The sequence below is a fragment of the Mya arenaria genome, chromosome 12 (genome assembly GCF_026914265.1).
Source record: "Mya arenaria isolate MELC-2E11 chromosome 12, ASM2691426v1".
Classification (NCBI taxonomy): Eukaryota; Metazoa; Mollusca; class Bivalvia; order Myida; family Myidae; genus Mya; species Mya arenaria.
In genome coordinates this window covers 49,876,820-50,020,998 of record NC_069133.1, presented here as the reverse complement: position 1 = coordinate 50,020,998, position 144,179 = coordinate 49,876,820, and the positions used below count along the sequence as shown (strand labels likewise).

General features: G+C 35.1%; 9 protein-coding genes across 13 annotated transcripts in view; 5 read left to right on the top strand and 4 right to left on the bottom strand.

The window, feature by feature from the left end:
- The first annotated feature begins 516 nt into the window (after positions 1-516).
- Positions 517-6,304, top strand: LOC128212022 (uncharacterized). Its single transcript, XM_052917239.1, has 3 exons — positions 517-717; positions 1,231-1,374; positions 4,744-6,304. The coding sequence occupies exons 1-3, from the start codon at positions 654-656 to the stop codon at positions 4,947-4,949; spliced, it is 414 nt and encodes a 137-aa protein (XP_052773199.1). The 5' UTR covers positions 517-653; the 3' UTR covers positions 4,950-6,304.
- Positions 6,305-7,400: 1,096 nt separating this feature from the next.
- On the bottom strand, positions 7,401-12,408 carry LOC128210326 (serine protease inhibitor Cvsi-2-like). Its single transcript, XM_052914600.1, has 3 exons — positions 12,323-12,408; positions 10,806-10,916; positions 7,401-7,586 (listed from the first exon to the last, which is right to left on the bottom strand). Exons 1-3 carry the CDS (start codon positions 12,354-12,356, stop codon positions 7,462-7,464), a joined length of 270 nt encoding a protein of 89 aa, XP_052770560.1. The 5' UTR covers positions 12,357-12,408; the 3' UTR covers positions 7,401-7,461.
- An 8,304-nt stretch (positions 12,409-20,712) lies between these two features.
- LOC128211477 (E3 ubiquitin-protein ligase KCMF1-like) lies at positions 20,713-34,243 on the bottom strand. Of its 2 annotated transcripts, none has more exons than XM_052916303.1 (7): positions 34,062-34,243; positions 33,356-33,523; positions 31,269-31,408; positions 30,705-30,805; positions 29,844-30,119; positions 27,168-27,317; positions 20,713-26,341 (listed from the first exon to the last, which is right to left on the bottom strand). In XM_052916303.1, the coding sequence occupies exons 1-7, from the start codon at positions 34,075-34,077 to the stop codon at positions 25,582-25,584; spliced, it is 1,611 nt and encodes a 536-aa protein (XP_052772263.1). In that variant the 5' UTR covers positions 34,078-34,243; the 3' UTR covers positions 20,713-25,581. The 2 variants fall into 2 exon arrangements, with proteins under 2 accessions (XP_052772263.1, XP_052772264.1); XM_052916304.1 differs by having other exon boundaries at positions 29,853-30,119.
- Positions 34,244-34,445: 202 nt separating this feature from the next.
- Positions 34,446-43,132, top strand: LOC128211981 (dihydropteridine reductase-like). The gene is made up of 6 exons (XM_052917187.1): positions 34,446-34,575; positions 35,774-35,963; positions 36,236-36,376; positions 37,327-37,435; positions 38,133-38,216; positions 38,888-43,132. Exons 1-6 carry the CDS (start codon positions 34,489-34,491, stop codon positions 38,985-38,987), a joined length of 711 nt encoding a protein of 236 aa, XP_052773147.1. The 5' UTR covers positions 34,446-34,488; the 3' UTR covers positions 38,988-43,132.
- A 7,448-nt stretch (positions 43,133-50,580) lies between these two features.
- LOC128211972 (uncharacterized) lies at positions 50,581-53,903 on the top strand. The gene is made up of 2 exons (XM_052917162.1): positions 50,581-51,806; positions 52,138-53,903. Exons 1-2 carry the CDS (start codon positions 50,669-50,671, stop codon positions 52,458-52,460), a joined length of 1,461 nt encoding a protein of 486 aa, XP_052773122.1. The 5' UTR covers positions 50,581-50,668; the 3' UTR covers positions 52,461-53,903.
- A 1,408-nt stretch (positions 53,904-55,311) lies between these two features.
- On the top strand, positions 55,312-57,472 carry LOC128212220 (uncharacterized). The gene is made up of 2 exons (XM_052917556.1): positions 55,312-56,546; positions 56,877-57,472. Exons 1-2 carry the CDS (start codon positions 55,409-55,411, stop codon positions 57,197-57,199), a joined length of 1,461 nt encoding a protein of 486 aa, XP_052773516.1. The 5' UTR covers positions 55,312-55,408; the 3' UTR covers positions 57,200-57,472.
- A 7,459-nt stretch (positions 57,473-64,931) lies between these two features.
- Positions 64,932-111,640, top strand: LOC128212296 (trichohyalin-like). 4 transcript variants are annotated; one of them, XM_052917677.1, is made up of 31 exons: positions 64,932-65,073; positions 69,116-69,280; positions 72,785-72,940; positions 73,588-73,810; positions 74,308-74,417; positions 75,857-75,925; positions 79,255-79,389; positions 79,878-79,969; positions 81,292-81,461; positions 81,799-81,950; positions 82,402-82,482; positions 83,212-83,322; positions 83,842-84,066; positions 84,897-84,976; positions 97,520-97,752; positions 98,118-98,303; positions 98,439-98,548; positions 99,068-99,165; positions 99,712-99,804; positions 100,268-100,376; positions 100,859-101,008; positions 101,358-101,459; positions 102,536-102,661; positions 103,704-103,757; positions 104,257-104,420; positions 104,634-104,721; positions 105,114-105,289; positions 105,838-105,921; positions 107,180-107,221; positions 108,140-108,153; positions 109,345-109,535. In XM_052917677.1, the coding sequence occupies exons 2-31, from the start codon at positions 69,128-69,130 to the stop codon at positions 109,398-109,400; spliced, it is 3,642 nt and encodes a 1,213-aa protein (XP_052773637.1). In that variant the 5' UTR covers positions 64,932-65,073; positions 69,116-69,127; the 3' UTR covers positions 109,401-109,535. The 4 variants fall into 4 exon arrangements, with proteins under 4 accessions (XP_052773637.1, XP_052773635.1, XP_052773638.1 ...); XM_052917675.1 differs by lacking the exon at positions 108,140-108,153 and having other exon boundaries at positions 109,345-111,640; XM_052917678.1 differs by lacking the exon at positions 107,180-107,221.
- Positions 111,641-115,779: 4,139 nt separating this feature from the next.
- On the bottom strand, positions 115,780-123,476 carry LOC128212346 (mannosyl-oligosaccharide glucosidase-like). Its single transcript, XM_052917751.1, has 4 exons — positions 123,218-123,476; positions 121,426-121,657; positions 120,179-120,346; positions 115,780-119,071 (listed from the first exon to the last, which is right to left on the bottom strand). The coding sequence occupies exons 1-4, from the start codon at positions 123,379-123,381 to the stop codon at positions 117,167-117,169; spliced, it is 2,469 nt and encodes an 822-aa protein (XP_052773711.1). The 5' UTR covers positions 123,382-123,476; the 3' UTR covers positions 115,780-117,166.
- A 10,562-nt stretch (positions 123,477-134,038) lies between these two features.
- LOC128212435 (nucleotide exchange factor SIL1-like) overlaps positions 134,039-144,179 on the bottom strand; it is a 17,205-nt gene continuing 7,064 nt past the window's right edge. Inside the window, exons 6-10 of the mRNA XM_052917895.1 lie at positions 143,990-144,178; positions 143,222-143,346; positions 136,964-137,225; positions 136,310-136,377; positions 134,039-135,602 (exon numbers count right to left, since the gene is read on the bottom strand). Of these exons, the coding sequence (XP_052773855.1) occupies positions 135,293-135,602; positions 136,310-136,377; positions 136,964-137,225; positions 143,222-143,346; positions 143,990-144,178 (954 nt within the window). The 3' untranslated portion in view covers positions 134,039-135,292. The remainder of the gene's footprint in view (positions 135,603-136,309; positions 136,378-136,963; positions 137,226-143,221; positions 143,347-143,989; position 144,179) is intronic.

The window sequence follows — 144,179 nt, the reverse complement described above, 5'->3', positions numbered from 1 at the left end:
TTGCACATTGTATGCTGTTGTTGAGAACTTGCAAGAAAATTTTATCAATTTTAAAACGTAGAATCAGAAAATTCCTTCGACGTGGTGGGTTGTGCTAAAAATAAAGTGCTAACTTAAATGCTACGAGTTATGTAACCAACGCGATGATAGATGTAGAATGCCATTTAGGGTTGGTTTAGATGGGACCTGCATTTAGAAAAGGGGTGAATAACAGAATCAATGGATTGCGTTAAATAATTGGTCTGCGTGAATATCTTACACCTCAAAAATCAACATTTTTTAAGGAAATGTTTGCGATTATTTTAGGGCTAGGTTTATGCTCGGATGAGTTATTGTTAATGTTAATTAGGGGTTACAGTAAGCAAAAGGTAAGATAAAGGCATTAAAATAGTTGCGATAAAATCGCCCCGTTTTATGAGTTTGTAAGCCATTATCTCAAATATTAGTCATTAACGTACTTCAATCGCATTACATACTGAACGCCCCTCGCATTTTTCTCGGCAATATGAGGTAACATTCTGGTTTATGAGTGCGCTTCATTGAGCGGAGAGCATTTTGCACTTGCATCATTAAAAATACTTTTTTGTTTTAACGTTTTGTTCAAAGTTGGACGTTTCGCACAAGGTCGGACAGATAAATAAATTGACAAAAAAATGAAATCGTTGATCTTCGCGTGTGTGTCTTTTGCATTTTTGATTTCAGTTATTTTTGCTGGAGGTAAGTAATACAAATGTACATTGTTTTACAATTTTCTCTACGTATACAGGTTACTGTACGATTCAGCTATGGCTCAAAGCCACTGCAGTCATGATGTTTAATGAATCATGTAAAACCTGATTAGTTGAGAAGTTATAGTTGAGTTTATACATCGTTGCCGACATTTCTCTTTAAACTTTTACCTGTAGAATATATACATGTTGGATGATGTGTATATATGTTTAATGAATGTATATATGTATATACATGTTAATACGTGTCATTGTTGCTCATGTGTATAAGGCGTTTATGCATTTGAAATAAAACCTTTTAATTAAACTACCAGTTCTTGTACTTATGGTGGTTATATAAAGATAAAATCTTAAACATGGATAATGTAACCTGTAGCCAAAATAAGTTGATGAACATAAACATACATTATGTTTTGTGATAAAATCGTTGTAATGTTGACAAATCGACTTATATATGCATAACGAATCAAAAGTAAATTGCAACAATGAAGTTGTTTTACAGGAACCCAGAACAATGTGAGGTGCTATGAATGTTCTGGGTACTATATGCAGGACTGTGCAGATCCTTTTGACAACAGAACGATGATGCTGACGGCGAAGTGTGCTCAGTGCTCCAAGGGATCCGTTCAAGTGGACGGGAAAATGTGTAAGTATAACCTGAAGGGTGTAATGTAATAGATACAGTACGAGTTTATCTTCAAAAGTGTCTTCTTATGGACGTAAGAAGCCGTTTCGCTTGGACGAACACCAATATGAAGAAAAAACGAGTCACTGTATCTGACTTATACAACGATGAGTTTATTGCATATATTAGTGAGCAAATAAATAAATACAGATTTATAAATGGATAAAAAGAAAGAAATATTTTTCTGAAAGATAAACATTAAATTATTATCATGGCCTTTCTAAATACAATGTATCAGCTAGTGGGATTACTAGAAAGTCTCGTGCACGGTCCATTTACAACCGTAAGACACTTTTTCATTAGATCTGCTGGGGGTATAGTCGTATAACCTACTTTATTTTTGTACCGTACAAGATCCTTTGTTTCCTACCGTATCCTGCTTTAAAGTTTACAGACATGCAACTTTACGGAGTCATATTGAACTGATAAATGATTCCTATATATGAATAGCGTCCTCAGTATAACTGTCCAGTATATAAACGGTATATGGCCCGCACATGCCACATGTATTATGTTCTTCCGATTTCTTATAAAAAGGCTTACACACATAAAACGCAATACTAGTATTACAACGTTACTAATCGGATGACACTAGCGAAGATTTAGTAAGTTTCACGTTTTATTACCCATGTGTTCACGTAATATTTACACCTCAACTTCCGTTCCTTAAATGAACTGCCTTTCGGCAATTGCGTTCATCAATCGATGAACGCAACATCTTCGGATATGTTCGGATCGTAATTCATTGCATAACAATATACATGAAAGCTATTGATCTTGTTATTGGTTGTATTGTGTCTGCAGGTCCCGTAAAATATAGATCAACATTTTTAAAAGTGTAAGTTTATTATATTTTAAATATATTGGTACCAGAATTGTGGTAAATTTACGTTTTAAAGTGATTTCAAGTGGTTGATCTTTTCCCGGGTTATTGTGACGTCATTTGAAAAAAATGTTTCCGGTTATAGTCGGGTCGTTCTATTTACAGAATGGGTAAGAACGGATTACTGAAAGGTTTTCTTAAATGAAATGAAGTATTTTTTAACAATTCTTGAATGAAATAATGAACTATTGGTCGGACTTCGGACTCCACACACATTGACCAACCCAATTGCGTTCATACCCCGATAATGACATCAACCCCGCAATTCATTCCTTAAGTGAACGTCGTTGTTAGGGCGGGCAGGCGGGAGGATGGTAAAGCGGGAGGCGTCAAACCGAATAACTTTAGTACGGGCTGACATGTTGTGACCAAACGTAGTATATATGAAGAGTTAATGGAAGCTGTTCAATGGATTGTGTTAGGGGCCGCTAAGATCAAGGTCAAATTCATTGTTACTAAAAATAGTAAACGATTGAAACTGATTATCTTTAGTAAGGGTTGACATCATTATTGTTACCAAAATTGGTATATAGGAAGCGTTTATGCACCCTTTCAAACGATTGCGATTGGGCAGCTAGCGTCAATATCACTGTTAATAAAATATATACACGGTTAAAACTGAATATCTGAAGTTAGGACTGATATAGTGTGACCAAACTTGGTATATATGAAGAGTTTATGACTTTCAAGTTATTGCGTATGGGTCCCTTTGGGACTAGGTCAGGGTCACTGTTACCAAAAAAATAGAAAGGTCGACATACTGTGACCAGACTTGCTAAATAGGAAGAGTTCATGACTTTCACGGTATTGCGTATGAGTCCCTTTGGGTCAATGTTAAGGTCACTGTCACCATAAAATAGTAAAGTTGACATATTGTGACCAAACTTGGTAAATATAGAGAGTTTATGGAGACATTTCATGTAATAGCGTTTGGGTCCGACAGGGTCACGGTCAAGGTCACTGTTACTCAAAATATAAAACACGGTTTAAACTGAATAAGGGTTTATATAGTGTGACCAAACTTGGTATGTAAGAAGGGTTTATGGAGACCGTTCATGGGATTGCGTTTGGGGCCCCACGGTCAATTTCAAGGATACTGTACGTACAAAAAACCGTACGAAAAACGGTTGTAACTGAATATCTTCAGCTTAGAATGACTTAATGTGACCGAAATGTTTTATTTGGAGTTTAGGGAGACCATTCATGGGACTGCGTTTGGTCCTCTCCTTGGGTTAAGGTCAAGGTCATTGTTACTAAAAATAGAATAACGGTTGAAACTGAATATCTTCAATTATAGTTCATTTATTATAACAAAACCTTGTAACTTTTCGTTGAATAAAAACATGTTTTACTGAATCATATGTTACTGAAATATATATTCCAACCAATCTAGTGCTATATTAATGTAATTTTGACATAAAGGTGGGTTCATCAGGCACACAAGTAAAACTTGTAATTCTTTTGTATGTATTTTCCTTATTTTCTAGGTTCCCTTGCAGTGAAGATGACTAAAGATACACTATACATGTATATTGATTAAATCTTCAATAAGTGTATGCTTCAATACATTTAAGTAGCCAGCAGAACAGTTAACCGGCTGTAGTGATTCTGTCAATCATTGAAAAAACTGTTTTCGTCACATTGCGGCGTTTCTTCTTGATGTTTAAAATCGTGTTTGTAAATGTGCCACGATAATTCATTATCTGCTTCATCCAGACCTGAATGACAATGTAAAACTTTATTGAGTTAAGAATAAATAATATAAAAAAGTAGGCTACATTGACGGACACTAAGGAGTAACAGACTCTACATGAAAAAACAACAACAATTAGGATGTTTCTAAACCATGAAAGGAATATTTCAAAATTTCAGCAAGATGAATATCTCTGAATATATTTGAACATTTAGTAAGGAAAAACCTCTGTATCAAGCCCGGTGGGACCGCCGACATGGAAAAATAATTTGCCCGAATATTTAACTACGTTCGTGATTATTTGAACGGCTTGGGCGCATGTGAGTTTGGTATGTGGTCACCAAGCCGGGCAAGTCGGTATTCTCCGGGATCTCCGGTTTTCCCAACAACACAAGACCACACTCTCGCGTAAAATCGTGCCAACGAGAGTGATTAACATAATGTTGTAACCACTTGTTTCACAATCGTTGTAAAATAAATATGTTTAAACTAAATTACCTGAAAATGTTCGACCCTAGTGATTTTGAAAATTCCCTGCCGTGAGAGGGATTGAGAAAACAGAAATAACTAAGTTGTAAATATATAAAATCCTAGAGTGGTTTTCCAGACTCTGTATTTCAATGATATATCTAACTCTAACCGAAAAGCCGATCGTGCGATACGCTCATTGATAAGATGATCTCTATCTGTGTACAAACTGCCATTATGTATTTATGTTTTGCAGTGTTATCACTGATTCCTACTTTGGTTTCAGATATAGAGCGAAGATGTCTGCAGTTAAAGTCAGACGACGGTTGCCAACGTAACGCTACAAACTGGGAGTGCTTGTGTTCCGATGTAGACGGATGTAACGGTCGGAACACTTTGGTCCCTGGGGGGACTGCGTTTTCTATGGAAGCTAGTGTGTCTGTGGTAGTGCTATCGGCGTTTTTGTCGATTCAACAGTTTGTTTTGCAATAACTACTTGTTACTGGATAGTCATGTTTTTATACACAAAGTAAACCACTATCTATTTCGGAGTGGTCTCCTGGATTTCAGCTACAATCGAGCCCCTTTGGCTCGAACTTCCAGAGACCGGCGAAATACCTCGAGCCTCGGTAAATTCGAGCCAAGCGGGAATGCTTAATTTCAGTAAATAGAAATCGGTCCTTTACATCTAGTTTGAGCCAACGAGGAAAGCGAGTTCGAGCCAGCGGGGTCCGACTGTAAAAATGTTTGTAAAAAAAAAACACTTTTTACACGTTTATACAATATGTTAGTAGTTTCAACATTAAAAAATATTTATTTATTTTCAAATGAAAGACAATTTTGACTTTATGAATGACGTCACGAAATTTCGATCTTCATCACTTTATATGTGGTGGCAGTAATTACGGTATGGTAAAGGGAATTAACCGCTTTGTAGAATTTTAAAATTAACGTAAACTCATAAATTGCCAAACGTATGACGTAACGTTAAAATGTCAGACCAACTCGAGAATCCTAACACGTAGTTGATGTATTTGTATTGCCATTTCTGTAGTTTTAACCTGTATCTTAAAGGGACTAGATACCACATGATAACGTTGCAAGAACAAACGATAATTTCCAAAAGCTTACATAAAACTGATATCGTTTTGTACAAAGCATTGAATCTTGTGGGTTTGTCTACCACGTAAATCCCAGTAAATTTAAAAATAGCGTCGGTATATGTATTCTGTACTAATCGCGTGACTTTCACGTGCTAAATATACACAATATAAACCATTATGCGCTATCTTTAAACGGGTAAAATCAGCTTAGACAGCGACAAAATATTCTCTTAATCATGCAAATTTACGTATTATCAGCCTTATACTAGCTCTTATTGATAATTCTAGGCTCGTTTTGAGGAAATATTGTATTTGCCGATTTGGAGATCATCTGGTGTCCAGTCCCTTTAAAATTGTCCACTTGCGTCAAAGTTTGGTATTTCAACCACAAGATGTAAGTTTTATAGCTGTTCTAGAGCAGTCTGTTTCTCGAGGCAAAGAACATTGTTATTCATTTTAGGGAGAAAAAAGCTATTTAATGCTTCAAAAACCATACAAACTAACACAAGGAGTCACATTCCCGCTCAAAATGTGTTTTTCTTCAAAACTGCAGTAAATATTTACTCAAAATAACAACCAAATTTAAACCGATGATTGAAATAAATGAGGCCATGAACAATTTTGATAAAGAGTCAATTTGATATAAGGGAGTTTACCAAAATGTAAGTAAACACGGTCTATGTATATGACTGTTATATTTGTCTTCATTTAAATCATTAAATATCTAGAGAATAAAGAAGTATATAAAACATATATGGTATATGCATTGTTTCGTTTAGATAGTCCATGTAAGAGTTAGATGAGATGAAGTAATATCTTAATGATTAAGAATGGGTGAAGTGAGCACGGCCAAATTTTTGGATCTACTTATCTGAGATGGGAGGAATGGATTTCCAGCATTGGCAATTTTTTTATCTACTTATCTGAGGTGGTGTAAAAGGATTTTTATCATGGCCAAATATTTGGATCTACTTATCGGGGTAGGGCGCGAAATACATTCTCGAGTCCGAGGTAGTGAACAGTATCGTGTCCTTGTGTGGCAATTAAACAGTACCACCTGGTAAGGTTCGAAACCATAACGTCTTTTATCAGAGGCGGACACCTTCATTTATAGCTTTTTGATAAATGAATGTCAGTGAAACCATCTCCTCAATATTGAATATTGAGGAACCACTGTGGAACTCCTAGTTGGCACATGACATAGATTATAAGTATCTGCCATGGCCGAGAGTGTAAGACCCGACCCGAGCGTGGGGTGTTTTGCGGAAACGAGGTTTACCGAGCGGCTATGGTAGATGCTTTTTTTCCCACCCCAGTTAAACAAAATTAAGTAAAAATGTATTTTTTATGGGACTCTTTTGTGCTTAGTGAAAATAATTGCGTATGTATATATGTGATAATTTGTGGTTGTCATGGATATGCGCGCATTGATTCAGGTTATGTTAACAGTCAAGTCGCTCTTTAAATAGTTCTAAGAAGAGTGAAGCATTCTTTATTGAAATGTGCGTGAAAACTCTATTATGGTGACATTTGAAGCGAGAAATAATAAATAAGCGTTCTAAATATTGCCACAAGCCAGGTTTCAATGATGCAACAGACGACAGTCTTCAACAAGGGAGGTAATTACAATGTGCTGACCATTAAAAAGGTGTTCCATAGGGGCATTTTATCTTCGCCCGTGGGCAAGATAAGAATTTCTAGCATGGTTAAATTATTGGATCTACTTATCGGGGTTGGGAGAAACACAATTATGTTCATTCGTAATGAATTCGGATGTATACAGAATTTTACATGCCAAGAGAATACACAACGAATTAAATATGCAAATCTAAATACGCAATCAACTTCTGAATATTTATTAGCTCAAAAGACCGCAAAACTATTTTATTCCATGTCTCCTGTTAGCCGACAGTTGATGTGCGAAAACAGCGACACCGGTTGTCTATACACACCCAGTTGCGGTTGCCATCGCACGTGCGGTCGGCGGTATCGGTGCATTCGCTGCTGAGCACGCAACCAGTGTTCGCTAAACAAAAGAGCAAATTATAATACATAAATGAAGTTTACTAAACATTCGACATTCGATATATAAATACAAAAATACATGTAGGTTTAAATGCCTTCAGCGTCATTTTAATTTTGGAAGCCAAAACGTATTAGCAACATTCACGACCTTCATGACAATCGCGACATAAACATTGGCTACATTAACATTGGCTACATTAACATTGGCTACATTAACATTGGCTACAATAACATTCGCGGCATTAACTTTCGCGACATTAACATTGGCAACATTAACATTGGCGACATTAACATTCGCTACATTAACATTCGCTACATTAACATTCGCTACATTAACATTCGCGACATTAACATTGGCTACATTAACATTGGCTACATTAACATTCGCGGCATTAACTTTCGCGACATTAACATTGGCTACATTAACATTCGCTACATAAACATTCGCGACATTAACATTCGCGACATTAACATTCGCGACATTAACATTCGCTACAATAACATTCGCTGCATTAACATTCGCGACATTAACATTCGCTACATTAACATTCGCTACATTAACATTCGCGACATTAACATTCGCAACATTAAAATTCGCTACATTAACATTCGCTACATTAACATTCGCGACATTAACATTCGCTATATTAACATTCGCGACATTAACATTCGCTACATTAAAATTCGCGACATTCAAAGGATTAACGACATTAATAGCATTCGCGATATTAAAGGCATTCGCGACATTCAAGGCATTCGCGACATGTACAGCATTTGCGACATTCAAGGGATGCACGGCATTTGCAAACACGAAAGTCAAGGCATTCGCGACATTTAAAGCATTGGCTACATTCACAACCGTAATATTCACAATTTAAGCAATGTCCTCGGAATAGATACTAAGTTGCAACACAAACAATATTTGCGACATTCATTTTCATTCGGATGTATAGGGACGGTTTACAATGTCAGAAAAAGGTACGTTTAATTCCGCTGCAAGTAGATCGCGTAGAAATTTAATTTAGCAGTTAAACTTTATGACTTTATTCTTGAAAACCTTAATTATGTCTCAATGATACACTTCACTAGCAATCAATTTAAACTTAGATCTACAAATACAAGCTAATACACAACGTTTAATTAATGATATAATTAAAGAAAAAACGAACTACTTCTACATATGTACCGGCATACATCCGAGGTTGTTTTCGATAAAAAATGGCCGAAAAGTTCCGAATGTCACATTTTTTGCGACAATCACAACATCACGGCCTGTAAACACCAGCTCCACCACTTTACGGTGGTGCAAAGAAAAAGAGCTGTCGACACTTCCGTGGTGGAGCTGTGCCCTATGTTTACATGAACAAACGTGAGTATGATTTATATTTTATTTGATAATTTCATTTTACTGACATATTTCGAAAATCGGAGAATGTGGTACCGTGTAAGAACACTTCTACTGTAGGCTGGTTACTATTTCAGTTCAATATTGTGCAAACTGTGGTGTCAGGAGCTTTTCTCCCGAATCGAACTGGTGCATATTTTGAGATCTGATTGAATAGCAAGTACATTTCGGTGTACACACCCCGTAAGAACATTCTCACGCATGCAAACATAACTGTTATGTATGGTACTTATGCCGGAACACAACAAAACTGATAAGCACTTCTTAAAAAGGTAAAATGCACATATTTATAAAAGTGGTGGCGCTGTTGCCCTAGTGGTGGCGCTATCGAGTATGTTTCGCGCTCGAAGTAATATAAAAAGTTAACTCTTTTGGAATGAATACAACAGTTGCTATGTTTATCATTCATTGAACATTATGCTAGTTATGCATACTACTTGCGGAAACAAAACTCTACGCGAACTACCTTAACCTTACTGAAAACTATTTCGAAAACAAACGGCTACGTGCTGTTGATTTTACCATATAAATATAAGTATCTATCATGTGTGTCCGGTACGGATAGAAAATCCGACCCGAGTGCACGCGCGTAAGCCGGTAAAAAGGTTTGCCGAGTTACCGGCCACGTAGCGTGACCGATTTTTCTTTCCGTACCGGAAAAACATGATTGATATTTTTTCTTGCATATCTAAAATTATCAATTTGTGGAAGAATTGAGGTAAAAAACGCACTTTTGTACATTTTACCAAAAAGCGCGTGAAACGTTGTTTACTGATGTCATAAAGCGCAGTAATTTTAAATCACTATTGATGTCAAATAGTAACTATTTAAATCGCGTTATTACGATTATTCATTATCCATTTAAATTAATTGCATACTTATAATTGATTGCGCTTTATTGAAATGAAATAATGTACTTTTCATAAACCATACAATAAAAGAAATAAGAAGTAGCGCGTTGTGGCCCATAACTCATCTTACATGGTGGTGTATGATGCGTTTTTCCAGCACTGGTCAAATGACCGGGAACACACGTGCGGTATGCAAGAATACCTCTCTCATAACCGGACCCATATGATAGATACTTATAGTTATAAGGTAAAATTAACAGCACCTAGCCATTTATTTTCGAAATAGTTTTCAGTAAGGTTAATGTAGTTCGCGTAGAGTAGTTCGCGTAGAGTTTTGTTTCCGCAAGTAGTATGCATAACCAGCATAATGTTCAATGAATAATAAACATAGCAACTTTTGTATTCATTCCAAAAGCGTATATATTTTATATTACTTCAAGCGCAAAACATACTCGATAGCGCCACCACTAGGGCAACAGCGTCACCACTTTTATAAATATGTGCATTTTTCCTTTTTAAGAAGTGCTTATCAGTTTTGTTGTGTTCCGGTATAAGTACCATACATAACAGTTATGTTTGCATGCGTGAGAATGTTCTTACGGGGTGTGTAAGCATCTAAATGTACTTGCTATGCAAACAGATCACAAAATATGCACCAGTTCGATTCGGGAGAAAAGCTCCTGACACCACAGTTTGCACAATATTGAAACGAAATAGTAACCAGCCTATAGTAGAAGTGTTCTAACACGGTACCACATTCTCCGATTTTCGAAATATGTCCGCTAAATGAAATTATCAATTGAAATATAAATCATACTCACGTTTGTTTATGTAAACATAGTCCACAGCTCCACCACGGAAGTGTCGACAGCTCTTTTTCTTTGCACCACCGTAAAGTGGTGGAGCTGGCGTTTAGAGGCCGTGAACATTCGCGAGAACGATCAGTTAGAACACTCAATCTTACTTGAACACGTGCAGATTGTATTAACACACTCCAGGTGAAAGCCAGTTCCGCACTGTATTCCTTGGCATTCACTAATATTGTTTGGGCAGTCGGACGCCAGGACCATGGACACTGGAAGTTATATACATGTAAAACAAAATTAATTGACCATTATCGTTGTTGTAAATGTAAGTGTCTGTTAAAATTATGAAATAGGTTATCAAGGCACTTGAAATATAATCACCAGGCTGTTATAACTGATACAGATTTGATATATTAACTCGTTGCTAGCTATGGAAAAGGTGTTAAAATTTTGCTGTTCGTGAAAGCAGTACATAAAAGAAGAAAATGGAGAAATTATTAGTTAGCTAAGTTGGTAGTGCGCATAGCTAATAACCGACGTTAAACAATTTGTCTGTTAAAATGGAATTTAGAAAAAGGATAAATGTGATCATGGCTAACCCCCTCATGAAAACTGCTTTTATAAGTATATTTATATTACCCAACCAGTAGAAGACTTAATTTCCAGTGTCTCTGCTTGGGACCAATTCTGGTTACAGTTTATAAAAATACAAGTTTTGTAAAGTATTACAGTTAACCTGTTTGGACACAATTAAGGTGGTTGATTGATTGATCGTTTTTAAGCATTTTAAAACACATTGAAAGGACCTCGTGATAATGTCAATTAATCAATCAATCAATCAATCAATCAATCAATCAAAGAGTAAACTTATTATAATAGTGTTTCAGATGCATTACCGGGAGAACTATCTTTGGTGCCAAAACTTGATCGAGTCCCTTTAAGCCGTATCTTGTAATGCTTTATGATTAGGTTTAAGATCATGGTCAGAAGCAGCATGATTAACCGATATGTTTGCGAATTTTACAGCGTATTTCTACGCAGTAATTTACTTTAAAGGGGCTGGAAAAAAAGAAAATTGTCGAAAACTGACATAAACTTGGCATCGATGTGTACAATGCACTGATACTTACTATCTGAAGTACCACATAGTTTACAATTTATTCAAGTTTAGCAGTTATTCGTACTTTTCCATTAAAAAGATTACTGGGTATGTCTACCAGGTAGAATTCATTCCTTATGCGTGACTGGCTAGTCGGTGTCATCACGTGATATTACTGAGGTAGGTGTATAGCTTAATAATGTCGCCCACATAGAGTAAGCCGTCGTAGCTCGACGCTTGACTACAAATTTGGCGACACGGGTTCGAACCCGGTATCCGACACATTTTTTTTTTACATTTTGGTACTTTTTTTACAATTATGATATCAAAGCGTAAACAGATTCTATTAGATAATTGTCCTGAGAATCGTTACAGAAAAAAAACTTTTGGTGCCAATCTGGTGTACAGTCCCTTTAACCCGAATTTTAAGAGAATTTGAATGTAATTTAATTGTTAGAATTTTGTGAAGAAATAGAAGAATGAAAAAAACTACTTGCCAGCAATTAAAAATGGAAATGACTAGTTGATTTCCAATTCATTAAAGTCATTATGAATTACAAACATGTTAACACGTACCTGACAGTGCAACGAGAACTGCGACGATTTTCATTTTGTTTTCGTGTGTGTGTGTGTTTTTCTTCTTGAGAGAATGGTGATCCAAACCAAGACTTGTTATGGAAAAGGTGAGCGAACCTTATCTTATATATACATTTAGCCGGTGCACTGTTGATAACAGAACGGGTTTGACAATAAATGTTACAATGCAAGGATTGAGAAATGTACCAACGCGTTCGTTGTAAAATACCTTAAATCATACGGTCTGTTGGCGTTGTCTCTTTTTGAAACATGTCGTTCATATGCAGGTATATTTTCAGCGCATGCCCATATTTTCACAACGGATTTAGCACAAGTCCGTTTTAAAAGAAGAAATAAGCATATACCTGTTTTACGTACACCGCCACACCAGCACCGCAACCCCAACTACGACCACCGCATCGCCACCAGTACCGCAACACTAGCACCGCCTCGCCAGCTACGACCACAGCATCGCCAACAGCACCGCAACACTAGCACCGGCACGCCAACTACGACCACATCATCGCCACAAGCACCGCAACACTAGCACCGCCACGCCAACTACGACCACATCATCGCCACCAGCACCGCAACACTAGCCAGCACCGTCAGTTATTCAGTTTATTTAAGTGAACGTCTTTTGTAGCATTTAGACACAATTTAAGGAAGGTGTCTTCATAACTCATTTTGTGATTTTCAAACAAATTTTTAACGAATACTCGGTTATTAGAATGTGTATGCCGGTGTGCAGCAGCACCAGACAGATGATCTCCATTATGATATTACGTTGTATGCATGCAGCAAGCTCACGTGGGGATGTTACTATAGGTTGAATTTGATATGTAAGTGGATAAGGTCAGGGTTGCTGCTACTATAAATAAAAAATTGGTTGCCGCTATTGATTGTATTTGGGATTGGTTGGGTCAAGGTAAAGGTCGCAGCTTTTAAAAATAGAATTTTCTGCTTAATAGCCTTAGTTAAGGAAAAGTTTATAGTGATGAAACTAGGTATATTGCAAGTTCATGTAAAACGTACCCTGTGATTGCATCTTGGGTCGATGGGGTCAAGGTCGTTGTAAATAAAATTAGGAAACGGTTTCCACTCAATAACCGGACCTTGCAATAATTCATTGTAATGATACTAAAGTGTTGTAATGAAACTAAAGCATGTTCGTGGGGAAACTAACCATATGATTGGTTTGAGTACGTTAATGTCAAGGTCACGGTCGCTTTAACTATGAATAAAACAAAAGGTTTCAACTAAATATCTTAGCTTAAGAATAATGTGCAGTGATACAACTTGTTGTATAGCAAGGTTATATAAAGGACATACCCTTCATTGCAGTTTGGATTGGTGAGGTCAAGGTCGCTGTTATTAAATTAGGACCAGTTTCAGCTCTATAAATTCAGTACGGCATGGTGGTTAAACTAAGTATATTGAAAACTCGTATGAAGACACACCTTGAAATTGTATTGAGGGTTGGTTTGGTCATTGCCAAGGTCGCGCTAGCTAATACAATGTATTAATAAAACTGTTTTCGCTAACCAAATTGAGTAAGGATTAAGTAGCAAGTCTTTGCGGAAAACATCTTGGGTTGCATTTTTGGCTGCGAATAAGGCGAAGGTCAAGGTCACTGTGTGTATTAAGGTACTTCAAAATCATTTTTCCGTGTTTTTGAATGCCCAGTCTGAAGGCCTTGATTCGTCGCATTGAGGTATTGCGAAGTTTCTGGTCAGTAGTTATGCATATTACCTCAGTTGGTAGAACCACTAGATAAGGATACAAACTGAATGCCCCATCTCTGGGCATTGCAGTTTTAGAGAAAACTATTGTTTAAAAAACGTTTTCCTAATACATGTATAATTTATGTATAACAAATGACCCCCTTGGCGTGACCAATTATGACCACAGAGGAACAATTTGAACATACGTTGAGAAGAGTATCCTATAAAAGTCAATGTAAAACAAGTAACGCCGCGCGGGGACCAATTTTGACCTTCGGTGCATGATTTGAACATACGTTGTAGAGGACCACTGAACAATGCTACATGTCAAATTACTTAGCTCATGGCAGTGCTGTTTTGGAGACGAGTTTCTCTATATAAGTCAATGTAAAACAAGTAAACCCGGGGCGATACCAATTTCGACCCTAGGTGATTTAAACAATCCCTGTAGAGGACCTCTAGACACGGTCACGCTCCAAATAACGTTCCTTTAGGCTTTGTTGTTTTGAGGAATGTTTTCAAAGATTTTTCGTATATAAAATTATAAATCAATGTAAAACAAGTGACCTTCGACCTTTGTCTCCATGGTCATCATTTGAACAATGTTGATAGAGGACCAGTAGACAATGCAACATGCCAAATATCTACGCTCTAGGTGTGATCTTGGAGAAGACTGTTAGAGTGTTTCTTTTCGGCAACCCGAGTCAGAGTTTAGTATCACCCAATGTTCTATTTGTTAACCTTAAGCACGTTATTTTCACCAAGTTCTTGCTTACCTTTCAAGGACATTCACATTTTCATTATTTTAATTTCTACTTGCGTTTCAGCATTAATTTCGAACACCAAATTCAGTATGATTTCTTTTCCACGAATTTATGGAGATGAAAATTAGCCTTTGTGGTTTTACCCCTTCGACGAAGGCGTGAAAGAGGACTCGGATATTATTAAGAAATGACGAACGGACAGAATGACCATCATACTACTACGTTTAATATATATGTTGCTGTTGTTTTTGCCGTTGTTACATATATTGTTAACGACAAATCAGGAACGTCTGTGTCCTTAGAGACACGACTTGGCTTTGCACGAAAACCGTGAAATACGTTGTTCCAAATTAAGCCAAATATGACCAGAAATGGTTTGTTATAACATGCTTTCAACTGATAATGTTGCGAAAGGACTTAGTTTAGAACGACCTGTAAACGATGTAGATATGAAACATGCAGGTCATGTCTTTATGTATAATAAACGTTTATTGACACGTTTACTTTTACTATGCTGTTGGGCGGAGTAGAAATAAAACCATGGAGGCCATCTTTTTATTTATATATTATTGTATTGTTGTATGGTACAAGTTCAATTTTTCTATGCTATTAAATGCAATAAAAAAAACAAGAGCACTGCCACATGAACGCGAATGCCCGTCTTTATATGTATTTGTTCAGTCGAGCAAGGGGCATAACTCGATAATGATCAAAGCCAGAGTATGTGGTATTGCTATACATGTGTACATTGTGCTTAGCAACAAGTGTAGTAAGTTTCATTTGAATATCTTGGACGTTTTTAGTAATGGCGATGGTTACAGTTTTTAGCACAAAAATGACGAAAACTACACCAAGACTATGAATATACCTCGACTTTTTTCGACGTGCTAAAATGGTGTATTTTGTTATTTGCTTTTGTTAAGAGTTACATTGACTACCTTCAACAAACACATTCATGCGGAGTTCGTATGGGGAAGAAACAGATGGACTGAGATAACGTGAAATCAGGCTTGTTTCTCGTTACGTACCTTAAACTAGAGTCATTATACTATCAGTATGTGTGTTTTAGTCACCATTTAAGCTAGTCTGTTTATCACGAATTGTCGAAGAATTGACAAAGACTTCGTGTCGCCATCGGCGTCGTGCAAAGATATTTGCCATAACGAAAACAACTGCTATTAATAGTATAGCATGGCACTGTACACGCGTTCAAAATGACAATATTGATATGTGTACGAAGTTCCATAATTATTGTGGCATATAGCTACCGTAAGATAACCAAAGCGTTAGCGAATCGTTTCGTGTTAACCTATTAATTTTTGCGATAATTAACTACCCATTCAGTTAATATTCGCGATACTTTTTTTTACTAAAAACAGGCTTGAGAGTACCCAGAAATGCCACCTGTTGTCTTTTGTATTTATACAACACTAACATGTTCACCAGTTGCGAACCGTCTCCGTGGCCTTGTGGTTAAGCGTCCGCCTACGGAGCGGGAGGTCGTGGGTTCGATCCCGGGCCGCGTCATACCGAAAGACGTTAAAAGCTGGTACAAGTAGCTCCCTTGCCTGGCGCTTGGCACTTGGGAAAGTGGTGTACTCAGTACCGGTTCTACCCAGGAAAGTTGTATCCCTTGTAAAGCCTTTACATTCCCGTACAATTTGCTAGTTTTAGTTTGAGTATATTCACAGCGATCTGTTTAAAAACTAGAAGTGTGTCCAATGGACACATATGACCCCACTTTCTAAATTTGAAGCTAAAGCTGGGGCCAATATTTCGCCCTTAGTCAATGAATGTAAATCGAAATTACAAGAAGAGTGGATGCATCAAGGGGAGTATCAAGCATACCATAGTTTATGAATATAGTTAATTTCGAACAAAAAAGATGCAGAGAAAGAAACTTTTTTTCTACTTTTAGTAACAGTGCGCGTGACCTTGACCTAAATGTGCACATCACGTTTTTAAAGGGTTGTGACTCTTTTAAGACAAGTATACCACTAAATGTTATATTCTATGTGCCTTATTTCATTTATCTCAAGGACCATAACTCTGCTGACCACGACTGCAAACACAAGACGCTAAACCCAAGGTGCACAAACTCACATACTACTTAACATTCATGTAAAATTCCAGGACTCTGGATCGATGAACGTGTCACAAGATTGCATGCTCTATATGCCATATTTGCACGTAGTCCAGGTCCATTACTCTACATTTACTAGGTGCATCCACACACAAAACCCGAAGTGCCAAACTACTGCTTAACAATTCTGAAATGTGTCCACACACTTGTACTCATATTGTTGGAGGTAAACGCGAAACAAGAATGCATGCTCTATATGCTATTTTAAACTAAGTCAAGTGCCGTACCCGGCACTTATATGGCAAAGCAACGTGCAACCCATGTTCACAACTTCATGTGCTAGTGAACACTCCTGATACATTTTGTGACTTTGATTGATACTCATGACACAATATAACATGCTCTAAAGGCTATTTCTAAACTAAACTAAGGGCCATAACTCTGGATACTAACTGTGAGCAGCTACAAACAAACCCCAAATGCACAAATTCACATGCTGCTTAATATTCCTGTTAAGAATCGTGACTTTTTTGTAGAGAGGATCCAAATATTGTTTACGGTCGGACGGTCACAAGGGCGAATCTGTATGCATTTACCATCCCTCCACCTCTTTAAGTTTATGAATATGGTTTATTCGCGTGACTTTGATCTAAATGTGCACATCACTTTTTTAAAGGGTTGTGACTCTTTTTAGACAAGTATACCACTAATTGTTATATTCTATGTGCCTTATTTCATTTATCTCAAGGGGCATAACTCTGCTGTCCACGGCTGCAAACACAAGACGCTAAACCCAAGGTGCACAAACTCACATACTACTTAACATTCATGTAAAATTCCAGGACTCTGGATCGATGAACGTGTCACAAGATTGCATGCTCTATATGCCATATTTGCACGTAGTCCAGGGCCATAACTTTACATTTACTAGGTGCATCCACACACAAAACCCGAAGTGCCAAACTACTGCTTAACAATTCTGAAATGTGTCCACACACTTGTACTCATATTGTTGGAGGTAAACGCGAAACAAGAATGCATGCTCTATATGCTATTTTAAACTAAGTCAAGTGCCGTACCCGGCACTTATATGGCAAAGCAACGTGCAACCCATGTTCACAACTTCATGTGCTAGTGAACACTCCTGATACATTTTGTGACTTTGATTGATACTCATGACACAATATAACATGCTCTAAAGGCTATTTCTAAACTAAACTAAGGGCCATAACTCTGGATACTAACTGTGAGCAGCTACAAACAAACCCCAAATGCACAAATTCACATGCTGCTTAATATTCCTGTTAAGAATCGTGACTTTTTTGTAGAGAGGATCCAAATATTGTTTACGGTCGGACGGTCACAAGGGCGAATCTGTATGCATTTACCATCCCTCCACCTCTTTAAGTTTATGAATATGGTTTATTCGCGTGACTTTGATCTAAATGTGCACATCACTTTTTTAAAGGGTTGTGACTCTTTTTAGACAAGTATACCACTAAATGTTATATTCTATGTGCCTTATTTCATTTATCTCAAGGGGCATAACTCTGCTGTCCACGGCTGCAAACACAAGACGCTAAACCCGAGGTGCACAAACTCACATACTACTAAACATTCATGTAAAATTCCAGGACTCTGGATCGATGAACGTGTCACAAGATTGCATGCTCTATATGCCATATTTGCACGTAGTCCAGGTCCATTACTCTACATTTACTAGGTGCGTCCATACACAAAACCCGAAGTGCCAAACTACTGCTTAACAATTCTGTAATGTGTCCACACACTTGCACTCATATTGTTGGAGGTAAATGCGAAACAAGAATGCATGCTCGATATGCTATTTTAAACTAAGTCAAGTGCCGTACCCGGCACTTATATGGCAAAGCAACGTGCAACCCATGTGCACAACTTCATGTGCTAGTGAACACTCCTGGTACATTTTGTGACTCTGATTGATACTCATGACACAATATAACATGCTCTAAAGGCTATTTCTAAACTAAACTAAGGGACATAACTCTGGATACTTACTGTGAGCAGCTACAAACAAACCCCAAATGCACAAATTCACATGCTGCTTAACTTTCCTGTTAAGTACCGTGACTTTTTTGAGAAAGGAACCAAATATTGTTTACGGTCGGACGGTCACAAGGGCGAATCTGTATGCATTTCCCATCCCTCCACCTCTTTGAGTGGAAATATAAATTTTACGCATTAACCAAGTATATTCTTTCGTCACTATGTATTTATTTGTGGGACATACATGTCGGCATGTTAACTTTCTTATTCCCGACATTCAAAGTTCAGTGTTGGGTAATGTTGTACAAAGAAGTGTAAGTCACATTAGGCCTAAACAAGAGGTCCATGAAGTCCTATGCTCTACTGGCATGGCTCTTGTGGTCAACGATGTATTTTCACCGTGCGAGGACAGAAAAGCAGATTAGTTGGATGAACTTTTCACAAGCAGTTGATTACGGACGACGAAAACCGGGCCATCGCATGAGCTCTTCTGGCCTTTGGTCAAGAGAGATAATAAAAAGGAGGTCAAAGTGGGTGGGTCAAGGTCATCCTAGCACAAAATTGATAGTTGTTTTCAAAACTGTACACATGCACATTTCAATGCAGTAGCTTAAAAAAAAGTAGATCAAAAGGTCATAATCAAAGTCATCCAAAGACAAAAATTACATTGTTTTCAAAACTGTGCCCATGGTCCAAATGGCAATGCTGTAGCTTCAAAAGGAAGAAAGGGTGTCAAGTGGGTCCAGCTTGACCCCAGGGGCATAATTTGAACAAACTTGCTAGAGGGCCATCATATAATGCTACATGACAAATTTCAAAGGTCTGTGCCTTGTGGTTCGAGTCAAAGGGATTTTGAAAGTTCTATGACCTCTGCGACTGGGCCAGTTTAGGCCCTAGGGGCATAATTTAACAAATCTTGGTAGATGAGTACTGTTTATGGCTACATACAAAATGTCAAGGGTCTGAGTCTAGCGGTTTAGATTTCCTTTTCACTATACAAGTCTATAATTATTGTGCGCCCGGGGCGTGGCCAGTTTTGACCCTAGGGACGTAATGTTCACAAACGCACGGGCGACGGACAATGCGTCTGGCCAGCAGAGCTAGAGTCAACAAACCCTCTAAAACCTTCTTAACAAATGCAAGGGAGAGTAAAACTAAAAAACAACAACTGAAAACCAGTTATCCCTCGGTCTTAAATTTTGACTTGGCTACAATAGCAACTTAAATATTTTCAATAAACAGATGCATGTAAAGCGAAAAATAACGGAGGGCATGGTCTTAAAATGCTAGGTAGTGTAGGGACAAGAATTGTTTTTTGTTGTTTTTTTAAGTTCAGCAAAAACAGAAAACCAAGTCGTGAATGCTTACCATGAATTTTTTGTATATTGTTTAATTGGAATCAACACAAATAGATTTCAACAACTTAATAATGTAGGATATCTAGGGTAAAAAAACCCACTACGGTCGAGGCATTTTGCCAGGTAAGGTCAGATGGTCATAAACACAGGTATTTAAGGCCTAATACAAAGCCAGATGATGGGATATGTTGTTTAAGTTACCCTTCTCTCAATATACAGATCCTGGTTTTGAGTATCAATATAGGTGGCCACTGAAGTTGTCATCAGTGCTGGTTTCTGTCCACGAAATTAACTGGATCGTGTATGTTAGTTCAAAATGGAAAGGACATCAGGCGGTCAGAGAGCAGTTAGGCCCCTATCGCGTGGCTGTTCTGGTGCAGTTATGGGACTTATTTAAATCTACATTATTGGATTTGAAAGCAAAAAAGAGCAGTAATAAATCATAAGTATTTATTTAATAGCATTAAACATTGCAAGTAACACACACATTTACCTCAATAATATGAATGTCGACACATATCGTGGACAGAAAAAAAATCAACAAATGGTATAATCACTGTCAGGTGTATACAATACTGAAATCTTGTATAGGTTTCTGTAAGGATTAGTTCAAGCGTTTTAACTGTGGTAACCAGAATTTAGGCTTAAAACATTCAGCTTCAACCACAGTTTCCACAGTGAACACTTGAACCCGGCCATAACAATTTTGATCCAGTATTTGAAGATATTTACAACTTTCAACAATTCATACAATTTAAACACTGATTATCATGCCATACATTTTGAATTCTGCTGTATTTTTAACTGAATGACAAGTTGTAAACTGAAAACAAGAATTATTTAACCTATGGCTTAAGCAGTGTGTTGTCCACTTGTAAACATGAACTAGAGTATCTTTTTTTTTGCATATCTATATGGTTTTTAGAACAAGCTGCATTAATGCCATGTTAATTTTTGTTATAAATTACAATTAAAGTAGTTGGAAATTTACAAGCAAGAATAAAAAGCAACTTAGTAACGAAAAAAAATCCCTCGTTTATGATACTAATGATAGCAAAGTTCTTGATACTTTCTTAAATTTCCATGTTCAAAAATGAACACAACATTCAAAACTTAAAAATTAGTGTGTTTTTTATACTAGTATTTAATGATAGTTCATATCTTAAATCAACTATAGAGACACAATACAATCATGAAGTATGATTTGTAAGGTTGAAAATGACACCTGTTTACCAAGAGATGATCATTGTTGTATGAAGACAGCTGATGTAGGATAGTCAGGTCCAGGTATCTTGGCATATTAGACAGGTTTGTATAAAAGGTCACACAAACTAAAAGCAGTACAAAAGCCACTTACAAATCGGTCAAATTAAAGAAACAGTTAGTACCGATTATTGTCAGAACAAAACGTACAACAGTATGTTAACTATAATAGGGGCAGAAACTCGAATTACAGTGTATGCGATCTGTTATAACCAGATGCTTACTGTATGTTGAAAGGGATTGTATACACTCAATATGTTTTTACAGCAGTAACTGTTTAAATACCTAATCTGTCAACATATACAATTACGATGAAATTTCTTGCATTTTGCATTTATGTGGTGTAAACATTTACTATGTGTAACAATCTTAGAAACAGTTAAACCACTGTTTTGAAGAAAAATGAGAATGGTTGCAACTTTGTATTTCAATGTCAAGGCAACCAAGATTGACAGGCTAGTATCCGATAACTGCTTAAATTAACATTTCCAAAAGATTTAAATTATGTTTGCCATGTATCAACCAGATAATGATTTTGCCTTTATCTGTCATTAATGTAAAGGAAGTACCAGCCAGTACAGATTCTGTACAAGCCAGTAACGAAAGTACAAGCCAGTACAGATTCTGTACAAGCCAGTAACGAAAGTACCAGCCAGTACAGAATGTATAAGCCAGTACAGAATGTACAAGCCTGTACAGAATGCACAAGCCTGTACAGAATGCACAAGCCAGTTCAGAATGTAAAAGTCAGTACAGAATGCACAAGCCAGTACAGAATGTATAAGCCAGTACAGAATGTACAAGCCAGTACAGAATGCACAAGCCAGTTCAGAATGTAAAAGTCAGTACAGAATGCACAAGCCAGTACAGAATGTATAAGCCAGTACAGAATGTACAAGCCTGTACAGAATGTATAAGCCAGTTCAGAATGTAAAAGTCAGTACAGAATGTACAAGCCAGTACAGAATGTACAAGCCAGTACAGAATGCACAAGCCAGTTCAGAATGTAAAAGTCAGTACAGAATGCACAAGCCAGTACAGAATGTATAAGCCAGTACAGAATGTACAAGCCTGTACAGAATGCACAAGCCAGTTCAGAATGTAAAAGTCAGTACAGAATGTACAAGCCAGTACAGAATGCACAAGCCAGTACAGAATGCACAAGCCAGTACAGAATGCACAAGCCAGTTCAGAATGTAAAAGTCAGTACATAATGTACAAGCCAGTTAGCAAATACAGAACATAAAAGCCAGTACAGAACATACTAGCCAGTACAGAATCTACAAGCCAGTACAGAATGTACAAGCCAGTACAGAACATACTAGCCAGTACAGAATCTACAAGCCAGTACAGAATCTTCAAGCCAGTACAGAATGTACAAGCCAGTACAGAACATACAGGCCAGTACATAATGTACAAGCCAGTACAGAAAGTTCTTGCCAGTACAGAACATACAAGCCAGTAAAACATGTAAAAGCAAATTCAGAATGTACAAGGAAGAAAAGAAGGTACAAGCCAATGCAGAATGTATAACCAAGTAAAGAATGTACAAGCCAGTATAGAATGTACAAGCCAATACTGAATGTATTTGCTAAAGAATGTACAAGCCAGTCAAGAATGTACAAGCCAGTTTAGAATGTACAACTAACCTTGACATTAAGGACAAGAAGCATAAACTAACTACACAAGGTTTCCAATGATGTTAAACAACATCAACTCTGTTACATGTGTAATCCCGAAACAGCTATGAAAATAACAAAAACAAAAAAGTAAGAAATCAGAAATAAACAATACATTTACTATTATCACAGCGAGATATGCACTTACAGGTGTCATTATGTAGAAATATGAGCTGTATACATAACATTTACTATATATGTCATACATTTGTTTGGCATTTTCTTTTCAAACTAACAAGCACAGCAATGTCTGATTATCCAGCCATAGACAAATAATGGTATTTTAAATGTTTTGGATATCTGACCTCAAAACTACCATGATATATTTGCATCCATATTTCATCCACCCTATTTGATCCAAAAGTTTTTAACCTAACAATGGTTAAATAGCTGATAGATAAGTTAGATTAACACTATTGTAAAGAACTACTTAGGTTCTTAAGTACCACCTCTTTACGAAACAAGTGTGAAAAAGAGGTCTGTGAAAAACAGGTCGGTTTCCTAGAATTAAACCCATCTATAAATTTAACTATTGTATTGTATCATTATATAATTCTGAAAAATCAACTATTTTGATACAAAATGTCCGGCAATAAAGGGTGAAATTCCACATTTTGAACATTTTGATTAATATGTTCAATTTAAATTACTTAGATAAATGCAACATTTACTGATTCATAGAAAATGGACTTGTATTTTCTTTACAGCTGTTTTTGTTCAAATGGTCTCTGTATATGTATGGTATACATGATTCCAGCGCATTTACATAAATAACTGCAAAAATTGTATATAAATTGATTATTACAACACTCACTATTCACAGACAAAAACAGTTAATGAGACATGAATCTTACAAAGAGGTAATAAAAAATTCCATTGCAAAGTGAGGTTGTTTTATTAGTTCACAAACAAGAATGTGAAAAATATGATTTTGACATAAACAATTCCTTATAACTTTGGATAAACATACACCATCTTGTTTTTCAAGTATCAGAGCTGGTATGCAAAAACATCAAATGCCAGGGCTCAAGTTTAAAAACAGACGTGAACTAACTGAAAAATTAACTCGCAATTTTTTTAAGTTAACTCACAATTTTTTGTGATTTCATAATTATTCGTTTATTACATTTTAATTTCTGTGTCGTAAAAGATTACATTATAAAGGTATAACATTAGCATACAATTGATGAAGTCTGGTTTGGCAATTATTTGAGGCAGTCTGCACAAAATGTCTTGTAGACATTTCCATTTTTATCTTCATGGTTTGTTCATTTTACGTTGAGTTACTTCTCCCATATAGTTACAATATAGTTTTTCTAGATTGATTGGTCAGATTAACCATCACTATCAGCTGTTGTAGAAACCACTTTCAAATCATGCTCGAAAAAAAAACCCATGCTATTTCCAGCTTGCCATGATGATCAATCAATACTAGTCAACTACTGCCATCTAAGATTTGAACATGAAATACCAGTCTACCAGGAGAAAGCGCTAAAATAGTGAAAACATAATACCTTGTGAAAAAGTTATAATTTTATGCATGTTGGTGGGAAAATGAAAGTAGGCAAACAAAAGCTAACAAACAGAAACTGAAAGTTGCTTTTTTCCACAGCATTTTAGACTTCAAAAGTTTTTTGTATGAACCTTCAAAATTTACTTGTATTTTCCATTTATCACCAGCATTCACAAGTTTGTGAGTGCTTAATTTGAGCCCTGAATGAAAACATTTTAAATTGATCACTTTTTAAAAAAAAGTTCAATAATATAACAATTGTCAAACAAGCAAATAAGTTAACTATCTTTGAATTTGATACCGTTCTGATATGGCTAACATGATGTATTCAACAAGAACTGTGATAATGATACAATTATGCAACTGACAGCCTAGTTAACACATTCATGACCAAGCTACTCAGATTCCCTGTTGCATATCTTAACCTATATGTTAATTCCAAAACTTTTTTGTTAGTCTGCTTAATCTTAAGTTTCCTTTTTAATCAGCTTGGTTTATATTTTTTTAAAAAGACAACTAACACAAACCCCAAACAAAGATTTCTTTAGCAAACTATGAGAGCCACCCATACTGCATTTTGCATTTTAGTTTCTAGGCAGGATATGCAAGAGTTAATCTTTTACTTTACTTAAACTTGATGGTTCTCTTACTCTTTTATCTAAATAGCACATACAATACATATCTTAACAGGTTCATATACATTCTATTGTCAATAAAACAACTTGACTTATAGTCAAGCCGTTAATAAATAACCATGTTAAAGTAATAAAAATCCACCAGTACAAGGAAAATCAATTATATAAACATTTGAGGATACTATATAACCTATGACCGTCCCCTATTTCTTCATTCAGTGGGGAGGGGGTTCCCGATCAGACGCTTTTGTGGCTGGAAAATGCTTCACCATATTTCGTTTTGCAGTAGCAGGATTAATGGGGCCTTCCCTTTCCCGGCCCCCAGAACCAGGTCGCCCCGGCAACGGTTGTGGATTCTCCGTATCATATGCAGCACCCCCGCTGCGCCCGCCAACATTTAATGATAAATTATTCGACAGTTCCATATTCTGCATAAGACTGCTCTGTCGAACATTATGCAGTGACTGACTGTGGCGCTCACCTTGACTTTGGTACTGAACGGTACTTTGCCGAACTCGGCCACCAGAAATGCCGCTTGCACCTTTCCCATTTACAGCGGACACCACAGAAGAACCTAAGGCTTTCTGTTTTGTTCCAGTCAATGCTCTTTCCACTGGTTTTTGTCCTACGCTTTTATTCACAGCACTAGCTCCTGTTACCACAAAATGCGCCTCAGAACTAGAACTTTTACTACTAGCAAGCGGCACATTCTCCTTTTCCATGGCAGTAGCCCCCTCTATGTGGGCATTATCACTTTTGTCTGTCTCTTCATCCGGCTTTTCTGACTTTTCTGACGTCGCCTCTTGCAACTGGTCAGAGAGTAAGAGTTTATCAAGGTTTTCTAGCGTGGAATCAGGAAGGTTGGTTTGCTCGGTGAGCATAGAAAGGAGTAATTCCTGGATGAACAGGCTTCGACTGGAGCGTTCTCGTCTGCCAGCCTCCACATCCATTTCATCTATCACAGGCTCACTGCATCTGCAATGAAAGATTGTAACATCGTTAAAAAATTAAAGATTCAACATGCTGAAATATTGTGACAGTGTTAACAATTTTGTTAATGTTTACCAGATATATATGCAATATCTACAGATAGTCAATCAAATGCCAAATTTTGTTTGCGAGTGGTTCTTTAGGTATTCACAGTTGCGACCAACTAGTTAAAAATTTGCTAGCTGATGCTGCAGCCAAGTTTATGACAAAACCTTGACTAACTGACAAAGCTCCTGATAATCAGACACATATTCAATAAACTCTTAGTGACAAGTTGTTATTCAAAATAAATACATTAACATGTTTAACAAATACAAATTTTTAGTGATAAACCTTTACCTACTTCCTAAATAATGCATCGATAGAAAATACTGATTGTAACCATGTTATAAATAGCTGAAAATGCACAAATATTAAATGAGTGGTGAGTGCTAAAAGATTTACAGTGATTAACTATCGTCTCATTTTTAATAGGTAGAATTACCATGTTTTTTGCACCTTTCTTTCAAATTAAACACTCTATCCTTCACAAGCACCATTGTTTTCTATAATTATTCATCTTTTCCGGAAAATTAAAATTGTATTAGTTGTAGTATTATTTGGGAGTAAGAGTGCCTCTTTAAAAGTTCACTGATGCCAGTGAGCTCTTGATTTCTCAAAAGGTAGTGTAATAATTTGAACAGAAAACCTTTGACTTTCAACATTTATGCATACTGTCTTTTAAAACAAAGTTTAAGGTAAACATCCAGAACAGGTAAAAGTTATTTTCGCAGAACAACCTTGCCCTCAATAACCAAGAGTAAGGACTTGCCTGGCTAGAAGGTAGAGAGAGTTGGTTACAGCATTGTTGTTGTTGCCAGCAGTGTTGCTCCCTCCTGCCTCCCCCGATGCCACCACCCCTGCGGCTGTCGTCTTAGCCGCCTCAACCATCTGTCGACGCGGAGTCCTCTCCAACTGTTGTCTGTGGATGGAAATGCACATGGTTTGTAAAATAAAAGTAAAGGTTACCTACAGAAAGGCACCCACTCAGCAAGAACAGTGCAAGGGAAGGAAGATACTGATTGTACTATGTCTTGAACCAGGGGTTCTAACAGATGATAATTGTCAATCCTGGAAATCTGCCAGTTTTTTTTCAGCCCCATTCCCCTCCTCAATATGTATATATTAATCCCATTCCCAGGTAAAAAATCCCCTTTAAAAAAAAATAAAATGTTTTTTAAAGGAGCATTAACCTCTTAACATTCAGCAAATGTAGCAATATAGTGCCATTATGAATATGTCTATAGGTTAGTTGAGTAAAAGGTTTGGAAACAAGTTGTGCGCTATATGAATCATTTAAGTATTTTTCCCCACCAGTCCACCAATTCCTTAAAAGTGAAAAAAAACAATGCCTGGGCAAAGCAGTCAGGGGGTTAAGATGCTGTTTGAAATTCTTTTATATTAATTTCAAGGTACTTCCAGAATCCTTCTTTTTTAAGCAAAAAAGCAATCTTCACAGCTGTACAATGGTCGGAAGTAAAGAGGTCTCTATCCTGATTTCAGAATTATCCTCAACTTAGAACCCCTGTTACAACACTTAACATTTCAAAATAGGAAATCAACTAAGATTACTTCCTCATTATTGTAGGTAACTTTTTCAATATTGTGGAGTCAAGCCAGCAACAAATATATATTTAGAGTTTAAGACAGCTGGATAGAGGGCAGCTCTCTTCCATAGCTCTTTAGATAGAACTCTGATATATATATTAATAAATATATCAGTGTTTGTGCTTCCTTGCAATGGGCTTGATTTCTTTACAAAATAACTCAAATTACTTTTAACGTTATGAGTAACAATTGATATGAACAAAAAATGCTAAACTTTCACTACAAAAATTGAGAAAGCCTACAGATACTATTAAATTACATTGAATGTGAATATTACAACATGACGAAGACATTTGTGAAAACTATTATATATAAATAAAATAAAAACATAAAACCAGTGTTCTCAACAAGAAAAGACAGACGGCCAAAACAACTCTTCATATAGATTTTGACCGATTCAAATTTGTGAACAAGCTCAAAATATCACTGAGTGAAGTGATTTTTTTTCTTAAAGCTTATTTCCGTATGACTATTAGGTTTCAGCCATTTTTTTAGAAAAAGCCCAGTACTGTATGTTCACAGTAATTAAATCGAACAAACAACAAAATCAAGATTACCGTATTATATCATGCATAGGACGCACTTTTTTACCCTCAATTCTCGTCTTAAAAATTGCCTGCGTCCTTTCTATGCTATTAGAATTTCATCTGTTTTTTTCCAAGTCCATTTCAGGTCGAAAATATCGGACCGGGGAAGAACGCGGTAATAGTAAGTATCTGTACTGCGTCACCGAAGAGAACAACTGACATAGGTAAAATCACGCAAGTTAACACACGCAGAAATATATTGAATGTTTACTTTAAAATGATTTATTGAGAAATAAATTGAAAACAAACATGAGTGTTTGCTTTTTTATAAAAGGGACGCTACTCACAAAAACTCGATGTGAGTCAGCACTTTAACTGGATTGAGTTATAACGGCAACGGAAAATTGGGAGACGAGGTAAATATCAATTAATTGTGTTCATGATTTTAATGTTTCGATATTTTACAAAACATTTTGGTTGTATGCTACTGTTTTAAAAAATTAATAAAGGAATGTGCATAATGCAAAGTAGCATTATTGTCACTATCAAATCTTTTCAAATGTGCGAATGTGTGAAAAACACCCGCTGTCTGTCATTAGAAAAACATCAATAGAACAAACTATTGCGATGGTAATTCCGTATGGTTGTTTGTTCGCACTTAACCCGATGTGCCTTCCGCTGGCAAGGCTAATTACCGACATGCATTAATTATGCCAACATGCTTTAATCCGTGCAGCGACAAGCCTTATCAAAACAATCAATAGTTTTGACAATACACAGTTTTGTTGCGATTGCAACAGTTGCAACGGTTGACTGTCATTAAGAAGGCATGTCGGGACTATTGCAACGGTTGCAACGGTTGACTGTCAGTCGGGACTATTACGGGACTATTACGGCATTTGTATAAGTCTTATAATATGCGTGAATGTTCTCAAAATATCAAGACATATATCATTGTTGTGTATGCTAAATTACGACGATAATTATCGAAATACACAAGACAGTTATCGAAATATGCCTTATATACAATTTTTTGGTTGTCTTTTACTTCAATATATGTTATAAATTCTTTACCAACCTCAATTTTTCGGCTCCGATTTTGACATTTTTTCGCTGCGTCCTATCTTTAATATTAAGGGTTTTTACCCGTTTTCTCAACTATTTTTTTGCCTGCGTCCTATCTATGCTAGCGTCCTATACATGATATAATACGGTATGTAAAAGCCCGTGCTAGATTTTGGCGTGTGCTTATCTCTATCTCAGATGTTTTGGCCTGTTCAAGCAACTCTTATTGAGAACACTGTATGACTGACTTTGCAGACCTAGTTGACTGTAACTGCATCTCTAGTTGCTGCAACTGGGAGGTTACGCTCTGGGCTGCAGCCGCCCTACTCCGAACACTTGACAACTGAGAGAGAAGCTCAGCTATGGGGTCCATAGCCTCCCTGCCGCTGGGGGAGAGGCCGGTTAGAGAGGCTCCGCTGGTTCCAGAAAAGTGCATGTTGGTGGCTCGACGTGTTCTGGCTCCACCCACCCCTCGGCCAGGGTGTGGTATTCTACGTACGTGACGAATCCCTGTTGGTTCATCGTATACACAGTTAAGGAGTCAAACATGAAGTGTCAAAGGTAACTTATTTAACTTTTAGGGACCAGGACAGGGTTTTCCAACTGTGTATTGGTACTACAATAAAAGTCCTTAGCAGACAAATCAGTCCCGAATGGACCTAACAGGCCAAGAAATAGGGGGATTAGCAAAGACCCCCCTGTATGTTAACAAGGTTTTCCCTCGGTATTTTTAGCTGGAGGTCCTTTGACTGTCATGGTTAATACACATATATAAAAGGGGTCTCTGGTAATAACGTGGTAAGAATTAAAGCAAGGTCCAAATGAAGTCCCTAGCTTGAAAACTGAGTCAGAGACTTGTTTTCCACATCAGAAAAATCCTTGTGTTATTTAAGAGCTTACATATGGCCTATTAATATTCATGGAATCATGAAGTATTGGTGATTTTAATATCTCCCCCAAATTAAAAAAAAAATTCTTTAATGTGATTCAAGATTATAAAACTGTGCAACAATATCACCAAGGCTAAATTTATATAAAAAACCATTAATTCAGATAAACTTCATCAAACATTTATGATATGAATGCCAAGTAAATGATAAAAGGATATGAATTCTCTAGGAGCACGGTGCTCTAAAGTAAGGTGAGCGGCGAAGTCGTCAGTCACATGGTTGGGGTCTCCGCCAGGCAGTGATGCACAGATTGGACATACCTACAAAAAATGACACACAGTGGGTTACAGTTTAACAAAGTCTCAATGCTAAGTCATACATGGAGGAAGGCCAAAAATTTGAAAAATAACTGACCAACTTTAGCCAACCTCCAGTTTAAGGCAGGTTTTTAAAAGGACAGTATACATGCTGGAAAAGAGGGACAGGCGGCTAGGGAAAAAGGGCAAAATATATTTCTAAAGATTTTTCACATTATGACTTTGACAAAAAATGGTATGAAATGTGTTTAGTTGAAGGAATGTTCAAATATAACTGACAAATATGTCAAGTTTGTATGTATTTATAATTATACAAGATTTATTCTGGTTTCCATGAGGGCCGTACAGTACTACCACAACAGGACAGGATGCAGAACCCTTCCAGAATTCTTTAGCTAAAACCTTATTTAAACACACAATGACTTTACATAACAGGAATGGTAAATCACTTCTTAATTATATTTACCACTTCTATTGAGGTATCTGCATGATCTGCAGTGACATGTTCCTGCAGTAATGCCTCCGTATATCCCATCTTGGTGCAGTATGGACACGAAAATGCCTGTGGTTGCTCTGCAGTTATAGCTTCCCCTCCGTAAAATATATCTGCGAAAGGAAAAGCAGCATTTCATTTTTTAAGTCCCTATCAAATCAATTTATAAACAAAGCTAAAATTCCTACATAAAATAAGCTGGTGATATATATTATAATACAAGTACCCAAAACAGGATTCATATCAGTCAATGCTTCTTAAGACTCTCCTTCCCTGTATCTTTCTTTCGAAGTTGGCACCTTCCAGGCCAAATTATGGCCTAGCTGGTAATTTTAATATACAGCACATTGTTTGCCATAACAACTTTATTGGAAAAATAAATGAGTAATCCAGGCATATAATGCATTTAACTTAACACCTGTTTTAACACACCTTAGCTTGTTTTGACAGACATTTTGAATATACCGTGTTACTAATGACATCATGACTATAAATGGTGAACAGTCGGTATATAACAGGGGTTTCAATAAGACCCAAAATCAGGATTTTTTTAAAATTCATGAATTTTCATAGAATTTGTAGGTAAAGTAGCATGTTTGATGCACAACTCAAAATGTTTATTTTTATGTTTATTGTTTATATTCAACCATACCAAGAGTGGGAGGGGTCCACCCCTGTCACAAGGGGGGGTTGTGGGGTTGTCTTGTAGAATGTTTTGTTATCATACCAATTTAAATCATTTTCAAAATTAAAATTTGTCTTTTTGTCTGTGGTAATATGACTGTACTTGTCTGGAGTCTTCTTTAGTGCAATGTCTCATTTTTCTTCTAAAATTCATGTAAAATAAAAAAATAAACCCAGACAGTTAAGCATTTGAAACAATTATACTGGCCTAAATACACAAAAAAAGTATGTAGGTGACGAATTTTAGTTGGTACGATCGGGATTGGGTACGAATGTTACATTCAGCCAGGCTGTTATTCAATTGTCTTTGGTAAAGTTATGCTTAATATGTTGATGTTTTAGAATAAAATGACAATAAAAATCACTGCCCTTGCTTAAAGAAACACTTATACAGCATAGAACATTGATAAAATAACTCCGAAAATTGTTCCGACAAAATTGCGGTTTTGGCGAATTTTGATATGATCGTAGACATGATAGATAAACGCGACATAAGCATCAAAATATTTTTGGGGGGTTACAAAGAAATGTTCATCATGACTATTTCACAAATACACTTTCAAAACATTTAGTGATAAATTGATGCATTTCATTGTGTTAGCGCCAGCTTTCCTATGTCTACAAATCGGCAGTGACTGTCTGCTTCAAGTCAACAATATTTAAAATAGCGAGTCTCATCTGTACAATACAATTATCAATTATTTTACAAGGTTAAATAGTGTTTGACAACATTTTTCAACATCCCTTCGCATTTTCTATAGGATTTTACGAACTTTCATCTTTGAATGAACGAGTTCTCATTGTATATTCTGATTGGCTGACATTCAATAGCTCCGCCTCCTGGCGATATTTCACTAATTGGCTCTTCCTAATTATCGGATTAGAAGATGACCGTTTATGAATACACAGGTCATCTGCTCATTACAAACAATAAGCTGTCATAAATTATGAAACGTACAAGGCATATGGGAAGATGAAAGGGCAATACGCCATATTTTAAGCAGTCAATGGTGCACAGCATATGAAAACGTCTGGTCTCATTAAAAGAGGCGTACAAGGCTATAAAAAGTTATTTTCATAACGCCCGGGGTCAAATTCTGTGACGTTTTTGGTGATTTTCCAGATGTATAATACGTCTACGTCCGCTTATTGAAACCCCTGATATAACAGTCATCGTAATTAAACTTTTGTATAAACAAGTCCGAATTCTTATATTATTGCTTGGCATCAAGTTTTGGAAAAGCCCTGCTATATAAACTCCAGAACTTAAGTAAGCCCTGAAAGCATTTAACCAGTGCTTGGCTTGTGCTAATTTTGACCACTGATATAAAACTTTAAAACTATAATAGACATGAAAATCACAACTATATTTTTACCAAAGTCTGATCTGGTAATAATACACTGCACAGAATGATCATTGGTGTGGCGGGTGGAGGTAGCCCCTGATTCATAGCATGTGGCGCAGAGGTCATAATCATAGCAAACCAAACATTTGTATCGCTTTCCTCGGAAGTTACTCTTCAAACATGAATCACAGCTGACACCTGGAAGATTGGAGAAAATTCAAGTTGTATGAAATATGATAAAGATTAAATTAAGCATGTAACAACATGCAATGTTAATCAGGAAAAAAACAAATAATTTTTTTATTAAATAACTATTCTATAACAAATAAAAAATGATAACACTCATCTTTAAATATTTAATAGAAAGAAACTATTGCACGAATGTCAGATCAGGTTTTGAGGTGATTGTCAACAGCATAATTTGAATTTTCAAAAGTTAAATGGTCATTACAAAGCATGGCATTTCTTTCAGCAAGACTAACTTCCTTGTTTGCATTCAACGAAAGTTAAATTATTTGAAAATGAAAGTACCCTCCTTCAGTAGAGATCACCATACTGCTAACATAAAATGACAAGGCACTTCTCTTATCATCATTTCAACAGCAGATTATCCTTTTTACAACAGTTGTTTTAACAAGAAGGTAAGAAGAATTGTGCGCTGAGGGTAAAAATCCCACTGTCATAACAACACTAATGTCTGCCATTTTCCGGGATTCACCACCACCTTGAAACTCACCATCATGTCGGGACATTCTAGCCTCCACTGGCTCAGACGAACTAAAATATTAAGAGTATATGTATTTTCAAGTCAGTAACATTACAAAAATTCGTATTAAGAATGGTGATTTGTTCAATTTAAGAGTAAGTCGTCGTTTTCTTTGGAGTTTGTGGCTACTTTTTCTGTTCTGATGGAGGAAATATGACGTCACGTGAAACTACGTTTTGGGTTCGAGAACAAATCCTTTTCAATAATTTTTAAGTATCAAGTTAAAGTGTTGTTTTTATATTTATTAATTTAGAAAATAATCGACGAAAATTGCCTTTAATTGACGTTTAGTAAAAAGTAATGAAATAAATTTATCTTTCAGACGCTTGCGAAAGTGTAAAACAATCGTCTGCGCGAAGAGTGATCGATCGGTCAAGGTCAATTTATATTCCAAACCATGGCTTTAGCAGGACGAATTCTGGTTTACGGTGGAAAAGGAGCTCTTGGATCGGTCATTGTCTCATCATTTAAAGCGAAAAATTATGTAAGAGTAATATGGTTGTGTTTGTAGAAGCTGTCATTTCACATAACTTTTCAGATTTTCTTAATTTATGTGTCCATATGACAAAACCCTTTAAAATCAAAGTACTGTAAGTCATATTGGCAGGTGGTTCTTTCTCAGAATGCCTGGAGAAAGGCTGAATGTGGATTGGAGTGATATGAGATTTCCACAAGATTGAGGTCTGAGTTGGGCAAAAGTTCTTAAAACACAGCATTAATACTTTTAATAAGAAGTGCAGTATGATCAGCTGTAGAAGAAGCAAGACGTACTTTGATAAACTGCTTAATAAAGACCTCACGTGTTCTTTTGCTAAAGTTAATGGTAAGCTAGGTTTGGTCTAAGTAATAATAGGGAATACTTTAAATATTTTGGTAAAATATTCTTAAAAGCAGACGGTTGAGGGGTTTCATATTGCTAATTGTATTGATCTGTTTTGCAAAGAAGCGTTCATGGTCCTGTTTGTCACGAAGAGAAGTAGCAGAAAAAATATGTTTCTAAGAACAAATAAAGCATTCTAAGTACTGAACACCAAATCCACATAAACTCAAGTATTTAAAAAGCTCTTTAAATAATTATAGACCTCTTCAATTCAATTAAAGATTGTGTGTGCTGCGAATGTGCCTTCATAGTAAAACATTCCGTTATAGACAGAAGTACGTTCATAGGTATGTTTACTTGGTTGGTAAAATGCAAATTAGCAAAGCCCGGTCTCCATGTACATTGAGAATTTACTGTATAAAAAGACCAGTTGACCGCTTCAGCGTTGAGCATGCTTTTCTCTGTTGGCCTTCTTTGACATCGCACGTTACAATAGCTCCCATTGAATTAATGATAGCATTGTTTGAATGAGTGATATCTCCAATCATTAAGAGAGCTCTAAAAATCAAATAAAGATATTCATGGGAAATAGTGAGTTTTGAATCACATGTCATCATGTATGAGTATAAAATCTTATAAATGAGTGTTTATGCAAATGTACATATGTATAGACATTTGATTAAAAACTTTATGGATAAATGTGAATTCTGTAGGTCTACATACCTATGTAGATGTGTATCAGACATTCTATAAGAAACTTTTGTGAGCCCAACATCATATGCTTAATCACTGCATAAATTTTGTCACTAAGAATGCCAATTAATTCATTCATGTGTGTATTTGTCCTATATTTGTCTAACAGTGGGTTGGCTCCATTGATCTCGTGCCCAATGAACAGGCAGATGGAAATGTTGTTGTAAAGCCAGGCGACTCATGGACTGAACAGGAGGAAGATATCACAAAGAATGTGGAGACGCTTCTTGGGGATAACAAACTGGATGCTGTGCTATGTGTTGCTGGTGGTTGGGCTGGTGGAAATGCAGCTAATAAAGGTCAGTATTAACAGTATGACACAGTTTTTTTTCTGAGAATAGTTAATTTTTGCTCTAAAAATCATTTATTTTCACAATTTTTTGTTTCATTAACAATTTATTATGACTAAAATAAAGACCAGTTAAATATTGTGTATACCGGTAATAGTGATATGCCACGTGACTACATGTGTAGTATCATACTTATTAAAAATAAAAAATTCCTTAGCACTCAAATAATTCTTAATTATCAACTCATCTTGCTACGTTCAACTGTATGTGTACAATTTCAGCATTCGTAAAGAATGCGGATGCCATGTGGAAGCAGAGCGTATGGACATCATCGATCGCAGCTAGCCTGGCAGCCAAGCACCTGCGGGATGGTGGTATCGTTACACTTCCCGGAGCCCAGCCCGCACTAGAAGGCACACCAGGTCAGTTTTTTAACTGAATTTGATTTTAAGTTTATCTGTTGTTTTTTTAAGAAAAAAGTTTACTTCTTGTCCTAGCCTTGGTGATGCCAGTGTAGTCATTGTAAACATGGTACACATTTTACCACTGAGAAGACAATGCGGTTAAGCAAGGTTAATAATCTGGCTTTGATACATGTTAAGTAATGCCCCTTGGCAAGCTAAATACAATAGATAAGAATTTTCATCTGGCCATGGCCTTGTTTTTAATAACTTAAGAAAACAGAATAGGGAGGAAACACAGAGTCATGTTTGTATTTTAACAAACTAAAACTACACTGCACAAAACATGTTGCTTATGTCAATTATCAGCAAATATTGTATGCTCACTGAAGCCTGTCCCACTATTTCTTGTCCGACTTATTCGCAGCATCCACCGGCTTATGGCTATATGTCTATTTTTAGTGTAGCATAGGTCCATTAATATCCAGGCTATTTCTCGGCAAGTACCGGCTTGAATTCAATGAAACTTTACAGGAAACTTCACTTACGGAAGGGTGTTGTGCATATTATCGGCATGATCCGGCTCAATGATTCATCACAGAGTAATGGCCCTTTTAATTTCTATATATAATCTCGCAGCAACTACTTACTTTTACTCAATTAACATTTACAATATGATGTGCAAATTTTCAGCATATTCTTGTGCGAACATATTTCACTGAGTTATGGACCTTTTAATTTCTATTAAAGGTGATATAGGTCTATACATATCTGGGCTCTTTCTCAGCAACTTCTGGCTTGAATTTAATGAAACATTATGGGAAGCTTTACTTACAACAGAATATGCACATTCCGGCTTGTTGATTTTTCACCGAACTTGTTCCCTCCTTTTTTACAGAACTTGTTACCCTCCATGGGAAGCAAACATCCTTTCCAATGTTAACGCTGTTAATTACATATATTGTTTGTAGGTATGATTGGCTATGGAATGGCTAAAGCAGCCATTCATCAGCTGGTCAAGAGTCTTGCTGGAGAAAACAGTGGTCTGCCTGCCAATGCTTCTGCTGTGGCCATTCTTCCGTAAGTCAATCATACAAAGTTGTGTAGTGAAATTGATTGTAAATTTTGTGATTTTTTTTACATTTATTGAAGTGTATTAAAGAAAAATGAATTAATAAGTGTTGGTGATTTTCATACAAATGCACACTACCTGCTAATTAATGCCTGGAATAATGCCACTAGCATAAGTCTGAACTGAGAACAAGCAAAACACAGTTTACATTTATCAAAATTATAAATTACATCAAATAATCATAATGTTTAGTGGTAGATCTAGTTTGATTGGAGATTGCATTTTTTTTTTTTTTACTAACTCAGAAGTATCCTGTATTCCATCCTTATCTGTCTTTTTCTCTTCTTGGATTTTCTGGTGCATTCACATCGCAATGAGGGCGTGGGGAACTCCCTTGGAAAAGTTACATGCTACATTAAATAGTCAATAGCCAATGCAGCCTTGTCTGAGATCAGTGGTCTTGCTCTAAAGAGAGTAGCCTTTCCTACTTTCATGTGCTTCGGAACCATAAATATTAATTGCAGCTTTCACAGAAACTTTGCTCAGAAATGTCTGGCATATATCCCACCAAACATGGGTGTAATTTTCCCTCTGTTGGTATAGAAATTAAATGTTTAAGTCACACGGGTGATGCAGCAGGTCAAGCTGTAATATAGGTGAAGGCAGACCTTGTAAACTCCAAGACTAAGTACTTGTCTATTTCAGAGTGACATTGGATACTCCGATGAACAGGAAATGGATGCCAGATGCAGACCACACCACCTGGACACCACTAGAGTTTATTGCAGAGTAAGCACTGTTGTGAAATCATCTATATAAGGTCGAGAGTCAAAGAAGCTGTTTTTATTTTCTTCAAAGATTGCTGTTTTTATTTTCTTCAAAGATTGTATCTTCAACTTTAATAGTTGTGGCCTCAGTCAATGGTTTTATTTACTGCAAATGGGTATTAAAAGTTTCAGGAAGGTTAAATGTGTGAGATTTTAGCCAATGGTCTTCTTGGAGCAGAGTGAAAAATTAATTAATTAATTGTTTACCAATGTTATAATATTATGCTGTTGCTAATTTTAAACCTTGCTATTTTGGTCAAAACCAACATTAAAATAGCTACAGTACCTTTTTAAGATTTATGAAGTTTGAAAGAAAAATGGTCACAGTGCATATTCCAAATAATGCAGTTTTATTGTCATTATGGAAACTTTTCATAGCATTTTAAGCTGTTTTTCCGAAAAAAAGTCAAGGTATCATCATAGCCTTGGTGTCTTTGGTATCAGCCTTGTTGAGCATAAACTACAACATTAGCCATAACTTTCATTATTATATGGAAATTGGTACACATGTTGCTGGAGACAATACACACATGTATAGCAATGTCTAAAACTTGGACCAGACTGCAAAACAACAACAGACAGGCGTTGCCTCCCCACAGTACTCATGTTAATCGTTATCTTACTGCTTTCCAGATCATTTGCCAAATGGATCAGCAATGAGGGTCGTCCAAAGAGCGGCAGCTTGGTCCAGCTTATTACCAAAGACAATAAGACTGAGCTCATTATTGTCTAGACATTCCTCACAAGCAGCTTGTTTTTCTTGGTGAAGGGTTTTTGTCGAATTGAGTACATATTATATGTTAAGACTGTCAAGATATTAGATATGTTGTTGTGAGCAGTTTATGTGAAGATAACATCTATTATATCAATAGTGTTAAAAATCAAATTTATTGTACCTAAGTCATATTGTGTTAGCCAGCCGCATGAAATAATTATATGCCTTTTTAGCTGATTTTTTTTTTTGAGGGGGGGGGGAGGCAATTTATTGTCATAGCTTGAATGTTGTCTGACAGCATAGACATGCAAAGACTTTAAATTTAGGCATTACTGAAAAACCATTCAAGATACTGAAATGAACCGTTGTATTCATTTTTTAGAAAAAACACACACATTTTCAGCAAGGCCCACAACTCTTGCTCTTTGTTATGTTATGCCCCTCTATGAGTTGAAAAAAAGTCATGAAGAAAACAACTTTGCCAAAACATTATAACCATTCAAGATATTCACATGAAACTTGTTACTGGATATAAACTGCACATGTATAGAAATGCCTATTACTCTGGTTTTAATAATCGTCAGGTAGTGGCCCTAGAATGTTTGAAAAAGTCATGCAAAAACTTCACTTTGGCCATAACTTAAATACCATTCAAGATATTCACATGAAATTGTGTATACTTATTACCAATGAGACTGTGCACATGTGTTGCAAGGCCCAGAACTCTGGCTTTTATAATTTTCAAGTTGTGCCCCTTAGTATTTGGGCTCTGCAATGTTTTTAACTTGGCTGTAACTTAATAACCATTGAAGATGTTAGCATGAAACTTTGTTTACATATTACAAATGAGAATGTGCACATTTATAGCAAGTCCCAGAACTCTTGCTTCTATAAGTGTTGAGTGATGCCCCTTATTGACTTAAAAGAACAGAAGAGCGTGGGCATTCCATCCGCTACACTCATGTTTTAAATTATTAGTGCCAAATATCATTCAAGTGTTGTTTTAAATGGTGACTTATATGCATTTCGACTGGTCAGTCCATATATACATGTGTATGAAATCATGCAAAGGAAATAAGTAACATTCCACTTTTGATATATTTGATATACTTTTATGTATTAAGACATGTTTACGGTACTAATGAATGCTAATCATTGCACTTCCTGTCATCAAAGTTTTTGTATACATTTTTTTTTTAGATATTTTTTTCATGGTGGGTAAAATGGGGTTTGGTTTAAACCATTGTCACACTAAATACCAGAAAGCATTTTGAATAAGATTTGGCTGCATTTTATTGTCACTGTAATCAACAGTTTTTGTAATTTATGTCAAGTATATACATGTATGGTAAAGTACCACTAATCAATTAAGCCTAAAATATGAACAGTTTAAAAATAAAAAAGTACTTTAAATGTTGTACTAGAATAAGTGACTTTAACCATGTAACTTGTTGTCATACATTTGTTCTACCGTATTTTAAGTGATGTTAGTTTCTGTAAATTTAGAAATTTAGGAAATAGAGATATATAAATATACAGTGTAGCATTCCATTCTTCATGCAAGATAATCTGATTTCATATGAGTATAGTGTTTAAATATATGAAAATAGAGACATAATTATGTTGAAGTTTTCTATGGATATTTAAGATCATGAATGCCCTGGATTGTTGTTATGGTATGTTAACCAGTAACAAGTACGGTTTTTATACCCGTTAACCTTTTTTTACCTTTGATCTCAGGACTTACGCATTTGATATTTTTTTCTTGGGAACCAAAAGTTATGTGTACATCAAGGCATACTTGAGAATGCCTAGGTACGCCCCTGGTCAAGGTGCTTGTTTTTGCTGATGGAAATTGATTTTATGTGCAAAGATTATAAATACATTTAAAGTTTTCATGTTTTTTTTTAAATTCTCATGGGATACATCCTAGGTTTTTATTTTTCATGGTTCAAAATTCAGTTCATTTTCTATTTTTTAATGTTTTACTCATAAACAATGTACTCACATATAATTCAAGTTTTCTTTTGATGTTGTTTGCTAATTTAATCTCATATTTCAATGCTCAATTATTTACATGACATGACATTATTTTGGTTCTAATCGCATAACTATATTTACCCAAAAGCTAAGACATCTCCACATATGGATTTGTAAATTACAAATTTTAGCTTGTCTCTTTTTGGAATATTTGGAACATTCTTTTAGTTATGACCAATGTTTAAAGTTTGTGGCAATATTCCAAATATTCAAATGAAACTTGGTACACATGTTGCCAGAGACAAGATGTAAACATTCGTAAAAAATAAATTTCTCTTACTTTTATAACTGCTGAATTATGCCTATTTTATTGAGATTCATATTGTTTGTTCAGGTATATCAAAGCTTGCCACAACATTATTTATTATTATTAGTAATTAATTAAGGTGCTTACCTACATACATGTAGCTACTTAGAAAATAGTTTTCTCCAGAACTTTCAATGTTTGATGAAAATTTAGATTAGTCATTTTAGCACTTTTAAGTTTTGTTCAATTTTATATATTGGCCATAAAAACTGTATGTAATATACAGATATAAAATTATTTTATATCATGCGTCTAGTCAACTCATTTCATGCCAGAGACTATCTTTTACAGATTAACCTAAATGTTTGTTTTTGGATGTAAATGCATTCTTGTTTGTTTAATTTGTACTGGTATAACAGTACCATGCTATCATCAGCAAATGCAAGCAGAGGAAGGGTAGACTGTGCCTTTCTTGTGGCCTTGTCATGTAGATTAACTGTTGTACAGGTAGACTGGTACCATGCTATCATCAGCAAATGCATGCAGAGGAAGGGTAGACTGTGCCTTTCTTGTAGATTAACTGTTGTACAGACAGATATACACTCAACAAATTAATTAAGGGTCACCTTTGCAATTTTAGAATTAATAATATAGACAAGGATCATAAGGATTAGGATTTATCCTAAAGTCAGGGTTGAGAGTGTTTATTTTTAGAATTATTATATTATACTTGTACCTTTAAAAGTTCAACAGGGATCAAAGCCCCTTAACCCTTCGGTGGTCTTTGATTCCTCATGCTGAAAGTAAATTTTAAGGATTGTGATTTTATGTCCATTATCATTACTGTGTAGAACAACTGGCATCTCCCAAAAGCCTTATTAGAAAGGCTGCTTACTGAGAAACATTATGCCAATAATGTACAAGTTTGTAAGAAGGGGTATATGTGAACGTTTTAATATAATCTGAATGTGAACTGAAGTTGTTTTAATGAGTGATCCATAGTTAATCTTGTTTAGGGTAATATGTTATGTGTACCTGTATGTTTATATGATAAAGAAACATGGTTTTCTAGACTGCTGAACATTTTAATCAAAAAAAGACTTTTGGGTATCATTAATATTGCTGTAGATCAGTATGTATAAGATAATATATAACATACATTGACCTGAAAAAAATATGTTATTACATACATGTAGAAAAATAGTTTACAAGTCTATGTTTGTACATATTGCACAGTGGTAATTCAGTTAATTAAAATGCAAATTTACTTTTTGTAAAAGCCCTCTAATAACCTTATCTTCAGGGGTCTAAGAGTCTGGGAATTATCCTGAAATCAGAATTGAGAGCTTTAGACATCAGACTATTGTACAGTTGTTCTTTTGCACGGAAAATTGCATCAAAAACAGTAAGAAGTACCTTGAAATGAATATATTTAGATGACTTTATGAAGCAATTTGGAAAGGGTCGCAGCTTCTGGCAAGAATCCCTCCTACTTAAACAGACTCAGACTATTTTTTTAGGGTTGACAATTATCAGCTGTAATTACCAGCTGTAATTACCCTGCATCCTGTGTAAATAGACTGGCTTAGCTTAAGAAACAAGAACTTGAACTGAGCAAGATAAAGCATGTACATGTATATGTAATATGTTCATGTCAGATCATCCAAAAGTTGCATATTAAAACTTAAATAACGGAGGCTACCAGAATTCTTCACAATTAAGCTGAAGAGAAGTTTTTACTATTTTTCTTTATCAACGTATAAAACAATTAGTGATGTTTATGTACATTATCAGGTAGTGTGTAATATTAAAATGTTTTAATATTGTTGTGTAAAAATATGCTAACCAAATTGTTTTGAATAAACCTTATTTGAAATTAAAACAAGATTTATTAATGGTATAAGCGCAAATGAGAACAAATATAGTACAAAAACCAGTGTGGTAGTCATTGCAATGGAAACTACAGGGACACGCCCAATAGTTTAAGATATGCAAGGCCAAATGCCACGGTTAAAATTACACATGCACATGACACAGTCTACATAGATGGAAACAACAGGGCCAAGCCCAACGCTTATGATTGTTTTTAACTTTGCAAGGATCAAATGCCACCAATAAAGATACACAACAATAGTCCACAGTTCACAATGGTGACAACTACAGGTCATGTCAAAGGCTGTGATCTGTTTTAACTACAAGGATCAAATGCCACCAATTAAGAAACACAAGAACCAAACACAGTCCACAGTAGTTGAAACTACAGTCACAACCACAGAAGTTGTGAAGAAACGATCAAATGCCACGGGCAAATATATGATGAGCAAGACCACAAAACGTAGTCGACACTTGACGATGCTCTTTGGACAAGCCCTAGAGTTTAAATCTGTTTTAATTATGCAAGAACCAAATACAATGGCCAGAGATAATCAGCAAGGGACAGCGCAACAGAAAAGTATGTCCACAACGATTGAAACTACATGGCACATTCCCAGAAGCTGTTATCATTTTTTTTTACTGTGCACGTATCAACTGTCACGGGAAAATGGTAATAAGTAAGACAAAGGCAAAACACGGTCCACAATATTGGAAACTAAAGGCACAAGCCCGAAAGTTGTTATCTTTGCAGGAGTGCAAGGATCAAATGCCACGCTGATGCTTCTCAGCAAGGGTAAAACAACAACAAATCACGGTACACAACAATGAATATCACAGGGACTAACTCAAAAGCTGTGACCATTTTTAACTGTGCAAGGATCGAATGGAACGTCCTCATATATAACCGGCAAGGACATACATACAACATCTTCTGATATGTTCGGATCGCAATTCATCGCATAACAATACACATGAAAACTATTGATCGTGTTATTGTTTGTATTGTGTCAGCAGGTCCCGTAAAATATAAGTCAACATATTAGAAAATGTTAATTTATTATATTTTAAATGTATTGTTGTCAGAAGTGTTTCAATTTAACGTTTAAAAGTGATTTCAAGTGGTTGATCTTTTCCCGCGTTATTGTGACGTCATTTGAAAAAATGTTTCCGGTTACAGTCGGGTCGTTCTGTATACATAATGGGTAAGAAAGGATTCATGAATGTTTTTCTTAAATGAAATGATGTATTTTTTTAACAATTCTTGAATGGAATAAGGAACTATTGGTGTAAATATAAGTAATGAATTGCGGCGTTAATGACATCAACCCCGCAATTCATTCCTTAATTATATTAGTTTTGTCAAAATGTATATCTAATTTCCATTGTGTGCAATATTCGTTAAAAGTTTAAAGCACGTGCGATCCTCCTCTGTGTTTGCAAAAACTACAGTGTCATCAGCATATCATAATATAACAATCAGTTTTATATACATTTCGAAATTGTCTTCAGATAGGACTAAACTTATGTCATTTTTAGCAATAAATAATTCTCCGTTTAAAAACAGAGAAAAAAATATCGGTGAAAGATTTTCGCCTTGGCGTACACCTCTAGCACAGGGGAAAGCACTTTGACATCTAAACAAACATTTGGAAATTCAGCTTAAACATGCTCATTTGCATCAACGTTATTAGCATTTAAAATAAGTTTTTAAAGATATCGAAAAATACATCAAGGCTAACATCATCACTCTTATGTCTAGTGTTTAAACTGTTAATCTAATTCCAATTATCTTTTAGGGATTTACTACGCATATCTCTTTTAAGTGCTCCCTATGTTTTCAATTCCGTGACTGGACTAGATCATGTTTTGTATCAGTGTTCTCTACATATATACGTTTATACTTTATAGGCATGAGACTTATTTCTAGATGACCTACATTCATTATTAAACCTTATATTATTTTTTCTACTAGTATTCTTACTTTTAAGAGGGTTATTTGTATCAATGAAGTCTGTTTCAACGGAATTGACTAGTTCATCTAGTTTAGTTTTATCTAGATTGTCATCACTCCTATATTCTCCATAGCATCGTCTATAGTATGCATATTGTAATGGCCCTGTCAGTATGCAGGTTACTCACCTGGACATTTACTTGCCATCTTTTTGTGGAACTAATATACAGTAATGAGATATATTTAAAGACTATGCTATGTTTTGTAAATTTTCACTTACCTTAGGTCATGTCTGTTTAAATTCCATCCGATCATTTTATTTATGTTGCTATATGTACATACAATAGGGGTTCTCCACCCACCTTACATATACGTGTTGAATGTATTTAAACTGATAAGTATAACTGTTTCATCTTCTTCTTAACTAGATAAACATAATTTATTCGTAGTTTTCTGTAATAATCATTAATATTTTGAGCCAATTCGCTAATGCTCGATTTTATGTCTTGAATTTGTATTTTTAATATTGTAAACAAACTTTCATGGCTGCCGGGCCGCCCGGTGGGCATTGTGAGTACCACCCTACCGACCTTCTGTTCTGTGAAGGCGGTCCTCCGGTCCTTCGTTGATTGGTCAGAGTTTCACCGGCCCTCGTACGTTTCACCGGTCCGGCCGACATTAGACAGTTCTGATCGCGTGGGCATCTCCCGTTCTCTTTAAAAACAGCGTTTCTTTTGGGATCAGCAGTTAGAGTTTTTAGCTTAGCTTGACCTTAGATGTCGGATAGCTCGTTTGGGTTAGGTTAAAACCGTATGTTTGAGCTTGACTTTTGACGTCAGATAGCTCGTTTGGGTTTGAGAACACCCGTAAATCTGATTGGTCTAGTAGTTTGACCTTACGTATATAACAAGTTGTTTTAACGATAAATTGATAGTTGATTGTTACTAAAATGTAGTAAAGTGAGAGCCCATGTAACTTAAATTGTAATCTTGTGACTATATACATGTGTTTGATGTTCATGATTCGAAGATATAAGAAATCATTATAAACCGTTAATCTTTCAACTCGGTGTTCGTTGTGTTTCAACATCTCCCTGACTTTTAAGGAAGTTTTGCCTTGGCTGCGTAGGTCGTTATATCAGTTTTGATATTATTAACAAGTTATTGTTTCTTGTCTCATTATCCCATTTACGGTTTTTTCTCCCCACTTGCATCGTTATCAGATGTGTTCAATGTTTATGTGACTAATTTAAAATTGAGACGACAATGGACATCATAGATAAGACGACAATATTCACTTACACTAAAATCTATAATATATATATATATATATATATATATATATATATATATGTTTGCATGTATGGTGACCACTTTTGTCATTGAAAGCTCTTCTATTGATATTAATGAGGTCGGTAGTTCGACAAGAGTCAATCAGCTGTCTACCTAGACGATTTACAGCGTTACCTTTAGAACAACGTTCAAATTTCATATTGTTGGTTCGTAGCTTTTTTTCTCAAATTTATACTATCAATAGCATCCGGCGTGTCAATATTTACACACTCAAAAATACCGCTGATCTACATCCGCAATATCCATATTACATTTGATGTTATGGCATTAAAATCTCCCAACAGTATCACATTTGTTATTACAATTGAACTGTTCTAATTCAGTATGAATTAAAAGCATCAATTAATGTTTGGAGATAATATTTTGAACTATCCGGTGGTACATACACTGCACCAAATATTACATCTTCATCATATGTGAAAACATTGAATATATTCACACGCTGTAGGTATTATTGAGAAATGATTTAAAATATATATATAATAATAAAGGTAGCTATTCCACCAGACTTTCAGTGATTTTTGGGAACGAAAACAATAATAATCTTAACTCGTCGCAATGGGTTTCAAAGCAATAAAATATATTGATAGACTTAATATGATTGACATATTCAGGGATATTTAGTTTTGAAGTTAAACCACAAACATTTAAAGGAAAAAGAAAGTCCACCACGGCACCCCTACATGTGCGTGAATTCGGTGTCAAATCCAGCACCGATCGGCCGTCCGCGTGCGGGATTGTAGGCTCGTCCTCTTGGGGACTGTGCATGGTTCCCATCTTGGTGTTGGTAACGTACGCCTCCACGGCCACAAATGTCACTTCCAGTCGGCGGTCCGTGGTTTCCCCTTCGGTCCTGCGATATATCGACTTTCCCGGTCGGCTCTGACTTCCGTACCGTCGACAAACGTACAGACTGTCACGCATAAGTACAGTGAGCTTTTTCTGGCACCGGAAGTGCCTCACAAGGGGAAACAGTTCGCGGCGCTTCATCTCAAATTAATCTCCTCTGGGAATTGTTCGCTTATACCAAAAGTTGTCCCTTTTAGCATGTATCCGGAGCGACGGACTTCTTCCCGTTCCTTGAAAAGGTAAAATTCGGCAACTTTTGGACGGGCAATCGGAACTCCTTGGCTTGTATCAAGATATGGCTATCTCGAAGCTTGCCGGAGATGGCCGAGTTGTTACGATTGTTGGACGGGGTGTATTTCGCTGGGGGTCGCGATTCGATGGCATTCTGTGAACATCCTCATATTTGAATGAGAGTAAATTTAATTTGAAGACAAAAACTCAGTTAAACAGTTTCAATGTATTCGCAGGGGCGTAGCTTCCTATAGGCCGTGTAGGCCGCGGCCTACACATTTTTCAGAAAAAATAAAAATACCAAATCTGCAATAAAAAGTTAAAAACTGAAGGCATAGGAGGGTGAGGGGCTAAATATGAAATTCCGACAAATGCGCTTTAATATATAGGAAACCTGGTATTTCAAATATATCGTTTTCCTTCGATCTAAAGTACATTTTCACGCGACGTTAATGTTTCGTATATACTTAATCAAAAGTTGCATACCAGTAGTCTGCGCGTTTACGCAGTACATTAAACATTTCCAATCGGCTTGGTTAAAGTTTACGGGCGCTATATTATTTGAAATTGTAAACGGTCTGGCGCCAATATTGCCGAACATACTCCTACGTATCCTCATTTCAATAGTTTCACTTTGACTTCAATAAATGAAGATACCAAACAACAATGCTAGAAGGAACTTGGCAATCATGCCTCCAGTACCAGTTTCCATCCGAGTGTCCGAACTATGATGGACCCAGTTCAGGACATTGGATTCTTGTTCAAGTTTTCAGCAAATCGTCTAGCAGCGTTCCAGGACGAGCTTTCTAAAGAAGTCGCAACGAAAGAGGAAATGAATCGGCGCACTAAGTTATGTGAGACACGATGGTTCAGACATGCGGGCGCACTCGAAACGTTCCAAAATGCGTTCCCCGTAGTGGTCCACGCACTTGAAACCTGATGTGTAGAATGGAATCCTGAGGTGCAAACACCATCTGACTACTTCAGAATAACCTTGTTTAATGTCTTAAAAGACAGATACAGTGCACAACATGTATTGCCTTCAAAACTGGAAAAGGATTACATGCTGCCATCAATGTATGCTGCTAAGGCCCCTGATCGCCACGAAACATTTGACACATTTAAAACAGAATGGAATGTGAGATGGAGCATCGCAGCCGCAAGTTACACAAACTTTTTTTAATGTTCTATATGGGCTATATACTATAATAATAATAAACATATATATAGGCCGATTTTTTTATTTTGTGACTTGCGCCTGTGGCTTATATTAGTTTGTGTATAATGCGTAACATCTGTCAGCATGATAATCTTCATTTGAATGTATACTGTACATAATCACAATGGCATCGGATTTTCAATCTCACTTTTTTTTGTCAAAACCAAAAAAATCTTATAATTCCAAACTAAATGTAACAATGCCAAAATTGTGAAAAATAGTTGACATTTTTTTTCTTCAAAATATGCACTTTGTACTGTCTAGATACTGTATATTCTCAAATATTATTGAACGTTTCGCTACCCGGATCACTTAATCCTCGTATTACTCAATTTAATGAACTGAAGCAGACTAACAACCATTGGAATTTAAGGACATGATACTATCTTCCAAACTCTGTACCTTTAAAATACCGCGCGAAGAAAACTCGCCGATTATACGATTATTTTTTTTTACTTCATTCCCAATAATCTGTTTTCCTTATTTTTCTATCACCCCTGACTTCCGGTTTTTTTGTAGTTGTACGCCCAGTTTGTTATAGGCGATCTGATTGGTCGATGGAAAAAGTCCTCCTTGGCGGCGTATTTAAAATCTCAAATCGTAAACAAATTGAAATTGAGACATTTTGGGCTTTCTTTTCCGCCTACAAGCAAACTCATGGATGAAGTTCCACATGAATCATCAGTTTGCAATGAGGCAATGCAATGGTAATACTTGTGAAGGGGAATTTATAACATAGATAGATAGATCTATACGTTTTATTCCTCCAATAACGGAGAGCATAACATATAAACAAGTAGAATATTGCATAAAACATAGATATACGAATAGTATGCACAGTCAATTGTAACCACGCTCCCCACTCCCCCCCCCCCCCCAGGTCCAGGGATATCCTGAGAAAATGGACCGTGTTTTTACCTTTCAGGTGGCCCCGCAGTGCCAGGTGAATCCGGTGGTTTTGTCTTCACTTTAAATATAGCGGGGAATGGGCCTTACCTTGGGTACCTGGGGTGCGGGGGCATTTGGCGGGGATTTTACCATCTTTTCACCCCCACAGGATGTGATTTTAGCCGGGGTTGGCTGGACCGAAAGTCAAAGTCCCGGCTATTCCCTGTACCTGGGTGGACCGTGGTTACAATTGACTGGTGCATTATGAACATAACAAACATTAATTTACAAAAGTCATAGCATACATACATGTAGCTCATTATCTCAATATCTTTACATCATTTTACATAACAACATTTCTGATATATTGTTACAAGATCACTTATCAAAATGAAGTAAAATCAAGAAAAATAACTAAGTAAATAAAAATAATATATAAATGATAATATAGTAAAAATAAAATAAAAATATTTTTACATAAATAAGTATATAATTGTTACAAGATAACTTATCAAAATGAAGTATGCTTGCTATGATTGGGTAGTCTGGAGCATTTTCACACTTAAACTTATATTGTAGACAGGTGAAAGTGTCACTTTTGAACTGCGGAAGGCCCTTAAGCTGTCAATGTATATGGGAAACATGGCTATGGGGTCGTTGACATTGTAAACAAATTATTCTGCCATGAATCTTTCGAAATCTGAAAGAAAACATGGTCATGGTGGTAGTCTAACAGGTGGCATTGACATTGAAAAATTGTATTTTACAATAAACTCAACCTGTTATCAGATTAAAGTAAATGATGTTAAATATAAGTATACATGTATACACTTTATGACATTAATGCATAGCCTTCTGTTTTTAACTCTATGCTCTATATTTTATTGGAAATGTGGAACTTAATGATTTCATGATGACATACTATTCTTTAACTTTTAAGATAACCCCCCGGCCGATAGCTGATAAGCGACAGGCTATACCAGTACCCTGCCAACGCTAGAATACGCGAATACCTTGTTAGTATAAAAGCATCTTCAAGCAGCGAAAATGAAGGTTTTAATCCTTGTATTGCTGTTTTGTTCTCCTGCTGCTCCGGAAAGCGGACACCAATTTTCAACACGAACAAAACGAGGTGTATTCAATGTCGCATCATTGATCGTTAAAGCTTGCGATCTCGCCCTAAATGTTGTTGAATTCTTCAAGGATAGCAGCTCATCAGAGGATGAGGAACTAATTGGAAAAATTGTCGACAAAATCGATAAAACAAATCAGGTGCTTAAATGGCATATACTACAAGTTCTTCAGCTTAATAAAGTGGAAGACACTCGTCTGGAAATCCATAGTGCTCTTATTGATTTAAAAAACTGGATAACAGCAGAAACGGAACAAAGTTCGGAAGAATCAGAAACCGGAATTCTACAGACATCTTACAGCAAAGATGCATACAAGGGAATTTTTCAACGGAGGACATTTGATGCAATTCCAAGAATACGTTACCTGGCTAAACATTTTGTCGACAACATACCAGGAACGTCCAAAAGTCTTATTGAATTGATTTTGGAACCAAAAAGATGCAATCTTACCGCACTTTTTGAAATCCAAGAAGATGTGTTAAAACTAATTTCGAGTGGAATTTTCCTGGAAATGACGCTAATGTCACTTGAAGGTGAAACGACACTCCGGAATGAGAAATTGTATTGGGAACATGAGGTTTCCGATGTCTTAGATGAATTCAAGGCACGTGAAAAGGAATGTAGGTCCAAAAGACGATTCTTTGCGCTAGACGATTTAGAACAGACGAGGGACATTGCGAAACTTCACAAATCAAATTCGGAATGTTTTCTATGGGCGTGGAATGACATTCTTATGTTTGATGAAGACATTCCGGATGATTTACTTTCTTATTCAGTCGACCCTGCAGCGAGTCTTTATACTGATGACACTGATGACTTACGAAAGATGGTAATATATGGTGAACATGAAAACTATACTACAGCCGACAACGTTGGTGGTATTATCTGGAACGCAATTTACGACCATTCGTTAAACGAGTCTAATAAAGCTAAGGACATATCAGATGTGATAAAACGCGAACTCATTGAGAATAAAGTTGGCTATAAAGCAGTTGTAGTGTACTTCACTGACAACCTTTCACGGTATCATCCAAAGGTCCATAAAGATGATCGTAAGTTCCTTTTATTTTTGTCGCATCATAATTCTAAGTTTTATTGTTTAGTAAGTCCGTATGTATTTCAGTACAGAGTTTTTGATAATTATGTACCAGTAATTTGTTCACAATGTTAAGTCTAATCAATATTTAACTTCGTTAACATGGAAATGACAACTAGTTTCATGGAACCAATGTGTTTCATGTAACATATACGACAAAGACGTAAATCTATAGCTTAAACAGTATTAACCATTGAATTATCAATAGTTTTGGTTTTTGCTCTGATCACACACAGGTTCATACATTTATATGCATATATATTCAATGGCAAAACGTGTGTTTACAGGTTCACCAGCAATTACAGTACGCCTACAACGAGTGAATTTTCGCATCTGTACCAGTCCTCTCTGTGAAGTGAATTGGGATAACTGGCTTGCCCTTAGGAAAACCTTAAGTGGCCATTTTACAATATATGTGATACCAGGGCTGAACAAAAGAAGTGATCCCCGGAATTTGGACAAAAATCAAATCATTTTGGACTCGAGCAAAAAGAAAGAAAACTCGGTGTACAACTCGTATATTTCGAGTTCTGCATGTGGAAACTTTATATTGAATTTGCAACTTCTGATAATGTCATTTCATTTTTGCGTCATATTAAACAACAGTTAGTAACAAAGTGGATAACTGCTATCCCTAATGTTAAGTTTTTGTTGAAAAAGTATGAACCTTTAGATGTTGTACTTTATGTTAAAAGTGATATTTCCAAATATTTGATTATAAACTTTGGGTTTTAAGGGTCAGATTTCCACAATAACACAGGGTAATAAGGGAATGCCTATTAATACAAATTGCATAATTTGCGATAAAGCAAACATTAATTTCTGTAGAAGGTTGTCAATTGGCAAGATTCATATATATGTTGTTGCCGAAAACTGTTGAAAATAGTTCGGGAGCGGGAATTCATATAATACGTCTAGAAAATTCATGGTAGAGGCTATTACAAATTAAACATATCCCCCCCCCCCACACACACACAAACGTACACCACCACCACCAACAGTTGGTTCCAGTATGTGTCAGAGGTAAATATACTTCAAACTACAAACACATATTGACTATGTTGAGGAGAAATGCTGTACAAACTTAACGATAGTTTGTGCATTGTATTTTAGCTCACCTGAACACACAGTGCTCAGCGAGTGCTATTGTGATAGGGTGATTGTCCATCGCCCGTCCGTCCTTCGTCAACCTTTTTCATTAAACACTTTCTCACCCTAAACCAGTATGACTAATTGAACCTTTGAAATTGAAATTAGGCTTCGATCTCGCATGGTATGAAACCACTGGGGGGTGTATATCACATACCCCCCCCCCCCCTAGCTACTAACAGTGTGACTAATAATACCATGTTAGAATATATAGACAGTACAAAGTGCCTAAATTTATGGAAAAAAAATCAATATTTTTTCACATGATTTGACATTATTATTTATAGCTTGGAATTAAAAGATGTTGTTTTTTTTCAATTAAATAAAATAGGATTTAAAATCTGGTGCCAGTATGTAATCATTATTCAGGGCCTGTTCACAATGCAAGAGCTAGTTTGAAGAACCGAAACAACATTTTCAAAATTTCATTTTAAGCTCAACTATTCTGAGAATAAGGAGAGAGCTATTCTGCTAACCCTGGCGTCGGCGTCACATCATAGTTAAGGTTTTGCATGAAAGTACTTTTAAGACATAATCACAGTAAACTGATAATGTATTGCATGGAAACTTTAAATATATTATTCCAACTTTCCAACCTACTTAATTAATGAATGAAGTAAGATAACATAATTTGAATTTAATGTTAAATTTTGGGCCTTTATTATTCGACTAAGACTTTATACTATGATATTAAACCATTCAACCTAGTCGAATTACCAAGTTAGATAACTTTATTTTGCTTTATATTTTTGCAAAGGATGGCCCTTTATTATTCAACTTTAAGGTGAAGGTCTTGCATGTTACCACGTATAAGACAATATCTCAGCAAATACATCATGAATTGCATTGAAACTTTAGACATGTGTTCTATTCAACCTACTTCATGAATAAAATTAGATAACTCTTTTAGCATATTATGCAAATTATTGCTCTTTAGTATTCGACTTAGAAATTCATGTTAAGAGTGTGCATGTAAGCACACAAAGGTTAGTATTTCAGCAACTACTTGTTGTATTGCATCGAGATTTTATACAATGGAACTCAACCATCCTACGTATACTTGAACAACTATAAGATAATTTGTTTTGCAAAAATGACCCTTTATTGATCGACATAGATATTTTGTAAAATGCATTGCATGTAAATACATTTCCAAGTCAATTTATCAACAACAAGAAACTTTGCATCAAAACTTTAGGTATGTGGTCCCAACTATCCAACCTACGTCATTAATAAAGTTAGACAACCTAATCATGCATTTAATGCAAATAATTGCCCTTTAATATTTGACATAGACATTATGTTGAAGTTTACATGCATGTTAGTCATTATCGCAGCAAATACATCATATATTACATTGAAACTTTATACAACGGCTTTCAACCAGCCAACCGTCTTGTTAAATAAAGTAAGATAACTCTTTCTTGCATTTAATATAAACTTTGCCCCTTTTTAATTTGCCTTTTGAAATTCTAGTTAATGTTTTTTCATGTTAGCAACTTAGCACATTAAAGTTAATAACTCAGCTACTATGTGAGGCAATGCATTGGAACTTTATACAAATATGTATGATAACTCTTGCATATTAATATAATTATATACATGTGTGGGTGTAATAGGGAGTTGAGCAACTTTTATGAAAAAAGATTTTATCAGAGTTCAATCAGAAAACATTTACATTTCTTCGAAAATGTCTTTTTACAAAGTCATCATGTTTTTGTGTCAATATGTCAGATTACTTGACCAACAATGTTGTTTTTTTAATGTGATAGCAGCGATTAAATTAATATGTTTGCATTTTTGTGATCAGGTTATGAAATTAATCCAGTAATTCGCATGATTTTCTAAAATGGCTTTTTCAAGTGAAACTATATCATCAAGAAACCACAAGATATAAGTGATTGGGTAGTCTGGAGCATTTTTACACAACTTATAATGTAGACAGGTGAAGGTGTCACTTTTGCACTGCGGAAGGCCCTTAAGCTGTCAATGTATATGGGAAACATGGCCATGGGGTCGTTGACATTGTAAAAAAATAATATTCTGCCATGAAACTTTCGAAATTTTTAAGAAAACATGGTCATGGTGGTAGTCTTACAGGTGGCATTGACATTGAAAAATTGTATTTTACAATAAACTCAATCATGTTATCAGATAAAAGTGAATGATGTTAAATATAAGTATACATGTATACACTTCATGACAGTAATGCCTAGCCTTCTGTTTTTAGCATTGCTTTATATTTTATTGGAAATGTGGAACTTGATGATTTCATGATGACAGACTATTCTTTTAATTTTAAGATAAACCCCCCGGCCGATAGCTGTTGAGCGACATACTATACCAGTACCCTGCCAAAGCTGGAATACGAATACTTTGTCAGTATAAAAGCATCTTCAAGCAGCGAAAATGAAGGTTTTAATCCTTGTATTGCTGTTTTGTTCTCCTGCTGCTCCGGAAAGAGTGCACCAATTTTCAACACGAACAAAACGAGGTGTATTCAATGTCCCATCATTGATCATTAAAGCTTGCGATCTCGCCCTAAATGTTGTTGAATTCTTCTCGGATAGCGGTTCATCAGAGCACGAGGAACTTCTTGAGAAAATCGTGGACAAAATCGATAAATCCAACGAGGCGCTAAAATGGCATATAGTGCAAGTTCTTCAGCTTAACAAAGTTGAAGACACTCGTCTGGAAATCCATAGTGCTCTTATTGATTTAAAAAACTGGATAACAGCAGAAACGGAACAAAGTTCGGAAGAACCAGAAACCGGAATTCTACAGGCATCTTACAGCAAAGATGCATACAAGGGAATTTTTCAACGGAGGACATTTGATGCAATTCCAAGAATACGTTACCTGGCTAGACATTTTGTCGATAACATACCAGGAACGTCAAAAAGTCTTATTGAATTGATTTTGGAACCAAAAAGATGCAATCTTACCGCACTTTTTGAAATCCAAGAAGATGTGTTAAAACTAATTTCGAGTGGAATTTTCCTGGAAATGACGCTGATGTCACTTGAAGGTGAAACGACACTCCGGAATGAGAAACTGTATTGGGAACATGAGGTTTCCGATGTCTTAGATGAATTCAAGGCACGTGAAAAGGAATGTAGGTCCAAAAGACGATTCTTGGCGCTAGACGATTTGAAACAGACGAGGGACATTGCGAAACTTCACAAATCAAATTCGGAATGTTTTCTATGGGCGTGGAATGACATTCTTATGTTTGATGAAGACATTCCGGATGGTTTACTTTCTTATTCAGTCGACCCTGCAACGAGTCTTTATACTGATGACACTGATGACTTACGAAAGATGGTAATATATGGTGAACATGAAAACTATACTACAGCCGACAACGTTGGTGGTATTATCTGGAACGCAATTTACGACCATTCGTTAAACGAATCTACTAAAGCTAAGGACATATCAGATGTGATAAAACGCGAACTCATTGAGAATAAAGTTGTCTATAAAGCAGTTGTAGTGTACTTCACTGACAACCTTTCACGGTATCATCCAAAGGTCCATATAGATAATCGTAAGTTCCTTTTATCTTTGTCACATCATAATTCTGTTTTATTGTTTAGTAAAGTCCGTATGTATTTCAGTACAGAGTTTTTGATAATTATGTACCAGTAATTTGTTCACAATGTTAAGTCTAATCAATATTTAACATCGTTAACATGGAAATGACAACTAGTTTCATGGAACCAATGTGTTTCATGTAACATATACGACAACGACGTAAATCTATAGCTCAAACAGTATTAACCATTGAATTATCAATAGTTTTGTTTTTTGCTCTGATCACACACAGGTTCATACATTTATATGCATATATATTTAATGGCAAAACGTGTGTTTACAGGTTCACCAGCAATTACAGTACTCCTACAACGAGTGAATTTTCGCATCTGTACCAGTCCTCTCTGTGAAGTGAATTGGGATAACTGGCTTGCCCTAAGGAAAACCTTTAGTGGCCATTTTACAATATATGTGATACCAGGGCTGAAGAAAAGAAGTGATCCCCGGAATTTGGACAAAAAACAAATCATTTTGGACTCGAGCAAAAAGAACGACAACTCGGTGTACAACTCGTATATTTCGAGTTCTGCATGTGGAAACTTTATATTGAATTTGCAACTTCTGATAATGTCATTTCATTTTTGCGTCATATTAAACAACAGTTAGTAACAAAGTGGATAACTGCTATCCCTAATGTTAAGTTTTTGTTGAAAAAGTATGAACCTTTAGATGTTGTACTTTAAGTTGAAAGTGATATTTCCAAATAATTGATTATAAACTTTGGGTTTTAAGGGTCAGATTTCCACAATAACACAGGGTAATAAGGGAGTACCTATTAATACAAATTGCATAATTTGCGATAAAGCAAACATTCATTTCTGTAGAAGGTTGTCAATTGGCAAGATTCATATATATGATGTTGCCAAAAACTGTTGAAAATAGTTCTGGAGGGGGGATTTATATAATGCGTCTAGAAAAATTCATGGTAGAGGCTATCTCTTACAGACCCCTGCACCCCCCCCCAGATACACACACACACACACGCACACCACCACCACCAACCCTTGGTTCCAGTATGTCAGAGGTAAATATACTTCAAACTGCAAACACATATTGCATATATTGAGGAGAAATGCTGTACAAACTTAACGATAGTTTGTGTTTTGTATTTTAGCTCACCTGAACACAAAGTGCTCAGCGAGAGCTATTGTGATATGGTGATTGTCCATCGTCCGTCCGTCCTCCGTCAATTTTTTTCTTCAAACACTTTCTCACCCTAAACCAGTCGGACAGTTTCAACCAAACTCTACAGGAATGTTCCTTGGTATTCGTCTTCCAGATTCCTTCAAAAAAAATTGTTCAATGTCAGAACTCTTCTTGACATGTCAACCGAAAGGAAAAACTTACAAATCTTCTTCTCAGACACCGCTGACCCCATTTGAAAATAAGTCCACAGACATACTAAAGAGTATTGCTTACAAGCCTCTCTATCAAATTCCTTCACCCCATGTTGAGTCGTAAAAAACATTGCTGCCAGGGACGGAGCTACTTTTAACTACATATGTCTATGTGGAAAACTTTGAAAAACTCATGTTTGAGCTATTTTCATAAGTGTTTTTCCTTCATTACTCAAGGTATTGACTTTTAACTTTTTACACATATTGACTGTGTAAATGAGATGTGCTGTGCTTTAAAAACATCAGTTTGTGTATCGTACTTTTAAGTGACTCGCTCATGGTTTGTAAAATGCACTTTTTGTTTTTTACTACGAAATAAAGTGTGGAAAATTATTAGGAGTGTTAAAACGAAAATACCAAAAGCTGGAACCCTTCAGCAATTGTTGATATTTGCTCAACTATTAAAGAAAGCTGGAACCTTTCAGCAAATGTCGATATTTGCTCAAATATCTTCTTTGAAGACCACAATTTCCATTAGCGTCTATAGTACGATAATGATAAAATAACTGTTTTAGGATGCATTATCGGTAAAACAATTTTTGGTGAAAAACATGAGCTAGTCACTTTAAAGTTATTGCCCTTTAATTAGTTGTATACTAATCGTGTTCCTTTTTTCGATGTCTAAGTTTTTTAGGTATTGACTTCAACTGTACAAAAAATCATTATGTTGTGTTCTGTACCTTGGGATCTATATTGACTTATTTTGTGTATGGTATTTTTTTTATAATTATTGCCTTTTTATAATTTTGATCCCGTTCATCCGTCTTGGGACAACATGATCAGTCTATGTTTCTCTATAACTTCGCATGTTTTTGAGGGTACGTCTTCTGGTTATTTCGTTAAATATTATTTTTCTGATGAAGAATTCCAGAAACATTTTAGGCGTTGACTTCAACAAGAAAAAGAGTGAAATGATATGAATACAGCACCGGTAAACTAAACAGTCAATTCAATTAAAAATGTACTATGATTAAAAAAATGAAGGAAATTTCGTGTCTAAATAAACACATGTTATAATCAGTATATGTATATAGTAGAACTTTGGAAATAAACTTAATGGATGCCTTCTCACCGACATAGGGCATTCAAGGAGTATATATTACTCCCAGTGATAGTTCTACAAAATGGTGGTGTGATGGGTGTATTAATCACATCAAGAGAAAGATTCAAATTTTATTAGGATTTAAATGCTCTTTTGTTTTTTAATTTGTACTAGTATACTAAAGCTAGTACCATGAAATTATCAAGCGGATTAGGGGTTGACTGTGCCTTTCCAGTGGCTTTGTCTAATGCCATGTATTTTGAACTGTTGTTCAGGTAGATATATACATTTAACAAACTTAATTGAGGGTCACCTATACAATTTTAAAATATTGACAAAGAGTATTTGGCTTCTGTCAAAATCCCAAATGTAGATAGATGGTAATAGGAGGAATTCCAGAACCCCAAAATTAACATCCTACATGTACAATTATTAATTTGTCTTTTTACCTGATATTTTTTTCCATGATATGTGCTTGCCTGGGCCATATTGAATTGTACTCGCGGGATTCAATTAAAATTGTGTATATAGGTGGCAATAACAGGAAGTGCGGTGCACAAGAACAATAATCCTGTTCTGCATATTTTTAAGTCTCCACTTAAGCTCCTCTTTTCCTTATATTTTTTTTTGAAAATGGAAGTTTGTACGGGCCAGATCTTAGAAAGTATTTCAATGATTGAAATAATCTTGAAATACAGATATATGGCAATAAGAGGAAGAAAAATACCCACGAATAATAGTCATACCTGCGTATTTACTTATATGTCTCCTATTCACCTGATGTATTTCCATTATGGATTCTAGTTAGTGGTATGAACGAAGTTGGGCTGGTTAAAGCGTGTGGAGTACACGCGTAATTTTACCAGCCCAACTGCGTTCATTTCTCGATAATAACATCAGTCCCGCAAGTCATTACTTATATTTACACATAAGTTCATTTTTTTTTATTCAAGAATTGTTAAAAATACTTCTTTTCATTTAAGAAAACCTTGCAGTAATTCTTTCTCGTCCACTCTGTGAAAAGAACGACCCGACTGTAACAGGAAACAGATTATCAAATTACGTCACCATAACGCGGGAAAAAATTCAATCACTTTTAAACGTAAAAAAGACAATTTACACTAATGATAACAATACATTTATTATAAATAGATTAACACTTTGTTATATCTTGATTTTTTTTCTGGTCCTTCTGACACAAATCAAAGAATAACAAGATAATCAATTTACATAACATGTATATTGTTATGCGATGATTCACGATCCGAACATGTCGAAAGATGTTGCATTCATTGGAAAATATTCGCAATTACCGAAAGGCAGTTCATATAATGGAAGCTGAGGTGTAAATATATTTAGATGGCAGTGCCATTAAAAATGTTTGAATATCCACATTCACGCTATCATGCAACGTTCCTCTTCTACTGATATTTCAGATGCTGCTTTGTTAATTCATTGTTTGAAATCTACTTTAACATTTCATCCTCAAACATGTCAGTATCTTTGCAGGTAATGATTTTAAGCCCGACTAATCGAGAAAGACTAAGGCGAGCTATACTACTCACCCTGGCGTCGGCGTATATTTCGAATATGATGCAAATTATGACCCTTTATTATTCGACTTTGAAATTCTAGTAAGGCATGAACATATAGAAACACATAGGTAGACATCTCAGCAACTGCTAGATGTATTGCATTGAGACTTTATACAACAGTTCTCAACCATCCAACCTACTTGAATAACCAAATTTGATAACTTATAAATTATGGCCTTTATTATTCGTCTTAGTAATTCTGGTTAAGGTTTTGCATTTAAACACATTTAAGTCGATATCTCAGCAAATCCATCACGTATTGCATTGGAACTTAAGACATAATTGTGTTCCCAACTATCTACCTAATTAATTTAGTTAGAAAAAAATATGATAAAATGCAAATTTTTGCCCTTTTATATTCGACTTAGAAATTCTGAAATTTGTTCATGTATTAAAGCACACACAGGTTAATAGTTCAGCAACTCCTTGATGTATTTGAGATTTAATACAATGGTACTCAACCAGATAACTGTTTCTTGCATATAATGCAAATAATTGCCTTTTGGTATTGGACTTATAAATTGTGGTTGAGGTTTTAAATGTTCATGTAGTCACATTTAATTCAAAATCTCAGCAAAAACACCATGTATTGCACTGAAATACATGACAAGCGTCACCACCCACCCAACCTAATTAATTAGTAAAGTTGTATATTTCTATCTTGCAAATATTGCAAATGATTGCTTTTTGTTATTAAACTTCTGGTTCCGGTTTTGCATGATATAAGGTCCATTTACCATGCATTGGTACAAGATTCCAACTTATGTTTCAGGATATGTAATTTTTTTAATTTAAGTTTATGAATTAGAAGAAAAACTAATTTTCAGCACAAGGAAATGTGGTATTGGTTAGTGAATTGGTCATTCAGCTTTGGACAGTCAGGCTGGCAAGACTTGGCTAATTTTCTAAAGTTGACCATTCTTAATGGACCTTGTGTGTATATTGATGTGCGATTGCCTATATGTATGATTCAAATTTGAATAAGTCGTATACGTTTTTCAAATGTTTATGTAAATGAAAATGATAAAATTGGATTATATGAAGTATCTGGTGTGTTATATTTCTGAAATGTATTTACAAATTAATATGTGTGAACTTTTGCAAAAAGTGCGTATTATGTTTTATGATGTGCATGAATTTGATGAGATGCTTTGATTGCTGCTCGTTTTTATTTAGTAAAAACATTTATCACATACATGTGCAGTAAGTCATATTTCTAAAGGCGTATACAAGGGTCATGTGGTCAAACTGGACTAAGTGAGATAAGTTGTATTAACGCCAGGAATGATAATTATCAACTATTAGAACGCTTTTATAATGTGCCATATACTGGCTACCTTAAACAACAAGAACACGAAGGAGCAAAATAAAGTATGTGCATGTATATAAATAATATATAAGTTCATGTTAAATCATCCAATAGTTACATATTTTGAAATTTTGATACCAGCTGCTTTCAGATATTGTCCTTATTATGCCGAAGTGAAGTAAGCTTATGCTACATTTCTTTACAAATTTCTAAAACATGGACGTATGTGTATGTGCACATTATTAGTTAGCGTGAAATATCAAAATGTTTAAATAGTGTTTTGTGAAAATAAGCTTACCAAATTTATATGAATAAATTGTGTTTGAAATTAATAAGAGATTTGTTAATGGTATAAGGCCTAAAAAAATTATGTCTGTTTCGGGTAACCCGACCCTTCCTATAAAAATGCGCCGACCCTAACTATTTTTTTCCGTTTCTGAGCAAAAAAAATATTATAAGCGAATATAATAATATAAGCGAAGGAATGATATAACATATTGTCATGCACTTTTAAACGAAAATATTGTGTAAAAAAGGCACATCATTTTTACCATAGTTGCTTTTCAAGCAAACAATCATCGCATGTATTTTGTAAGCATCGGCAAGGTTGAACTAAGAAAATCGAATGCATCTCTTATTGACAAAAGTTTGATAATTCATTTCCCGAAATTTCTCTGATTAAAGTTTTTTTAACCACAACACTACTCTCTATGCTTAATGTAACATTTACTATCATTATTTTCTTTTTGTCTACGATGTCAGAAAATGATGGAAGATTCAACGAGAACGCTATTTTGTCAGAGCGCTTTTCGGACAAACGATCATCAATGTTCCATTTTGTAAAAGCGCATTTTTCATAAAGGGTAGTGACTTTATTTACCATTCTGTTCTTAAAGCTGCACTCTCACAGATTTACCATTTTTACAACTTTTTTTTATTTTTTGTCTTGGAAAGAGCAAATATTTGCGTAAATATCTGCAAACCAGTGATATAAGACTGCTGACAAAAACTCAGGTAGTAGATTTTCATATTTCCGTTCGAAAAGTAATGTTTTATGGCCTAAACCGTTAATAACGGTTTAAGAAAAATGCATAAAACATTAATTTTTGAACTTAAATATAAAAATCTGCGATCTGATTTTTTGTCAGCAGTCTTATATAACTGGTTTCCATGGATATTCGCAAAATTCGGCTCGTTCCAAGGCAAACAATAAAAAAGTTGTCAAAACGTCCAATATGTGAGAGTGCAGCTTTAAATGTCAGTATATTTATATGTTTTAACCAAAGTGAAGTAAAATACAACAGATGGAATGTGACTTTCGTTCCATATCCAATTCGTACCAAAATAAGACTCGCCCCATCCTGCACTTTTTTAATGAATATGCAATTCTGATTGTTTCAAATGTTCATTTAATATGCTTATGAGGATAACAAGAATGTGACATTCCAAAAAGGAGATTAAAGACAAGTACATATTTGCAACACCAAAAAAGACATACCATTTACTTTATGGATATTCCAGATGAAAACAAACAATGTTTTTGTGAATATAAATTTAGGTTTGTGGTATGGCGCAGAAATTGAATCAGGAGTTGTTTTTTTTCTTATATCTTATAACAGTGTGGGATTTTATAGAGAACTGGTTTTAAAAACATAATGCGATCTTAATGGTTCATACAAATACTTTTTCTCATATGTTTGGTTGTTAACTTTGATAGAATAATCGCTATCGATTCCGGTTATGTTTTGTTTATCTTTAAGGTGCTTTTGGAGACCATCTATTATGCTTTATTCACACATAGTGTTGCCAACCGTCAGATCCCGAAATCCATTTCATAGACAGACTTTAAAGAAGTGTTCAACATTCTCGTATTTTTGATAGAGCTTTAATTGCTTCTTTTCGTTTACCTAACCAGTCTGTTTATTGAGAAACACACAGATGGGATCACAGTCTATATCATTTTTAAACGTTCCAAACAAATTAAAAGAATACATGTTGTACTTTAATTTGCCATCACCGTACGTATGATGTGAAATGCTGCATAAATGATACTTAATTATTTTGATCCCTTATGCGGCATGTCTTAATATTGTATCTGTATTATCATGGAATAACTGTATTTGTACCTGTTATCCATAAGTCAAAGTGTTAAGAACAACAGAGAGAACACAAGTAATAAAATGATTTAACTTTCGTCAAACAGAAAACATAGATGACCAGTAAGGTCCTATACAGTTCACCACAGCAACATCAGGTAATTTGACAGACGCTTTAGAACAACCCCTTGTTTAGTTGAGAAACCATTTGTGAGCCTGTATGCGCAATATTTAAAGTAGTAGCAATACTGTTCAATGAGTCGGAACAATTTGAAAAAAACAACACCTATGGTAAGGGGTCAACTCACTTTACCAATCAGTTTGAGATATTTCTGTTTTCAGAAAAGTTCAGGAAATATTGACTGTCAACGGTAGACAAACGACGGAAAAGACACAGGTTGTCAAAATAGCCAATAATGAGCAGTTCGTGCGCCGGTGAGCTCCGAGTCTGAAATAAGACATAAGATTATATATATGGCCACGCTCTTACTATTTTACTAATCGTAACTCGTGATATTGTTAAGAGTTTATTATGCGTGTAACCAAGACATGTGAAAAAGAATACCTTAAATTAAACGTTAACCAGACGGCACATAAGCATGAAGTCAAACATGATCATGATACGGCCTTTGTGTTACTCATCAAATCCTACGTTTGATTTAAATGCATGCTTATTATACTGATGAAAGACAATGAGAAATGAAAACAATGTTAAACGTGTAAACATTAAAAATACACGTACCAATACTGTTTTGCTCGCATTCAACAGTGTCTGCACCGGTATTGAATGTTGCATATATTAGTGTAACTTAACCTGAAGTACGAAATAGAATGAGTACGAACAGCGTTTCCATATCAACAACAATATTTACATATGGAGGTCAATAGGAAGTAGAAGATCGATCGAACATTTTCGGACATGATTGCAGTGACAAATATACTTTATGGAACAATTTAACTATGGATCAAACATTTTTTAACAATTGAATTTGAGATAGAAATTTCGGGCTGGAGAAAACAATCGTAGATTGATTTTAACAGGTGCTTTTTTTGGTTTAATTGGACTTTAATTTGGTACAGTATGATAATTGGATATAAATAAAATGGCATGGTGTACATGTATGAATGTGTTTTTGTGATTAATAGAGTGTGGCAATGGTATTGCAAAAGAGAAAGTCACGATTTTCAATTCAAAGTATTCATATTACAATTTAAGTATGCAAACGGTAAGTTATGAAAGGTGGCCAATTTGAATGTAAATATATCTCCAATGTATTTGAGTATTTAAAAGAACATATTAATATAGTTCTGGCTTCCATAACTTTAATGTTGATATTTATTTTTTTGATGTTTACAACACATTAACAAAAAGGTAATATATAACGTGTTTGCTGAAGTTCTTTAGCTAATATTAATATGTTACTATATAAGTAATTATTTAACTAAATTTAATTTCATAAAAAAAATCACAAACAAATAAATTAGGAATTTAAAAAAAGTTACTCTGACAACTGGAATAACCCTCAGATCCTCATTGCATAATTTTGCAGTTGGGGACCAAACCCACTGCACTACACGTACCACTGTGACAGTAGATTTCATAAAAGTTTAATTAAAGTTAAAGATGCACTCTTACTCCCAAGTAAGATACATGCTTATCACAATCAATTCAATGTTTTCACTTTACCAAAAATGATAAATAATTATTGAAAACAATGGTTCTTATGAAGGATACCATGTTGAATGTAAAAGAAATGTGCAGAAAACATGGTATTTTTATCCCATGAGATGATAGTTGATCAGTGTAAAATCTTTTAGCAATCACCAGTCATTTAATATTTGTTCATTTTTAGCTATTAAATACACAGTAATAATCTTGTTATCAGTAATTAATATTTTCCATAAATGCGTTATTGAGTAAGTTGTTCAAGGCTTATCGCTCAAAATTTATATTTGTTATAATTGTGTATACATTGATTTTAAATACGAGTGTCCTTTTAAAGTACCTGCCACAAAATGAGAATTTTGAGTCATGTTATCATTGGCAATATTGGGAATAAAAATCATCAAAAATAATTTTTGGCAACATTTCTCTGTGAAATAAGTGTATTTAACCATGATTGTCACCCTTAAGTGTTGATAAATACATTTATAATTGTGAAAGAGCAAATGTTTGGAATGAATTGTTCCCTCGCTAATACTCCGCGTCTGCAATAAGGGGCACGATGGTAGTCGGCAAAGTCATTTAATTATATGTTTTTCTTGAAATTGTAAACATGTAAAAAAAATAAACATATTTGCCGTGGGGAAAGGGTAATACATTCTGACTCTTGGTATGGGCAGAAAAAGGCCTGACAGATCACAAGGTATAGAAAGAACTCACAATTTTAATAGGGTCACACATAGATTTTTTTTATTTTGTGTGTAGCAGTATTTAACATTAATTAGTAAATATTAATTTGAAGTTCAAATAATGGTTTACTGTAACAGTTGTATATTTGTGTATTGATGTTTGAAAATGTGACAGAAAACTGCCAATTAACATCAGTAGTGCAATAGAAAATGAGGTGCTTTTAGGCTTAAAGATTAAATTTCTGTTATGGATGCATATCTGATCAGTGTCTTGTTTGGTGTTTGTTTTGACACAAAATGATAAAATAGCTCATTTTTCTTAAAAAATACATTTCTATCGTTTTCTGAGGACATAAAATCTTTGAAAGACTTCTTTAAGGCTTAAACAACTAACATTTCTGATCAAGTTTATGAATGCATAACAACCCTATTGTTTTTTATTGTTTTTTAACTGATAATTTGCAGAAGCGCGTCCAGGAATTGACCTCCACTGAATCTACTTGTGACTAGGGTCTCTTTTTCAGTAGTTTCTTTCTTTGTTAAGATTGTTTCCCTTAATAACATTCTATAACCTCCTATAGAAAACAACAAATTCAATACTTTTCAATGGTATTATTTTGGAAGTCTCAGTGAAGCGATTTGGGGAACCGATTAACACATACAGCATAAAATTACAAAATGAGCAAAGTATGTCTTAGTTAATAACGTGCTTGCAAAAGATGGAGCTTACAGTTGTGGTCAACTGGCCGAGGAAAAACTGAGATAAAACCCTTTTTCTGGTAAAAACTCAGAAAGCTGACTGCTTGTTTGTTATCCCTATTTACAGAATTTGTTTTGAACCACTAGATGTTGGGCCTCATCACCCATAAGCTCCTTAACCATTAGATATAGAATACATATCAGTTATATGAATCATGTACACAAACTATAACAAGTTATACAAGTGTCAATTACAATGCAATGTTTTCAATTGAGAACAAATAGATCATTCATATGATGAAATTGCATCATAACAGAAAACTTAAACATTTGCTTGTTAAAAATTTACAATCTATTGTATCGATGTGAGCGTATCGGCTTCCCAGCGCTGATTGCCTTTACATTCATATACGCACGAAATACTCGTGCATATGAATTACACATGCTTATAAAACGCCACCTGGTGGTTATTCCATTACAAACAAGGCCACCTGGGAAAATAATTTCTTCTAATTCATTTCACTCAAACGCAGAAAATAATATTTTTATAGAGCACTCTAGTGTATTGGGACACAACTAAAAAACACCCAACATACAGTCGTATATAAGTATACTGTATACCAAAAATTAATTGTATAATGTTTAAAGCTTTGAATATTAATCGTATAAAAAGCTTTTTAACACCTCCTTCATGTTCAAAAATGTCAAATGTAACATGTGGTCATTTATGAATATAATTCTATTGATATTATTAGGCTAGTTTGTTATTCTATTAAGTTCACTTTGAGTATAAGCCAGTTTCACTTACAATAATTATACACTGAAGTGCATTTAGGTTAAGCCAGGGTGAAACTGCAGACATAATAGAAATCTATTGGTGTCATTAAGCAACTTTGTTACTCTATTAAGTTCACTTAAAGTGACACTCTTATTCAAAATGAACCTATACACATGTATAACAAACATAATTACTAATAAACCTTTAACTACTTACTAAGAAATGCATTTATGAAAAAATAATTAATTACTGATAACAAGATTGTAACTGTGTATTTAATAGCTGAAAACGCAAAAATATTTAAATTTAAATGATTGGTGAATGCTAAAAGATTTTCTTTTATCTTCTATCGTCTCATAAGGTTGAAATACCGTTTTTTGTGCACCTTTCTTTCAAATTAAACTCATTATTCTTCAATAAGAACCATTGTTTTCAACATCTAATCTTGCGTTTTGATATATTAAACTAATTGTATTAATTGTGGTAAATTTTACTAGGGAGTAAGAGTGCATTTTTAAGCTGGTTAGATTTACAACACTGGTACACTGTACATAGTGCATTGTGGTTAAGCCAGTGTAAAAATGCAGACATAATATAATAACAAACATGTTTAGACATTCATTTTGATGTCTATACGTAAAATGGGAAGCTTATATATATATATATATATATATATATATATATATATATATATATATATATATAAAAATCAGTATAAAGGCTGAAAATATATGGGAGAATGAAAATGTTTTTAAGTGTCAATGTTAAATAATAAAGACTGGGTCTTTCTAGTTAATCACTGAAATAAATATGTAAAACAGAACTTAAAACTTACTGGCTGAATAGATAATAAAGAAAATAAGATTGAAAAAATACATAGTAGTTTTACTTGTACATATAGATAATTGTTATATTTTGTAAGAGAAAACAAGGAAAATGACAGACAAGATTCAATTTCATATTTATATGATTATGTACATGTCTAAGAAAATGGGAAAATGAATAATCCATGGACAATGGTTCAAATGTGACACTGCATTCACTCCCCCAGATATTTCAATTATACAGAACCAGCATAAATAGCTAGTTTAAATGAATAACATCGCAAAGAATGTTCTACATAAATTAACATTGGAAATAAATTGCACAAAATACAGTGGCATTTTATATTTAAATGCCAGAACAAAGTTTTGAAAGTCTGAAATTAAACTTTTAATAGTAAAAAATATATACAACAAATGGTGAATATTTCAGGTTGTTACAAAGATGGGTAGGTGTCTTCCGTTTCTGCTGCTGGTGCTTGTGACTGTGTTTGGCGGCCGCTCAGCCATATCCATCTTGGACTTAGTAGCAATCAACTCTACTTCCATCACCGGTGTAATCAATTCTACTGATGACCTCGCATATGTGAACTATACGGTAAGTTATAATCAAAATTGAAAGATAATCAAGACAATACAATTAAATATGATTATTTATACAAAAACCTACAGGGACAAACCAATAAGTTAAACGTTCAAATATAAATCCCAATTAGAGGTACAAGGCAATGGCCCAAACAATGCGGAATGAACGATCAGAATATTTTTATAAATAAACAATGGGAATACCACCCTGGAAAGTTAAGTGGAACGCGAGTTCCTCTTTAAACAATTTCAAAATTTGAGATTGTACCATAATGACTTTATTTTACTTTTGAACTTGCTTGGATCTGGGTGTAGGATTTTTTTATTGGTCCAAGCTTAGATTGATTATTTTAAGAAAAATGTTACATGGGACGATATGTAATAATAGCCTTAATAGTCAATAATAATAATAATAGTATCAAACATGTGTTTATCAAAGAATTTCCAACATGATTTGTGACTGTAAGTTTCCTTGACATTAATCATGCTCAATTACAATTAATATGTATATATAAATATTTTTATATACAAAGGTGTCTGGTGCATTGTTCTGGCCCCCACTTCCCTCTACAACCCCCCCCCCCCCCCGCCCCCTCTACAACTCACCATTTCTTTTCCAATTTTCTCAATAATATTCAGTTATTGTTAATCATAATATGACATAACATCCAACTTCTGACAATTTCCCATCAGTGACAAAGTATATTAGAGATAATGGTAGTTATAAAGGGGGTGAGGGTCAAAACAACGCACCGGACACCTGTGTACATGTATATACATGTGTATATATCAGGGTTCGAATTTAGACTCGCATACTCGCAAAATGCGAGTGACATTTGAAAATTGCGAGTGACTTTCATTCAAACTCGCAAAATTCTGCGAGTGGCTTTTTCTAGACCACAAAATGTTAAAAGGAAAGTTGAATAAACATGAACTTAACTCCGCTACGTAGTTGAGTGTAAACAGCCTATAATTGACATGTTTACACAACCAGTATAAAGAAGAAAATATGGAGTCACGCTCTAGTAAGTTTTCAAAAATAGAACAAATACGGAAAAAGCCAAGTTTTATTACGAATCTTTCCGGGATGCTCCGAGGCGTGCATAAAACAAAGTGAATTAAAATGACGTAATCACCTAGCTCAATCATTGGCTAAATTTAGCCCAACTATCAAAGTTAATAGACTTCGTCGATCGATATATTTCATGGTCCAAAGCATCCACGCTACATTTACTGTTGCTTTTATTTATTTTAAATTTATAATGTTATTGTTTTTAATACTTATAGACTTAATGAAATCTGTAGAATGCTTGCCGAATGGGTATTACCCGATGGCGAGGGTAAATATACAAAGTGAAAAATGTCAAATTGGACAGCTTTGTTATCAAAATGCGGCCAGCATCTGATGAGTCTTTCAATACCTCACAAAAAGAATAAGCCATCAAAAAGTTCTAGGTCGAGTCACTCAAGATTGATACTTTTTAATATTCATAATATGTCTTAGGTGTAAATTTAGAACTACTTTAATTAGACAATATAATTATAAGGGAATAAAGCAAATGATAAAATTGCAAGTTGATTTTTCATTTTGCGAGTTGCCTCAAAAAGCACTCGCAAAATTTTGCGAGTGCTCCTCAAAGTTAAATTCGAACCCTGTATATATGTATATATCTAATATGACAACATTATGTCACATATTGATAATACTGTTCCATTTATTTAAAATTTAATCAAGCCTTCAGTAATTGTCTTTACAAATGAACAAATACAGTAAGGAATTGGTACACAATTCAAAATTCCGGAACTGTTTAATGAACCTGGATCAGGTCAAACCCCAAGCCCTCATACATGTAGGTACAATGCTTGCGTGGTTTGCTGAAAATCTTAACATTACATACAAATGGCTTGTTTCTAGAGTTTAAGTAAAAATAGAAGAAATTGTTTAATCAAAATTCCAAGTTTGACGACTGATCAATTCTTGGGTACTGGGCAGTGTCCATGGAGATTTCCAATCAGTCAAATGTAAATATTGGCTTGTATTGTTATAGATTATATTAAGCCATGCTCTTGTGAAATTAGTTATAAATATTTTATGAAAATATTTTGTGTGACTGAATAGGCTAATATAATTTAAACATGAAATATTTTTAAAGTAGATGTATATTATACTACAGTATAATTTCCATTGTAATTATTATAGGATCAAATCCTATTACTTATTTCATAATTTACGAACTTACAAAATTGATAATAATTTTTGAGATGTTGACCTTTGACTATAATGTTCTTTTATGATGAGCAAAATAAGGGCTGTCCGCAGTGCAAAAGTTGACATAAAGGACTAAAGCATAAAATGTTTCAAAATATCATGTTTTAATAAGTTTGTTGGGGGGTATATATCACATGATACTTACATCCTTTACAACATGTATAGGTGTAATAAGGAATTTAGACAACAGCTACCTCCAGCCGGCCAATCATAGGCCTGCAAAAGTGTTTGATAAATCTCACACACAACTGTTTTTCTGTCGGATATTTCAACTGGTAAATCTCGTGCAAATCATGCTCCTACTTATCAGGGCTTCTGTTAAAGAAAGTTTGGAAGTATATTACTCCCTAGAAATGGATTAAAACTTCCAAAATTGATTCCTTGGAAGTACAAAAACTTCCATAATTTTGAAGAAAACTTCCGAAGTTGAAAGCTTGGAAGTTCAAAATATCAAAACCTTTTGTCAATATTACTTTTATAGTCCTAATTCAATTAGTTTAAGTGTTTACAAGTAAAATGAATTATAATAATACAAGTTAAAGTGCAAATTATTTGATTTTAAATATATTTGTTGAAAAAATAATTGAAAAATATATTGTATTATGGAGACTTTAAAACTTCCATATTTCAGTGTAAAACTTCCAAAAGTGATTGACAGGAAGTTCATACTTCCAGTTTCAAATTCTTAATGGAAGCCCTGTACTTATGTTACAAGGACATTCTTAATACTACAGAAATGTTTGTTTCCTGTGCTTTCCTGACATTTTTCTCATACAAATGTATAGTATCGGACTGAGAAACAGCAATTCACTTTCTGTTGTCTAAGTCGGATAGATCACGAGTAGCTGTTTGATATGGAATTATCAACTCGCTACACTCGCTGATAAATTCCATATCAAATGGCTACTCGTGATCTATCCTATACTGAGCAAATTGAGATACAATGTTAACATAGTCTCCACTGTTATCATTATGCACAAGTTCCATGATCATAATTGAAGCACACTTCGTGAGGTCTCAATGAAATTTCTTTGTTGATAAACTTATTTTAAAATCAAACTATTGATTAATTTGTCTAATGACAAGTGAAATACATCTGTATAAAAGAACTCGAAGGACCTCGAATGTAAATATCAGTGAACGAAATAATACAACTAAACCATGATATTTTACATCCTAATATCTTATAAAAACATGCAATTTAATTTATGGTACTTGCCCTTTACCAGAATGATTTTTGTCTTTTAGCTTGACTTCCTTGCTGATTCTGGATCGCTTGATACATACAACTACCTTGTTGGCACGGCAACCCATGCAGGCGAAGAGGTCACGGTCAACTATGCCGAGAGTTATGGTCCACCAATATTGGATGGTCCGACCATGAGGTTCGCCCATTCTATTCAGGTAAGAAATTGTGAGCTACATTCAGTTAGAAAATTAATGTTCTAAGATAAAGGTAATAACATCTGTGAATGGCAGCTCAATGAAACTTTCCATACGTTATCTGATGACCAACCAATATTGTATTTTTTATTCAGTTTTATTTAAAATTCCTTTTTTAATCTGTTTGAACTCATAAAAAGCTAATGAATTTCACAATGCATTTGCATTGGTTGCAATGCAAGTCTATTAAAATGTCAAGCATTTTGACTTTAAACTTAAAATAACCATTGTAAAATATTTTCATATGTCTTTAGAAATGTTCAACTACCATCTACTCCATGTTTTAAAATGTTTATTTTCTAATTCAGTTTTAATTGGTGTTGAATTTTATTCAAATTCTGTAATGCTCAATGTGACTTATTTTTTGTGGGTTAATAGTGGGTTACCACTACTAGAAAGTTACCATATCTCTGATGTTATTTCATGAAATGCAACGAAAATGGTTCACATGAATGATTTGCACGAATTTTGAAATATTTTTGCTATTTTCATTTCATAAAAATATGACCAATGAGAAAAGTGGTTCAGTGTACTCTTGACCCTAAACTGGATAATGTTCTTTTACGTATGATTCACACTTAACCCATTCACATTTTTTGTTTATAAAGAGTACTGGTCGAACAACAAGCGATGGTGATGACATATTTGAGCTGAGCTGGTATGTGGCGAATCTCCCAGGTAGTTTAGATGCTGGCAATGTGGAAATAGCGTGTTTCCTGGATGCTGGCCTTAAACTTAATCTGCCTAAGCTTAGTTCTTCAATATCTGCGGGCAATTACTCTGTCAATTCTAAACGCAATTTTATCGTTTGGTACGTTGGAAATATGACAGGTACGTTTCCTTTCTTTTATAGTACTACATGTTGTGGTCAATGTCTATTTTCTGTAAGTTAAATGCAAATTCCAATTTCTTTCCTTTCTATCTAAAGTTAAATTGCCTTTAACTTATTATAAAAACAAATATTCAGAGAGAGTCAGTTTCAGTGGTATAGGTGTCTGGCATACACTGAAGAGTTGTTAGTTTGATCCATAGACCAGGGCTTCTTTCTAATATTCTCTCAAGAAGGACACTGGTTTCTACTCAGGAAACAGACTCGAGAGTGATTTACTAATTTCAGCTGTCAGCTTAAAATAATACATGTAATATAAACTAACAAGTTATTCATTTATGATAGTTCTATGGAATTTTTCATTATTCAGACCTGTCTACTTTCATAATGCCATTGTTATTGCATCATTTTGTATATAACTGGTAAAACTTTGGAATGATAGTTATTTTCTAAAGCCCTGCCTTAACTTCATGTTGTTTTTCATTGTTCTTTGCTCCAGCTGGCTACAATTTAACTGCAAATGGCACTGCCGATGTGTTTAGAGAGGACATGCAAGATGGCCACAATTTATTCCCGTGTTACCTTACATACACCAACACAACAGACCCTGTAAGTAATTTTTTATCTGGTCTATCATTATTTTTAAATTAAAGAATTGCGGTGTTGTTATAGAGTTCCCCTTAGGGTGGTTTGTGGCTGTGACAGAGGTGGTATCATCGCCATCGTGTTAAAACTGTAAATCATCTTTTAATTTTAATCCAGTCAATGTCTTTAAATAAATCAAGAATTCTAAGGACTATTCCATTTAAACATACAACCCACGGGGGAAGGCACTTTTAAATTATGCCACCCCCCTTTATTGCCTTATTACCCCAGGGAGTATTTTTTGTAGCCCTAATGTATTTTTCTTTTTTTAACTTTAATTAAGTTGTTGTCTTAAATGAGGACTAAGAAGGATCATCCAGTGAACATGTCTTCTTCCTACTTTAATCTATCCACTTTTACAGTTTAAACAAAGTGAAATATGTCTAAAATGAGTTCATGCTCCTACGCACAGGTTACATGCAGTAGAAAAATCAGATCTCTATATGCTTATCAAATATTGCTCTTTCTGAGCTGATTTCTGACCACTGGGCATAAGTTTGTACTTTAGAGGATCATCCAGTGTATGCAAATATATAACTCTCCATTCCATTCAGGATCATCCAGTGTATGCAAATCTATAACTATCCATTCCATTCAGGATCATCCAGTGTATGCAAATATATAACTCTCCATTCCATTCAGGATCATCCAGTGTATGCAAATCTATAACTCTCCACTCCATTCAGGATCATCCAGTGTATGCAAATCTATAACTCTCCACTCCATTCAGGATCATCCAGTGTATGCAAATCCATAACTCTCCATTTTATTCTGCTTGTGGTACAATGTAGTCTTGTTTTGTCATGCTTTCCAAGAAGGGTCAATTAATATGTCTGAGAGAAAACACAGATGAATATCCATGACCTTGTAGGTGTCACTGACAGATTTTAAATAGCAACACCACTAATCTGATTCATAGAAATAGAAACTCTAATCAAAACAACAAGAGGTGTATGTAATTATGAAATTATTGTTATATATGAAATATGCAATAGTGTGCTTTGTTTTCTAAGCTGAAATGGGTTAGACACCAGATGATTTCAAAATCAGCAAATACATTATTTCAAAAAAACAAACCTATTTTGTCAATACAATCTTAGTAGGAGGCCAATAATACATCATTTTAAATGATTAAAAGAATATTTTGTCCCTGTTTCAACTGAGTTTATCTGTTTAAAAATAGCACATAATGGTTTCTCAGTTGATAGGTTGTATGTTTAGCATGTGAAAGCAATGGGATTAGTTTAGATACATGTATGGTAAGTGATCTGATACATCAATAAGTAAGATTTAATGCGTTACACAATGATATCAATTTTATGTAAGTTTTTGACAATGTTCTTTTTTTTCTTGCAACGTTATCATGTGGTGTCTAGTCCCTTTAACATTCCCTTCCTTTCCAGAATTCCCAGGAATTTGGTCCATTAACAGCCGAAGTGTGCATAGATGCCAATATTGAAACCAATCAGAGTGTAAGTAGACAAAGTTTTGTTTGTATACATTTTTTGTTCCATACTTATGCCCCCATAATTATGTATAATGAAACCAGACTAAGCCCTTAAAATAAAGCTGAGTATCTTGGTGGAAGTGGTCCAGTTTTATCAATGTTTACCTCTCATCCAAGAGGTCGTGGCTTCGAACTCAACCAGGGTGAAACTGGTTTAGTGGTATACATTTTCTCCTCTCACCCATGAGGTCGTGGCTTCGAACTCCGCCAGGGTGAAACTGGTTTAGTTGTATAGATGTTCACCTCTCACCTATGAGGTCATGGCTTTGAACTCCACCAGGGTGAAACTGGTTTAGTGGTATAGATGTTGTCCTCTCGCCCATGAGGTGGTGGGTTTGAACTCCACCAGGGCGAAACTGGTTTAGTGGTATAGATGTTCACCTCTCACCCATGAGGTGGTGGGTTTGAACTCCACCAGGGCGAAACTGGTTTATTGGTATACATGTTCACCTCTCACCCATGAGGTTGCGGGTTTGAACTCCACTAGGGTGAAACTGGTTTAGTGGTATAGATGTTCACCTCTCACCCATGAGGTGGTGGGTTTGAACTCCACCAGGGTGAAACTGGTTTAGTGGTATAGATGTTCACCTCTCACCCATGAGGTGGTGGGTTTGAACTCCACCAGGGTGAAACTGGTTTAGTGGTATAGATATTCACTTCTCACCCATGAGGTGGTGGGTTCGAACTCTTCCAAGGCGAAACTGGTTTAGTGGTATAGAGGGTCACCTCTCACCCATGAGGTGGTGGGTTCAAACTCCACCAGGGTGAGACTGGTTTAGTGGTATAGATGTTGTCCTCTCACCCATGAGGTGGTGGGTTTGAACTCTTCCAAGGCGAAACTGGTTTAGTGGTATAGATATTCACCTCTCACCCATGAGGTGGTGGGTTCAAATTCCACCAGGGTGAAACTGGTCTAGTGGTATAGATGTTGTCCTCTCAGCCATGAGGTGGTGGGTTCGAACTCCACCAGGGTGAAACTGGTTAAGTGGTATAGATGTTGTCCTCTCAGCCATGAGGTGGTGGGTTTGAACTCCACCAGGGTGAAACTGGTTTAGTGGTATAGATGTTGTCCTCTCAGCCATGAGGTGGTGGGTTCGAACTCTTCCAAGGTGAAACTGGTTTAGTGGTATAGATGTTCACCTCTCACCCATGAGGTGATGGGTTTGACCTCCACCAGGGTGAAACTGGTTTATTGGTATACATGTTCACCTCTCACCCAAGAGGTGGTGGGTTTGAACTCCACCTAGACGAAACTGGTTTAGTGGTACAGAGGTTCACCTCTCATCCATGAGGTGGTGGGTTCGAACTCCAACAGGAGCACTTCCTTTTTGCCTCTAGAATAGGATGAAAGTACAGGAACACAGGAAATGGATTAGAGAGAAATCCTAACCAACGAAGAGTGGAGCTCAAATAAGTTTGAGTGAATTCATTTTTGTTTTCGTCTGACAAAAAGTGTCATTGATTTTGAGGTTAATATAATCTTCAACTCTATTGATATCTAGATATGACTGGAAATTTTCAGTTACACTGAATTTGTGTAAACAAGATCCCAACAAATAATGATTGTTTAAAAAGTGATTATATCGTATTACATTACTTTTAAAACAATATCAAAGGACTGAAGGGTCATATTCTAGTGTCTGAGCTATGTGACGATCACCTTTATTTTTATCATTGTAGAAATTTGTTCACTGTCATAGCCTTGGCATTGTTGGGTTGTTTGTGTGTCATGGTTTGCATGCAAATACTAAAATAGCTTTGTTGGGTTGTTTGTGTGTCATGGTTTGCATGCAAATACTAAAATAGCTTTAACTCAAACAATAATCAATAGAACATGGTACACATGTTGGCACAGCATGTATGCACATGCACAACAAGGCCCATAACTGTAATGGCTGTAATGATTGTAGAGTTATGCCCATTTTTGACTGAAAATACAGGCAAGCGTTAAAGCTTCACTCTCACAGATTTACCATTTTTACAACTTTTTTATTTTTTGTCTTGGAAAGAGCAAATTTTTGCGTAAATATCTGCAAACCAATGATAAAAGATTGCTGACAAAAGATCAGATCGCAGATGTTCATATATCCATTCCAAAATTAATATTTTATGGCTTAAACCAACGGTTTTAAGAAAAATGCATAAAACATCAATTTTTGAATTTAAATATAAAAATATGCAATCTAATTTTTTGTCAGCAGTCTTATATAACTGGTTTCCATGGATTTTTGCAAAAATTGGCACGTTCAAGACAAAAAATAAAAAAATTGTCAAAACGTTCAATCTGTGAGAGTGCAGCTTTAAAGTTGGATCCGTTGCACTCTTGTTATTTTACAATATGCATCATGGCCCTGTAACAGAATTGTTAGATTAGATAGATTTATTTTCAGTAAGGAATGCACATATATGGACATTTAAAATAAACAACATGTATAGTAAATAACATTATACATACATGATATTATCAATAGCCATGACAGGCACACCGAACCAAGGATGACACAATGTTGTTGACTTTGTGTACATTTTTCCCTCACTATTTACTGGATTATAATATAGTAAGCCTGATTGATAGATTTTTGTTCAAACAATAAGCTTGGCTTTGTTTGATTTCTCTTTTATCTAAATAAAATTAGCATCTTGTTTGAAGAATTGAATTTGATACTTTCGTGGTTTGATTGCTTAGTTTACTTAGAATCTTGTTTAAATAACAACCCTGTCATGTTTTATTATTCTTAAAACACCCTTAACCTGCTGTTGTAAAGTAATAATGTATAAAACATTTATGATTTTTTTTAAATACACACTTAGAACGGTAAATGATAAAAATAAAATTAAAACTAAAAATATATAAAAATAACATGGAGGCAATAGGAACAATAGGAAAGACATAATTGAAAACAAGTTGTTGCTGGCAGCAGGATTGGAATGTGAGACCTTTGGGTCAACAGAGCAGCAGAAAGGTGTATGAAACTTTTAAAAAAGTTGTCTGCAGGTTACTTAAATAGTTCATGTACATTTAAATGGTTGAATTGGTTTATAGCTATTATTTGATAAATATTGACCTGTCAAATATCATTTGGGATGACCTTATTTTAGTGGGGCACATTAAGGAGTAAGCAGATGATGAGCCCTTCTCTGATCAACCAAAGTACTTATAAATGTGAATGGTCTTATATAACAGAAAAAAAACCAATTCATAAGCTTCATGTTTTTTTAACAATCTGCAGCGAAATTTGTCAAGAGTTAACAATATTATGCTTTATTGTCAACATTTATTTTTACTTTTTGTAGATACTATACCAGCATGGATTTACAGCTCTGGCGTTCTTTATGGCGTTAATTCTGGGCGTATTACTGGTCTGCCTGGTGTTCTTCATCTACCATTTTATGCGCAGGAAAAAGTCAGTCTCGCCATCAAAAGCCAACGTAAGTAAAGTGGTATTTTTTTCATGCGTTTGAAGGGTTCAAATACCGATATAGGAGCATTATTGCGTAAAAACCAATTTAACATTATGAAGAACTTTTAAACCTTTGCATAACAAGATATTTTGCATTTCTAAATCCTCTTTAAATCAATCGGCATGTGTATCGCTGAGTAAGGTATTTATCAATTCTCTTTTGAAGAGTGGAAAGTAACCAATTCCAGGTATCACTTACTTCCCTTTACAGTTATAAGCCCTATTATATTTTAAAAATTGGGGTCAATGTGCAACATATTTTTGCAACCAATTGAATGCCTAATTTAAAAATGATTCCTTTTTTTGTTGTATAAAATGTTATTAATTGGAAGATATTGTTTTCATTTTAATTAAAACTCCTTGAAATAATATTCATTCCAAACCGTCACCAAATGGTTGTGCAAGCAAGGAAGATCTAGTTCTTTAGTCAGATTGGGCTTACTTTAAACTTTCTAGGGGGAAGCCATGATGGTGAAGAGGGGAAAAACTATCATGATGGATGAAAATGAGGCTTTCAAGAAACAGGGGCACACCATAAATGACTACAGGTAAGGTATTAAGTTCTCGTAGATAGTTATGTTATTTTCTGGGGCCGTATTTATAAAGCATCTTATGTCATTTTCATTTAACTTTGTCAAATTAAAAGAAATGTGTATCGGTTTTTTACATTAGGGTATGTTTGTTCAAAGAGTTAGATAATGTATTTTAGAAATTATGAAGTTTTAATATCCTATCACCATTGGGATACTAAATCAGGAAAGTGTCTTAAGTTAGGAAATAACTCAATATGCTTTATGATTAACAGCCATGGGCTGGTATTCATAAAACATCTTAAGTCATCTCTGAACTTAAGTTATCTCTGAACTTAAGTTATCTCTGAACTTAAGTCATCTCTGAACTTAAGTTATCTCTGAACTTAAGTCATCTCTGAACTTAAGTTATCTCTGAACTTCAGTCATCTCTGAACTTAAGTCATCTCTGAACTTAAGTTATCTCTGAACTTAAGTTAATTTCTTAAAATTTTCAATATCGAATTAAAGGAATAATAAAAGTGTTTTAACATAAAAGTATGTATTTTCAAGAAAGGCAATGACAATAAAGGATTTCAAAAATTATTAAGCCGTTATCTCATATGATTAGAGAGATACTAAACTTAAGAAAATGATTTAATTTAAGAATTGACTAAAAATGTTTTATAAATACCAGACCTGGTCCTGAACTGTGATCACTGAGTATGACTTGGTGTTTCAATAAAATTGAACACTGCTTCAGTTGGTGCTAGGGACGTTGACAGTTTGTGCGTATTTACGTTATGCCCTTTTATGGGATACTGGTTCCACATGCTTAAACAGTAGTTATATATAGAGTTGTTATGCATGGTTGAAAACAGTACATGTCACAATATTTCTGCCAATCTGTCAGGTTTTCAGATAAAGAAAACAAAACATATTTGTCCGCATCGTAGCTGCCAAAGCCATCGTGCACCAGTTGTAGTATATAGAGGATATAGGGCGAGTGGCTGGAATTTATAAAACAGCTAGGTTTTCAAAAATTGAAAAAAGAGCTTTAATCAATCTAAGTTACAAATCTCTTGTTTAATAAATTTTGTATTTCATGACCATGAATATGATATTCTATTTATATCATAAATAATAATTTCAAGATAGGGTTTAATGTATAAAAGGTTGCTTTATAAGGTGCGTAATTATTACTAATTAATGATGCTAGTGTTTATTTATGTCGAGAGATACTACACAAGCAATATGCTGAAAATGTATGATGACATTTTTTCATGATGGTTATATAATTCTTTATATCCAAAATAAATTATATAGTATAAATGATATAAAATATTATATAATTTTTTCAGTGTGATAGGGGAGGGGGACTCAATTGTTGGTGTTCTCGGCATGAAGGACAAAATGCAGATGCATCGAGAAATCGACAGCCTCGATATCGTTAACACCGTCAATATCGATACTGGCCTGGAGAAGGAGAGAAATGATGCCTCCGTGGCAACTACAGAACTTCTTATCACAGGTATGCAATGGACCCTTCAAGGTGGTTGTTTCTGATATTTTGTGTACAGAAATGAGATTTCTTAAAAGAAGGGTCTTAAAGTATTAGCTTACTAAGCCAATGTGTTTTTTATGCCCCCACAAAGTGGCGGCATATAGTTAATTTAAGACTGTAAAAATATTTTTTAACAAATTGTCAAGAATGTTTTTACTTTTAACCAGGTTTTAGCCTTCCAGTGATTTTAATCACATGGAATTGGGAAAAATATCATGAACTCCATATTATCAGCATGTAAGGTATAGCCTTTTTGTAGTTTTTAAGAATAGTTTTAACATTTTATTTCCTTTTCTTTTCATAGGTCTACACAGCAACAAGGACATCAACAAGTCAGTTATGGACAACGCCATCTCAAACCTGCGTTCCCGACGTAAACACCTGGACAACCAGCAAGATGAGGACTATAAACGTGAAATGAAGAAACTCTACAAGAAAATCAGCGCTAAAAACAGGGTATAAAATAATACAAATAATATACATTTTGTTGAAATTTAGAGGAGAACTATCGAACATCAGCACATCAGCACAAAAAGGAACAGGTCCCTCGTTTCAATTAGAGCTTTCAAGCCTTTAGCCTTACGCTGCTTAAGAGTGCTAAGGTACAAGAAGAATCTTTGCGATTTAAGTTCTTACAATATTTTTATTGAAATGCAGTGTATGCCAAAACCAAGGTTACACCTGGGTATTTACAATCTTCAGCCTTACGATTCCTGCTGATTTACCTGCTCTTGTTGAGTTAATTGCTTACAAGCTTGAACACTTTCACAGAGCTTGAAAGTTTAAAAGGACTGCATAATTTTATATATCATACACTCAGTTATCCACAGTGACTATACAAGCTTTATAAATGAATTATTTAAATATGAATAAACACTAAGTGTTGTGATGGTGTATCTATTGACAGGCGATGATGAACAACCTCCTGCAGAAACAACGGGAAGAGAAGAAAGAACTTGTCAGCAACACACAAGATCTTCCTGCTAAGGTATGGATTAGTTGTGGAAATCAGTGTAACAACTGGTCTCAATGATTGAGCATGTTAATTATAACAACCATTGAGTGATTCAAAATTGATGTATGTACAAACAACCAGACATGTGTGCCAACTTGTCAGTGGTTTGAAATTACATCTTAAAATCTTCTTTAAGTATATGTATTTAATTACATCATATGAACAATGTTTCAATATACTTGTCAACAAATGTTGTGTCAAGATCATTTTGTCAATTGAGTTGTCTCCCTTGATGTTCACAATAAACATTTATGAAAAATGATAGTTTGTAAATTGAATCTAGGGACTCTTTTCAAAACCTTACCTATATTGTTAAAACATTAAGTCAAGTTTTGTTTTCCAAAATGGCAAATAGATTTGTTAACCTTTCAAAAAAAAGTATTCATCTGTGTTCTAGTAAAATGAATTATCTCCCTTTCTTTTCTTTAATAAAGAAAAAATATTTTTTTTTTTTTAGTACAACAGTTTCTTTTGGACCTTGTTTTGGCCGACAAATTTCATAAAAATTAAATTCCTTCACAATAGTGGAATTCTACGAATAGTTTGACCCAACACAAGTTTAACTGAGAATAATTATTGATTTGTTGTTTTTGTCTCCTTAATTAACAGTTGCCTACTTTTCTATTTAACAAAATTATATTATTATGAAACTATAACATACAATTGACAGAATAGCATTTAATATCTTACTGTTACTGACAGGAGCGTAATGAGATGATCAAGTTGATGAACGAGCAGCACCTGTCAGAGCAGAACGCGGAGACGTATAGACTTAAACTGGAGCAGGATGAGGAGACAGAGAAACTCCGCAAGGTACTCATGATTCTCTATACGTGTATACTTGTAAATAGATGCTGTTATTAAAGATAGGTCTTAAAAATCCATTAAAAGTGTAGGGAAAAAGCTTCTTTTTTAAGATACAGTCAAAATTGCTATGTAAATCTCGGACCTCTGGAAATACTTCAAGATAATGATACGTTGAAATAACTGAAATGCAAAAGTTGTATAACTTAAACCAACAGATTTGAAACAAGTTTGACAAAACCAGAACATTGATTTAACAGTCGAGTTCGACAATGTGAGTTTCGACTGTAAATTATTCCAAAGAGATTTGATATTATATGTACATGTATTTAGAGGCAATATTTAGACTAGTTTATACCATTCTTCTGGGTTGAAGCATCAGGAATTCCCTAAGTTACATGATAAATTAAAGCGGCATAATGAGTTGCATAATTACATAAAGTAAATTCACCAACCTGGCATAACATACAGAAATTTGTTATACCTAACCAACCACCACTTATATTTGGAACCTCCACACACTTTCAGGAGTATGCAATCCGAGGACGTATGGGCCTGAAAGAGTTACAGCTGCAGGCACTGACGGACGTACGGACACAGGGAAATCTATCGGACCCCCAGGTAAAATGGCTACTTAGTGAACACCAGAAGACCCAGAAATCACTCGAGGCGATGTACGACGATGAGATTTCACGACAGAGGATGAATTTGGAGGAGAAATTGGCACGTCGGAAAGCTTTAGCTCAGGAAGCGGTATGTTGAGTTTCCAATTACGTTTAAAAAAAAAATTTGAAGCTGCACTCTCACAGATTTACCATTTTTACAATTTTTTATTTTTTTTGTCTTGGAAAGGGCAATTTTTTGCGTAAATATCTGCAACCACTGATATAAGACTGTTGACAAAAGATCAGATCGCAGATTTGCATATTTCCGTTCGAAAATTAATGTTTTATGGACAACAGTTTTAAGATAAATGCATAAAACATCAATTTATGAACTAAAATATAAAGATCTGTATTCTTACTTTTTGTCAGCAGTCTTATTTAAATGGTTTCCATGGATTTTTGCAAAAAATGCCTCGTTCGAAGACAAAAAATAAAAAAGTTGTCAAAATGGTAAATCTGTGAGAGTGCAGCTTTAACTATTTCTGTGAAAACATTTTTGGGTACAAATGTGATAGAAAAGTGAAAACCACCTTTTCTTAGATACTATTTTTCCAGAAATGTCTGTTGTTTAAATATTCATTTCCGTTTTTTTTACAATTTTTAAAAAGTACGATATTTAGAAGAGCAAAATTAGGAATACCCCTGTTGCCACCCCAGTAACTAGCCCCTGTAACTAATTTAAGAAAATGATATTTATATGACACTAGTTGAAATACTTTTTGAGATGGTATGACCCGTGCCAAAAAAGGTTCGCTAAAGCTGATGTCCAATCGCATCTTAAATAGACCTGGTGTCACAAAGATTTTTAAAACTAGATTTAAATTGGTTACTTATTATTTTATGTAGTTTAATGAAAAAGAGTTTAGTATGTATGTTTGTAGTAAAATAATATATCGTTTTTTTATAATACAAACGCAGGAAACCCAAGAAGAAGACACAGACGACCTTCTGAACACCGTGGCTGGGCAGCAGATGTCAGCCATCGAAAAAATGAGGAAGTGAGTCTTTTGTTTATTCAATGTATAAAACAGGTTAATTTTCTTATTCTTAGTGTTCTTTTGCATAATTTTTTTTGTCTTATTAGAAGAAATCAAATTGAGATTGTATCAAGCCTTGGTGTGGCTGTCAGCATCACTGTTTGATTGCAAAACTTTAACTTTAGACTCAAGTAAAATAACATTCAAGATTTAAGGAATAATATTGTGTGTTCATGCCGTATGGATGCACTTGGGCATGCGAGTAAATTCCTTGTAGCGTGTTAGCACTTCTTTGGAAAATTGCAAGCGTACGATACTTCTTCTGCGTTCATACAGCATGAAAAAACGAAAAAAAATGCAATCAATCCTTCAATATTTACATTTTCAATAATTATTTGTCATGATTAAAAAAGGTTTCAAACAACAGTTTGTATAAAAGAATGGCCGATTACTGTAATCATCATATATCATTGGTTTAATGACGGTTGCACTAATCCAATCGGAGAGCAATATTTAAAGAAAACAATGAGTATAAACCCCGTGCAGGAACAATATGACCGTCAAATTGTCTCTACACTGGCTATAGTAATTGTTGACTGACATGCCCGTGTTTGACTGAGAAAAAAATGCAGATGATTGTTAAAGTCTACTTCATGCGCTTTTGTTCATTTAGTCTAAAATAATGAACGTTCAAAACCGGATTCTTCGGGTCCCTAAATTTGCCATATAAAAAATTGTTCAAAAAATCTGTCCACGGACAATTATTCCGACTATTAATTGTTTGTCATACCAAGTGAATACTTGAATTAATTTTTTTATTAATTTTTTCTGTAATTAATAGTAAAATATTTTATGCTTGTCTTAGTAAGACTAGTACAAAGAATAGATGTAAATGTGATGACACTTATTTGTCTTTGTAAGTATTTAGAAAACAAGATATTGCAACATTGGATTCTGAGTATACCCTGGTACTGCAAAAAAATCCAGTGTGACCCTCTTTTTCAATGTTTAACATTAAATGCAAGATATCCTCCGTCAAAGAAAAATAAACAAATAATATCTTGTAGCCAAAAAAAGGGAAAAATCAAGTGTAGAGAACCAGCAGATCAAGTATTAAAGCAAGTTACACACAATGGGTACGAGGTACACACAATGGGTACTACACCTGACCACTCGACACCACTGTCTGATATGCTCTCGACACCGTTGTCTGGTATGCTTCACGGATCTACATGATTTATTTGTATCCCATCTGCTTAAATATCTGTATTCTTAACTGTAGCTTTCATACTGATTTAACCTATTTGAATATCAAATATCCTTTAAAGAAATCAGTTTTTTATTGGAAAAAACATGTTTTAAGAAATATAAAAAATTATCAAAACTTTTACAAATTCAATGAAAAAATATGTTTTCATCATTTGATAGCGTTCTAGTTATTGTCTATTTCGAAACTAATTTTACACATAGATAAACATCTCATCTTGTAAATTTACATGTTGAATTATTTATAAAAAGCTGGGAATCCATTATTGCTTATGTTACATGTAATTATGGAATCCCTGGAGTCATCATTAGACATTAATTTAACAATTTAATGAATTTCAGCTTGTCTATTTTTGTCAGAAAAAAAAATTGTAGTGTTGTAATAACCTTGGTGCTGTTGTCATTTGTGTTAGTGTTGATATTGTTGTCAGAATCAGTATTGTTGTGTAAAAACTAAAACTTTGACCGTAAGAGTATAATTTAAATGCAAATTGGTTAACATGTTGCCTGGAATGACAACTAACACAAGGTTACCAAGGCCAATAACTTTGACTTTGATAAAAATTGAGTTATACCCCTTGTTTGCCTGAAAAAACAAGAACAGATGAGGGTCACTCTCTCATTATTTGACGACATTTTTAAGTAATTTCATTCACAAACAAAACAAACTACTCATGAAGATCTACCACCCACAAAAATATCAGTTATATTATCCTGTTTTTGTATGCTTATAATTATTATTATTATTTTTAATATTATACTCTGTCGAACTCTACTTTTTGTATAAATTGAAGGAGAAAATAATTCAACTTTACAGAATGTTTTGCTCTCCTACTGATATTGAAAAATAAGAGAAAAATTTACCGTAAATGGCATATTAAATGCGCATGCCCTAATAGTCACGCTGGGGGTCTTTTACTGGTCTATTTTCTGATGCTGTAGCATGTCAACAAGGCTTTTCTTGACTTTTAAATACAAAAAAAATGCAAATCCGATGAAGAGCATCCTGTCTGCACCATATAGAGCACTATCTAAATCTGCTGAATGTCATTACATTAAAATTTTGATATAACAGGCATGTAACATTTAAAAAATTCCTTTATGCCACACCAATTTAATTTTGCATTTAACAGATTTTAGCTGCACAAAAATGGAGACAGGCGAGAGAAATAAAATAACTATAATATATGTAAAAAGTGGCAGGCAGTGAGTAATAGATAATAAGAATGAAAGCACTCAGCAATTTTAACTTATTTTCCCATTAAATTATAATTTTAAAAGGTAAATTACTAGTACCCCATGAAGTACTCTGACTGGCATTTTAAATGTTACTCTTGGAGTCTTTCCCAAATCATCCGAGACATATTATGATTTCTTTTACATCATTTGCAGTAAGAATATGTATTACAACAAAGCTTTTTGGGGCCATTGCATGCGACAATCATTCAGATTTAAAGCTTTTTTGTGGAGAAGTAGAGGCATTATTTTAAAATAAGAAAGAAAAGCATATTTATAAAAAACAAAAAAAGAACTATAGCAAACCCCGTCGAGAACGATACAATTCTTAAAATTCAGAGCTGTTGACACATCTCTGATTAATACCGGAGCCCCCTGGTCAACCTTAAAGTGGCACAGGGGTTTACCACACGTGGTATCTCCAAATATGTTTGGAAACTACGGAAATTTATATATGGCGATCTTATAATCATTGTTCTGGATTGGGATTGAATATTTGCATTTTACATTATTTTAAGCATTTAATTTGTTTGCTTTGATTAATAATGTGTTTATGTGTTTTTGTTTGTGCTGCCTGATGGGCTTTGATTGGTCTTATTTTGATTTGTAATTAAGGTATTGATTGTTTTATTAAGTGGTTAATTAAAGGAAATATATCATAAAGTTTCGAAGAATTTGAAAGAGAAAAGTTAAGTTCTTAAAATAGATTGAACATGTTGAATATTAGTTCTACTTTCTTTTTGGGCTACTAAATAGTGTATAACTGCTTTTATCTATATAAGTGCTCTTTTTGATACATTTATAGCTCGTGGTGACGGCATATCAGATCTGGTTTTGATCATTTGAACTGAATAAAAATCTAAAAAAGCAAAATAATTGAAACAATTTTTGAAAATAAATAATCATTATAGAATCAAATAAAAATGAAAGTTAATATTACTTTATTCACTGGCCAGTTTTGCTTCAAGCTTAAAATTTACATTTCCTAATAATTAATAATATTATATATAATTATGTTGATCGATTTACATTAGTAGATCCAGGGAGGGGTGCACCTGGTGTGCGCCTCCCCCTAAAACCGTCCAAGTTTTTATTTCAATATAGGAGAAAAAAAAGTAATAAAACACGCCCAAAATGCACCATTTCGGACTAGAAGTTGTTAAAATTTTCTTTGGGGGGGGGGGAATTTTAAATAAGCCTGATACCCCCCTACCAATAGTTCAAACCAAATAAATTTCAGTTCTGTCAGGTATGGGGCGCAAATCAAAAAGTTACGCTGCAAAGTCACACCCCCTCTAACGTTGAATATGGCCATGTCATTTAAATTAAAAACTATTAAAAATTAGAAACTTGTGATTTTGACAAGATAATTTTGCTTTCCTTTATAAATAATATCTTGTAGCCAAAAAAAGGGAAAAATCAAGTGTAGAAAACCAGCAGATCAAGTATTAAAGCAAGTTACACACAATGGGTACGAGGTACACACAATGGGTACTACACCTGACCACTCGACACCACTGTCTGATATGCTCTCGACACCGTTGTCTGGTATGCTTCACGGATCTACATGATTTATTTGTATCCCATCTGCTTAAATATCTGTATTCTTAACTGTAGCTTTCATACTGATTTAACCTATTTGAATATCAAATATCCTTTTAAGAAATCAGTTTTTTATTGGAAAAAACATGTTTTAAGAAATATAAAAAATTATCAAAACTTTTACAAATTCAATGAAAAAATATGTTTTCATCATTTGATAGCGTTCTAGTTATTGTCTATTTCGAAACTAATTTTATACATAGATAAACATCTCATCTTATAAATTTACATGTTGAATTATTTATAAAAAGCTGGGAATCCATTATTGCTTATGTTACATGTAATTATGGAATCCCTGGAGTCATCATTAGACATTAATTTAACAATTTAATGAATTTCAGCTTGTCTATTTTTGTCAGAAAAAAAATTGTAGCGTTGTAATAACCTTGGTGCTGTTGTCATTTGTGTTAGTGTTGATATTGTTGTCAGAATCAGTATTGTTGTGTAAAAACTAAAACTTTGACCGTAAGAGTATAATTTAAATGCAAATTGGTTAACATGTTGCCTGGAATGACAACTAACACAAGGTTACCAAGGCCAATAACGCTGACTTTGATAAAAATTGAGTTATACCCCTTGTTTGCCTGAAAAAACAAGAACAGATGAGGGTCACTCTCTCATTATTTGACGACATTTTTAAGTAATTTCATTCACAAACAAAACAAACTACTCATGAAGATCTACCACCCACAAAAATATCAGTTATATAATCCTGTTTTTGTATGCTTATAATTATTATTATTATTTTTAATATTATACTCTGTCGAACTCTACTTTTTGTATAAATTGAAGGAGAAAATAATTCAACTTTACAGAATGTTTTGCTCTCCTACTGATATTGAAAAATAAGAGAAAAATTTACCGTAAATGGCATATTAAATGCGCATGCCCTAATAGTCACGCTGGGGGTCTTTTACTGGTCTATTTTCTGATGCTGTAGCATGTCAACAAGGCTTTTCTTGACTTTTAAATACAAAAAAAAATGCAAATCCGATGAAGAGCATCCTGTCTGCACCATATAGAGCACTATCTAAATCTGCTGAATGTCATTACATTAAAATTTTGATATAACAGGCATGTAACATTTAAAAAATTCCTTTATGCCACACCAATTTAATTTTGCATTTAACAGATTTTAGCTGCACAAAAATGGAGACAGGCGAGGGAAATAAAATAACTATAATATATGTAAAAAGTGGCAGGCAGTGAGTAATAGATAATAAGAATGAAAGCACTCAGCAATTTTAACTTATTTTCCCATTAAATTATAATTTTAAAAGGTAAATTACTAGTACCCCATGAAGTACTCTGACTGGCATTTTAAATGTTACTCTTGGAGTCTTTCCCAAATCATCCGAGACATATTATGATTTCTTTTACATCATTTGCAGTAAGAATATGTATTACAACAAAGCTTTTTGGGGCCATTGCATGTGACAATCATTCAGATTTAAAGCTTTTTTGTGGAGAAGTAGAGGCATTATTTTAAAATAAGAAAGAAAAGCATATTTATAAAAAACAAAAAAAGAACTATAGCAAACCCCGTCGAGAACGATACAATTCTTAAAATTCAGAGCTGTTGACACATCTCTGATTAATACCGGAGCCCCCTGGTCAACCTTAAAGTGGCACAGGGGTTTACCACACGTGGTATCTCCAAATATGTTTGGAAACTACGGAAATTTATATATGGCGATCTTATAATCATTGTGCTGGATTGGGATTGAATATTTGCATTTTACATTATTTTAAGCATTTAATTTGTTTGCTTTGATTAATAATGTGTTTATGTGTTTTTGTTTGTGCTGCCTGATGGGCTTTGATTGGTCTTATTTTGATTTGTAATTAAGGTATAGATTGTTTTATTAAGTGGTTAATTAAAGGAAATATATCATAAAGTTTCGATGAATTTGAAAGAGAAAAGTTAAGTTCTTAAAATAGATTGAACATGTTGAATATTAGTTCTACTTTCTTTTTGGGCTACTAAATAGTGTATAACTGCTTTTATCTATATAAGTGCTCTTTTTGATACATTTATAGCTCGTGGTGACGGCATATCAGATCTGGTTTTGATCATTTGAACTGAATAAAAATCTAAAAAGCAAAATAATTGAAACAATTTTTGAAAATAAATAATCATTATAGAATCAAATAAAAATGAAAGTTAATATTACTTTATTCACTGGCCAGTTTTGCTTCAAGCTTAAAATTTACATTTCCTAATAATTAATAATATTATATATAATTATGTTGATCGATTTACATTAGTAGATCCAGGGAGGGGTGCACCTGGTGTGCGCCTCCCCCTAAAACCGTCCAAGTTTTTATTTCAATATAGGAGAAAAAAAAGTAATAAAACACGCCCAAAATGCACCATTTCGGACTAGAAGTTGTTAAAATTTTCTTTGGGGGGGGGGGGGAATTTTAAATAAGCCTGATACCCCCCTACCAATATTTCAAACCAAATAAATTTCAGTTCTGTCAGGTATGGGGCGCAAATCAAAAAGTTACGTTGCAAAGTCACACCCCCTCTAACGTTGAATATGGCCATGTCATTTAAATTAAAAACTATTAAAAATTAGAAACTTGTGATTTTGACAAGATAATTTTGCTTTCCTTTATAAATAATATCTTGTAGCCAAAAAAAGGGAAAAATCAAGTGTAGAAAACCAGCAGATCAAGTATTAAAGCAAGTTACACACAATGGGTACGAGGTACACACAATGGGTACTACACCTGACCACTCGACACCACTGTCTGATATGCTCTCGACACCGTTGTCTGGTATGCTTCACGGATCTACATGATTTATTTGTATCCCATCTGCTTAAATATCCGTATTCTTAACTGTAGCTTTCATACTGATTTAACCTATTTGAATATCAAATATCCTTTTAAGAAATCAGTTTTTTATTGGAAAAAACATGTTTTAAGAAATATAAAAAATTATCAAAACTTTTACAAATTCAATGAAAAAATATGTTTTCATCATTTGATAGCGTTCTAGTTATTGTTTATTTCGAAACTAATTTTATACATAGATAAACATCTCATCTTGTAAATTTACATGTTGAATTATTTATAAAAAGCTGGGAATCCATTATTGCTTATGTTACATGTAATTATGGAATCCCTGGAGTCATCATTAGACATTAATTTAACAATTTAATGAATTTCAGCTTGTCTATTTTTGTCAGAAAAAAAATTGTAGTGTTGTAATAACCTTGGTGCTGTTGTCATTTGTGTTAGTGTTGATATTGTTGTCAGAATCAGAATTGTTGTGTAAAAACTAAAACTTTGACCGTAAGAGTATAATTTAAATGCAAATTGGTTAACATGTTGCCTGGAATGACAACTAACACAAGGTTACCAAGGCCAATAACGCTGACTTTGATAAAAATTGAGTTATACCCCTTGTTTGCCTGAAAAAACAAGAACAGATGAGGGGTCACTCTCTCATTATTTGACGACATTTTTAAGTAATTTCATTCACAAACAAAACAAACTACTCATGAAGATCTACCACCCACAAAAATATCAGTTATATAATCCTGTTTTTGTATGCTTATAATTATTATTATTATTTTTAATATTATACTCTGTCGAACTCTACTTTTTGTATAAATTGAAGGAGAAAATAATTCAACTTTACAGAATGTTTTGCTCTCCTACTGATATTGAAAAATAAGAGAAAAATTTACCGTAAATGGCATATTAAATGCGCATGCCCTAATAGTCACGCTGGGGGTCTTTTACTGGTCTATTTTCTGATGCTGTAGCATGTCAACAAGGCTTTTCTTGACTTTTAAATACAAAAAAAATGCAAATCCGATGAAGAGCATCCTGTCTGCACCATATAGAGCACTATCTAAATCTGCTGAATGTCATTACATTAAAATTTTGATATAACAGGCATGTAACATTTAAAAAATTCCTTTATGCCACACCAATTTAATTTTGCATTTAACAGATTTTAGCTGCACAAAAATGGAGACAGGCGAGGGAAATAAAATAACTATAATATATGTAAAAAGTGGCAGGCAGTGAGTAATAGATAATAAGAATGAAAGCACTCAGCAATTTTAACTTATTTTCCCATTAAATTATAATTTTAAAAGGTAAATTACTAGTACCCCATGAAGTACTCTGACTGGCATTTTAAATGTTACTCTTGGAGTCTTTCCCAAATCATCCGAGACATATTATGATTTCTTTTACATCATTTGCAGTAAGAATATGTATTACAACAAAGCTTTTTGGGGCCATTGCATGTGACAATCATTCAGATTTAAAGCTTTTTTGTGGAGAAGTAGAGGCATTATTTTAAAATAAGAAAGAAAAGCATATTTATAAAAAACAAAAAAAGAACTATAGCAAACCCCGTCGAGAACGATACAATTCTTAAAATTCAGAGCTGTTGACACATCTCTGATTAATACCGGAGCCCCCTGGTCAACCTTAAAGTGGCACAGGGGTTTACCACACGTGGTATCTCCAAATATGTTTGGAAACTACGGAAATTTATATATGGCGATCTTATAATCATTGTGCTGGATTGGGATTGAATATTTGCATTTTACATTATTTTAAGCATTTAATTTGTTTGCTTTGATTAATAATGTGTTTATGTGTTTTTGTTTGTGCTGCCTGATGGGCTTTGATTGGTCTTATTTTGATTTGTAATTAAGGTATAGATTGTTTTATTAAGTGGTTAATTAAAGGAAATATATCATCAAGTTTCGATGAATTTGAAAGAGAAAAGTTAAGTTCTTAAAATAGATTGAACATGTTGAATATTAGTTCTACTTTCTTTTTGGGCTACTAAATAGTGTATAACTGCTTTTATCTATATAAGTGCTCTTTTTGATACATTTATAGCTCGTGGTGACGGCATATCAGATCTGGTTTTGATCATTTGAACTGAATAAAAATCTAAAAAGCAAAATAATTGAAACAATTTTTGAAAATAAATAATCATTATAGAATCAAATAAAAATGAAAGTTAATATTACTTTATTCACTGGCCAGTTTTGCTTCAAGCTTAAAATTTACATTTCCTAATAATTAATAATATTATATATAATTATGTTGATCGATTTACATTAGTAGATCCAGGGAGGGGTGCACCTGGTGTGCGCCTCCCCCTAAAACCGTCCAAGTTTTTATTTCAATATAGGAGAAAAAAAAAGTAATAAAACACGCCCAAAATGCACCATTTCGGACTAGAAGTTGTTAAAATTTTCTTTGGGGGGGGGAATTTTAAATAAGCCTGATACCCCCCTACCAATATTTCAAACCAAATAAATTTCAGTTCTGTCAGGTATGGGGCGCAAATCAAAAAGTTACGCTGCAAAGTCACACCCCCTCTAACGTTGAATATGGCCATGTCATTTAAATTAAAAACTATTAAAAATTAGAAACTTGTGATTTTGACAAGATAATTTTGCTTTCCTTTATAAATAATATCTTGTAGCCAAAAAAAGGGAAAAATCAAGTGTAGAAAACCAGCAGATCAAGTATTAAAGCAAGTTACACACAATGGGTACGAGGTACACACAATGGGTACTACACCTGACCACTCGACACCACTGTCTGATATGCTCTCGACACCGTTGTCTGGTATGCTTCACGGATCTACATGATTTATTTGTATCCCATCTGCTTAAATATCCGTATTCTTAACTGTAGCTTTCATACTGATTTAACCTATTTGAATATCAAATATCCTTTTAAGAAATCAGTTTTTTATTGGAAAAAACATGTTTTTTGAAATATAAAAAATTATCAAAACTTTTACAAATTCAATGAAAAAATATGTTTTCATCATTTGATAGCGTTCTAGTTATTGTTTATTTCGAAACTAATTTTATACATAGATAAACATCTCATCTTGTAAATTTACATGTTGAATTATTTATAAAAAGCTGGGAATCCATTATTGCTTATGTTACATGTAATTATGGAATCCCAGGAGTCATCATTAGACATTAATTTAACAATTTAATGAATTTCAGCTTGTCTATTTTTGTCAGAAAAAAAATTGTAGTGTTGTAATAACCTTGGTGCTGTTGTCATTTGTGTTAGTGTTGATATTGTTGTCAGAATCAGAATTGTTGTGTAAAAACTAAAACTTTGACCGTAAGAGTATAATTTAAATGCAAATTGGTTAACATGTTGCCTGGAATGACAACTAACACAAGGTTACCAAGGCCAATAACGCTGACTTTGATAAAAATTGAGTTATACCCCTTGTTTGCCTGAAAAAAACAAGAACAGATGAGGGGTCACTCTCTCATTATTTGACGACATTTTTAAGTAATTTCATTCACAAACAAAACAAACTACTCATGAAGATCTACCACCCACAAAAATATCAGTTATATAATCCTGTTTTTGTATGCTTATAATTATTATTATTATTTTTAATATTATACTCTGTCGAACTCTACTTTTTGTATAAATTGAAGGAGAAAATAATTCAACTTTACAGAATGTTTTGCTCTCCTACTGATATTGAAAAATAAGAGAAAAATTTACCGTAAATGGCATATTAAATGCGCATGCCCTAATAGTCACGCTGGGGGTCTTTTACTGGTCTATTTTCTGATGCTGTAGCATGTCAACAAGGCTTTTCTTGACTTTTAAATACAAAAAATGCAAATCCGATGAAGAGCATCCTGTCTGCACCATATAGAGCACTATCTAAATCTGCTGAATGTCATTACATTAAAATTTTGATATAACAGGCATGTAACATTTAAAAAATTCCTTTATGCCACACCAATTTAATTTTGCATTTAACAGATTTTAGCTGCACAAAAATGGAGACAGGCGAGGGAAATAAAATAACTATAATATATGTAAAAAGTGGCAGGCAGTGAGTAATAGATAATAAGAATGAAAGCACTCAGCAATTTTAACTTATTTTCCCATTAAATTATAATTTTAAAAGGTAAATTACTAGTACCCCATGAAGTACTCTGACTGGCATTTTAAATGTTACTCTTGGAGTCTTTCCCAAATCATCCGAGACATATTATGATTTCTTTTACATCATTTGCAGTAAGAATATATATTACAACAAAGCTTTTTGGGGCCATTGCATGTGACAATCATTCAGATTTAAAGCTTTTTTGTGGAGAAGTAGAGGCATTATTTTAAAATAAGAAAGAAAAGCATATTTATAAAAAACAAAAAAAGAACTATAGCAAACCCCGTCGAGAACGATACAATTCTTAAAATTCAGAGCTGTTGACACATCTCTGATTAATACCGGAGCCCCCTGGTCAACCTTAAAGTGGCACAGGGGTTTACCACACGTGGTATCTCCAAATATGTTTGGAAACTACGGAAATTTATATATGGCGATCTTATAATCATTGTGCTGGATTGGGATTGAATATTTGCATTTTACATTATTTTAAGCATTTAATTTGTTTGCTTTGATTAATAATGTGTTTATGTGTTTTTGTTTGTGCTGCCTGATGGGCTTTGATTGGTCTTATTTTGATTTGTAATTAAGGTATTGATTGTTTTATTAAGTGGTTAATTAAAGGAAATATATCATAAAGTTTCGATGAATTTGAAAGAGAAAAGTTAAGTTCTTAAAATAGATTGAACATGTTGAATATTAGTTCTACTTTCTTTTTGGGCTACTAAATAGTGTATAACTGCTTTTATCTATATAAGTGCTCTTTTTGATACATTTATAGCTCGTGGTGACGGCATATCAGATCTGGTTTTGATCATTTGAACTGAATAAAAATCTAAAAAGCAAAATAATTGAAACAATTTTTGAAAATAAATAATCATTATAGAATCAAATAAAAATGAAAGTTAATATTACTTTATTCACTGGCCAGTTTTGCTTCAAGCTTAAAATTTACATTTCCTAATAATTAATAATATTATATATAATTATGCCGTACCACCTTGATATAAATATTTATAACTGTTAACCAATGGAGAGATTTAATAGTCACATGATAACTCTGGACAAACACATGCACATAAACAAAGGAGGTAATTATTGAGGGTGGTCGAATTCGATTTAGGGTTTTGTCAGTTGTCAAAAATGCTTACTGCAAGCCAATTTATAACCATTATTATGCACAAGGCAATGGTAACCAAAGCCTACCCAGGTCCGGGGAATAGTGCGGATTTCGTCCTTCGGTACAGAAAATCCCGGGTAAAATTCTCGCCCTGCTGGTTAAAGCCCCGCAAAATGCCCCCGGTACCACAGGGACATCCTAGGTAAAGCCCATTCCCCACTATTTTCGGCGCGAAAACAAAACCACCACATACACTCGGCACTGCGGGGCCAAGTGGAAGGTAAAAATACAGCCTATTTACCCCGCTTTCCCTGGTATACCCCCGGGCCGGGTTGGGGGGGGGGGGGCTGATTACAATTGACTGATGCATTTGGCCATGATTGAACCTTTTTTTCATTTTCCCTTTCAGGGGTAAAGCCATATCCTCAGCTGATGCAAACGTCCTTATTGACCAATCGAAGCAGGAGATGATTGCAATTAAGAACAAGATGGAGAGCAACCGTAGCAAACAGGAAAATGAGCTTCACAAGCGTCTTAGTGACCTGAAGAAAAAGCGTCTCTCTGACCTATCGAAGGAACACATTGGGGAAATTAATGAGTATGACAGGAAGTGTAAAGAGATGCAGACAGACGGACCCGTAGGTGGGTGGAGGTTTATTATGCAAAATTTCGTTCGTCTGTACAATTCACAAATAAATCTAAAAAAAAAATTGTGTTTAAAACATTCTTTGGAGGCTAATAAAATATGCATTATAAAAAGTTGTTATTAAGCACTTTAATTTTCAATTGTTTAGCCTTTTAAGAAATATTAACTAACATTTTCCCACAAGATAAGGTTAAATTTGTCCTCGATATATTGACCTGAACCACAAAATAAGGTTTGTCCTCGAAATATTGACCTGCACAGAAGATTTTTGTAAACTTTAGAAAATAATATACTATTAAAGAAATTATGAATTACTTTCAAAATTGGTTATATAATATAAACCATGTTTAATATTTTACAGATCCGCTGACATATGCTGATGGAAGGTTGAAGCTATTGTCACAGCAGAGAGTGGAGCGTAACAATTTGGAGAACGAGATTGACACCAGTAACACACAAGAGCTTACAAAGATGCGAAGTGAGATGTGCACTCAGACGGAACAAGAGTTACGACATGTTGCCGATCATCTGAAAGAAAAACTTGACCGTATGTTATGTTTTTTAACATAACTCTAGATTGTATATAATTTTGTGTCATTTTGAGGTCTTCGAAAAAAAGTTGCCAGACTTTAACACAAAACCTAATACCATTATTAATTTATTTTGTGATCTCCTTTTTCAGCTGACCACCAATCTCAACTTGACCAGTTGCTCAGAGACCATGAAAGAGAGACGGCAGCTCTGCAGGTCAGTCAGGAGAAGAACAGGCAGAAAATGATGAGAAAACTGCAGGTATGACACATTTAATAGTTTTCACTCTTCCCGTGGCATGCAATGCTCATCTTTTAACTTTTCTGCCAATTTTTGTTGTGGGGGTGGGAGGGGGGGGGGGGGGTATGGTTTTGCTTTTAATTGTCTTTCTGCCTGTCTGATGTAAGATATTACTGTATTGAAATTTTACATGAATATTTCCATATTTATGAAAGCTAAAACAAATAAACTTTATAGCTGTATTATTTAATCAAGTGGAAGGTTTTAATTAAACTATTATATATTATTGGTTTGAAAGTTTATGTATAAGGTAGAGTGTTAGAGCCCTTGACAGGGAGGATTTTTTTATACTGTTTATATTTTCAAAAAGTATTTCACTGACAATTCTAGATCTTATGGTTAAAATCAGAATATTTGTAACTGACTAATTACCCAGTTAGCAAACTTGACCACTTTGTAACCGTATATTCATTGATAATAAAACACAATCCTAATGGCTTTGTTTAAAGGACCAAAAATAAGCAATTTTTCTAATGTCAGGATCGTCTAGAGGAGAGTCGAGAACAATGGAGCCAGCGCAAAGAGGCTGAGAAAATGGAGCAGGAACAACTCAGGGAATATGAGGACAATGTTGTCAGGTAGGTAGCTAATGTAATATGTCTTTCTAATGAGGCTAGAACAGAATTAGGGCATTGTTGATTCAGGTGGAGGTCATCTTGTTATGTTGCATAAAAACATTACTTATATGTTGTAAAGTTAAACATGCATATTATATAAGCATTTTCTATATTTTTGTTGCAAACATGTGTTTCTGGTTATTTGACTAGTGCTGGAAATATCAATCTTCCATCCCCGCTTTAGATAAGTCATGTGCAACAATGCACCTATTGTTAATATGTTCAGTAAACAATGATGCAAGTATATTGATATACCCAGGAAATAAGACAAACTGCAAATATTGATGCTTAAATCCCACCACTAGAGCAGGGATTTTTTTGAAACTGCTTGGGTCAGAGGTTTAAAAGAAAGCATAGAAATCCTTTAAATATGTCTGAACAAGTCTAATTCCCAGGGGGCAGTCCCACCAGGCCTAACACAATCATGCCTGTTGGGAATCACCTGCTGTCTTAAGTCCCCTCTTTTTAAATTTAGATCTTTTTATCAATATATAATGTATTTTACAGTAAGCTGGTGAACAGTCAGGTATCAATGTCAGATGATGAGAGGGCACGAATCATGAAAGAGCACGAGAAACAGATGGTCCAACTAGAAAATAGGTTTGCCTCTTTTATGAAAAAAATGTTACATTTAATGTAAATATTACATTTAATAATGATTATTGTTCAATTGTCAGCATTCCTTTCTGTACCGGTATGCTGAAGGAATATTTAACATGCAGAGTTCTGGTCTCCAAAGTAACAGAAAGAAAGAAAAGTTTATAAAAATAAGCAAGGTATTACTTTGCCAGACTTGTCATTGTCATTTTTGTTGATGACGCGTTTTTGTGTCCAATCAATAATTTTTGAATGACTTGGTATGCACGTTGATCATGGTGAATAGATGGCTCATGCTGATATTGGAGCTAAAAGGTCAAAGTTCATGGTCATGGTGTTTTCCCTACAGACCTCACATCAGATAAGTGGAATTCTAGTTTGAAATTGAATATGCTATAGCATGACTGATAGGTGAATGTTTAAAATGTCACTTTTCAAAACTTATGTATGTCTGTGTTTACTTCAGTTTGACACTGAACAAGCTGCGTCAGAAGCGTATGATAGAAGACAAGATTGCTCAGCGTCGGGCCGCACAGATGGAGAAACTTGGCCTTAAACAACACAAGGAGAAAGAGGTAGAACTGTCTTAAATATCAGACTTTTGAAAAAATACTATGAAACAAAACATTTAATCAGCACGATGTTGAGGATGTTTTGTACTGATAAAAAAACTTAAAGTATATGGCGTATTTGGTCCGACTGCATTTATGTATAGTGTAGGGTTTGATAATGATATACGTAAAATAATGTATTTGTGCTATATAAATATATTTTAGTCTTTTCCAAAAGCTGCCCTATGTTATAGAGATTGAGCTATAACTGTAACTAGTGGCTAAAAGCTGAAATATTTTCTGGATATGTGACATACGATACAAAACATGATATTTTTCATAAATGTATCAGCAATTATTTACGAAATTAAATTTTATCATCAGCAGTGTGCATGCGAATTAGCAATGGTTGAGGCTGGAGAATCATAGAAATTAGTTACAATTTTAGGCCACAGGCCTAAGGGGTTTAGTTCATGTATCTTTTTCACATTGTTGATCTTTTAAAGGCTCAGCGTCGAAAGATGGAGAACAACGCGGAGGAATCTGATGATGAAGATGCCCAGCGTAAGAAACTTGAACTGATGAAGGAGCATGTGGAACAAAAGATGGCCGTCCTTCAGGGACGCAAGATGGACTGGGACACAGAATTAGAGTCGGTGAGTTGGTCTGGTTAAGTATTGTTTTGTCTGAGCATGGTGATAATACTGCGCATGTGTTAGACTTAGTTTCAAATTTGCCAAAAATGAAATCATTTAAGGAGTCATGAAAACTGAGATAGAATTATTAAATGTTTTTGCAGAGAAAAAAATATGAAGGATATTTCTTTTATATTCTGCCAAAAATAATGTTTAATTACAATTTTACCACAACCAAGACAACACGTTTGATTTTATGCAAACAATGGGCTTTTTATAATATCATCCATTCCCATATCTATCTTTATTTGTTGTATCTTTTTTAGACATTTTACTCAATCTTTATCATTTTGTCATCCCCATATTTCAGATCCGGGTAGAAATGCTGAAGGAGAGATCTGCAGCCCTCAAGGATCAGGAGGAAAAACTGGGAGCTCTTGTGGCAGGACTTCAATTGTCCAAGGCTAAAGAGGTAATAACATAATGAAATTTTGCAGTGCCTAAAGGCCTAGATTTAGTCTTAACTATTCTGGCTCCAATTTCTCGAAACTTCTTAAGTACCTTATAACAGGATTAAGCTAATCTCACTATTTTTGTTGTTCCATAAAATGTGTTATATTTACTTCTTCAAGAATTTTTTAGAAATTATGTAGAAATAATCTGTATGAATATCAGAATAAACCATTTTTCATTTATCAAAATCCATTTTCAGTATGTATTTTGGCTAATTGAAATAAGCGACTTAAGCCAGTTAAGCTTAAGAAGTTTCGAGAAATCGGGGCCAGGTCTAATTAGTCCCCTACCTGTTTTGCTGTCAAGGGAATCAAGGTTTCCTCTATGTTCATTCTTTCTAAAGAACTTGACGCTGCAATAAATCAGGAGGTATGAAATCTAGGTTAATAAAGCTGGATTTTTCAATAATTAGAGGATTATGCATGTAAGTTGAATAAAAAGTTGGAAAAAATTGTGGTTGCTATGGCAACTAACTAGTGAAAATACCAATTTTTTGACTGGATATTAGCATAAAAAAATAAAATAAAAGCTACATTCATAAATCTTGGTGTGAAAGGAAGGCCATAATGAGACTATGTATGTCTTTTTTGTGAGATAAAAATATGGTTGCTATGGCAATGGAAATAGTGAATATAACACTTTTTAACTTAATAATGGCATAACTCTTAAAGTAATATTTCCAAATACACCCACAAAAAAGTGTTGAAATACACTCTCATATTTTATTGATCCCATGATTACAAAATTGAATATAGACTCGGATATGTATTTTTTTATAATCATTAAAATCAAGGAACTAAAAAAATCAGCTTTATTTCATTTAGTTTACAAAAATATATTCAAATGATAATAAAACATTCAAAAAGTAATTCAGCAGAATGCACCATCTGTGCTCTGTTAAAGGAAGGATACAGTGGAATGAAGATTGCAATTTTGAGTCTGAACTTAGACTTGAGACTGTTTGTACAGATGTTGCTGTAGATAATAACAGGTCATAACAGACTAGAACAGATTTTCAACTCCATTTATTTCCAGCTTGCAAAGATCGAAGAACAGCAGAGAGCGATCCACAACCTGAAGACTAACCTGATAGATGACTTGAACTCTCGAGGAGTGTTGACTGATCCGGAGACACAGGCTGTGATTAAACGACATCAAGAGGTAAGGAAATCGGATACTATAAATAACTACGTTAGGAGTGTCAAAGGAGTTGGGATGGAGCATAGGGGATAAAGCTGCACTCTCACAGAACATTTTGACTTTTTTTTATTTGTTGTCTTGGAATGATCCAATTTTTGCGAAAAATCCATGGAAACCAGTTATATAAGACTGCTGGGAAAAAAAAAGATAGTTGATTTTTATATTTAAGTTCAAAAATTGGTATTTTATGCATTTTTTTATACCAATAGTAACGGTTTAAGCCATAAAACATTAATTTTCGAACGAAAATATGAACATCTGCGATCTGATCTTCTGTCAGCAGTCTCAAACCATTGGTTTGCAGATATTTATGCAAAACTTTGCTCTTTCCAAGACCGCAAATAAAAAAGTGTAAAAATGGTATATCTGTGAGAGTGCAGCTTTAAGTTGGGGTTGAGATATAGACAACTTTGACATTGTGGATGTTTTGTCTAATCCGGAGACACAGGCTGTTATTAGTTGACATGAGGTATGGAAATGGGAAAAATAACTGGTTTGGGAGTGTCAGTGGAATTTCTGGCGGAGGAGTGGGGTCTTCTTGGGATGGAGATATAGACAGCTTGAACCATTTCAGGCATCTGTCTGATTCCGAGACACTGGCAGATTGATGACTCATCAAGTGTTTTTGAGAAATCCTGAAACCTTCTACTTATATCTTAATGGATAACTTGATTAAAAGGTAATGGGATGGAAATGGATTATTATAAGGGTCAGAGTGTGAAATAGGCTGGAGTTAGGTTGGGGCTGGTTTGATGAAGAAGGTGTTTTTGATAAATCCTGAAGCACAGGCTATCAACAACTACCACCTGGTGTAATTTGATTGGAAAATAAAAAGAAAAAACAGCAGCACTAATTAGAACTACTGGTATAGGTCTTAAACTTATTGTTGTATTGATTTGATTTAATGAAAGAACATTTTAAAGCAGCATGTGACTTTCATGAAAGTGAAATGAAGTAAATGATTGTCTAGCACAAAACATTGACTATGTGCATGTTGTTACAGGAACAAGAAGTTTTGAACCAAAGGCTGGATGGTCAGAGACTGCAGCAAGAACAGGTCAGTGTTTAGTGTCAATGTGGTACATGTAGCAGACGATTTAAATGATGTATGATTTAAATTGTGAGTTTAGAGGTGTACTAGGCGATGTTTATTTAGTGTGCATAAACCTGAATAAACATCACTTCATTATGTGCCACACACAAAATGAATGTGTTTAAATCACAGTCATTAAAGGTAGTCACATAAAACTGTGACATTATGTGTATAATGTATAGAAGGTCCATCACTCTGGCAGGCTCATCTATTAGGCATGACCAATATAAAATATCAAGTATGATGTTCCTGGTTGCAAGTGTTCTGTAGTAATAAAACGGAAAAGTTTTTTCAACTCAAAATCACTGCGACCTTGACATTTGACCTACTGATCCAAATATCAATAGGGGTCATCAAGTAGTCATCAGTCTGGCTTAAGTATTTGTTGAGTTTCAGCTTTTAATCAATGTTGGAATTTGGAATGTAGTGCAACTTAACCATACCATTTAAATAATCGTTTTAGATTCTACGTCAAAAGCTCCAAATGCGACTTCAGCAGAGGGAAAAATCGATGGTACAAAAACAAGATGAGGAGCTGAAAATGCTGGTGGCCCCAAATAAGACCGCTGCCAAGATTAAGAAGATGCTTATGATCCATAACCATATGGTGGCAATGGAGAAAATGAGGTGAATAAATACGTGAAATATGTAAAATTTCAGTGGCCAAAATAAAAAAAATAGCACAAGAACACAAGCCCTGCAATTGTTTGCTTAAAATTTGAATTTTTGCATTTCGCTTTACTTAAATGATCTTTTGCTTGTTTTTGATTACTGTTTTTTTTTTTGTGTGTTTTTTAATTCTTTTTCTTATTGTTGAATTTCATGTTTATCCCTGCACAGGAACCAGCTAGAACGGGAGATCAGTCAGACCCTTGAGCAGGTGCGGTATGAGTATGAGGTGTGCAAACGACGTGCCATTCAGGACCAGGTAAAGAGATATGTAAAACTTATTGTCAGCGTAAGATGCAATGTATATCTTGACCAAGAAAGTGCATATATAAAACATGTGGAGTTGTGGACCATGTAAGAGGATATGTAAAACTTGGACACATAGGGCATATATGAAATGTCTGGACTGTCCTAGGGGATACTGGTATGTAAAACTTGTGGACCAGGTAACTGAATATGAAAAACCTTGTATGGAAAGTATATGAGTATAAACTTGCAAGGAATTTGTTTTGTATGTTACTAACTGCCTAACACATTGTCATTGGAAATGGAACTATTGTTGATGTAAATTAACTCTGGTATTAATTCATTTTCAAATATAACTAGTAATACTGCTTTATATATTTATATATATTTATTGCATCATTGTAGGAAATGGAGTTTATTGCGGGCCTGACGCGAGTAGGCACAATACCGAAGGAAGAACTGGAGTCTGTGATACAGACACTGTACCCTGGCAAGTCTGAGCAAGAGCTTCAAGAAATACTCAACAAGATTTTCGACCCGAAACTGCAGACTAACAAACCACCAATGGATCATGCACAGGCGTAAGTTATGCTGCCAAAAATATTGTAGGTTACCGGTAGTCTGAAATAGTTGCCCTCTATATTTTGTGTGTGTATTAAATCACATTTCTTTTAAAAAAAAAAAAAGAATAAAAAAAATAAAATTGAATGATAGGTTATATAACCATATATAAAAAAAAATGAATATAAGATGTGTTAAAATTAGGGGGAAATTAACTTTAATTTTTAAGCAGCATTATGATAGCTGTAGCTTATATTAATTAACATATTTTTTGACGCCATCTCTTTTCATTCATTCGGATTGACTGTGCTCTGACATTGCCTCAGGTTAAAATATATTATGCCTAAAGTGGCCACAGTACATATAGTTTATTGTCGAAACTACTGCATTTTATATACCAAATCGCATATCTATCAAGTTTTACAGTCAACTTCAGAATGATTATTTACTTTATTGGCTGGAATCATACACTATACTTTTATTATGTTCATTCTTTTTTATTAGGTTTGTGTTTAGCTCTAACCCAAGATTTTTACATTATTTTCTTCTCCCCCTTCACCATGTACAGGAGCCACCTTTTGAGTCGAGTGAAGAATTCTCAAGCCAACCCGCCGCCCTTTCTGCGCCGAACTTCATCCATCAGCCAGCAAAGGTAACATTCTTCCCCATTTCAAGCATATCTAGAGCAGATCGTTTTCATATAATTGTATGCTTTTTCCCTTTAGTTACCTGCTTTCATAGTAACATGTTTGTCCTCATAGATGTACATACCCAGATAAATTGGTAGGGGTAGGGGCGGGGAATATTTTCTGGGTATTTCGTCAGATTTTTGGATTTGGACTATGCGTTACCTGACTTAACACTTGTAAAATGCAGCTTATACTTTTGAAAACATTGTATTTATATTTGCGCTCTCACATCTGAAGTTTATTTATGGGACAGAAAGTACTAACACTACATTGGATTGAAAAGGGCTGATGCATGTTGCATCAGCCAGAATTTATTTTTAACAGGACTGTGTATTTACTGCCATTTTGCTTCAACCACTCCTGTTGATGTCTTTTATATAAGGCACTACCCTATTGTACTGGGGTAGGTAACCGTAATATGAAATAATTGAAATTTTTGGTTAATAATTGGCATGCCGGGGGCAGGGGTAAATTTGACACCCACAAGGCACACCTGTTAGGACAAATATGTTATGCTAGTTGTTTGTTCTTGGAAAACTTACCATGTTTAATATGTAAAACATTTTTATTCCCCATTCAAATTGAATCATGATGTGTTTTTTTATAATTGTATTCAATTTAATATTTACAAATATTCTTAATTGTTGTTGCTTAACTTATGTGCTAGTTTTGTGAATTTTAAGCAATAAATATCTCTGCTTCTAAATATTTTGTATACAGATTCTCCCCTTCAGATTACCCCTTGCTTGTTTTTATTGGGAAAAAAATTAATCAGTTTTTTAATAACAATTCCAATCATGACAAGGACCCAAATCCAATTATTTCCTTTGAACAATGAAGTTTTTCAAACACATTTGATTTAATCTAAGCAGATGATTTGTCTTTAAATGTGTTATTTTCTCGTTGGTTTTTGACGAAAAAAGTCGAGATATTGTGATACCCTTCAGGTGTTTTTTTGGAGTCAGTTACATGCAATACTTTAACCTCAGTAAAACTCAAATAGCCACGCAAAATTATCAAATGAAACTTGGTACACATGTTAGGAGAGACAATTCATTTATGTGTAGCAAGGCCCATAACTCTTCCCTAAATCTTCCCTAAAAAGTGCTTTTGTAGTTAATGCTTCCTGGGAATGGGGAACAAAGTGCAGTTATGTCACATGGCTAACATGCTTGTTTGATACCAGGGCAGATAAACCACACATGTGTCTCATTATTGCAGCCTTACAGTAACAGCAAGGGAGATAACTGTTCATGAAGCAGAGTAAGCCCCCTTTAGGTTCGGGAATATTTTTACACAGTTCTCTGTTGAGTCTTTTCCCACATCAATTGTAGATTCTTCCACTTATCTTTTAAAATCTTAAATCAGGGAGCAGAATACGCTTAACTTGTATTCATTATTGAACATGTTGTTCATTAGCAACCTTACCAAAATAAATATGTTTAAAGTAAACTCTTAGATCTTTCATTGAAATGCCTTTTCCATCAAGTTTTGAGCATATATTAGTTTTACATAAGGAGAATGAGTAAAAGTAGATTGAAAATGTCTACTTAAATTGGACAATAATTAGTTTAAGTTAACCCAGGGTTTTAAACACAATTGTATATGCTTAATTAATTTGTATTCAATTTAGGAATGAATTTTGTGATTGATGTCATTATCGGGGTACATGTCAACACAGTTGGGCTGGTTAAAGTGTGTTTTATCCAAAGGACTCCATGTGTACTTTTACCAGCCCAACTGTGTTCATTTCCCCGACAATGACATGCAATCATTTCTTATATTTACACCAATATCTCATTATTTCTTTCCAGAATTGTTAAAAAAAATACTTTTGGAAAACCTTACAGTAATGCATTCAGTTTATCAAATGACATCACAACAAGCAGGAATATTTAACAAATTAAAAACACTCTTGAAAGTGAAAATGAAAAGTATACATTTATCAAACCGTAAATTAACACTTTTCAATATGTTGATTCAAGTTTTTCATGACCTGCTGACACAAACAATCACAAAATAAACAATTTAATTAAATTAAATTGAGTTCATCAGTATAGGTATTCTCAATTCCTGAAGGCCGTTCATTTAAGGAATGGAAGTTGAGGTGTAAATATTTGTTCTTGAGGAGAAAATATTTTAAAAAGTGGCTGATTTATGACTGTGATAATTAAATTTCAGTGAACCAAGTGAAAGTAAGAATATTTCTGTTGTATTTCCGGACTAAAATGTGCAATAACTGTCATATCAAGTAAAATCTTTTTAACCTTCTTTTATTAGTCACATCTGGGAGTAGGATTTGTTATTGGTCCCAGGTCACATAGTTAAAAACTCTGACAAAACTATTTTGTCATTTAATTGCATGCATCAGTTTATTAACAGTTTAATTTTCAATATATGCAAGAAACTGTTCAATAAAAAAGTAAAAAAAAATCATGTTTGGACCTATATTATTTTTATCTACATTAATATGTACATGTAGTAAATAACCTTTGCTGTAATAATATTTATAAAAAAAAAAATTGTGCTCATCGCCAGTCAATTCTTGAACATAAGGTTGCAATCTAGCTGTGTTAAATATAATGCCACAGTTGCCAAAACATATAAAAAAAATACCAATGACCAAAATTCAACTCAAAATTTCCAATGATCTAGGCATCATGGGAAACCTCAGTATTGCATTTACACTTTATTTATACCATGGGAGAATTGACTAAGAAAATCTTGTTTCATGAAAAAAATTAATGAGGTGGGGAAAAAACTCTTCGTCCAAGAAATCACTTGTTACAATTCAATTGAATTCTCTTCAACTTACAGGATTAATCATACAGGGCTTTCGTTACTCAATGAAAATTAAGAAACAAACCCATGACATATTTTCAAAAGCTTAAATCTCCAAGAGGTCCCATTCTGCGCCAATGAAACTGCCTCATTAATTATTAATCATAATGAGTTTTTTTCTAGTGAAATGTCATCTGCTTCACTTTCCAATATATTTCCCCTTTTTTCTGATCACATGTGAGATTTTTCTGTACCTACCCTTTGTGTTGTGGCGCTCTGCTTTAGAACAGACTCCTTTGTTTCCTTAGCAACATGCACTTTCTTGCTCTGAGTGATATTTGCTCCTTTTAAATGTCTTTCTGAATATATGTACAGCAAGATTAATAGAGCAAATTCCCGGTAACACCAATACTATTGTCGATAAATTGTTTGCTTTGCTTTAAAAGTTTTAACAGCTACGTTGAACAATAATAAATACCTGATATCTTCTTTATTTAACATGAACTGATTGTTTTTTGTTTTCTTTTGAGACAGCTGATGAAGGAATTTTGAAATTAAAAGGCATGATGCAAAAAATATTTTTAATAAACATTTCTCAACTTCAGGTCGCCCCGTAAGCCGAGAAAACAGCGAAGCAATGACCAATTCAACCCTGGTCTAGAACAACAACAGCATTATGATATGGATCATTACGAGGATAATTCCCGCTTCCGCCCGAGCAGTCGCCAGTTTGAAGATCAACCTCGATTCCCTCATCCTGCAGCTAGAAGATCACTTGGCAATTCAACAGGTTTCAGCGTAGAAGATCGCCAATCTTATGATCAAGCACCCCACCCACTTGAAGAAAGCTATTCATCTACTCGTCAAAATGGTTACGCCAACAGGCAACCAGTCGTTGAAGAAGACAATGACATTGCCACGGCAATGTATGTCTCGGGCGACCAACGGCAACCCCCTTCGAAATTACCTCCCCTTGAACCTACTGGCAGGAGGAAAAAGAAGAAAAAGAAATTTTTAAAGAAAGTTGCTCAAGATTCACCCAGACATCATGATGATGATGATGACTTTTAGCTCATTTACCGAATTGTAGATTAATTCATCGATGAATATTAAAATATTTTTGTATGACATGAACTATATTTGACCTTTATATAGTGTAGTTTAGCCAAACTCAATAATATCTTCCGTCCATGAATACTCAAGTGATTTTTAAGTCTTTTACATTTTTGTCTTTAAAAAAACAACACGAGTACATTGAAATTGTGTATAGAGTGGTTGTTATACATGTTATCATTTTATCACTCACTGGTTGAAATACCCAAAATTGTTTCATTATTCTGTCATACCAAAAGTAAGTAAATATGACTTGAAAAATGAAAATTTACTGAAATAATTTATAAGCGGAAAAATAAACTATATGACAATTTTTTTACAAATTACAGGGAAGATATTTAACCCGGATTACATGTACATTTAAGTGCAAAATTTATTAGATGTTATCCATTTTACTTGTATGAGTAGATTTTAGCCTTAGTGAGTGACCAATACCTGCAGTTTAAAACAATTACATCACCAATTCACCATGTATCTTACAGATTCGTGTTAAGTCTTTTACACTGTGGGCCGATTGTTTAGAACGTTGGTAAAGTTAAAAACATGATTAAGGACATAGTTGTTAACTTAAAAAGGTGAAATATTTAATGATGTACTCATTTATTTTCATAATTAACAAGTACAGCTGAAAAAGTTGTCACAAATCTTTTTAGAAATACTGCAGATCATAAGTGTATCCGTGAAACGTCCAGGGTAGCAAAGATTTGAAAGTTAACAATGATGATGTTAACAACGTCATTAACTTTTAAAAAAGTACTGAACAATTGGGCCAGTGTGTTATTTCTTATTTGTTATTGATATTATTCATTATGCATCTTATTCTGTTGTTGTTAATCTTAGTTTTAAAAGGATCTTTTATATATTTACCATATTATACCAGTAAACCTATACATACATGTACTTGATAAATGGAGCCTTTTCATCACTCCATTTCTTACCAATCATGACTTGTTTTAATTATACTCATTACACTCTTGTTCTTAAATTTTTCAATACCAGTAAATTTTGATTCTTGATTATACATTTTACTAACAGCACTGTGAATTAAGATTTATATTAATAATGATCATTTTGCTGTACAGAAAACCATTTCTCACCGACACCAAAATAAACATTGTGTTGAATGAATTACAAGCACATTCCTTTTTTTATACAGTTGAACTATTTTGCTCATTTTTTTTATATTTTTGTATTAAAGTATTATCCTAGCCTTGGGTTCATCTCTCAAATGTAAAAATGTGAATTTAGACAATAACTTGATTAGATACCACAGTATGTTTACATGTTACCACAGTATGTTTACATGCTACCACAGTATGTTTACATGTTACCTGTGATAAATAATGCGCATGTGTAGCAATTCCAAAGACTCTTAAATAACTTTATTTTTTTTATTATTTATTTACTTTCATTGACAAAAATAGATGAGCTTGAGATTGGGTTGTTTAACAGTTATTGTGATATTTTTATTTTTTTAAGTTTCTTTTAAATGTTGTCTTCATGTTGTGCCAAAGGTGCAGATATGATTTTTTTGGTTCTTCAGAAAACTGATTGTTTTTACACACAATTTATTACTTTACTTTTATATGTTAACCATTGTTAAATGTACTAGTTTGGTGAAATGTGCTTATGTATCTGTGATAAGTTTTATCAGGGCTGTTTCACTTGGTAACTAGTTTAGTAGAAAAGAATAGCTTTTTTTCTCTATTCACATGTTTCTATCTATTCTGTTAAATTTTTATACACAAGTATAATAAATGAAAAAAATAATAAAGTAGATTCTCAGAGGACCAGTTTTTTTATATATTTACCATATAAATTATCAGGATTTAAACACAAAACCTTAACCTTCACCTTCATAGTGTAAACTTGACCCTTTTTGTGTGACCTTGACCTTTACACTGTTAGTGTGTCCCCGACCTTTGCTAGTCTCTAGTTATGAGACCTTGATCTTCTTAGTCAGACATTGACCATTGCTGTACCAACATGATGCGTCCTAAAAAGCAGCAGAAGAAAGTTGTTCTAAAATGCTCTAACGTTTGTCAATTACAGTAAAATTATGTAAAACACTTCACGGGTCATTACTCTGGAGTGACTGAGGCGATATGGCTAGTTAGTTAACCTGACCAAAATATTCTGCCCATACACATTCTGGGCAAATTTTGTGATGATTGGATAAAGGCTTCTTAAGTTATTGATCGGGCAAGACTGATTTGAGGTAATTTCTATAATTGAAGGGTAATAAATCTTGAGTGACTAAAGCAATATGGCTTGTTAATAACTTGTCCAAGATATTATGCCAATACGCATTCTGACCAAATTTGGTGATGATTGGACAATGGCTTCTTAAGTTATTGTTGGAACCAAATACTGAATGCACACCCGATCGGTCGCCTGTACGCCGCAGATACATCCTGTTCTGTGAACAGGAGTATGAAAACTAGAAAAATACTTATGCTTGAAACAGACTTCTTCTTCCAAGACCCTGGTTGTAAAATATACAAGAGCGGTCACAGACAGCTATATCCCCCGCCTCATGGGGGCATTTTTTATAACGAAAGCCAATCAATGGTAAGGGTAGTTTCTCAGGAACATAAGAAATGCGTAAAATTAAGAATTTTAAATGTAAAATAAAGAAAGGGCAATAACTCTTTCAAAAATGGTCGAATCGCAAAAGCCCGACAATATGCGCTGCGTCACTATATAGTCATCAATCTATGAAAGTTTGGTAGAAATCGCATGAAAAACGTAAGAGGAGTTGCAAAGAAACCAATTTTAAATGTAAAATAAGCAAAGGGCAATAATGCTTTCAACAAGAGCTGTCTTAAGACAGCGCGCTGGACCTCGCCGCTTTGACTTAGAAGTGAATACAATAAAATGTAATATGACCAAGTTTGGTCTGTTTTTTTCAAACCTAACTAAAATTATTCAATACATAAGGTGACTTTGATGCTGCCCTCCCACCACCCGAAGAATGACACAAGTCATTCAAATAACTTGATTTCCCATTATGAAAATGTGGTAAAGAATATACAAATATGCCTTTCAAAAGAAATTAAAATAAAATTAAAAACAAAAATAATAAAAAAAAATCAAGGGCCATATAGTATAGCCCTCCTTGTTTTCCCTTGGTAAGAAACTGGTTAAGATTCAATGTAAAAATGTGCCTGTCAAAAGAAATTAAAAACAAGAGCTGTCACAGTATGTGACGAATGCCTCCGATTGTGACATTGACCTATGAACAAGGTCAGTACATGAAAAGTTGATCTTGCCTTTACATGTCAAATACATATGGCAAGTTATTTTAAATTGCCTCTAAACATAAAAAATACCACCCATAGTTGACAACCAATACTGTTATGTCCTTATATATGCAGCAATCCATTGTGAATAAACACCCAAGTGTGACCTTGACCTTTGAGATAGGGACAAAGGTCTGTCATGCGACACGTCGTCTTGGTATGTGGAACACATGTGGCAAGTTATTTTAAAATCTGTCCATACAAGGGAAAGTTACAGCCCGGACACGACAACTTATACTCTATGTCCTTATATGCAGCACTTTATTGTGAATAAACACTATGTGTGACCTTGACCTTAGAGGTAGGGACACGGGTTGTTCACGTGACACGTTGTCTTGGTATGTGGAGCACATGTGGCAAGTTATTTTAAAATCTGTCCATACATGGAAAAGTTACAGCCCGGACACGACAACCTATACTCTATGTCCTATATGCAGCACTCCATTGTGTATAAACACTAAGTGTGACCTTGACCTTTGAGGTAGGGGCACGGGTCTTGCACGCGACACGTTGTCTTGGTATGTGGAGCACATGTGGCAAGTTATTTTAAAATCTGTCCATACAAGGGAAAGTTACAGCCCGGACACAACAACCTATACTCTATGTCTTATATGCAGCACTCCATTGTGAATAAAGACTAAGTGTGACCTTGACCTTTGAGGTAGGGACACGGGTCTTGCACGCGACACATCATCTTGGTATGTGGAACACATGTGGCAAGTTATTTTAAAATCTGTCCATACATGGGAAAGTAACAGCCCGGACACGACAACCTATACTCTATGTCCTATATGCAGCACTCCATTGTGAATAAACACTAAGTGTGACCTTGACCTTAGAGGTAGGGGCACGGGTCTTGCACGCGACACGTCGTCTTGGTATGTGGAACACATGTGGCAAGTTATTTTAAAATCTGTCCATATAAGGGAAAGTTACAGCCCGGACACGACAACCTATACTCTATGTACTATATGCAGCACTCCATTGTGAATAAAGACAAAGCGTGACCTTGACCTTTGAGGTAGGGGCACGGGTCTTGCACGCGACACGTCGTCTTGGTATGTGGAACACATGTGGCAAGTTATTTTAAAATCTGTCCATACAAGGGAAAGTTACAGCCCGGACACGAGTTATTGAGCCGGACACACGGACGGATGGAAGGACGGACGGACAGACAGACGGACGGTGCGATTTTAATATGCCCACCTTCGGGGGCATAAAAATGAATGAAGGGTATAGAAGTTATTTATAAATATCCCAACCTGCCCTAAAACTTTAACCTAAGTTCCATAGTCAATCAGGGGCCATAATTTGATTAAAAGATAATATGGAGTTATCTAACCTCATTATGTGATGGCTCTGAACAACTGTGTGAAGTATTAAGTCAATTGAATGAATGGTATTGGAGTTTTAAGTGAAAATCCCAACTAACCCTAAAACTTTAACCTGCCCTAAAACTTTAACCTAAGTCAATCAGGGGCCATAACTTGTATTAAGGATAATATGGAGTTATGTAACCTCATTGTGTGATGGTCCTGAACAACTGTGTGAAGTATTAAGTCAATTTAACAAAGGGTATAGAAGTTATTTATAAATATCCCAACCTGCCCTAAAACTTTAACCTAAGTTCCATAGTCAATCAGGTGCCATAATCTGTGTAAAGAATAATATCTAATCTGATCATGTGATGGCCCTGAACAACTGTGTGAAGTATTAACTCATTTAAATGAAAGGTATTGGACTTATAAGTAAAAATCCCAAAAAAAACTTGCTGGGGTGAGTAGTATAGCCCAACTATTCTTCGAATAGTCGAGCTAAAAATGGTCGAATCGGGAAAGCCCGACAATATGTGCTGCTTCACTTTATGATCATCAATCTGTGAAAGTTTGGTAGAAATCGCATGAAAAATGTAAGAGGAGATGCAAAGAAATGAATGTGGGACGGACGGACGCAGACACACACGCATGGAAGCGTGCCTACCATTACTATATCCCCTCGCCTTTTCAAGGCGGTGGATAAAAAGTCTGACAGAGGCAACCAAGGAGATATTTTTGGAAATAATCACTTAAGCTACACTTAATTTACAGTAAATGATAGGCAATTTTTAATCAAAATGCACATTATGATATATGTAATAATCCTGCTGAAAAGAAAACTTTCACAAACAGTAGATTTCAACATTACAAACTAGCGAGTGTATATGATTGTGTCCAGATAAATCATTTTTCCTGCGGAAGTTTGACTGTATCAGAACAAAATCGCAGAAAATATGGATAAAAGGAAGACTAAAACGGAGAACGATAAAAAATAATTTGGCACATCGCTAATTCCAATTCTTTAAAAAACACATTCAGGGTACGCAATAAAAACACGCATCTGGTCAAAAAGGATGGTTTGAATGACTATCGTTGGTTCAAATTTACCAAATAAGATTTTTTTCTTCAAAATGTACCATTCTTGAATGCATAGCTGGTCGATTGTATTTGCATTTGGTACAGTTCAACCAAAACTTATTTAAAATCATGTAAATAACATCGGCACATTGCTTTCTTTTAAACTACTAAAACATCTACTATTTCACAACCTTGCATCTACTAACACCGAATAAAACAGAAAACTTAAACATATTCTCAAGATTTATTTCATTCATGATTTTTGTTTACATCATCAATCCATGTATAATAGTATGAATCCAGGAGGGTGCCCACCCAGCGTGTACCAAGCCCCCCTCCCCCTAAAATAGTCCGTAGTTTACATTTTATGCCAATTTTAGAGAACATGCCAACATTCAAACTACTTAAATTTTATTGTGAGAGAGGGGCGAATGTCGGCTCTATGTTATGCCCTCTCTTACGTCAATTCCTGTATCCACCCCAGCAATTGTATGATCATCATGTTTATTTGAAAACATGCAATTGAAAACACAAGAATATATAAACATATAACTCTGATAATGAACAGTAGAGGAATGCTATTGCCATGTCGCCAATAATTTACACATATAAATTGGCTTTTTTTCATCAAATACATTTATGTATTTGAAATAATCGACTAGAATGAAATGCAATGTATGACAAATGCTTTACTCCATGAAATTAGCTGTTATATTATGGCAGTACAATTTTAATGATATTTTTGCTCTGGAATATATTTATATTTATATATGTATAATTCAATCTGCATTAAAAAGCAAATTGTCACAATATCTAAAAAAATACAACGGGTTAATGCGAAAAAGCATTCAGCTGGATTTTTCGATCTGTAAATATATGAATCTTATTGACACTGGTCCTACCAATTTTTTGAAAACAAGGTGACCAAATATACAGTGGTTTTGAAACTTAAATATCATATTCTGACAAAGTTTCAGGAAGAAAACAAGTATCATGAAGGTAGAAAAAAATGGTTGTTCATGTATTTATGCTACAGAAAAAAATACTTAATGGTAAATGACACCCAAACGCCGCATACCAAGTTTTCTTCAATCTATACCCTAGAATTTTTTAATAAAAAATCTAGCCAATGACAGTATAAGCAAGAACATAGAGGTGAAATCTTGCTTGGACTGATAACTTATACACAGCCAATAAGAGGTACATGTCCATGGCTAATAGTGTTTCTCCTATACCTTGGTATAAAATGTGGTTCGTTTATTATTCACAAATCACAAAAACTGATATCTTGAAAAAGCTCTAGCTGCCACGGATGCTATTTTGTAATCAATGTCATATCATTGATTTGACACTTTGCCACTTGGTAAAACACAATTTCAAAATGATTAAGATTCTAAGTATGTACAAAGAAAAAAAGCAGCAACAACCACATCTCTTTTCACACAGTGCCCACTTCTCAGAGTGACCAAAAACCACATCTCTTTTCACACAGTACCTACAGTGCCACATAATCCAGTTAAGCATAATTCAGCCGAGTTTTAAGTCATAAAAAACATGCAAAAGCTCAATCCATCTCTTCCTTATAGCACTATGTATAATAAAACAATTGTTAACAATGTTCAGTCATATATCTCGGCCATGATTAGAGTTACTAATGCGGACCAGCCGGTAAATGGGTGGCATCCCTTGCCTTCCCCAGTTTTATCATTGTAATTCTCCCAAATATACCCAGTCCGCATATACTGACTGTATATATTATTGACAACATTGTTTCTCAGTTCTGTGTATATTTCATCAGCCTGAGCTCTGTATGGGCCAGGCGTTTTTCGGTAAAAGTCTAACGCACCAAGAGCAAGGTAGTTCATGTTAATCCAGAGAGCCCCTCTCCAATATGGAGGATCATGTTCGCTGTTGTAACGATTATACAGTGGTGTAGTCTGACCTAACGAACGCAGACCAAAGTCTGTCCATATGTGCTTTTCACTACGCATATCAGTTAAAATTCTGGTCAACTTTGGTGAAGAAGGTTCTACAATTTTGAGCAAAAAGGGAAACAAACTAACATATCCAAATGCATTAACAAAGCCTAACTCAGGGTCAGCATGCACTACTCTGACTTTATCCATATTCATGTTTGGTGGCCTCTGACCTGGCTGAAGATTAGCAGGAGGTTTTGGCCTCTCCAGTCTCACTTTATCAGTATGCAGGCCATAATCACTATACTGTTGTTTTTTCTCAGACCAATGCAAGTCGTCAAGTAAACCATTGTCTGTCAGCACTGCGTGTGTTGCCGCATATTCAGCTCCATCAACTCCAAGAGACTTGCTAATATCTGCGATCAAACCAGCCGAAAGTGCCATCCAGCAACGCAGATCAACATGATACTCGTCGTTTGTCGGATGAGAGGCCCTCGGGTAATCATCGAGACCCGAGGTCAGTGTTTTAGGGTTCAATTCCTTGTTCGTGTGTCCGTCCCTTCCTCTCCATTGATATGTGAATCTTTTCGGCCCTATCTGAGTTGTATTATACCATTGGAACCAAGTCTGTAATCTCGGTAGGACTGCTTTCAAGAACTTTTTATCCTTTTCTTTATCACTATCAAGCATAGATTTTATTAATCTTTGAAGAGGTAGAATCAGTGTTGGAGGGTTGGCATTGGTGTTTCTCTGTACTACAAATTCATCCGGAACTCTGGCACGAGCTTCATCCCCGAGTATCTGTTCTCGCGGAATCCATCCTTCAGTATTCATAAGATCCAACCAATGAGATAAAATGTCCTTTGAAATCTCAGGGTCCCATTTGCTTATCAGCAAATTATGGAAGCCCTCATCCCAAAGAAAGCCCCTCGGAAAAAATGATCGAGACGGAACTCCAGTGTATAAGGCTGCTTTCCAATAGTTTACCGGTTCTTCATTGTACACAGACTGAACTAGAGATGCACCATAGAAGTAACCCACACTCCCAACCATGTTGCTTAAAGCTGCTTTTGCAAAATCAACTTGGCTCTGAGAAAATGCTTTTGATTTGAGATCAAACTTTTCGTCAAATTTCTTGTCAAACTCGCTGACATGTTGAGCAAGCAATGATGAAAACACCTCTCCTTGCAGCCTATTTGGTCTTTCATAGATGCTGCCAGATTCATACATGACCTCAAGTGTATAAGGAAGCTCGGTTGTGACTTGAAACACAACAAAGTTTGAACCATCTTCGACGTCAATCGGAACTTGTCGTCCACCAAGCACGAAATATGGGACCCTCCGCGATTTATCCCATGCCTCAACTCTTATTCCATTCATCATAGCTTCTTTGAGTTTATCCAGCCCAGTGGCATGTGTTATGAGGTAGTTGTGTTTGTGGGTGGAATTTGATGTGGATTTCGGGAATGAGAGTCGATAATGTCCGAGTTCTGGCGAGTATCCGTTGATGGAGTTAATGCGCTGACCATTCTTGGAAATGACTGGTTCAACATGACCAGACCCATCCAAGGCAACATAGAACATCAGCGATACCAGTCCTGCACGCTCCTGTTATAGAAATTACGACAATGTCATTGATTGTTTATTAATTGCTCAATTGTACACAAAGATCAGTCAGTACAATTTTACTTATCAGAAACCTTTTGGTGTACTATATTGAAAACTTGTGTAAAATTACACCTTTGTTTAACTTGTATATAACAATTTAAATGATTTCAGATTGGGCCATATATATGGCATGAGGATGTGGGCAAGAAAAGGTCAAATGAGTTGCATGCACGCTCAGCTGAAGGGCTAAGAAGCCCATACTATACTAAAATACCATTGCAATTTTTTATATACATGTATCTATACACAGTGTATTTTTTCTGGATCATTTGGGGCTGAATTGAGGCTGCATTTTCATTGCCAAAACTTTTTTTCCCAAAAATTAATTTTGAATTTCAAATTTTCACATTAAAAGAAAAAAAATGTTAGAGTTGGTGTATTCTTCAAGAAGCACACTGTTTTATTCCTGCCCTGTCCATTTTTTCTATTAAAAGCATTCTTGTTCATTTCTTGGAAAAATTGAAATTCCCAATTTTAGACAAATGACTCATTTTTCAAATCTGAAAGGCCTGGCCCCCTTCCCTAAATGGTGGAAAAAATACTGATATATAAAATATATTCATATATATATTCAAGAATTAAAGCTGCACTCTCACAGATTGAACGTTTTGACAACTTTTTTATTTTTTGTCTTGGAACGAGCAAATTTTGGCAAAAATCCGTGGAAACCAGTTATATAAGACTGCTGAAAAAAAAAAATAATATCACAGATTTTTACATAAAAGTTCAGAAATCGATTTTTTATGCATTTTTCTTAAACTGTTAGTAACGGTCATCAAACATCAATTTTCGAACGGAAATATTAAAATCTATGATCTGATTTTTTTGTCAGCAATCTTTTATCATTGGTTTGCAGATATTTACGCAAAAATTTGCTCTTTCTGGGACAAAAAGTAAAAAAAGTTGTTAAAATGGTCAATCTGTGAGAGTGCAACTTTAAGGGGCATTTAAAACTACTTCATGCTAAACATAACTATTTATTGTCATACACTCATTCATAAGATGTTAATTTTTTTAACAGAGTTTGTTACATATATGGGAAGTCACCTTGTTTGTTGAGGTAGCGGTGATATTCGCTGACCAGTCCCCGCCATGGTCCCCTCCTGCCCGCTTTATAAATGACGTGGTCAGCATGAAGTCAGAGTCAACGATCTCCTGAACACCAAAGTTCACCCCATCATGTTTCAGCCAGCCGTACCGACGCAAACGGTCGCCCTTAAGAATAAAATGTACATGCATGTCTATCATTCTGATGTTTTATAAAACCGGATGTACTGTAAGATCTCCAAATTGTAAGTTTTTAACATCATATTACTTTACATTTATTTAATCCTATGTGAAATTTTGCCTATAACAAACAATATAAATTTCTTCATACATATACATTTATATTATATATACACATCATAGTACACAAAAACTGTGTACTGTATCAAGATGGTTTAGCTTGCATTCATTTATATTATAGTTAAATTACAAGAATTTTCTGTGTATCAAATGTAAATAAAACTTCCAACATCTTTAATTTGGAGAATTATCATAGTGCTCAAAGTAAAACAAGCATACATATATACAGTATCTCAATGTACATGGTATTGCCTATGTCATCATCTGGGGGCCAAATCAATTAATATCTTAGTCAATTTTGATTGTATATTGCAATTATCTCAGAGTCAAACTTGCATTATATGCTACTTATTTTTAATTGAAATTTAGGCAGTCTTAAAAGTGAACGCAAAGTTGAGAGAGTACGAACAATCAATGTGTTGTTATTTGTGACGTTTAAACAGATTTAAGATAATTGAAGTTAAGACTGAAATTAAAAAATGTTATTGAAAAGGCCCCCTGAATACTTTCAGCTATGTGAATCACTTCCTTATTGCATGTCCTAAGGCATCACAGTCCCTCAAACTTGCTCAATCACTTTGTTCAAACAATGTGTTATCAGAACAATAAAACTGTAAAAAGTAGAATCTGTTTGTCATTTCATGACTTGTCCTAGTATGAAAATATGGTAAAACATGGTATGAAATATATATACTAGTTGTATGAAGTTTTATGCATATATATGTCACATAATTATACAGGTTTAAGCCCCAAAATTAACAATTTTTCTTATTAAAACTGAAATCAAAACAGACGACACAATATATCATACCAGTATTATCTGCTAAAGTGTGGAGATACAAAGTGTTGTCACTGTTTTTTCTCAACATGTCAAAACATATTGTATGGTTTAAATTTCAACATTTAGTTGAGATCAAAATACACACTGTGTTGTAAGTTTTGTTTACCTGATCACACCAGTGCCTTATTGGTGGTGGCATCTGTTGTGTGAACTGATTGAGCCACATAAGTCCAAATACAGGAGACCGCTGTGTTCGAGTTCGCATCCCGAAGTATGTGTTGGGTCTGTAGGAGCCCCAGTATCGTTCTGGGTCAGATTTGGCCGATGTACTGTCCTTGGCAAGCATGGTCGGAGCATAGAGTGGTGTTTTGATTTTCTCTCTTAGGTACATCTGATATCTGAAGTGAGGAATGATACTTATCAGTGATAAAAAGATTGACTTAAATGTCAAGTCAGATCAATTGAAGTTTTATCAATTTAGCTTATTAAATTAGAACATAATAGATGACATTTACTGACATTATAAATCGAGTGAAATACAAATATGAAATCAGTATGAAATTATTTTTTCAACTTTTAATCATAAAGAGAAAAGTATGAACCACAACTCTACATGTATGTGGCATATATTAAATCATGTTAATTCCTGAAGTTAAGCATTTATTTTGTCCGTAGCAAATGGTAATAAAATAGGAATACTATTTATATCACGAGTACAAGCTGTTAAACTACGATCTAAATAGGCCAGTGCATATGATTTAACTGTATATATATGTTCTGTTATGGTTTAAGTTCGATAAACAGGAGTACGTTTATTTTTATAATAAAAACTTCCTGTTAATTTTAACCTATGAATAATATGACACAAACTAGTTTCGCCCACATAAAAAGTGTACTGTATGTCTGTCGGGACCAGCCACCTACATGTTGTTAGATAAGTTTAGTGTGCTGTGCTGTGGTACAGGGATTGTGGGTTTGAGCCCCTCACAAGGCACACTTTTCCTCACATGTATACTTTACTGAGGGAAAGAGTGTAGTGTGTTTTGGCAATTACCAGCCGACCAATATGCTCATTTGGTAAGAGTGCCATGTCAGTAGTTGATAAATGCAAGAGGATGCCCGTCTAGGTATTTGAACAGATCAAATCAAATCAAATCAAATCAAATTTTATTTTCAGTCGGTATGACATAACAGAGAAAACATTAGCTATGAATAGCTATTGACCGACTACATATATATATATATTATTACAAGCATATATCTATATAAAATATTTAAGTATTAAAGAGATTGAATCTAATTAAGAATAAGCACATTATTAAGACAAAATATAGGTATCACATACTAATACATATGTACATATAAAATATTAAAATATGTAAGAAATTTTATCTAACTAAAAGTAAATTAGCACATGATTAAGACAAAAATACAGATATCACATACAGTATACACATTTAAAAACTGGGATGCTGGCGCTAATCTTGACCGTAGTCTAAAAAGATCTCAAGATGAAAATTGATAAAAACCTGAGAGGAAAAAATAGCACAAGTGTGCGTGTCTTAAAAGGATACTTAAACACATATCAGCTTAAATCAGATTCAAGATAACCTGATTAGCACCAGCCTCTCAGAAGTTGCAGCAAACATTTATGCAGTGAACATGCAAGCACATAAATATAATTTAAAGCAAAGGATATCTATGACAAAAGCACTGATTAGAAATAGATATGATTGATGTAATACAGGCTTAGTAAGCACTACGCATAACTAAACTAAAAAGCATGGCAAAAAGCAAAGCTTGGCAAAAATCAAAGCGTGGCATAATGACAAAAACAGTCAGGGTAGAAACAAAAGAGGGGAAGGTACAGTGTCTGGTGGTCGTAGGTTCGTTTCCTGCCAGGTTTACTTTAAGTATGTGAGTTAAACTGGCCCGTTGGCTTAACATTTAAACCTTACCTGAAGTAACCAGCGAGAAGCAATATGGTGACCAACACCGATGCAATGGCAACCAGTTTGGAACTGCTGTCCGAATTTTTGGTTCTTGATTTGTCGATTTTTCTCTCTAACCTGGGTCCGTCACGTTGCACATTTCTGTGCCTAAGGTGCTTAGTCGATGTCATTTGAATTTCAGATAAATTCCTTCCGAAAAGGCATTTAAAACATTTGATTGCTCGTTTTTTTGTGCAACGTGTAAATTTTGTAAATAAACTGGAAATGGGAGGTAAGTCTGTCCGGTGTTCAGTATAAAGAAAAATGAGGGTACCCGTCTAGCCCTTAATTGATCAATTCAAACGGTCTAATTCAAAACGGTTTCTGTTCCCACATGTAGGTTCGTATGTATGTTGTATGTATTGTATGTATTTCTTTAGACCTTGCGGTCAAGGATAACCCGTGAAAGTGCAAGCACTTATTTCCAACGGGGTCCTTTGTTTTTTGCTGAAGGGACAGCTGGCTGAAGAGACAGTGGTGGGATACAAGGAAGTCCGGGTGCGATACCCTAGCTCTTTTTCGAAGAGACTCCTTGGTTCTTTTACGTGCTCGGTGTAAAGCACCGATACACGGGGTACAACTTTCCTGGGTTAAATCAGTACTGAGTACACCACTTTTCCAAGCACGACCCTTTAAATGCCGAGCGCCAGGCAAGGGAGCTACTTGTACCAATTTTAACGTCTTTTGGTATGACGCGGCCAGGGATCGAACCATGCACGACCTCCCGCTCCGTAGGTAGACGCTTATCCACTGGGCCACGGAGACGGTTCGATATCTAATTATAATAAAGCCTTCGTGTATAAGATTAAATAACATCCTGATTTCTATTGGAAATCATAAAATATAATACTATATCTGAGGGGATACTGGACTTACCGAAACACGCTAAATTTAATACCGAGATAATTACCGAAATATGCATGCAAGTTGCCGAAATACGTTTTCTAATAAAAATGTTTTTGAATTATCCTATTCATATATTAATGATTCGCCTTGTAGCCAAAAATTACATATTTTTTTTTAAAACTAATGAATTTATTGACAAAATAATTTCGCCAATTGAGCCAGTAATTGCTAACTCACGTCGTCAACCGAAATACGATTGAACGGATAATGGTTAAAAGTAAAAGTTTAAGTTTTGAAGAATGGTGCACTGAGTGAGTCGGTAAGCTAAAGAACGTGCATTGTTTTTCAAGAGATATTTTAATACAAACATGATTTTCATCTAAAACAAGCGTCATCGTAAACAAGCAATTGCTCTTCATTCGGTGCACAAGGTCGTTTCTAACACAGGGACAGGGTGCGTTGTTTTGACACACCCATTTGACCACGCCCCCTTCCCCCAATTTTCCTCCCTAAAATGCGTTATCTCGCTTTTGCATCATCAATTCAACACATGTGCCTCACAGAAACCATATATCCATCACGATACATGTTTACAATGGAAGTCAAAACCAAATGATCAAAACCAGATCTGATATGCTGACCATAAATGTATCAAAAAGCATTTGCATTGACTAGAGCAGTTGTACACTTTTATGTAACCCAAACAGAAAGTAGAACTAAAATTCATACAAAACATGTTCAATCTATTTTAGAAACTGCTTTTTCTTTTTTCAAAGACATTGTTACCCTGTTAAACTTTATGATATATTTCCTTTAATTCATCACAGAATGAAATAATCAACACCTTAATTACAAATGAAAATAAGACCAATACTAGTTTATCAGGCAGCACAATCAAAAATCTATAAAAAACATTATTGATCAAAGCAAACCAATTAATGCTTCAAATTATATGAAATGCAAATATTCAATCCCAATCTAGCACAATGATTATAAGATCAATATATATAAATTTCCCCAGTCTTCAGAAATATTTGGAGATACCACGTGTGGTAAACCCCTGTGCCACTTTAAGGTTAACCAGGGGGCTCCAGCATTAAGCAGCGAAGCTTCGGCAACTCTGAATAAAGACTCGTGTCGTTCTCGTAAGGGAGTGGTGTGACTCTTTTATTTATTTATATGCTTTTCTTTCTTTCTTTTTTAAACGACTGCCTCTACTTTCCACAAAAAAAATCATTCCAAATTAATGATCGTCATATTTTGACACATGTAATTTATCCCCACAACGCATTGTTGTTAAACACATTGTTACTGCAGATGATGCAAAATAATAATAATAATAATATGTCTAAGATGACATTTAAAATGCCCGTCAGAGTACGTCATGCTGTTCATGGGGTAGTAGTATTTTACATTTTAAAATTACAATTAAAGGGAAGAATAAGATTAAAATTGCCGAGTGCTTTCATTGTAAATATCTATTACAGGCTGCCTTCTAACGTTTGTAATCATTTGTAATGTAAAAATAATTGTTTTACTTCCCCCACTGTGGGGGAACGGACACCGGATATAGCTAAAAAAGTGATAAATCGATAAGCGTTTGATTTTGACACATGGTACGTTTTTTATATCATTTTTTTTTGTATTTAATATCAAAATCGAAAAGTTTCGAATATCTTGATCCTGTGTAATATACGACTATGATGAAAATGTTTCTCCACTTTTGTATAATAGCACAATTCTCGCCGAAAGTTGAATGATCGCCCACAAATGTCCAGTAATGTGGTACGATTTCCAACATAAACAACAAATAGAAAATAAAAATAAAAACTGAATCGAGCGATTTCATTGTAATTACAGCATCTGGTATTGTGTAAGATATCAATACGATATGTTTTGTTGATATTCATACTTTTTGATGACCTGAAGGTGTACTGGGGATAGATGAAGCAAATAAGCAAGCTCGGGGAAAATTGTTCGATGTTGTCCATATCGAGTGATGAGAGCAAAAAATGTTGTTGTTTTTTTGTTGTTGTTTTTTATCTGTAAGTACTTAAAACTGTTTCATTCACAAGCATCAACGTTCGAGACGCAAATATCTAAATATTTGATATACGCCGGTAATCTGATTTATCATTGCTTTTTAAAACCAGGTTTGTCTTTGGGAACCATTCTGCTATCATCTTTGAGAACCTTTCCATCTGGAACAACGAAATTAACGTTAGAATCTTCTGAAGTGTAACTGACAGTAGGATCATTAATTCCCTGTGGATTGCCCTCTATTTTTCGGTCCGCCCATGAAGCTTTGAAACCGGCCTCGAAAAAGTCTATATATAGTGCTCCAGAACAGTTTGCATTCTTTGTTGTATCGCATAAAGGTAGTGGACATTTCTAAATAATACCATCGAACAACATCGAGGCAAAGTAAGAAAGCAATGCTATACATGGGGAATATTCCTGCCGTGATAAGCCGATAGAAAGCCATGCATTCCTCTAGTTTACCGCTCACTTTTAACGCCTCTATAACCTTGGGTAATAGTGATGTGAGTTCCTTAACCTCTACACCAGCATCAGCACCATCAGCATCATTACCAACATCCAGTTCTATATTTATATAATTGATTATTTTAATGTCCTTATTATCGTCGATCGTTTCATCATGCTTCATAACTTCTTTTTAAATGGGCTGTCTTTAGGTATCACGTCTCTCTTTGAAACATGTATCCCTTCATTCACTTCATCAACATTGATTGTCCTACCCTGTTCTCTATACAGATCTTCATATGCGATTGTTTTAACATCTTTCCCGTCCGTTCGTCTGAATCTCTTCAGTGTGGTGCTTATCTATCAGATGCCAAATTATATCCTTGTACTCTTGAAACCACTGTTTGCAATAACAACATCTGCACTACATTGTTATTCTGAAAGTAAAGTAATTTTGTAGGTAATTTTGTAGGTAATTGAACAAGAGTCGAATAGTTGGTATGAAAGATGACATTAAAGGTTGTTGCACTGGACCTATCAGCCTCTGGTAAAATGTGATACGTCTTGCTACAACTTGCATACTACTTGGATACTAAATTAGTATTAAACGTAAAATGATAAATATTTATAAAGACTGGAGTAAACGAAATCGTTCGAAATAGACATATACATGTATATTGTATATAAACTGTGTTACTATCAATTTTTGTCCCATTTGACATGCTATCCACAGTACAGTACTGAGAACATTTCTGAGGGCATATCTTTAACAGTTTAAAAGTTACATTGCCAGTTCTTACAATAAGAATAGTTTAGCTTATAAATGCTTGTAAAATCCTTCGTTTCAGATTTTTTTTATTTATTCGATATATTTCCTAAAAATGACAATAAAAAGTCTGTGAGTTTTGATCATCTCAGATTTTCAAGAGGTAACATTTTTCATGGTCTGCTAAATCGTACGCACTATAAAGTACATCATAGACCAAATTTAGCATTCAGCTAACACTTTCATTTGTGGATGCGGTGGGTAAGCGTTAACACAGCAAGATCTTACCTCTGGTAAACAAAAACAACTGCATATTTGTCTGTCTACTTATCAGTTTTTGAGCTATATCCGGTGTCCGTTCCCCCGGAATTTTGTTTACAATGTGATCTTCAACTTGGACAAAACAGAGATCATACAAATACAGAATTTAACAATGATATAAAATTAATCATCATTATTTCAATACACATACACGCAAATCATGCAAACAATAATTAATCAGCAATTCTTATAATGCAAAAAGCATTCATAATAGAACTAGGAGTATTCATTATTCAACTATTGAACTTTGATAAGGTATGTTTTATACAAAGCTTTAAAAAATATTTAATGTAGAGGCTTGTCGAATAAGAACTGGAATATTGTTCCATACATCTTTGGATAAGTAAGGAAACAATTTCTGACCATAATTGGTTTTGTAGAACTGATATTTGTGTGGGTTTGGGACCTTAATGAGTATTTTGATTTGTTTGTAAATGAAATTACTTCACACAAATATGTTTGCATATTATGAGAGAGTAACCCCACATTTGTTCTTGTTGTTTTTTCAGTCAAACAAGGGGCATAACTCAATACTGATTAAAGCCAGAGTTATGCGCCTTGGTAACTTTGTGCTAGTTGTCTCTCCCGACATGTGTAATAAGTTGCATTTGAATATATTAAATGGTCAAGTTTAAAGTTTTTACACGACGATGTTTATTCGGCAAACAAAACTAACACTGACAACGACACCAAGGCTATAACAATACTACAATAAATTGTCGAAGTATTGATGTCTCCAGGGATTCCACAATTACTTGTTTTTAAAATTAAGCAATAATGATTTCCCAGGTTTGTTATAAATAATTTAAACCTGTAATATACTGACAAGATAGCAGATACACAGCTTATCTAATTATAAAATCAGTTTCGATATTGACAATGACAAGAATGCTATCAAATGACAAAAACCTATTTTTCATTCATTTTGTAAAAGTTTGATCATTCTAAACAAATGTTTCTTCCAATAAAAACACATTTCTTAATAGGATAATGCACATTTAAATGAGTTAAATCAGTATGTTGTTACAGTTAAGAATACAGATATTTAGGCAGATGGGACACATTTAAATCATGTAGATCCGTGAAGCATATCAGACAATGGTGTCGAGTGGTTAGGTGTTGTGAGTAACTTGCTTCATTACTTGATCTGCTGGTTTTCTACACTTGATTTTTCCCTTCTTTTGCTACAAGATGTTATTTGTTTTTTTATGCGACAGTGGCTCTCTTGGATTTCATGTTAAATATTGAACAAGAGGGTGACACTGGATTTTTTTGGCAGTATATTCAGAATACAAGCAAATTATCTCGTTTTCTAAGAGCTAAAAGCACTAACAGTTTAGTTTAACTCTGACGTGACAATTCAAAAATGAATCTTATTACGTACACACGAATCTTATTACCTTAAACAGTTAGTATGTTACTTATTAAGTGGAATTCGCAAACCATAACTAGATAACCTGTTAGCGCCTGAATCTGGAATGCATTTATAGCTAAGTGGTAACACGAATCTTTTTACCTTAAACAGTTAGTATGTTACTTTATTAAGTGGAATTCGCAAACCATAACTAGATAACATGTTAGCGCCTGAATCTGGAATGCATTTATAGCTAAGTGGTAACACGAATCTTATTACCTTAACCAGTTAGTATGTTACTTATTAAGTGGAATTCGCAAACCATAACTAGATAACCTGTTAGCGCCTGAATCTGGAATGCATTTATAGGTAAGTGGTAACACGAATCTTATTACCTTAACCAGTTAGTATGTTACTTATTAAGTGGAATTCGCAAACCATAACTAGATAACCTGTTAGCGCCTGGATCTGGAATGCATTTATAGCTAAGTGGGTAACACGAATCTTATTACCTTAACCAATAACCAGGTACTTATTAAGTTACAAATTATTTGGAACATTTGTTCATAAATGCATTTAACAGCACATTTGGGTAACATTCATGGTTAAATCACTAAATATAGCCTAAAATGATGATTTTGTTGATGATATTTTTTTTAATTAAATAAGGAATATTTTGTTAGTCGGTTGATCCGTGGTGTTGTATCACTTCAAATTGCTTGTGGAAGAATCCGTATCGCACGAGACCGAAGGTCGTGGCCATATTTCAACTCGCCTGTTTTCTTTGTTCTCATCCCCTCGACTTCTGTATGCACGTCTGATGAAGCCGGAATAACACGTTCAAAGGAAGGCTCATGTTTGTCTATTCTTACTTCCGTCTGTTATTTTTAAAACCATTCTGCGTGGAACTATGGTTACCTCAATGTGCAGAACCTCTTGGGTCAAGGTCAATATCACAACATATCACAGTTTGCGACACCTTTGACCAGTGGTACCACACCGACTGTCAGGACGTCCATACAGGCAGCTACAGTATTCTGAATGAAGACAGTGCTATCAGGTGGGACTGCATTATTTGTTATAACCCAAACTACTCCGACATCTGTTAAAATCTCCATTCCATCTCAACTGACATCCCGTGTCCTATATTGTCACAAGTCTGCCAAGCCCAAACATAACCTGACAGATTAAACCTCAGCACTCGTCCACTCCTGGTCGGTAAACGGCGTATTAAAAAAAAGTCGAAGTAGACAACTCGTCAAACACTTCGTATTCTCAACATCAACTGCCAGTCAATTATGAAAAAAAACAGGACATATTATTGAGTACATTATAGAATGTACCAAGCCTGATATTACAATGGAAACAGAACCCTGTTTGGACCCATCCATAACCAATAACCAGATATTTCCTTTCTTACTTCAGATTATGGCGAAAGGATAGGCAAACATGTGCAGGGCGCTCTGATGGCGGCGTGCTATAATCAATCAGAGACACTCTACCTAGTGTCACGACTATGTCCTAATGGAAATTGATACCCGGCCTGTATCACACAAGCAAATTCCGAAAAAAATCCCCCTCTACAAGAATGCCAAATGGGAAAAGCTTACGCGCGGACACTAACCATCCCCATTTACAGATAACATCTCAAGTGAACAACAATGAAGATACTTATTTGGTATGGAACACCTTTAAAAACAATCTAAAGTAAGTATTAACAAACACATTCAACAACATCTTGTACCCTCTACAACATGGCTTCCGTAAAGGTCGGTCCTGTGAGACACAACTCAATGAATTCACGGACGACATATCCTCAAACCTGGAAAAGAGCAGGCAGACACACGTTATGATTGTCTTGGAAATTCTCCAAGGCGTTTGACCATGTTTCCAACAGTCTTCTGCTTTACAAGGTGAACCATTATGGCACCCAAGGAAGCACCAAACATTGGATAAGGGCCATCCTGAGTGGCCGTTCTCAGTCAGTAGTCCTTGAAGGGGAGTCCTCTGACACATTAAAGGAGGATTATGGCGTTCTACAAGGTTCCATGCTTGGTTAAAACCCCTTTCTATATTACATCAACGACATTCCACATTTCACATCTTGACGCCACAATGCGCCTCTTCCCGGACGACACCATCGCCTACCTAACTGTAGCCATCACCTCTGAATGTGCAAACCGTACAGAAATACCTTTACAAACTTGGACAATGGTGAAGAGGTGGAAAATGGCCTTCCATCCAGACAAATGCCAAGTCATCTGCATCTACGGAAAAACCCTCCAATCCACTATGACTTTCGCCTTCACAACCAGTCTCTAAAGCATGTGGACTCAGCCAGTCTCTCCAGCATGTGGAATCCGTCATTCTCTAAAGCATGTGGAATCAGCCAGTCTCTCCAGCATGTGGAATCAGCCAATCTCTAAAGCATGTGGAATCAGCCAGTCTCTCCAGCATGTGGAATCAGCCAGTCTCTAAAGCATGTGGAAACAGCCAGTCTCTCCAGCATGTGGGATCAGCCAGTCTCTAAAGCATGTGGAATCAGCCAGTCTCTCCAGCATGTGGAATCAGCCAGTCTCTCCAGCATGTGGAATCAGCCAGTCTCTCCAGCATGTGAAATCAGCCAGTCTCTAAAGCATGTGGAATCAGCCAGTCTCTCCAGCATGTGGAATCAGCCATTCTCTAAAGCATGTGGAATCAGCCAGTCTCTCCAGCATGTGGATTCAGCCAGTCTATAAAGCATGTGGAATCAGCCAAATATCTTGGATTCACCATCAATTAGTCCCTGGACTGGGTGGGGGGGACACATCAGCAATATTACAAACAAAGCCAATCGAGACATAAATTTTGTAAGAAGAAACTTGAACATCGCCTCCTAATCCACAGAAGAAATGTCATACTGATCACGTGTTCGACCCAGCGCGGAATATGCTAGCTCTGTTTGGGACCCATACGAATATACCGGTATTCATAAACTGGAAATGGAACGACGTAGAGTTGCTCGCTTTGTCAAACACAAGTATCAGTACGTACCAAGCATCACTGAGATTCTCCAAGATCTCAAATGGACCCCATTACAGGATCGCACAATTATCTCCAGCCTTAACCATTTATACATATAATATCAAATGACCTTGTTGCCATCAACTAAACGAACCGTCTTTTACCACAGTCTCATTTCACCCATCATACATCATCACACTCCTTCAAGATACCACAATGTTCTACAAGCTACCGGCAACTGTATTTCCCCCCCTCGAACTATTGAGGAGAGGTGCAGTCTACCACCGGACATCGTATCAGCAGGCTCAACAAGCCATCCCCTTTATCTAGGTTCTTAAACATGCTTTTATTTTTATTCTTCACATACTCTCACTTTTTTTCTGGTCTTATTTTGCTGTATTGCGCTATTCACTGGCAATAATGTTCAACCTGTTGAATGTGGACATAATCTGGTAGAAGTAGAAGGTAGAAAACAATACAAGATCAAGGTTTTGGAATGTTTAAATCAACAATTTAATTGACTTGACATTGGTCGTTTGTTTTGTCCATCGAAGCGACTGTCTCTAGCTGTATATGTTCGTGTATGTAGAAGGGCCACTACAGGCATATATAGACAAGGTAGGAGATCTAGATGCGCTGTGGGAGAGCCAGGTAAAAGCCCTTGACTGTTGTTGCGCTCAACACTGCCATGGTTCAATTTTAGTACGGTAAATTTACTAGTGATTCCACAAAATATGTATATTCTGTTCATTCTACAGTGATGGAAAGAAATAATAACGTCAAGCATCCAAATCTGCTATTTTGATGAAACTTTGATCACATGTTTCAATGAAAGGGCCATGCTGAGCCCATGTTTAAACACGATATGGTCAATGTCACAATATTAAGTCAAGGTTTGATGATGTACTCTTTTCTGCTCTATATCTCCTTTACCAATTGTAGGATTCAATGAAATGCTGACCCTGTCATACTTACTGGGTCAAGGTTAAAGTCAAAATACAAGGTCGTGATTTTATCCCGTAGTTACGCTTACTCTGTATTTCATACAATGCTTATGGGTATCAATTAAACTTTTGTCTGATGTTCTTCTCATCAAGGCCACTTATGAAGCATACGCTGGTTCCTTGCAGTGTGAAGGTCACAATACAAAACCAACAGCCTACATCTATTGGAGGATAGGTATGAATGTTTGGTAGCAAACTAACTGAATCCTATCTGGACATGTACCAACTCAAGGGTAAGATACATGTACTTAGGTTATGTGTATTTTAAAGTTTGGTTAGGGTTACATCCTCTTAAAAAACATGTAGGGTAGGTAGGCTTTATATAAGAACGTAAATGCCATCATTAGAGAATGGTGTTAAAGTAATCTGCTGTATTAAGCTTTAAAGGTTTTAAACTACATATTAAAACACACACTTAAAAATAAACAAGAAACGCCGCAATGCGCCGAAACCAGGTTTTCAATGATTGACAGAAGAACTTCAGCCTGTGTCTGTTTTTCTATTTTTAGTAACAGTGACTTTGACCATACGGACCCCAAACGCATTCACATGAAAGGTATCCATAAACTCTTCCTTTATACCAAGTTTAGTCAAGATATGTGGACCCTAACTAAAGTTATTCAGTTTCAACCGTTTTTTCTATTTTTAGTAACAGTGACCTTGACCCTAGGGACCCCAAACGCTATCCCATGAAAGGTTTTCATAAACTCTTCTTATAGACCAAGTTTGGTCAAGATATGTCAACCCTAACTAAAGTTATTCAGTTTCAATCAAAAATTACCAACTGACTGGTAGGGTTGGCACCTATTTTGTAGATAGGGTCGAGTAACCTAAGCCAAATGTTGTTTTTTAAGCATAAGGGGTAGTGGAAACCTTTTTATGACCACCATTATGTAGCAGTGGAATATAGATTCCATTACTACTTGTCTTACATATGTATACATTTAAACAATGCACTTATCTATACTGATGATGACTAAATACCATTGAAAATTAAGAACACATTGTATTTTTTCATTTTTCATCCACATAATTAAATACACACAGTTTGTAAATCTCAGAATCTGTCGCTTGTACACAAAAACTAAACGTACTTTACTGTCTTTAACAATGCATAATGGATAAATCAACATCAGAAAAACTTTTGTTATGCAAATTATTGCTATACGAACATTGAAACCATGGTTATTTCAAGGAATTAAAATAGTTTTAAGTTCTGCATGCAAATCCAAAACAAACGATCTCTGCATAAACAAATATCATACGTGAAAAATAGAAATAATTCAAATGAATTACAAAAACCTATAATGCCCCCTCTGCCCTGGAATGTCAAATAAACCACCTATATGATTCCAACAGGCATTTTTTTCACATTTTTACAAGATACATGTTTAATTAATACATGTTTAATAATTATTTTTTCTTTAAAGTAAAATCATTAAAAAAAATATAAAAACAATCCATAATCATTTTTCAGATATTCAAAACTCACCAACATGTATAATCCTAACATTAATTGTAAGTTACATCTGCTTTCTGCTCATAAAAAAAAACAAGCTCTTGTTCTGTAAGCACTTTATTGCAGTGTTTTTTCACCATTTCTGAAATTGGGCAGGGGTCATTCTGATTGGAAAAAATGTCTCATTTTGCCTTAAATTGGGAATTTCATTTTTGCCTATAAAAATGAACAAGAATGCTTTAAAATATACAAAAATACAAAATAATATAATTTAAGTTTGTTTTAATAAAAAACATCCACCTTTACATAAAATGATTTTGGGGCCAATTTCTGAATAACAAATGAAATTTAAAAAAACATAACATAAAATTAGGAATTTTATTTTCACAATTGGGAACAAGATTTTCAGCATGGCCGAATTTCAGCCCTAAATTGGTCAGAAAAAGTATGCAGAATCATCAAACATTAAATATCAAATGTTAAATATAAATTATCAATCTCTTACCCCATGGTTTTTCCAAATACAGTAATGAATGTTTTTACGGTGGATTTTTTCTTTTCTGGAACATTTGTGACGTCATTTTACTTGACTGTGTTTTGATCTTACTTATGTAAGATATTGTTTTTAAGAAGCAATGATGACATGAATCACTTCTGTATACACAATAGTTTATAGTTTAAACACAAAATTTTGAACACACAATTTCAATGAAAGGAAAAGCATAAGAGAAAAATAAAACCCTTGCAAATTTTTTTATCTTATTAAAGCATTATGTACAATAACCTACTAGTTAAATGTTGATCATTATAACTCATCTTTCTTTATTCTAGTATCTGTTCCAAACAATTTTGTAAGTAATGTTTGTATCAACTCAGCATGTGTATTGAAATAACTATCCTCAACACCATCTTCATCTTCTAAAGCTAATTTTGTATACTCTTTATTGAGTTTTTGTAGTGTTTTGATGTCTCTTGTGAATGTGTCTCTACAGGGCGTGGCCAGTGTTGTCATGGCAATGATCACATGCTCCCGACTCTCATGGTCTGAGAAGCTGAGCAAGGTTGGTAGTTGTTCACACCAGCCTCCTTCTACCATAGCCTTTTCCAGCTCAACTCTGAAAAGCATAGTTTGTCAATCAGAAATGAATCAATTTTTAAATGAATGAATGTATTGATTAAAAATCAAACAAACAACTACAAACAGCTATTATTGGATATAATGGAAAAGAACATTTTAATTGTCAATTTCATAATCAGAACTGATTCATTTTGAATTGGTTGATGTTGTTCAGGGGATCTTAATGTCAAAAAAAGTTGTTGTCTTTTCCGAAGATAATTTGTCACATCTTAGGCCAGGTAAAATGGTGAACTCAGTTCCGTAAGAACTTTTAGGAGAATTTAAAGAAATGAAGCAAGCAGAGAGCACAGTTTACAAAAGTGAGAAATTAATCATAAGTCATTTAACAATAAAACCCTTTCTCTGACAAGCACTTTGATTTAAATCTTCCATATAAAACCAATTACAAGAATAAATGATCTGTGTAATAGATGACATGAAGTAACATTTAATGATTAAGAATGGGCAGAGTGAGCAAGCGAACAAGCCCTTCATCATTAAAATATTACTTTAGGCCATCTGGTTTAGAATACTACCTCATTGGCGAAGTTGAAATTCTTAATGATTAAGCCTAGTACTTAATGATTGCCTATCTGCAATCTCATTGGCTGAAAATGTAGGTTGTATTATAAACCCCACAAATGCATGCACATGCTAAATATACATGCACATGTGTTTCCATAAAGTAAAAATGTTTAAACTTACTCTTTGTACTGTTTCACCTTTTCCACTTCTGTTGATAAATCTGGATTTAAGTTTTTCTCTGTCAAAACCTAAAATGGCACACAAAACAGTCATATAGCATTTTATAATTTTTATATTCTCTTTAAGATATATCAGACCTATCTTATAATATATTCTTAATTGATATGATTTTTCTCACATGAGCAATTTCAGCAAAATATATACTAGGAGTATTACTCCTAGTATATATTTTGCTGAAATGGCTCAAAGTATTCTAAATGCCATCCAAATATTTTTTTGTAAAGTAAACATAATAAGTTTGTAACGATAATTACACTTAAAATGCAAGGCAATGACAACCAGAATTCCACAAAGTAGATGTGCTCATAATAATATCTAGTAATGGTCACGATGACCTACTGACCCTTAACTCAATTGGGTCATCTACTGACTACATGTATGACCAATGTGAATACAAAGTTTAAAGTCTCATCTACAAGTTGTTCAGAAGTTAATGACTGGAAACAAAAGTATGACAAAAATGGGGACAATGGACAAAGTAATCTCTATGTGTTTCCAATGCTTCATGAGAGATACAAAAACTAAATGCTTTTTCTTTATAAAAAACAAACTAGCAACCTAGTTTTTCACAAATAAAATGAAAGCAATAAGTACCCTTTCAATTAACAGGTCATTCAGGAAGCTAACAGCTTTCACACGTAATTTTTCTGTCCCTGCCTCGTCAAAAATTGCATTTAAAGCTTGCAATCCTCCCAGCTCCAGCAATCGACGTTGGGCAAATGGAAATTGTCGACATTGTGCAGCTAGGGCAAACAGAAGTTTACGACGTAGCTGAATGGATGGCTGCGTTGAAAGAAGACGCACAAGCAGTTCCAGAGTTCCCGCCTCTAGCGCCCTTATCTGGACTTTTGGATTGCTAGAATCAATAAACTTTGTTTCAGTTTCATAATAAAGAAACTAAAATGAGATTTTTGTTATTGTTTTCAAAACCCTTTCAATAAAATCTTACTCTTAGATATCATTGACTGATTATTCTTTAATTTTTTTATTCTCTCCTATTCATTCCCAGAGAGTTTAACTTTAACATGTAGAAGTTATGGACAGGTTTAATATTGAAATCTGGCATCAAAAGGCACTGAATGGTTTTGATATGAACAGTAATGGTGCGCTCAATAAATAGACAATACCAGTTCTCATTCATTCATTTTTTATGCAAAACAGGAGAACCTATCACTTCCTTATTAGGAGATCGAAAGTCATAATTAAGTGATACAAAGTCCTAATTACCACATACTGGCACATAGTATCTTCTTATAACAAGATACATGATTCAGGGCTCATTTAGCCCAAATGGGACTAAGAATCTCCAAATTAGAAATTAGATTATCCCAATTAGGAATATAAGTATCTTCCATGGCCGAGAGTGTAAGGGAGTTTTGCGGAAACGAGGTTTACCGAGTTTCCGTAAAACACCCTGCGCGAGGGTCGGGATTACACGGGATTACACGAGCGGCTATGGTAGATGCTTTTTCTCCCACCTCAGTTAAACAAAATTAAGTAAAAATGTATTTTTGCTGGAACTCTTTTGTGCTTAGTGAAAATAATTGCGTATGGATATGTGATAGCACGTGGTTGTCATAGATATTTGCGCAGTGATTCAGAATATGTTAATAGTCAAATCGGTCTTTTTAAATAGTTCTAAAGAGAATGAAGCATTATTTCTTGAATGATGCGTGAAAACTGTTTTATGGTGACATTTGAAGCCAGAAATAATTAATTAGCGTTCTAAATATTACCATAAGACAAGATTTCCTTGATGCTAGTTTTCAACAAGGGAGGTTATTATAATGTGGTAACCATTAAAAAGGAGTTCCATACAGGCATTTTATCTTCCCCGTGGGCAAGATAAGAATATCTAGCATGGTTAAATTATTGGATCTACTTATCTGAGGTGGGAGAATTATAATCTCTTAATTTTATCTGATAATTTGGAGATAATTCATTCAAAGAAAGTATAGACTGGCACTAAATTGCTTCAAAAATTGAGGCTTTTTATATTCTGATACAGTTGTATATCTAGCATCAACCAAGACATGGATGCCCCCAGTACAAGGGCTGTTTCTAACTTTCTGTATATCTAAACCCCACCAAGACATGGATGCCCCCAGTACAAGGGCTGTTTCTAACTTTCTGTATATCTAAACCCCACCAATTCATGGTTGCCCCCAGTACAAGGGCTGTTTCTAACTTTCTGTATATCTAAACCCCACCTAGACATGGATGCCCCCAGTACAAGGTCTGTTTCTAACTTTGTGTATATCTAAACCCCACCAAGACATGGATGCCCCCAGAACAAGGGCTGTTTCTAACTTTCTGTATATCTAAACCCCACCTAGACATGGATGCCCCCAGTACAAGGGCTGTTTCTAACTTTCTGTATATCTAAACCCAACCAAGACATGGATGCCCCCAGTACAAGGGCTGTTTCTAACTTTCTGTATATCTAAACCCCACCAAGACATGGATGCCCCCAGTACAAGGGCTGTTTCTAACTTTCTGTATATCTAAACCCCACCAAGACATGGATGCCCCCAGTACAAGGTCTGTTTCTAACTTTGTGTATATCTAAACCCCACCAAGACATGGATGCCCCCAGAACAAGGGCTGTTTCTAACTTTCTGTATATCTAAACCCCACCTAGACATGGATGCCCCCAGTACAAGGGCTGTTTCTAACAGTCTGTATATCTAAACCCCACCAAGACATGGATGCCCCCAGTACAAGGGCTGTTTCTAACAGTCTGTATATCTAAACCCCACCAAGACATGGATGCCCCCAGTACAAGGGCTGTTTCTAACTTTCTGTATATCTAAACCCCACCAAGACATGGATGCCCCCAGTACAAGGGCTGTTTCTAACAGTCTGTATATCTTACACCCACCTAGACATGTCTTGCCCCCAGTACAAGGGCTGTTTCTAACTTTCTGTATATCTAAACCCCACCAAGACATGGATGCCCCCAGTACAAGGGCTGTTTCTAACAGTCTGTATATCTTACACCCACCAAGACATGGTTGCCCCCAGTACAAGGGCTGTTTCTAACTTTCTGTATATCTAAACCCCACCAAGACATGGATGCCCCCAGTACAAGGGCTGTTTCTAACAGTCTGTATATCTTACACCCACCTAGACATGTCTTGCCCCCAGTACAAGGGCTGTTTCTAACTTTCTGTATATCTAAACCCCACCAATTCATGGTTGCCCCCAGTACAAGGGCTGTTTCTAACTTTCTGTATATCTAAACCCCACCAAGACATGGATGCCCCCAGTACAAGGGCTGTTTCTAACTTTCTGTATATCTAAACCCCACCAATTCATGGTTGCCCCCAGTACAAGGGCTGTTTCTAACTTTCTGTATATCTAAACCCCACCTAGACATGGATGCCCCCAGTACAAGGGCTGTTTCTAACAGTCTGTATATCTTACACCCACCTAGACATGGATGCCCCCAGAACAAGGGCTGTTTCTAACAGTCTGTATATCTAAACCCCACCAAGACATGGATGCCCCCAGTACAAGGGCTGTTTCTAACAGTCTGTATATCTTACACCCACCTAGACATGGATGCCCCCAGTACAAGGGCTGTTTCTAACAGTCTGTATATCTTACACCCACCTAGACATGGATGCCCCCAGAACAAGGGCTGTTTCTAACAGTCTGTATATCTAAACCCCACCAAGACATGGATGCCCCCAGTACAAGGGCTGTTTCTAACAGTCTGTATATCTAAACCCCACCAAGACATGTCTTGCCCCCAGTACAAGGGCTGTTTCTAACTTTCTGTATATCTAAACCCCACCAAGACATGGATGCCCCCAGTACAAGGGCTGTTTCTAACTTTCTGTATATCTAAACCCCACCAAGACATGGATGCCCCCAGTACAAGGGCTGTTTCTAACTTTCTGTATATCTAAACCCCACCAAGACATGGATGCCCCCAGTACAAGGGCTGTTTCTAACTTTCTGTATATCTAAACCCCACCAATTCATGGTTGCCCCCAGTACAAGGGCTGTTTCTAACTTTCTGTATATCTAAACCCCACCAAGACATGGATGCCCCCAGTACAAGGGCTGTTTCTAACTTTCTGTATATCTTACACCCACCTAGACATGTCTTGCCCCCAGTACAAGGGCTGTTTCTAACTTTCTGTATATCTTACACCCACCTAGACATGTCTTGCCCCCAGTACAAGGGCTGTTTCTAACTTTCTGTATATCTAAACCCCACCAAGACATGGATGCCCCCAGTACAAGGGCTGTTTCTAACTTTCTGTATATCTAAACCCCACCTAGACATGGATGCCCCCAGTACAAGGGCTGTTTCTAACTTTCTGTATATCTAAACCCCACCAAGACATGGATGCCCCCAGTACAAGGGCTGTTTCTAACTTTGTGTATATCTAAACCCCACCAAGACATGTCTTGCCCCCAGTACAATGGCTGTTTCTAACTTTCTGTATATCTAAACCCCACCTAGACATGGATGCCCCCAGTACAAGGGCTGTTTCTAACTTTCTGTATATCTAAACCCCACCAAGACATGGATGCCCCCAGTACAAGGTCTGTTTCTAACTTTCTGTATATCTTACACCCACCTAGACATGGATGCCCCCAGAACAAGGGCTGTTTCTAACTTTCTGTATATCCAAACCCCACCAAGACATGGATGCCCCCAGAACAAGGGCTGTTTCTAACTTCCTGTATATCTAAACCCCACCAATTCATGGTTGCCCCCAGTACAAGGGCTGTTTCTAACTTTCTGTATATCTTACACCCACCTAGACATGGATGCCCCCAGAACAAGGGCTGTTTCTAACTTTCTGTATATCCAAACCCCACCAAGACATGGATGCCCCCAGAACAAGGGCTGTTTCTAACTTCCTGTATATCTTACACCCACCAAGACATGGATGCCCCCAGTACAAGGGCTGTTTCTAACTTTCTGTATATCTAAACCCCACCAAGACATGGATGCCCCCAGTACAAGGGCTGTTTCTAACATTCTGTATATCTTACACCCACCTAGACATGGATGCCCCCAGAACAAGGGCTGTTTCTAACTTTCTGTATATCTAAACCCCACCAATTCATGGTTGCCCCCAGTACAAGGGCTGTTTCTAACTTTCTGTATATCTTACACCCACCTAGACATGGATGCCCCCAGAACAAGGGCTGTTTCTAACTTTCTGTATATCTAAACCCCACCAATTCATGGTTGCCCCCAGTACAAGGGCTGTTTCTAACTTTCTGTATATCTTACACCCACCTAGACATGGATGCCCCCAGAACAAGGGCTGTTTCTAACTTTCTGTATATCCAAACCCCACCAAGACATGGATGCCCCCAGTACAAGGGCTGTTTCTAACTTTCTGTATATCTTACACCCACCTAGACATGGATGCCCCCAGAACAAGGGCTGTTTCTAACTTTCTGTATATCTAAACCCCACCAAGACATGGTTGCCCCCAGTACAAGGGCTGTTTCTAACTTTCTGTATATCTAAACCCCACCAAGACATGGATGCCCCCAGTACAAGGGCTGTTTCTAACAGTCTGTATATCTTACACCCACCTAGACATGGATGCCCCCAGTACAAGGGCTGTTTCTAACTTTCTGTATATCTAAACCCCACCAAGACATGGATGCCCCCAGTACAAGGGCTGTTTCTAACTTTCTGTATATCTAAACCCCACCAAGACATGGATGCCCCCAGTACAAGGGCTGTTTCTAACTTTCTGTATATCTAAACCCCACCAAGACATGGATGCCCCCAGTACAAGGGGTGTTTCTAACAGTCTGTATATCTTACACCCACCTAGACATGGATGCCCCCAGTACAAGGGGTGTTTCTAACAGTCTGTATATCTTACACCCACCTAGACATGGATGCCCCCAGTACAAGGGGTGTTTCTAACTTTCTGTATATCTAAACCCCACCTAGACATGGATGCCCCCAGTACAAGGGCTGTTTCTAACAGTCTGTATATCTTACACCCACCTAGACATGGATGCCCCCAGTACAAGGGGTGTTTCTAACTTTCTGTATATCTAACACCCACCAAGACATGGATGCCCCCAGTACAAGGGCTGTTTCTAACTTTCTGTATATCTTACACCCACCTAGACATGGATGCCCCCAGTACAAGGGCTGTTTCTAACTTTCTGTATATCTAAACCCCACCAAGACATGGATGCCCCCAGTACAAGGGCTGTTTCTAACTTTCTGTATATCTTACACCCACCTAGACATGGATGCCCCCAGTACAAGGGGTGTTTCTAACAGTCTGTATATCTTACACCCACCTAGACATGGATGCCCCCAGTACAAGGGGTGTTTCTAACAGTCTGTATATCTTACACCCACCTAGACATGGATGCCCCCAGTACAAGGGGTGTTTCTAACTTTCTGTATATCTAAACCCCACCTAGACATGGATGCCCCCAGTACAAGGGCTGTTTCTAACTTTCTGTATATCTAAACCCCACCTAGACATGGATGCCCCCAGTACAAGGGCTGTTTCTAACTTTCTGTATATCTTACACCCACCTAGACATGGATGCCCCCAGTACAAGGGCTGTTTCTAACTTTCTGTATATCTTACACCCACCTAGACATGGATGCCCCCAGTACAAGGGCTGTTTCTAACTTTCTGTATATCTAAACCCCACCTAGACATGGATGCCCCCAGTACAAGGGCTGTTTCTAACTTTCTGTATATCTTACACCCACCTAGACATGGATGCCCCCAGTACAAGGGCTGTTTCTAACTTTCTGTATATCTAAACCCCACCAAGACATGGATGCCCCCAGTACAAGGGCTGTTTCTAACAGTCTGTATATCTTACACCCACCTAGACATGGATGCCCCCAGTACAAGGGCTGTTTCTATCTGTATTTCCTCATCATTTGTTCTGTTGAGCAGCTTTAAGAGGTATGGCCATCCCCCAAGGTCCATAAACATCACTCCATTGTCAATCTGAAAGTATAAATACATACATGTACTGATGATGTAGGGACTACACCGATATACATGTGGACCTATGATCTAGTGGTAACACACTACTTTGAACCCAAGCCAAGGTTGACAGGTTTGATTCTCTGCCTTACCATAAAAAACTAATCATCTTCAAGGAGGGACATTAAACAGGTGTCAGTGTGACAATGCTTTGTGTTTGCACACATTAAAGAACCAGGGTAAGTCTAAATTATGGTTACATTATGTCTGTGCACTATGCCTCCTAACATGATGCAAACTCTCACTGGAGCTAACGCCCAATGAAAAGGTAGACCCTTTCATGCCAGAAAAGTATATACATGTTCCATCTGTCTGAATGATTATTGAAGTATTAAAGACAATTGGCAGTAAAATGTCTTTTAAAGTCATATTCTGATCAAACAGTTATCTATTGACAATTAAAACACGTTCGGACAAAACAACTCAAATAAGAAATGAATTGAATGAAAAATTGCTTTTTATCTAGGAGAAATTCTAGTTTCTTGAAATAACAATGCGTTTTGTCTTTCAAAACAGTACAACTACGGGTAGATCATTATTGATCAAGTTACTAGTAGGTATTAAACTTATCATGCAATGAAATAAAAAAGTCTGATGTACACACCTGATGCAGATAATACTCAAAATCCTTCAGAATAGCTATCAAATCATCATGTGGCGTCTCTGGGTGGATGAGCCGCTCCACCAGGCCTGTCAAAATCTCACCATCTGTCTGTATGTCCATGTTCATCGCCTTGAAGTCAGCCTGGAGCTCTTTGTAGGAGCGGAATTTCATCTTGACCTCATCCTCCCTC

Excerpts from the sequence above, each read along its gene's own strand:
- LOC128211972 (XM_052917162.1), top strand. The coding sequence starts at position 50,669 with ATGAAGGTTTTAATCCTTGTATTGCTGTTTTGTTCTCCTGCTGCTCCG. Across the intron at positions 51,807-52,137 it reads AAAGGTCCATAAAGATGATC|GTTCACCAGCAATTACAGTA; the intron begins GTAAGTTCCTTT and ends GTGTGTTTACAG.
- LOC128211477 (XM_052916303.1), bottom strand. Across the intron at positions 31,409-33,355 it reads TATTACCAGATCAGACTTTG|ATATATTTTACGGAGGGGAA; the intron begins GTAAAAATATAG and ends TTCCTTTCGCAG. Across the intron at positions 26,342-27,167 it reads TCTCTCTACCTTCTAGCCAG|ATGCAGTGAGCCTGTGATAG; the intron begins GCAAGTCCTTAC and ends CTTTCATTGCAG.
- LOC128210326 (XM_052914600.1), bottom strand. The coding sequence starts at position 12,356 with ATGAAAATCGTCGCAGTTCTCGTTGCACTGTCAG. Across the intron at positions 10,917-12,322 it reads AGTTCTCGTTGCACTGTCAG|TGTCCATGGTCCTGGCGTCC; the intron begins GTACGTGTTAAC and ends TATAACTTCCAG. Across the intron at positions 7,587-10,805 it reads TACAATCTGCACGTGTTCAA|CGAACACTGGTTGCGTGCTC; the intron begins GTAAGATTGAGT and ends TCTTTTGTTTAG.
- LOC128212346 (XM_052917751.1), bottom strand. The coding sequence starts at position 123,381 with ATGACATCGACTAAGCACCTTAGGCACAGAAATGTGCAACGTGACGGA. Across the intron at positions 120,347-121,425 it reads TAAGGCACTGGTGTGATCAG|GGCGACCGTTTGCGTCGGTA; the intron begins GTAAACAAAACT and ends TTTATTCTTAAG. Across the intron at positions 119,072-120,178 it reads CCGCTACCTCAACAAACAAG|GAGCGTGCAGGACTGGTATC; the intron begins GTGACTTCCCAT and ends TTTCTATAACAG.
- LOC128211981 (XM_052917187.1), top strand. The coding sequence starts at position 34,489 with ATGGCTTTAGCAGGACGAATTCTGGTTTACGGTGGAAAAGGAGCTCTT. Across the intron at positions 37,436-38,132 it reads TCTGCTGTGGCCATTCTTCC|AGTGACATTGGATACTCCGA; the intron begins GTAAGTCAATCA and ends TGTCTATTTCAG. Across the intron at positions 38,217-38,887 it reads CCACTAGAGTTTATTGCAGA|ATCATTTGCCAAATGGATCA; the intron begins GTAAGCACTGTT and ends ACTGCTTTCCAG.
- LOC128212220 (XM_052917556.1), top strand. The coding sequence starts at position 55,409 with ATGAAGGTTTTAATCCTTGTATTGCTGTTTTGTTCTCCTGCTGCTCCG. Across the intron at positions 56,547-56,876 it reads AAAGGTCCATATAGATAATC|GTTCACCAGCAATTACAGTA; the intron begins GTAAGTTCCTTT and ends GTGTGTTTACAG.
- LOC128212296 (XM_052917675.1), top strand. The coding sequence starts at position 69,128 with ATGGGTAGGTGTCTTCCGTTTCTGCTGCTGGTGCTTGTGACTGTGTTT. Across the intron at positions 101,009-101,357 it reads GGGACACAGAATTAGAGTCG|ATCCGGGTAGAAATGCTGAA; the intron begins GTGAGTTGGTCT and ends CCCATATTTCAG. Across the intron at positions 101,460-102,535 it reads AATTGTCCAAGGCTAAAGAG|CTTGCAAAGATCGAAGAACA; the intron begins GTAATAACATAA and ends ATTTATTTCCAG.
- LOC128212022 (XM_052917239.1), top strand. The coding sequence starts at position 654 with ATGAAATCGTTGATCTTCGCGTGTGTGTCTTTTGCATTTTTGATTTCA. Across the intron at positions 718-1,230 it reads TTCAGTTATTTTTGCTGGAG|GAACCCAGAACAATGTGAGG; the intron begins GTAAGTAATACA and ends GTTGTTTTACAG. Across the intron at positions 1,375-4,743 it reads TCAAGTGGACGGGAAAATGT|ATATAGAGCGAAGATGTCTG; the intron begins GTAAGTATAACC and ends CTTTGGTTTCAG.